We start from the raw sequence: 126056 nt of genomic DNA, 5'->3' as shown, positions 1-126056 counted from the left end.
GTGTTGCCCAAGCCTCTGGTTTGTGAGCTTGCCTCTTCCTTGCGCTTTCCAGGTCTGCCGGGTTGGTGACCCCACACGCAGTTTCGTTTCTCCAGCACGGTGATCGTGCTGGAGCAGCGGTGATGCTGTGAAGAGAAAATGGGGGAAGTTACAGCCCCCTTTTTTTGAGAGCTGCTGGCGTAAGGAGCCCAGGTCAGGCTAAGTCAGGCCTGCTTGTTCTCTGGCTCCCGTTCTGTGGGGAGGCAGTGCAGAGTGGTTATGTTATGCCAGGTAAGCTGCTACTAGGCTGATAGAAACAGCGTTGATTTGGTTCGTCTGTTTGTTTGTACCGTTGTAGTCTACTACCGTGACCTTGGATTGATCACAGTGTAGCTGTGTCTCCTACAGGGCCTCTGATTTTCTCAACACCCCCCCCACACACACAGCGGGAAGGTGGGGGGGGGGGGGCAGGATTTGGTTGGCCTTCCCACATGTGCAATATTGACTGATAATCCCCCAAGGTCTGTTCAGCTGTGACTCCCCGAGAAGTAATTTACTGTGCTGCGACCGCTGCTTCCAAGTTCAAGACACAGTAGGCAACTGGTGATACAAGATGTTTTACATCTTGTGTTAAGAACAGAGTGGCTTTGTTATACTGACTAGTGGTGGATAAGAAATCCTGTATGTTGCAAAATGTATAAGATACCAGAGAAAATGACTTCTGGCCAACCTTGCAAATTCCCTGAGAAGATAAAAACCTTAGGCCCTTTTCAGATAGCTTAGAGTGTCAATATGATTTGTGACAAGAGAACATAAATCAAGAAAAGATAGATAGTAGAGTTACTAACGAACACTTTTTAGGATAAGTTGTATCAAACGTAAAGTGTCCCGCTGCGTAGAATCACTAGAAAAGGGTGAACTAGCAGACAAGTGAGGAAGACTATCAAAGACCACCAGAGGACCCCTGAAGACCACCAAACATCTCTAGTGCACCTGCACCAAGGGCATTTACATATATTAATGAGTTCCTGGAATTCAGATGAATATGTGTTGTGGTTTAACCCCAGCCAGCAACTAAGCACCATGCAGCTGCTCACTTACTCATTCCCCCCCACCCAGTGGGATGGGGGAGAAAATCAGGAAAAGAAGCAAAACCCGTGGGTTGAGATAAGAACGGTTTAATAGAACAGAAAAGAAGAAACTAATAATGATAACACTAATAAAATTACAACAGCAATAATGAAAGGATTAGAATGTATAAAATGATGTGCAGTGCAATTGCTCACCACCCGCCGACCGACACCCAGCTAGTCCCCAAGTGGCAATTCCCGGCCCCCACTTTCCCAGTTCCTATACTAGATGTGACGTCCCATGGTATGGAATACCCTGTTGGCCAGTTTGGGTCAGCTGTCCTGGCTGTGTCCTGTGCCAACTTTTTGTGCCCCTCCAGCTTTCTCACTGGCTGGGCATGAGAAGCTGAAAAATCCTTGACTTTAGTCTAAACACTACTTAGCAACAACTGGAAACATCAGTGTGTTACCAACATTCTTGCATACTGAACTCAAAACATAGCACCGGACCAGCTACTAGGAAGACAATTAACTCTATCCCAGCTGAAACTAGGACAATATGTTAATTATTTACAGGAAAAATCATGAACATGTATATCCATTTTGTATATAGTCTCAACTGTTGAAAGAACTGGTATGCACGATAGGCGGAAGGATCCCCCATGTGCTGCAATAAAGAATGCCTGCTTTCTAAAACTCCAAAATTGAGTCTTAGAGAGCTGCTGAAGTACCAACTTATGGTAACACTGGGACTAGAAAAAGCATGAAATGATATGGCTTCATGCCCCTCAGCTATGAGGTCTGTCCCCGTCTCTGAAATCTGAGAGTGTAGGAAGCTGACAAAAGGTACTGGCCTTGATCAGACTTGCTACAAAGTCACTAAAATCAATTCAAAGTGACTGTTGAAAACTCACTCACTTGATAGCTTCAATCATATTAAATGAGTAACTTTGACATCTCAAATTTCGGCTTTTAATGTTGGTCAGTCACATGTTCTTATTAAAGGCTGTATGGGTTTTTTTTTACTCATGATTTAAGATTTAATTTAACCAAAGAAACAACTTGAACACTCTTCTACCAGGATAAATAAGCTACAACTTCCTAAAAATAGAGGTTTCTATAAAGATACATTACCAAATATTTCTGGTCTAGTTTTCAAAAGTTACAAAAAGTATCAAGTGCTTGTTTCATTAATACTTTTAATTAAGAACTCTTGCAGTGAATGCAGACACAATTAGTGGAGTGGAATTAATTTTCTTTCGAGTTTTCCATGGTGCATGCTCCAAATGGATAACGTGAACCTGAAAACCTTGCATCCATCCAGATAGCCTCAGAAGCATGTTTATACTTTCATAAATTTAAAATCAGGGTCTATTACAGGAGCACGTTTTTGGTGGATTTCAAGGAAGGTTTGGGTATTTACTTGCATGTTAGCAGTAGAGGGAGCCGTAGTTCCACCAAAGAGTATTTGTTGCTCATGCCATCAACCAGGAAACAAAAAAATTGTTGGTTTTTTTTGCTGTGCAGTATGTTCTCACAGATGAAGCTTTAATCTATATCGTACATCTCTGTTGCTGTAAATTCATGCTCCATTATACCACCATATGCTTTGCTTCAGTCAGAGAAGGCTGCAGTAATCCTAATACTTCATCTAGCTTTATAGATATTTGTGTTGTGTGTTTGACTGCATATTGTTTGCTCACACACTTAAAGGTTATGTCTTAATAAGTTGTTTTAAATGATTTTATTAGCAGTGAGCTGGCAGTAGATGAGTTTTTATGTTTTGAGAAGGTAACATTGTAGTTATTGTCAATTACATTATGAGATTCAGGAAGCAAATAAGGAGAGTTTGGTTCATTAAAAAAATCTGGAGGCATGTAGCACAGTGCTTTAGGTTGTATTTCATTTTTGGCTAGTCAGCTGCCTAGTTTCTTCTTCATCTGCTTAGAGATATATATCATTACAGTTGCAAACTGGACAGCTCTAAATGTGAAAACATGAAAGAAAAGATAAAGGTTTTTCAGTACTGGTTGAGTTGCTTTATAGTGTTCAGGACTTTTAATTGTGATGCTGAAATAGTGGATTCCTGAAAGTTTTATACATATTCAGTATGTCCACAGAGTCCCATGTGCCATTTATATTGATGAAGAAAGGTAAACAGAAAAGAAATACTTTAAAAATACTCTTTCCCATTTCTTTTAAACTTCTGATAACTGTGCATCTCAGAGTGCAACCTAGTATGTTTAATATATCATATGTAACACAAGTACTATATAATTGTTAACTACATTACATAACAAACATACTGTGTATAGAACAGAAAATGTTATATGTTGCTAACTAATCTCTCTATACAACATAAATATATTTTTAATATACATGTATAGTGTATAATTTAAAAAAATGTATTTTAAGACTCTTATTTTGGTATATCCTGTTTTGAGGTACTTCAACAGACATCATTTTCAAGTGCAGAGTGGGCTATTGAATGCCTCTAAGTTGAATGATGTTTGAAAACATAGGCTTTGTTGCTTGGCCAGTGAGGACTTAAAAGGCAAAAAATAGGATTCTGTTGTGCTAGTTAAGTTTCATATAGCATTGTGTGGCTACAATTTTGTCTTACCTGAGGCATCAGGTCAAATTTCAGAGCTGTGAATATCAGCAAATTCAATAGGAGTTAAAATTCGTGTCATTGAAAGGCAAGTTTGATTTAAACACAGCTGATACGTTAAAAATTCTAGTGTTTTTATAGCATCTTTTCAGATACCAACCATCTCAAGCTGTTTATTAACATGCCGTACATTGTTCTAGAAATACTGTATCTTATATATTCTGATATACTAATAGTATTCATTCTATTCTTCCCATTATCAGTCACATCAAACCTTGCTAAATAACATGAGATTGGTTGTTATCTCATAAGCTTAGACTGGTGTAGCTATACTGAGCTCACCTAAATAATACTTAGTGTTTATCAGCTAGATTTTGTCTGTCTTGTGTTGTCATTAGCAAGTCAAGTAACTTTTGCTGAATGCTTGCAACATTTGGTACTAGCAGTTATATATACTGTTGGTGTAAAGGTGGTTGGGGTGAATAAGCAGGTAAAAATTACAGACAAGATACAGGGCAGAAAATGGAAGTAGTAAGGATGAAGAAGAGGACAGTTGATGTGTGAACCAAGACCCTTCATAAAAGTAGTAACACGGGGTTTTTTGAGGTTGGGAAACTGGAAATATTCATACTTGAGCATATGTCCATTTTTGTTACATTCCATTGGTTAAGGGTGTATGTTTATGAGATTAATGTGTGATCTACTCCATTTGAAAATTCAGGTTCTGATCATGCATGTAATATTCAGGCTGATGTTTTAGGAAACAGGGCGGTTCCCTAAAGGAACATTTTGTGGCTCTGTTTGTTATTGTGATTCATCCTTTTTTATTATACCTATGTAATTAAGTGAAATTAATCTAAAAAGTATTTCCTAAAGTCTTCAAGCAGAATTAATTTTTTTAATGGATGGAAAATAGTTCACTCCGGCACTAAAATAATAACATTTTTTATATGACTGGAGGAAAATGGTACTTTGAAGGGGAATACTCCATATTCTTTAACAATGCATTTGTGAGCTGTGAAAGGTGTTCAGTATCAGTTGGGTTGCAAGTAATAATGCACTATAAGTACATTAGTAATTCAGCAGAGTGACAGGAAAGGTTATCAGTACTATTTGAGATATGTAAAAATCTCAAGGATATTAGTTTTGATAAGCAGGATCCTTCCCAAGCCCTTTGAGACAATTTCAAACACTAGAGGGCTCAAGATATGTTTCTGATTTTTTTCCACAGGGTTTTAATCACTATAAATAGTGTGTCTCTTTCAGTAATGCTCACATTAACCTCATAATTATCCTTAAAATGACACTGTATTATACATAAGAATGGCAATGCATGAATAAGCTAATGAACAAAACACCTCCTTCCTCAAGCAACTGTAAATAAAATAAAGTAAAACACCTACAGCTACGACAACACCCTGCAAACTCTATGTTTAGTACTTCTGATTGGAAGATATACTGGAATTCCTTGCTTGATGAAATCCTTGCTTAGTCATCTCTGGCCTAAATTCAAATTTTAGTAAAAATTAACCACATAAACATTGGTATTGTAATTTAAAAGAAAATCAGCAAACATTGACATGCCTTCAAAATAAGCATAGCAAGACTTTTCCACCTTATAGAAACTGAAGCAAGACACTTTTAAAAAAATTAATATTTTAAAAAAAAAGAAAACTGATTTCAGTATTTGATGTGAGAGAAATGAAGAAAGACATCAGCAGTGAAAACTAGATATATAATCTTAAATTATTAACAGTGAATTTTAACCATCTAATTAGTTATTGTATGACCACATTGTACCTATTCTTAAGCTTACTCAAGCCATGGAAAATTTCCCCTTTAATTTCCATTATTTTATAAACAAACACACTAAGGCTAGTAAGGATTATTTGTAATGCAACAATCTGAATGGGTGCTTCAGCAGTGGGCTCTAAATAAATAAATACAGTCTTGAGAAACATTGTGCCCGGTCTGCATCATGGGTTTACAAAGATTTGTATGCAGTAATATAAAAGTACAGTAGGATAGATTTGGAAATGGAATGACATCAACATGTGAGTCAGATGTGAGGAGATCTCAGATTGTAAAAGACAGGAGTGAAAAAAGGAAAAATATTATTCATTACATTTTTGTAGATAGACTTTTTTGTTACATTTTATTTCAAAGAGTAAACAGCAAATGTTTTGCAGGAATATAATCCATATAGTGCCATCAAAACTGAGGAGCACGCTCAAATATTTTCTTATGCTTTATATATTTAAAGTCTGATACTGCAGCTGTGAAGTCAATGACAGTATCTTACAGATTTTAGTAGGAACTGAACCATTGCTTAAGTCCAGCACCTGTAAAGTACTTGAGTTCACGTGTAACTTTCAGCCCATGGGAAAATCCAGTGAATTAATGTATATATGTATATATTTCCTGCTTTAAGATTGTCATCTCTCATGGATTTGCTCTGCTGCAGAAGTGCACCTGGCTGAAGCCATTAATGTGATTTTTATTGCTTTATATGCTTTGATGCCTTAATTTTTTTAAACATCTACAATAAATGGTTGGTTGTTGGGTTTTTTTTGCTTTATCAAGAACTAGAGCATGAATGCCTTTATTTTTTTTGCTAAAATCTTGTACCTCGGATTGTTCATTCTCTTTCTGGGTAATGTATTTGTGCCTATATGAAGCAGCTGTGTTTAATGAGCTGGAGCACAGCAAAGCCAATAAAACATGAACTCTGCATTATCAGCACATATATGAAGTGAGGGGTGGACTATGAATTAAAATAACTTCCTGTTTTTCTTCTGGAATTGTAATATATCATCACATTCTCCTATCATAGTACTTACTGTATTGTTAAATTTCTACAAGAGGGAGGACTTTGTCACCTATTTGTTGGTTTGATTAATGACTAATGTTGACTATGTTGTTGTACTGTCCCTTCTTAAGGACTTTCTTACCATATTTCAGATTCAAACTAGGAATTAATTTGAATGGAATAACTGTATTAACAGTCTAGAACCATTGTACTAGCCTAGCTGAGCAGGTTAAGCACTTCTGGTAAGAGTTCAGGATTGTGCTTCTTCCTTAGCTGTATTTGCAGCTAAACACTGCTTGTTCTGAAACACGTTCCACAGCTCCCAACTAAATTGCTGAACTATGAATAACAGGGAGTAGACAATTTAGCAATATCTCTTTAAGTTAAAGTAAAGCTATTGTAGTTGCCAGTAGTATTGTTTTATGTAATAAAATTAGATGCTCTCATTTTTCTAAAAGTGTTAATTTAGGAGTTTTAAAACTCTTGCTTAAATTTAGATATGGTAATATACCCTTGTTGTCCACCAGAATTAATTTTTGCTTTAAAAAAACCCCAAACAACCCCAAACAAACCCTTCCACATACTTGGAATTTGATAAATTTGAAGTGTGGTTCTACTGAAAGATACTACCATGTAAAAATCAAATGTGTTGACCTAGCAGTTCTCTCCTATGTATTGAGTATCTGGTTTCTTTAATAACAAAGATAAACTATTGCTATTTTTTTACTTGTTTTTGGAAATGACACAGGTACAAGAAGTGCACTAGATCTGCTTTCTTCTTTTTTCATCGTTAAGAGAAGTATTTATTGCATTCCAACTATTACATTTTGCTCTAGCTTATGGAAGAGAATCTACTTTAAATGGTATGGAACAATATTGGTTCTAATTATTTATTCAGTTAAGAGCCCATGGAATAGAAGATGCACGCTAAGAATGTCTAAGTTAACCCACTTTTAACTCACTGTCTGTTAACCCTTTAGGCTGCTGTTTCATAAATAGAGATGAAAAGAGAGAAGAGTAAATGGAGGCCAGATTGCACAGAATGTTACAGAGGAAGGTGATCAAAAGACTAGAGCTGGGAAAGGAAAGGTGAGACTGGGATAAAAAGTAGTAGCTTGCTTCTTTTTTACTTTTGTCATTTACTGTTGCTTAGGTCAAGATATGGTGAGAAAATCTGAGCTGACCCCTGCAGCATTCTAGATATTACACACACACGTGAGTCAGCAGCTGTTCTAAGGAAGGGTTGTGGAAGTAGGACAAAATCAAATATTAAAACTGTATTATAAGAAAAGCCGGCAATCTGCTGCCTGAGCAGTCTTCTACCTAGAACTATTTACAATAGAATTAAATAAGAGGTAGACTGACTGCCTTCAGCATGTCTCACCACACCTTCATGTAGCATGAAGGAAGATGATGAATTCTTCATGGAGGCATCATTCCTTACTGATTCCTTGGGCTGTAGAAACAAAAATATTTTCTCTGTATTCCCTTGTACAGGTTTTTCCATATGCCCTGATTGCAGCCATAAGCTTTGGTTTCTAAATTGCTAGCGATAATATGCTTGAGTATTTTTAACATGTTAGAGCTTGAAGTGGAAGTCAGCCAAATTAAAATACCAGTTTAGGTTTGTATCGCTCAAGACCGTCTTTAATTTTCAAAGATGAAGATAAGCTAATTACTTTAAAACTTTAAAGGTGGTTTCTGCTTTTGTAGGTAGTATATTATTCTTTATTACTCACTAAACCAGAATATTTCTTATAGTAATTGTTGATCTGACTGACACACATGCTAATTCTGATGTGCAGTATTAGACATCTCAAATTAGGACAGACACAAGTGTTTGGTACTGTCACACTGTTCATAGTTATTTAAACAAACATTTTCTTCAAAGGAAACTCTATATAAACCTGTTGGAAGTATCTTTTTGTTAATGTGCTTATGTGTGATATTTAAAAATTTGGTTTGTACCACTTGGGGCAAACCTTGCTTGAATCTAAAAAATCTCTATGGAAGAATGTTACATTGCATCTAGGTCAGTCCATCTGTGGCTTTCAGAGCTACTGACCTTGGTAGATGTGGGCGCCCTGATCTTGTAGCAGTTGTCTGCTCCATACCCTGGAGGCCGTAACATCCCAAGCCACAGGGCTGCAGTCCATATGATGTGCTTCCCAGAACCGTGGAATCTGGAAGACCAGGTTTCTCAATGGCCCTTTAGGCAGAATGCTAAGAAGTTCACCAGAAACCTTCCTGGCTTCTGCTGGAGCCTGGGCAGAACTGAATCAGGTACATTTTCTTTGCCAAATCTGCAAATTGTGACAATGTAAATTGTGTTCTTCTGATCAGTTCTGCTGAGGTGAAACCAGTTTGCGATTCTGAAACACAGGGAAATGTGATGATCAAACCAAAAGATATTGAAGTTTTGGAGAATTATGCTTATGAATAGGAAATACAAACAAGAATGAATTGATTCTTTCTGTTTACTGCATGTATATAAATAATTGAAAAATACTCTAAGCAAGGTTTACTAAGATTTAGTGTCAGGCGTATGCATTCATTGTGTTTTATGTATTGAATGCAAAACCGGCAGTCTGCTTCTCACACAGACATTTTATTAAGGCAGTTATAGGGATGAAAAATGGATGTTTAGAGAGTAGTATAAAGTCATTTACAAAAGTCATTGTTTAAAAAAAAAGTGAAATGACCCTTTCTGTGTCAGTCACATAAGTCAAAATTCTGATTAATAGAAAAACTTTATCATGTGAAAATTAGGATTTTTAAGAAAAGCTTTTCTGTAAAGATTTTCAAGCTGTTTACTGATATTATTAATAATGTAATTAATTTGGTAAGTAGTAAGGCACCAGCCAGGGAAAACAGAATATACCATTAGAGTGTTATTCAGTGAGAATTTATTGTTACTGTATTGTCTGGATTCAACACACCTCAGATTTTACTTTTTATATGTATGTATAGTTCATTTAATTTGATTATAAGTTAGGTAGGAGGTGTTTCTGACTGCATAAGAAGTATGGCCATTTACACAGATTATTGTAATTAAAACATTTATTCTAACCTTCCTGGACTTGTATATAGCACACTATGCTTAACAGCAGAAAGGGTCTTCCAGCTGGTTGAAATGAACAGGAAAAGTAATTGTTATGAAATACTGAAAGGTATTGAAAATGTCATCAGTTTTTCAGTTGTGGAGGAAGGATACTGCTCTTAGCATGACAGAAGGTGTTTCTTGCACTCATTTGACTGCTAGGTTCCAAGAAAAATTTGTGAAGTATAGTGAGAAAGTTGCATAAAGAGCTAGCAAGGATTAGACAACAGCAGCTGTACTTCTGAATAATTTAGGTTTAGTTTTCAAAATTATACAGGAAAGGATTATCACTTATACTTGCTTTTGAGAAAATGGAGCTACAAGTGTTGTTTATAAAAAGTGACAATGTACAAACCATCTAAAATAGCACAGGGACTGTCTTGTCGCTTTGGGCTAGATCCTGCAGAGCTGTGTGCCAAGACACTTGTGGAATCATGAGTGGGAAGTAAATAGTGTAGAAAGAGCTTCCTTTGTCTAGATATGCAGCAGGGCACAACCCTTCCTGAAAGTTTAAACTAGTGCTTGAGAGTAATGTCTGAGGTGTACCAGATGACGTATATATCAGCTGGCTCCAGAGGGGTACATTAATTCTGTTACTGATATATATTTATAGTTATTTACAGTAAAAGATCCTAGGGGACTTCCAGCCCCTTTCTCCCCCCCTTGAAAGCCAGTTACTGAGTATGTGGCAGTCAAGACCACTCACTGCTTCAGGCATATTTGCCTTTTGATCAAAAGCAAAGTAAATTGTGCCACTTTTCCCTAAGCCATCCTGCTCTTCAGCTACAAGGTATATGTAAAACAGGAAGAATGCCTAGCATCATTCTTCTCTCCCGCCTCAATATCTACTGTGCAGTTCCATAAAGTTAAGGTAAGATTTTCCTCAGAATGTTTCCTGTTCATATTTTAAATGAAATCTAATTTGTAAAATGCCAATTCTGCATCAAATACTTGACATGATGTTTCTTTAAAAATTGATGTTCATACTATAAATCAGTAATTACAAAGACTGTAATTCAGTAATTTTCAAACATGAGTTAAGAATTTTTGAGAGAGATTGTGATTTTGTCTTGGCCTTGCCATCACCTGATCATAGAGGTGAGCCTCAGTAACCAGCAGGTCGGTTGTGCTTAGTGCTGTGTGTGACCACTAGATATCTTTGGTCATGTGAGATCTCTGGAAACTATGCTTACCTTGTGCTGCAGGCTTGCAAGCCAGCAATCTGTACAGCGTGTGAGCCTAGTCAGGAGACTTGTTCTGAGGTACGTAGGTGTATCCTTAAAGTCATTAAGTCCTGGCTTTTACAGAGAAAAAAGAGGGAAACTTCTGATTACTCTATTAAAAGATGGTAATTGAGGTAACACAGGTAATTCAAGGCAGGAGCAAGAAAAGAATTCTTGCTTTAGTGCAAGAACTGGTGCTTCTTAACTGTCAAACCCAAAATTAGAGCTAGCAGAAATAGAGGGAGTTGCTATAAACGGGAGGATGGTCTGGAACATTCTGAGAACCCTGATGTAACCTCAGAGTGCGCTGTTGAACAGTCAGGAAAAGGAAGCAAACAATGTATAAAGTTCATTATACCCTCTAGATCTGCTATCTCAAGAAACTTGTGAAGTAGAAGAGCAGTTCATTATACCCTCTAGATCTGCTATCTCAAGAAACTTGTGAAGTAGAAGAGCTGGTATTGTAAAGTCAGCGCCCGTAAGGCGCTGGAGGACTCCTGGAGATGGGCTGAAGTCAGACTGTACAAGCATCCAGGGCACCAATTTAGATTCCCACTAATTTGCAGAATTAGTAATAGGATTAGAGTCTCAAGTATTTGTCTACAATTACCATAGGGCAGTGAACTATAAAAATCAACAACCTTTTATTTTTTAACAAACAACAGTATAAAGCCTCTATTTTCCTAAAAAAATCCCTTTGTGTAATCTCTGAATTTTCTGTCTACATGCTGATTGAAATAACGTAGCTTGAATTCTGCGTTTGAAACCATGAATGAGGCTCATCTTTAAAGTCAGAACCACGTTTGCGTCTAAACTAATTAAAATGTCTGTTGAATTTTTGATGCAGAAATGAAGGACCTTTCAAAATGTAGTTCTGTTCCTGGTGTATTTTCACAGTTTTTTACAGAGAGAAATGCTAGTGGATGTAGAAGACAGAACTCACTAAAATGATTCCATAAAATGGTTTGATCAAATTTTGATCAAATACTAGGTGTAGATTCTTCACGTATCGTACTAGTTAGGGAACTGTTAGAAAAGTTCCCTTTATTTTGGAACCGTATAAATCTTTGTGACCAAGTTAGGGGTTCTTCCCATCCCAGTCTGTAATTGCCCTGTATACAATCCATAGACCTCACAAATTTTCTTTTTTTAAGACCAAAAAAAAAAAAAAAAAGCGTACCACAAAAGCACTGAAGATAACACCCCATATAGAAGGGTGCTTTTATACAGGGATTTCAAGGCCATTTTAACGCTGTGAGGAAAAATTATCCTAAGAATTTGCATCATCTCAACTTTTTACATCAATTCAACTGTAATATTTTAATTTTTTTTAAAGAAGGCTAATTATTGCTAATTATAGTGAAGTTTCAATTCTGTTAGAGAAATGGATGAAAGATTGACCCATTTATTATTTCATCCTAATCAAGACATCCATGCCTGCATTGGAATTCAGATACAGCAACTTCTTACACCACGGGTTTTATGCCAAAGTAGAATTGAAAATGCTTGAGATCTCAGGTACATTTGAGGCATGGAGAAACAACTTCCGTTTAGTACTTTAGATGAATTTCTTTTGTTTCAGGTAAGCAATTCTGCCTTTCTGATGGGCCACCAGAGCTTTACCAGTTGCACTGTTCTACCTCAGATGGCAGTTCCTCAGCCCTTTTTTCCCTCATTGGTGCTTCGATGCATGTTAGGGATAGACGTTTTATATTTGGAAGTTCTTATGCCTGTTCCATTCTGTGGGTGAAAAGAAGGGTAATCCTGCCCTGGACTCTGAAGGAATTTGTCAGTCTGAAATTGCTACTGACTGTTGGTGTGAAAGGGGAGGAAGGGAAGGTGAGTATAGGTACTCTCCAGCTGACAATAGCGTCCTGCTTGATTGAAAGTGGACAGATGCAGTATGAGGCATAAATGGAGATAATATGTTACTGTGTGCAGCTGAAGATTCGTATCCATCTCCTTAATTAATTGCAGGATGAAATGGAGAAGGTCACTCTTGTGGTAATAGTAGTAGAGCACTTGGATTTTTCATTCTGAGTCTCCTGTAGTCTTCCTACTGGATCCTGGACTCCCATTTCTCCATAAAGGCAACCAGTTTCTCTAAAAGGATATCAGGAAGTTACAATGTTGTGTTTATAAAGTTTTTCACAGTCTTGGGTGGGAAGCGTGTGGGAGAATGCCCTGCCTGTTTTATGAGAAAAGTAACCGTTATTCACAGTCTCATAAAATTTGAGTAATGTGACTAATAAAGAGCATCTTTTATTTTTCTGCTTTTCGTTAAGCTCAGAATGACTCCTAAGATTAAGTGGTTTATGTAGTACATAAATAAAGCTAATGCCAGTTTTATATTGTGTTTGACTTTATTCTTGAAAGCACAATTCTGTTTTGAAGAGGGAACTGCTTAACGGAGTAACTTTTCCTGCAACCTTCCCGATTTACGTAGTCGGTTAACTTTAATGGTGAAATTTAGTTTTATTGTTTTTTTTTAGTTTTACTCACTTATGCCCCAAATCCAACACAGTTAAATGAACGCTGGGCTCTATTTCTTTCTGTTTATTACCAGAAACATTCTGTAGTTAAGCTACATCGTTTCCACCTAAAAAAATTTCTTTTACCTTTACAACTCTGGAGGTATTAGGGAGCCGATTCATCGTGACTAAAGGTGTAACTTGAGGCGAGCGAGTGACGTCGCTCAAGTACAAGCTGAGGGCAAACCCGGGGTTTTATAATGCGTGGCTATCTAGAAACGAACGCGACAGTGTCTTCGGCGGACACCTGCGTGCCGGGAGAGCCTGTTGAACCCAGGTGACAGACGGCCGGACAGCACCTGCGCACGGAGGCCCCGGGGTCAGCGGGCGAAGAACTTGGCTCCTGGGGGGGGGGTCTTGAGGAGGTAAAGCAAGGGGCGAGATGATTCCGTGAGGAGGAGAACGGGGTCTAACGGGGAATTCACCCGGCAGGGACGTCCCACATCCGATGCACGGGACCGTTTATTCTGAGTGAACTCGGGACGCGGGCGGCGCTGCCCGCGGGAGGAGGCAGGGTGGAGGCGGTAACTGCCCCGGCCCCGCTGCCGCCTCCCGCCCCCAGCCCTGCCCCGCGGGCCCGGCCCGGCCCGGCCCCTCCCCGCCCGCCCGCCCGCCCTCCGCACCGCGCCGCGCCGCACCGCACCGCGCCGCCCCGCCGCGGGGAGCGCCAGGCAGCGCAGGTCGTCCGGCAGCTCGGCGCCGCTGGCGGCCGTCATGGTCCCCCGCGGAGCCCGGCGCGTCGCCGGCTGCCTGCTGCTGTGCTGGGCTCTGGCCGCCGCCCGCGCCGCCCCGCGGAGGAGACCCTCGTTCGGCGGCCAGGTGGCGGAGAACCGTCCGGCGGGCACGCGTGTGCGCGGGCTGAGCATCCCCCTGACGCGGCTGGGGCCCGAGCCCTGGTGCGCCAAGGTGCAGGGGCGGCGCTGGCGCCTGCAGCTGCTGGGCGAGGGCCACTCGCACTTCCAGGTGTCGCTGCACGCCCGCACGGCCCGCGTCTGGCTGCGCACCACCCGCCCGCTGGACCGCGAGGCGCGGGCGCTCTACGCCTTCCGCCTGGGCTTGTGCTGCAAGCGCTGCCTGCCCCGCGGCGCCGCGGCCGCCGAGCTGGCCGCCCTCACCGTCCGCGTGCTGGACGACAACGACAACGCGCCGCGCTTCGTGGGGGGGCCGCGCCCCGGCGTCACGCAGCTCCGCGTGGAGGAGACGCTGGCCCTCAAGTCGCAGGTGTGGCAGGCGCGCGCCGAGGACGCGGACGCGGGCGCCAACGCGGACCTGCGCTACTTCGCCCGCCCGCGCAGCGCCCACTTCTTCGTGGTGCCGCGCAGCGGGCGCGTGGTGCTGGTGCGCTCCCTGCTCCACCTGCGCGCGCCCATCCCGCTGCGCCTCTACGCGCGGGACCGCGGCCGGCCGGCGCTGCTCAGCGAGCCCCTCGAGCTGGAAGTGCTGCCGCAGGCCAAGCGCCTGCCGCCGCCGCCGCCGCCGCAGCCCCCCCGACCCGCCGCCGCCGCCGCCCGCCGCCGGCGGGCCGCGCTGCCGCCCGCCGCCCCCCTGGCGCTCTCCCTGCCCGAGGACGCCCGCCCGGGCAGCCGCCTGGCGACGCTGGCCCCGGCGCCCTTCGCCTCCGCCTGGTTCGAGCTGGTGTCGCCGCCCGTCGAGGAGTCGCCGGCGCGCGTGGAGCGGGAGAGCGGCGAGGTGACGCTGGTCGCGGCCCTCGACCGGGAGGCGGCGGCCGCCTGCGAGCTCGTCGTCCGCGTCCAGGAGCGCCGAGGTAGGTGAGGGCGAGGGGTGAGGGCTGCCGGCGGGCACGGGCTTGCCCCGCTCGCCCCCGCGGCTGCAGCCGCAAAAAAAAAAAAAAAAAAAAAAAAAAAAAAGTTGCGGCTTCTACCGAGTAAGCGGCCTCGTCCCGGCAGTAAGTAGTTGGGGGGTGGCTGGTCTTGTCAGGAGTGAAAAGTCCCCTGGTGGCAGCAGGAGTCAGGTGGAACGTCGTTTCGGTTAGTGTTAAAACACTGCAGGGAGCGAGAAGCCTCGCTGCGCGAAATGGTTGGAGCTGTGAGGTGGTTGTCAGAATTTAGCTAGTTCACCTGCTGAAATAATTAGTCGTCAACGAGCAGCGTGGAAAATGGGTAGCGTAACCAAAGGGTGTTATTTACGTTATATACGCGTTGAGACAGCGCGTGAGATACGCCATGCTTCTTGCGCACAAGCGTTTCTAAAGCCTCCCATAGCGCTCTCATCCGGTAAATGCTTAACTCGAAGCGCGCAGCTGAAGTCACAGAGTTTTGCGTCGTTACTGAAAGTTAAAGCGTGTTTGACTCACAAGCGTGATGTGAGTTTTATAAGCGTGTGCGTTCACCATGTGTCTTGTTGTTTTCATGTTACTTGCGATTCTGTCTGAAGACTGTCTAGAACGTGAGCATTCTGGAGAAAATTGTGTCAGCAGAAATGAGTTGGTTGGCTTGATTTCATCTTGGACAGGTTTAGAAAGGTGTTTGCATTATGTGACTTGTTGTGAAAATTATTAACTTCTCAGCAGTGCAGACTGCTCAGAGCAACTTGTTAGCCACAGAGCAGTGCAGGCAGGAGGGATGAAAAGCTTCCCATGCCATTCCTTCCCCTCATCTCTTCTGTTTTCTGGCTGAGGGGCAGCCCATAGGAGTGAGGCAGTTTATTCCTCGGTGTCTGTTAAATCCCTGAGGATGCCAGCAGGGATTCTAATTAGTGCTGACAGTTTCAGTGACATGGATACTTCCCTCTGTGAAGCGGGCTAGATCACCAACTCATTTCATTTGGGACCTGAGGAACAACGCTCACTCAGATCCTTCTCTTGTTCTCGCTTGTTTTTTGTCACATCTATCGCTGTAGCATATTGATGTCAGTCACTTGTACGGGCTTTGTGCTGTGTTCCGGCTGGAGCTTTGGCTGCTGACCAGGTTGATAGGCCAATTTCCAAAATACAAACCCTTTCTGTGTCCTATCTTTGCTACTCAATCCTGAGCCAAAGAGGACGTCCTTACTCGGAGGCAGTGACAAAATCTGTCGGGTCAATCTGAGTTATGCTTCTGGGGTGCCCACCCACCCTGTTGGGTAGCTCAATTTCCAGCCCTTTGTTGGTGTCACAGCTCCCTCTGTCAGGATCAAGAAGAATGTTGTTGGAAGAGTGGTAGCTAACCTTGCCCCTGGTTACTGCTAGTCTCACCTTCGTGATGGTTTTTAGTTTTTACTCTTATCTAGCCTGAGTATAGGAGTCTGAGATTGCCTGGAACAACGCTTGTGACTCTGTCATGCCAGAGATTTCTTTTCCAAAGCAATGCTTGCTTAACCCAGTTAAAAAGAAAATGAAGCAACTTTAACTTATTTTCAGGGTTTTTTTTTCACCATCTTGTAGTTTTACTGAATAGTTTGGAGTGTTTTCCACCCGCTTGATATATTTCTGCTAGTAATATGAAGTAGTAAGATACAATCTCTGAGAAATATGTAGAACTAGATTCTGACTCTCGGAGACTAGGTGGATGGCAATTAATTGTGGACAGTACAAATAGCGTACTTTAGATGCTGGTGATTTAAAGTTTCTTTGTTTAAAGGAGCCTAAATTAAAAAATACACCTCAGAAGTACTCATTTTATAGGAGTTAAAATACATAGGTATTTGAAACATGTTTAGAAAGTTATGCCTCTTTCCTTACTCATGATCTAAACTTCAGTAATGTGAGAAAAGATAACCAAGAGGATGGGATAGGAGAGGGAGAAAGATGGCTAGCAGAACTAGATGTTTTAATTAGTCTGAAATAAGGAAGATACCGATGATCGCAAAAGCTCCAGGAAAAGCCCCCAGTATTTACAGAAGTGAGCTCTCAGTATGAATTAAAGCATGGAGATGGTTACACTGAATTTTGCTGTGAATAAAAGTGTAAGTTAAGGTTCTTTCTCTAGTTTGTTTGCTTTGCTTTTAACGTTTGTGCTGGCTTATTTTACGTTGTACATAACCATAAATAGTCCAGCAGCTGTGGTTTTTTGGTATTAGAGTTTATGGTATCAGATGTTGATTTATGTTCAAGTGGTATAAAGTTGTATTAATTCCTTTAATATTTTTTTCATTTTCTACACCCCCTAATTCTTGCTGTCTGGTAGCTGAGAATTGGAAATTAACCAGTAATTAATTCTGTCATTATTCTCTTCTTCAACCCAGGCAATGGTGTCAAGGATGAGACAAGATTTTTAGATGCTTTAGCATAAGAAGTCTACCCTCTTTGTCCTTTATCTTTTCAGCTTAGTTTATTACGATTAATTTGTAATGTGCACTTCCTTATCTAAAGTAGTAAAGAATGCTTAAAAGCACGTTAGCACAAGTGGTACTAATACATGTCTAGGAAGAAAAACTGATTTTTTAATTTTTTTTTTTTTTTTTTCCCTGATGGAGCATTTTCAAAATAGTAGCAGAATGACTGGTATATGGTAATAAGGCAACATTCAGCAACGTTTCTTCCTAGTTTATGTGACAGCCCTCACCCTTTAGTTCATAAATGGAGCTGTGTAAGAGAAGTCCTGTTCCCGAATTAATTTTTATTCAGAGGAGCACAATTTATATGTAACAGGCTGCATGTTTGTTAATTTTTTCTCTTCAGCTAAAATAGAATTTTAAAAACTTTTCTGTTTGCTGCATCTCAATTCTGTCCTGGATAATCAACACATCAGCATGTCCAGGGCTGGTGTTTCATTGAAGTAAACACTGTTACAGACGCAACCAGACCTTTCGCATCTCAATATCCAGATAGCATTCCACATGTGCATAGAAGAAGAAGGGTTTTCTCACTCTGAGTTGCAACTTGTTGAAAATATGAGCTAACCTAGCTTGCTCCATTTGGGATGGGAAGTAACTACTGGTATAGCAGATTGACTTCTCACTACCTGGAGTATTTCTTAGTAGAACCATATGGTGTGACCATAGGCTTGGCACTGGTATACATTTTCCTGCATCGGGGTAGCTTTGAGAGGCATTTACAGCACGAACAACTCTTCGGCACACAGGGTTGGGTTTTTTGGCAAAGCTGCAGTTGAGCTCTAAGATTTATTGTAGTAATGTCGACAAATCACTATTATCACTGCTGTCATTACCGGTGCAACTACATGCTGTGGTTACTTTTTGACTGGACATATTTTGGTTATAAATATCATGGTTGTTTTTTTTTTTTTTTTAAATGTAGGTGCAAAAAAAATTTCCATAATTTGTTTGGTATTCTTTGAAATAATAAATTATTATTTTGTGTATTTAGTGCTACAGTAAAATTAACTGCCCCCTGTAGAGGAAATAGTACGTTAATTAAGCTCCGGTCCCTTCCTGAGCTCCCCCAGGCGTGCGCGGTACCTGGCCAGGTATATTGCTGATGCTGCCTGTCTGACTCGGCGTCCCAGCTGGACCTGAGACCTGCCTTGTCACTACATATTTGTCTGGTGGCTGCGGGACCGTTGGGTGAACCAGGTTGATGTCTCGGGACCTGCTCTGCTCTTCTGGCTCTGGGACAGGGAGGTCCCTGCCTGTCTTGCTGTCACCCTTTACTCCCTTTTCACCTTACCCTGCACAGCAGTTTGTCCTTGCTGCTCCTTGGCAGTTAAATTCTGCAAATTCAGCAGCAGCGTGTATGCATTTGTATAAAATATTCTCTGTACCCTGATTACCTTGAGAGCTTAAATTGCTCTGCCTGGACATTAGACAGAAAATTAAATCTCGAGAGCTGAAACTACTAATTTGAAATGGCTCAATAATATTTCTATTTTTCATAATTTACAAATATGCTGGCCAAAAGAAAAAAGAAAACAAACCCTCGCAAACCCCACAACCCCAAACCAAAGAGAAACACCAGGCAAAACTCATACGTTAGTTTGAGCGACGAAGTGCTAAATAGAATTCCAAAATTTCGGGGCTTAACTTCATAAGAATGTTTCTTTGGCACATGGTCCTTGATGAGCAAATTCCTCTAGTGACCCCACTGGTCACTCAGCCCTGGGCTATATTCTTCAGTTAACCTTGCCTGAAGAAGTGATGGTGACGGTCACGTTTTCGGTAGAATTTCAGATTTTATCCCATTTAATTTATTGTGACACAATTTATTTATTCTTCACAAAAGCTTAATACTATTTTAAGTTTTTACCCAGTGAACAGAAGGTAAAATTTCTTAGACTGTCGTAGACATTAAGATTTTAACTTAGAGATAGCATTTAATTTGAGGAGGAGACATTATTATTCCATTAATGCTTGGGGGAAGTGCATGAAAGATCCCGTCTCTCTAATCCTCTGTCGTCTCAAGCTCCTCTGACCTTGCTTCATCCGTGGGCATTAGCTTTGCAATCCCGTCATTCATTTTTTCTTATCAGAGGATTTACTAAGGGCTATGTTTGACATGTCTTCCAAATAGTTAACAGCGGTCACTTACATTTTAAGTATATTTGTCCTATTTAAATCGACATATAGAGTGGAGATACCAATTTTAGTGATACGTGTATTTTAAACCTTGAAGATTTTAATGCTTGGAAGCCAAGGATCATCTGTTTTAATTTTATCTGAGGCCTTAGTCCCTTACTTGCTTTATTGATTCTGTTGGGATCATCCCTAAGAATTAAGTAGCTTCTGGGTGATGTTTTGTCTTTTACAGTTCTTATTACCTCTTTTATGAATTACAGCCGTGTTAACAGTTACAGATCAAGCTGGACTTAAGGTGAAATCATCATCTATTATCCAGCAGATGTGCTTTGTTAAACTGCAATGGGCTTCATGCTGTTAAGTCAAAAGAAAATGTACATTCTTTGTGCATTTGGGACAGCTATAGGTGTTTACAGGTTTGGAATGTTATCTATTTGTGGTAGAAAGGAATGTCCGGGGAAGATTTGGAGCACCGTGTTGATGTTTATTCAGTCTGAATATTTTGATACTATATGCTGCCTACTCCAAGCAGTCAGATTAAAAATATCTTTGTTAGACTACAGGGTCTTGAACACCAAAGCTGTTAGAGCTTCTGGCTGTTTATCATCTCAAACATTCAGTTTCTGCAAAAGAAATAAGGTGGGTTTTGTATTTTGTTGTTGTTGTTGTTTGTTTTTAAAGTTCTAACTAAATTTCAGCACAAATCTATTTATCTGATAGAAGTAGTAAATTGTAGAACATGTGGATAGGATCTTCCTCAAAGCTGGTTTATTACATCTCCAATTGGACAGTGATTCTCTGGCTGACATGACAATTATTTGATTATGAAATAGTTTTATTTCAGTTTTTCCTAACCTCTCTTTTTTTCAGTTAGTCTTAGAAGTGTAGTGTCCAAATTTGTAGATAGAATATCTTTAAACCTTCTTGGTATGTTTGAGTTTAGGTTTTAGAATAAAAGAGAGACTGACGCTTAGCCCACAGTAAATTTTCCTTTCACTTCAAAGTGTTTTGGTGTAAATAGGGGACAAATTCAGTATTTTGAGGACGGTTTCCTTTGATTCACTTGGTAATATACAGTATTTAATAATATACAGTGTTTGAGACATAAACTGTGCTTTTTCCTTTCCTTTTTTTTCTGATAAGAGGTCATAATTTCTTAAATAGGAAATTTGATTGCCTTAGATGATTAATCTTATAAAATTTTTTTACTTCTTTAAATGGGAATTGCATATAAATGTCAGTGTTACGGAAGTGCCAGTTTTGGGATAAGGACAGTTGGGGGCGACAGAGCAGAAGAGAGTTGAAATAGAAGGGAGGCTTTGTCTGTATGACAGCTAACCTAACTCCTCAGCACAGTTTGAAATGGAAACTGACATTTGTCAGTCTTTATTCCCTGCTGCAAAAAAGTGTTTGTGAAGTCTCACGGCCTGGTGTCCTTTCTCCCTGTAATAACAGCGCACTCAGCAGATACCAGTTTAGTGCTTTTTCCTAGCCCTAATGACCAGAGTTCTGTGTGGTACCAACAGGCTTCAGTTTACTGATGATGCGTGTAAATGATGATACATGGTGTGTCATGGTCAGGTTTCTCTTTTTCATTTTCTCTTTCTGGAAAATTAAAATTAATAATGATCTCCTGTCTTTCGTGTGCTCAGGTTTGCAGTCCAGATAGTGGTAGTTCAAAAGACCTTCTGTGCATAATGATACAAAGTAGTACAGCAGGCTGTGTTGGTGAGGCTACTGATGGTGGTGGCATTTTTTCTTTTCTTGCATATGAGGGGCTACAGAGAAACAAACCAGATTTTCCCCAAGAAATTCTAAGGACAATTTCAAGAGAACTTACCACCTTACAATGGTACAGTAGCTGCTATCTCATTAGCTAAGTTGTCTCCTTATGAAAATGCTTTTTGACAATCAATAATAATGTTTTGTTATTTAAGGATGTCTGTTGTGATTATTATTTTGTAGTCATTTTTTCACATCTGGGCATACTTGGTTTTTCTGTCTGCCTCTCAGCGGATGGATACCACAATGGGAAGTCCCTGATAACATGGTTATCACTTTACTCTCTTTTAATTGGTAATTTAGCTCCTCTGATGCTTTCTTTACTTTTGTTTTCTGGTTTGCTTTAACTTCTATTTTAAAAGCCATATGAGGGTAAGGAACAGCGACATGACAGGCTGTCATTATTCTATCTGCAAAAAAAGGTAAGGCATATTAGGAGGGAATGTGGGCTGTCCACAGCTTGAGCCCATCAAAGTTATCTCTTTAGAAAGTTTATGTTTTATGAATGAGCAAACTACTGTACTTAAAAGTAGCCCATCATATACTTACTGAATTTTCAGAGATGACAGTAAAGAAATATTCGTGCATAATTGTCCTGGTTTTTGAAGGGTATACAGTAGGACTGGATACAATAACCAGTAGCTTTTATCTCATGTTATCGTACGAAACTGGGAACAGGGATTTCTCTTGATTGCAGCTAGAGGCTTAGGACATTAAGATTTTTTTTTTTCCTGGAAATGTATGTTCCCAAACTTTAAGTAAGTAGATATTTTACATGAAGGCATATAGAGTGAAGTGTTAAAAAGAGTTCAGTATGATATTTGCAAAGCCTCCTCAAAACAACAATGTCCTCTCAACCAAACCTAAAATATTTTACTTGCAATAACCCAAACCAATAACAACACCCTGAGTTTTCAGAAAACATTTGTCTATTTAAGGTTAAAGTCTTAGAAGTTGGAGCAACTTATAAAACAAAAAGAAAAATGCTAACTTGAATACTCAATTTGCTGATAGATGTAGACCAGAATGTAATAGCAGTATTGACCTAAAGGCTTGCAAGACTTTTAACACTCTCATAATCTCCTTTTAAAAATAAATTGAAATGACCTAAAAATGCCAGGAGCAACTTAGCTTCTCACCCATTATTGTTTAATCATAATAATATAATACCTCTTCCCTAAGTACATTCAAGGAATGTATAATATTTGTCCACAATTGTAGAGACCTGTTCAGTCAAGTATATAGTCTATATTGTCAGATTTTTAAAATCAGAACATCTGGTATTGTCAGGTTTATCAATTACACTGATGCAGAGAAGCCTACATTTTTAATGAATACAAGGATTTTATTTTCAAGACTCGTCTTACAGAAGTATCCATTGGATTTTTGAGAGAAAAGATAGTCATATAATCCTAATGAAATCAGAAGTCTGAGAATATGTTGGATTTCACAGATTGGCAGCATCTTTTATAATTTGACATGGTGAAAAGAGATGGGTTTAGAGGCAACTGCAACCTACAGTATTTGAAATTGCAACCAAACTATTTCAGCATGCATGATTTTCAAGGCTTCGTTTAACCAGTGTAACGTTCAAGAGTTGTTGTTAACTGAATGATTAAGTATTAAAGTCCTGCCAGCCTTGGTGTAACCATATAGGTAGGTGGGGGAATATTTTTTTTCCAGTTGCTGTATGAAATGACAGGATTTATTAGTTTGCAGTATCTGTGTGCAATCCAATGAATCTTTATAACCCAACTTCGAAACCAGGTTGGAGGAGCGAGTTCATGTTACTTTGTTGAAACCCTTTCCTAGAAAATTAATGGTGATCACAAGAGAGTTTTTTTCCAATAAACCTGGATTTGGTAGGGCCATAAAGAACTAGTGAAGAACCTAGAGAAGAAATGAACCATTATTTGATCAAGATATTTGGTCACTTCTTGTAATTTTCAGTATGTTCTTCAACTTTGACAAGTCTTTAACTTGGACTCCTGTAGAGGTTCATGATTTTGAGAGGGCTTTCTGTTCCTTCTAAATGCTAAGTCCCTCTGTATGTCTTAAATTTGACATGAAAAATTGCTAATTATTTTACAAGCTTGTGACAACTTTTTAATTTATTAGAATTTTTCCTAAGCTTTTTGGATAAAGTATGTAGCCCAGTCTTCATAGTATATGAGTATTAAGGTTTTTTCCTGTTCTGTGTTTTTTTTTTTGTTGTTGTTTGTTTTTGGTTTTTTTTTGAGGGGTGGGTGGGTGTGTTGTTGTGGGTTTTTTGTTTGTTTGTTGTTGTTTTAATAAGAACAGTTTATTTTATTATACAAATGTGGTTTGTCTCTCACCAAAGGATCAAATTCTTTCAATGGTTAATTTAAAACGTTCTGTTTTCTCCTATATATTTAACTCTGCCTTTATTAAAGCTTCTCAATCTTAACAACTGTGCTTAATGAGGCACTGTCTGCCTTTTGATCGTGGAGATTTGGAGAAAGGATTCTAGTGAGGAAGCTGACAGCAGACACTATCCTTGATCTGCACTGTTGTTTTTTGAAAGGTAGTTGAAGAACAGATTTTAATGCTTTTTCTTGGAGAAGTGACTTCCTTTCAGAAAAGTGAATTTTGTCTTAAACTAGGAAGATTTTAAATATTGCACAAATCCTATCTATATTATGGCTTGGACCTTGTGGACTTGAAGGAATGTTATTGGATGTACAGTAATTCTGATTTTACTAAATCAGTTTCCTCAGATAGCTGAGGTAACCTATGTGTTTTACATCTACTGAAAGGTTAAACAGGTGTAGTGCTAAAATTAGTCTGACATAAAATGATGAAAGTCTGACACCTAGAGACATGTAGGTAAACTGTGACATTCTTTGAAATGCTTCTGCTGTAGAAACCAACAGTTGGATTATGTTGATGTGTAATTTTTATGCAGAGTATGTTGGTAGAGAACTGATTTCATTAGCTGTGTGAATCTAGAAGATTGCCTACAGGCAATTGCCTAAAGAAAGATATTTTAGACTCTCTCTCTCTCTCTCTCTCTCTCTTAGTTACTGCTGCTTTTAAAGAGCATTTTTGCTGTGGTTAAACTTCCCAGCAAGTCACTTAAATATTTTGCTTATGTGCTTTTTTTTTTTTTTTTTCAAAGGATGAAAGTTGTGAGCCATGGCATATCATATATTTCCTGTGAGCAGAAACTTGGGCCAGCTAGTGTATTACGTTACCTAATGTAGTTGGAATTCAGAGTAAGGCAGTATAATAAATCCTTCTGTTTATCAGTTTTCAACCACAGATAGGCATGAAAAATAAGCAATTATAGATAGATACCTGTGATGAGGTTTCAGCAGTGGATTATGAAGATTGATTTTGGTGATAGGGAATGAATTTCAGTGCTGCAGCTTTTGTCAGTAATACTAAGTTAAAAGGAAGTAATTCGAACTGGAGGGAATATCAGAGAAAAAGCAGACTCCAGGATGAGCTGCCCTAAGAAGGATTTTTGATGATAAACAAATTGACTCTAATAGGGAATTAAGCAGCTAAAGTAGGAAAAACCTCTGGACTAGAGCTTATAATTTCAGTTTTATTTTTTTATATAAATTGAAGAGAGAGCTATAGAGGGGGCTTAGTTTTGCTGTTGCAAAGGGCAAGTAAGTGGTGTTTGCAAATATGTGGGAAAAGCATTCTGCTTGCAGAACCTGTTTTCATTAGTTTTAGTAGTGAAAAATAAGAGGAAAAAAATACTTTCTGATCAAATAAAAAAAGATTATTTTACCCTTTTGAATATGAAGTATTATTTTTGGTATAACTTTTCAATATACTAATTTTTAATATAAGATGTTCCAGTGTTATGTGATTGTCATGTTTATGTGAAGCAAGAGCTATTTTGAGTTTTATCTCTTGTTGTTCAGTATCTGTGAGAAAGCAATTGAAATTTTTCTGTTGTCTGAAGCTGGGGAAGAAAATCTGTCAAAAGCAAAATCTGCATGTGTGCCAACACTGTAATTAGCAGAACTATTCTTTTAGTAGGATTTTTTTGAATGGGTGACATTATGTAAGATATCTGTGGTGTGCCTGGCTTGAAAGTCAAGTAGCTAGTGTTTAATATTGAGGAAATTCTTGTTGGTAGTGTGTTACAAAAGAGTTGAAAAACTCCTTTAGGGATAATTAAGCCTGTGTCAGATTCCTGACTTAGGATCTCAGTAGTGGGTTGACTTGCAATGCTGAATATAATTGCAGGTATCTCCACTTGTTATTGGGGCCTGGTATTCAGAACAGATAATTTAAGTAGAACTTGTCTGTGTGTTTGTAGGACTTAACCCAAATCCACAGAGGATTACCAGTTTTAAGCTGTTTCTGCTAAGATTTGAGTGGAATTGTAGCATATTATTTCTCCCATAATGTAGCAATATTACTGCACATGTACTACTTATATACTACTAATAAACTACTATTAATCACAATATACAAATGCAGAGACATAATAATGTACTACGACTATTAATACACTGATGTAGATGTATAATTAATATATCTGCAAGATACGTATGGGGAGGGTGTTTTGATGGAAGGAGGCATTGAGACACCAGAACTATTGAGAGATGTATGTTTCTAAAATTTCCTTCCTTCCTCTGTCTTGAAGCACAAATGATTTTCATAAGTAGGGGAGAAAATTAACTAAATTTTAATAAGGTATATAAAATTAAAGTTCTGGTTTAAGCTCCATTCTGAAGGAAAACACAACTATTCTGTAGGCAAGCAGCTATGTCAGTTACAAAATATAAGAGACTGCATTTTGTAATGTATATGTCATGATAATTACAACAAATGAAAAACTTTTAAATATTTGCTGCGCTTGTTAGAATAAGGAGTTATGCTTTAAAAAATCATGTTCACAAACATATACTTTGAAATTCTTAATGTGTTGTCCTGCTAGACATACACATATTACACATTATTGTCCATGTCAGTTTCTTCATCACACACGGTGTCCTCTGGCAAGTCCTTGTCCAATCATGCTTCATTGGACATACTGATGTTGTTTCTACAAGTTGTCAGGTCACATTTCTAGGTCTCGGTGCAGAGAAGTACAGTCCTATTCAGTGTTTCTGCTACAGTTTTTGCTTTGATATATGGTATGCAGTCAAGGGAGAACTTACAGTCATTTTCCTCCAGATTCCTTTATCTGAAAGTGATATCATGATGATTTATTTCTTAGTATTCCTGCTTATAAATCAGATTGTCTATGGTTGATGGAAGATAACAACATACCAATAAGATCTGTAAGGTCATATGCAGTGGAAATGTATACGGGTCAAGAGACGCACTTATGCCTGTCTCTTCAATTATGTGCATTGCAGTTCCTGCCGACTATCCTAACAAAATTCTTAAGAGTATTCAGATGTTGCAGAGTATTCTTTGATTGTGACTCATTTTTTTTGTTAGAGGAATACATACATGTTAAGAACTTTAGCAGAAGTTGAAACAGAATGAATTCACGGGTTGATTAGGATATTGATTTCCAGACTCCAGAGAGACAAAGTTCAGTAACCTTTATGCTCCTGGCAGGGTTACCAAGGTGGCATTCAAATCCTCCACAGATCTTGCTGTTATAGAGGCAGATTCTCAAAGGTTCTTAACTCAGCTTCTAATTTAGTGCTTGCTATTTTAAGCCTGCAGTATATCCAGGCAAACTAAGCTAATAGCAGGTATTTACCAACTTGTGACAGCTTCCACAAGACCTGTTCTTTGGAGAAGAGACAGGCAATTTTGACACTAACTTCTCCCTTTATTCTTTTTGGATAGCCTTTTAATTAAAATCCTTGGAGCATTCAAGCAGACACTGATACTTGGCACTTCTCATTTAGAACTTACCCTGTTGTGCGGTGTATTTCAACCTCAGACTCAGATCAACATCTAACGAGTTCCCTCCTCTCCAGTTTCTTCAGGTGTTTAGACTGGCTGCTCTGGGACTTTTGGAACACACATTCTGACATGAAACATTTCTGACTTTGAAACACATCTTGTTCTATTTCATATGGTAGTGGGAAATAATATCCATGCTGCTGCTTTTTGCATCATGATTTTGGGATTTTTTTTCTTTTTTTTTTTTTTTTTTTGGATGCTCCTTCTGGCTTCTGTTGTGCTGTACAGAGAAGAAAGCATGCATCTGCTTTCACAGTCTGTCTAAATGTTGAAGGGAATTATACCATTATACCTGGCTGAATATGAGGACAGTGCAATAGCAGTGTGGGCTATATTACTCTCACCTCAGTGTCAGTCTTTTTTTTCATAATGGGCAATTTGAGTTTATCTTTGCAAACTTTGGCTTCACATGCAATGTTATAATGAACATTGGGCTAGAGAGGCTGAGTTGAGCATCCTTACACCAGGCCTCCCAGTGCTTTCTGACTGCAGAAGTGCAACACATAACACACAAAAGTCATCTCAATTAGAGTCGAGAAGACTTTGATGTACTTGGTAACTGAGAATTTTTCCATGAAAATGTAAAAATGCGTGTTGCATGTATCCATGTTCTACGGTAGTGCAAGGCATATTTAAGGTTCTTTTTCAGGAAACTGGTCACTTCTGTGATTTACTGTTTGATAAATTAGAAGTTTGGTTTTGCTGTAGCCACCATTTTGTCATATGTGCTATCTTAAGCTAATATATTCCCTGGAACATTAGATTCTGAGTACAGGACAATTACAAAGAAATTGATTTGGATTTAACAAGTTACTGTCAATACACTTTCTGTTGGTCTTAGAGAGAGAAAAAACAGTGATATACTCACGGTTCTAAAATTCAAATTCATTAATAGAGTTTCACAAGTTTAGCTAAGAAGAACTTCTGTGATTATCTTGCGTGAATGCTGATTTTTCTATTAAGAGAATTTTCTGGATAAGAACAGAAAGTACACAAAGGCCGTGGTGAATTAAGTCTCAGGAGTCTAAACTAAGAAATTTATATTTGACTTCGTTAGTCACAGCACCAAGGAGTTTTCTTCACTACAGTCCACTTACTGGTTGTTTATAGATTGCAGATTATGATACAGTGTATTGAGTTTGCCACTTGCCATCAGACAGAGGTTCCTAAATATGAAAAGCTGAAGCTTGCAAGAGGCTGATGTGAAAGATATATTAGTACTTCTGTGGGAATGAAGAGATAACATCAGTAAATGCATACATCAGATAAAAGTAATGTATTTTAGTTGGAACATGGATGTTTTTTGGAGAGGGATGTAATGCTGCAATTAAGGAAGTGGAGAGGGAGAGAGAGTACAGCTGTTCAGTTTAAGTGGCACACCTTCCTGGGAGAATATTCCTCCTTAGCAAGATAACACTGTTCACGAGATTAAGACATTTTGGCGACGCTTTATATTTAGAGTCTTTAAATACTAAGTTCTTTGTATTTTTAATTAGATTTAAATTAAAACTGATAATTTTAGATGGTCCTCCGTGTATGTTGTTTCAGTTCCTGTAAAGCTATTTTGAAAATAAATGCGTGTGTGTAGATGTTTCATGTATGTATAAATAATAAATACACACTGAAATCAAGTATTAACACCATCAACTTTAAAAGTTCTGACTTTGCATCCATTATTAAACTTGTGGATAAATTGTGTTGTAAATGTAGACAGCTGTTTCTGCTTGGACCACATTCCCTTTCACTTCCCCAGGCTTCTTAGCTGGGGCATAAGGCCATGTCAGTGCAGTTGTACTGCTTTCAGAGTCAAACAGGGTGTGCATACACCACTTTTCTGGAGACAGAGGCATTAAATAGGGACTGCAGAAGCACTCAAGTTGGCTTCTGTAGTGAAACATTTTACAAAGTTCAGTGCCAGTCCACTTGGAGCCAAGGTGGCCAAAAGGGCTAAGTTGTAATTATACTGTGCTCCCTGATGTTACTGATAAATATTACCAGTTACAAAACCAATACCTTTTCACAGTCTCGTGTTACCCAAGCTAAGTTGCTTCAAAATCTGAGGTAGCTGTGTGTGATTGAAGGAAGATTTTTTTTTTCAGTTGGAAGTATATATAAATTTATTAAGGAGAAAATGTCTAAGTATTTCTTCATTTTTCTGTGGCCACTAGGAAAGGATTGGTACTTGGTGCGCTTGTCACTTACTGTGACAGACGTGAACGACAACGTACCTGAGTGGGCCATGGAGCCCTTCCCGTTCTTGGCTGTGGTTTCCCCTGAAGCTGCAGGAGGTACTGAAGTATACAAGCTGCGTGCTGTGGATGCAGATGAAGGGATCCATGGAGCTGTAGAATATTTTCTCTTGGAAGGTAAATTTTAACTCTGTCGTTCCCTGTGTATTAGGCTTCACTGTTGTGACTTTTTGGTCTTTTATCCTGTTTAATGAGTGAAAGATCTTCCCTTCCTCCTGTAAAAGGTTCATAAGCCTTCAGCTCTGTGTGTGAGGAAAAATCAACTTTTATTGAGGGTACGGACAGATTTGCCAGATTTGAAGGGTGTTCTCCCTGCAAAACTGGGTTCCTGCCCAGATTGTCCCCCAGGGGATGATGGGGACCAGAGCAGTTGGTACTCCTCAGGGCTTTGGCAAGGCGGTGGCAATGGCAGCAGTAGTCAGCACCTCTCTGCTGGACTGCCTGTTTATGAGATGGGGCAATATGTGGAGCGCAGCTGGTTGCATGGAGAGGGTTAATGTTCCTTCTTCCTTGTGGGAGTTGTGCTTCTGGTTAATTTCTAAGAAATTTTTAAGGCTCTGGGTTGTGCCTTAGCTTTGCAAAGCTAGTACAGACTCATTAATAATTTTCTTTGTGGGGCTCTTAAAAGAAACTTCACTAATAGTTCAACACTGTTTAAGCAGGAGGGGAGTAGCAATACTGCTTCAAAGGTGAATTTGTTTCTTTTGGCAAGGACTCTAGCAGGGTATTTTCTAGTAAGGAGTATTTAGGGTCAAACAACAGCAAAGTATTGGAGGATAAAGAAAAGTGATAATTGTCCAGAGAAGTAAAATGCAACTTAGAAACGTAATCATGAATGTAATTACTGATTTCTGGTTTCTAAGTTCTAAACGGACTTTTGGATTTTTGTGTGCGTGCTGATTCTAAGCCAAAAGCAACTTGGGAATTGATACTGTATTCTCCTCTTAATTTTAATCCAATAAAAATGTTCTGGTTGACAACAGTTTGTGGATCTCTTCTTTTTAGGTGGTGAAGACAGATTCAAAGTTGAGAAGGACACTGGCTGGATTAAAACGACAGGTTTGCCATTGGTGAGGGACAAGGAGTATTTACTGACTGTACTAGCAGCAGATAAACTTGGAAGCAGAGGGTCTCCAGCCTCCGTTTCTGTAATTGCTGGATTTCGACCACCACAGTTCACCAACATGTCATACTTTGTTTATGTTCCTGAAAGTATGCCACAAGGAAAATCGTAAGTATCAGTTAAAAACAATTCAGTGAGATTGTGTTCCTAGTTTAACTTCCATTTGATCTCCCCAAAGCCTCAGTATTGTTTGTGAATCATAAATAGATACTGTGAGTAACAATTTAGATATCTCAATAGAAGTGATGAAGATACAGTTTGACTGATGTATTTTTAAGTCACCCTTTTATACAGAAAAGCATCATGGAATCATTACAGTTTCTTGCTTTTTTAAATGATATGGAAAGTATTAGTAGATGTTGATTGTCTTAATTTTCAAACAAAATGCAGAATACAAACTAGAGCTGTTACATCATGAAGAAAGATATCCTGGTTGAAAGAATATATTAATTTTATGTGTCAAATTTGGAGAATTGCCTTCTCCATCAAGTGGAAATCAGAAACCCCAAAAGACTGTCTTTGCTCTCTTCATCACGGCGGCAAACTGAGCAAAAATGAAGATGCCGTGAAACTTGCCATTTTATTTTTCCATCCTTTGTCTAATAACGTGGATCTAAACATCTTGGAAAGTGTTAGGAACATAGGTCCACCTGAATACTCAGTTCGGTCTTTCCCAACCTGTTTTGTTCTTATGGTAAACACTTCCTCTTCCAGTTGAATCGAGAGTACTTTTGTCCAGTAAATGTCTTCCTTGTGTGGCCATTCAACTGTTATTCATATTATGTTGTCTGTGGTGTTGTATTTTACTGTTCAGTCTACAACATGCAGTTTTACAGTGCCTAAATAACCAAGGTGTGTTAAGATTAAAAAAATAAGTAACTGTTAATAGTAGATAACAAGGTTTTACTTTAAAACTGCAATAAACTTAAACAGCACAGGCATAAAAGAAATGCAAGAACTGCGAAATGCTACAATACCTAACAGGTACCTGCCATCTTGGATTCAATAATGTTTAGGATTAAAACTAATGAAATTCTTTATAAATTTTTTGTCATTATTTAAAAATAGGTTTGCACACCTAAGATGGTACTATATTAGTCAGTTTGTCAAATTACGTGGCATTATCGAAAAGGAATGAAGTGTTTAATGCAGTTATTATTATGACAGAAGGGGTTTGAATACACACAATGCACCCAGTGAAAGTGGTTTCCTGTTTTGTGTTGAGCAGAAATAGTAATGAAAAGCCATGTAGAATCCCTAAAGTTACAATATTTAAATTGGACCAATCACACAAGTACTCAGGAAAACAGAGTTGCTGTCATGCACTGGATTTTGGGGTTTAGGATTTCACAATTGTAGGCTGATTCAAGACTGCTGCTGAGCGGAGGAGCGTTGCCAAATCTTTCTCTTCCTTTGGTCTGCCACTAATGCTAATATGCTAGCTGCATGGGCAAGCTGATCAGATGAAAGGCAAGGCCAAAAAAAAAAAAAAAAAAGTTTTTAGTTGGATTGTTAAACGCGCTCACAGTGTGGCCTTGTGCTTTTTAGTGCTGACAGGACAGGAGAAGTGGCATGAACATGCAGCCAGGGTAGGGAGTTAGAAGGAGGGCAAAGTAATTCCTGTTGGCAGCAACACAGTCTTGTGCTGGCTGAAACTGACTGTGAGACCATATGATAGGAAAATACAGAAAAAGACTAAGTGAGATAATGACCTACAGTAACCTTTTCTATTGTTTCAGTAGTGTGCCTGAGGGAAGTGAGAAGGCAGCAGCATGGAAATACAACAGGGGAAAGAGGTGTTTGGACAAACTGAGTTTTGTCTTTTTGATTGTACTTGTCACTGGATCATACATGTTGGTGGGTTCTCGTGGGAGACAGAATTCTTTTTCCTAAGAAACCTGCGTGATAAAGCAACAAACACTTGAGGAATTAGTATTCTGTTTTAAACCCTTTAAAAATATTTATTTTTTAATTTCTTATTTTTCTTCATACTGCAAGCGTTTTTCCTACTTGAGGACTTTAAACACATTGGACTTCAGTGGAAAAAAGATAGTGCCAGACAAGAGCTAAAAACTTATGTCCCGTATAACCTGTAACATGCACACTGTTAGTGACTGGCTTTTATCCTTGTGTGGTTATCTGTTGAAACTTTAGGATGTATGACTGCAGCAGCAAACTTACCATGCTGTTATTAAAATGAATCTTTGGCATCTTGCTTTATCTTTTAGTTTCCTGCCTGAAAAATATCAATACCGTAGAAAAGTTGGAGTAGGCAAATTCAGTTGCAGCAAAAATGAAATCCTCTGTTCCTGTGTTTTTAATCCTTATGGTGTTCTGCTTCCAAGAATCCTATCTTTATCCGTTTAACCTCAAAATGGTAGAACTACTGTATAACAAAATGTTTGAATTTGGTGGTTAGGTACAGCTATCACTGACTTCACTGAGTGTTGCTCTGATCAGACCTACAGGATCGCACCATCATTTCTGATATGTACCATTTTTGTCATATTCTTCAGTATGTTGTATTATGTGCTTAAAAGTCCTCTTTTCTTTTTTTTTTTTAAATGCAGCTTTCTTACAGTCACTGCCGTATCATATCAAAAGAAATCCCTGAGCTACAGTTTACTAACTAATCCTAGTGGTCTGTTCAGTATTGATTGGGCAACAGGAGATATTAGTTTAACTCGGAGTGTGGATTATGAGAGTGACCAACACCAGTATCTTCTTTTGGTCAGAGCAGAGGAAAATGAGGAACACTTCAGTAGTGCAGCTGAGGTAGGTGTTCACTTCTGCAGTCTGTATGTATTTCCATTTTCTTTCAGCTTTTCCAGATTTCTGTACAGATTCGCTAGCAGGTCCCATTTCCACAGCTCATGCTGTCTTTTCTACTGTCCATTTTAAAAGTCTTTCTGTCTATGGGTAGCTGTTGAGGGCTGGTTTAGGTACTCTGAGGGTTCAGTCTTGCAGGTGTTGAAAAGGCTATTTCTGAGGGATCAATATGCCATCCCATCATAGGTCCTAGGCCTTGTCTGGGAAGATATGGAAATGGATGTGGCCAAGCCAGACGTGGGGTTTTTGACTTACTCTAAACGTTCATGAACTATGATGTATATTTGAGATTATTCCAATTTAAAACAAAGGCAGAACAGAAAATGATTTGTTTCGTATCAAGAACACTAAGTGTAGTTGTAAAGAGAGAAAGTAATAAAAATTCACAGATATTAAAATGTGATGGTTCATGGTGTTTTAGAAATCCATTTGACAGCAAAAATATTTCTAAATATAGTTATTACAGTTGTTGGAATTCAAGGATTCACTGGGCTAGGAAATGCATGCAGTATAACAGTTTGTTCCTGCTGGAGGAAATAAGATGTACACTATAGAGGGAACAGAATTAAGAATTATAGAGGAGGCAGAATTAAGAGGAACAAGCGAGAGGACACAGAGAGACAGCGAAACAGTATGTCAATGTAACAAACAGTGGCTGTAGCACAGCAGAGACTGATAATTTCTATTGACCCTTTTATGTACTACAAGATGAAGAGTGGTAGAATATGACTTGAAAGAGGATTATAAAATGATTTTACAAATGCATTTAGCCTAAACATAGTTTAACTTGTACCTGCTTTACACTGATACAACCTCAGTACTCCCATTTTATACGAACCTATGTAAGGGTAGATGGAGTATGCATCTACCTGTTGCACTGTAATGCAGAATACCTCAACCAACTTCAGACACTCTGAAGTGTAGCAGTATGAACTGCCATAAAGGCTAATTTAACACACTCCTTACTGTTTGGATTGTAAACAAGGCAACTGTGGGCTCATATTTGACATAAGAATAAGAAAACATTTTTAAAGATGTTAGAAGCAGAATTATATTTCTTACTTGTTTTACCATAATCAGTTCCACTTATGTCTGATTTACTCTGCTGTAATTGAATTCAGAACTTGGTCTCGGAGATTTATACTGCTAAAATGTATTATACTTGGCAGTAGAATTTTTAGTGTTACAAATCACAGAAGTGTTGGAAGATAAGATAATGGAAAAAGGATGCTTAGAAAGCAGACGGTCCATTTTGCTTTAAATTAGTAATTGGGAATAATCAATGGAGGGGAAGGGTGAGTGGAAAATGTTGCTGCAAGGGACTGGGACTTGGCAATTCCTAGTATTTTGGAATCTAATATTTCAACGATTCTCAGCAGGAGAAAAGCAATCTAAGAAAATGGCTTATCCTATGTGCTACAGCTTCTGAAGACCTCAAGGATGTTTTTAGGAAGTTCTTCCATCTGATACTTCTAAAGCAATGAAGTAATTGCCTTGATTCACTTTGCTGTTTAACATTCCCCTCTTCTCCTTAAGGTTTTGGTTGTAATCACAGATGTGAATGATTGTGCCCCTGAATTTCATCAGTTGATTTACAGCAAAGTTGGTGTTCCTGAAACAGTTACTATGACAACTGCGCTTCTGCAAGGTTAGTACTTCTACAATGATTTGTTACATTCAGTATGAGTATTTTATTTTCCTCCCACTAACTAGAATTCAGTTCAGAAGGTAAAATTACCTGCCCCAACATATGGGTAGTTGCAACTCTCTGAAGGCAAATGGCACCTTGTAGAATTGGATCATAATTACTTACTACTGCCACAGCCCAAACAATTTTGGGGGACAGGAGACAAAGAAAATATATCTTTGTAGGATTTTGAAGTAACAGCACTTCAGTTGTGGTTGGTATTATAGCAGCAAGCATATAGTAGCAATCTTGCAACATTTGTTTTTTTTGAAGGAAGAAAGTGATGTTGGATCAGAAATTATGGACACATCAGCTCACCATCTCTGCCTCTCTTTGAGTCCTGTGTGGGCTTGCTTTAGGGAATACTGCTTTTTTGACTGGTTTTGTTTGGATACTTGGGAAAAAGATTTTGCTTCTTCCCAATGTAACCAATTTAAGCTTTAAATTATGATGCTCTGTAAATGATGTAAATTTTGATTTTGTAAACCGCAAGTACCTTACATTGAAAATGTTTATAGAGAAATGAGCAGGTCCTAGCGATAAAACAAATTTGTCAACTAAGCAGTTGTAGAAGGGCCTTATGTTAGTCTTTAACCCTTACATAAACTTTCTATAAATCTTGAGGGGAAAAAGGAAATCAAACTACAGGAAAATTGCTGTTTGCTAGTAAATAGGATTTTATAACCATCTACTGTTCTACTTAGTGATTTATCCTGTACTAATGGTAGTCTGTCAGTTACTATTTTGGTAACTGCACTCTTAGCATAGGTTTTTGTAGGTTATGGGTAGGATCTGACAAACACCTAACTTGCATCAGTTGAATAATATATGTAAATATTTCGTCTTTATTCACACAGGGTGTGATCTGTCTGAGTGATCTTAGATCAGCAGTATAGATCAGGTGGACACGAGAATATATGTCTCTATGTGGGAATATGTTCTTGGTAGTACAGGGCTCTTTAAACCCAGCAGACAAAGGCAAAATCTAGTGGCTGAATTCAACCAGGGACTTAACTTTTTTTTTTTTAAACAACTTATTTTCAAGTAAGGGTTAGTTCAATAAAAAGCACAGGGGATAGCAGAGTTTTATAAATTATTTCAAGCACTACGTGCCAAGGTAAATGCTATTACAGTTTTATACTATGCACTAGTTCTCTTGTGAAAGTACTTAACATTTCAATTCACAAACTTTGATCTACACAGTGTCTTTCTCTTCTCTTTTCATAGTGACAGCCACTGACTGCGATTCAAAAGAGAATGCTGAATTATTGTATTACACTTTGAGTCAAGACTTCAGTATTACTTCTCATGGTACTATTTTTCCAGCAACACGGTTGGACTATGAGCGACCTAACCATCTTTATGAGTTCATAATTTTGGCTGTAGATAAAGGGGAAGACCCAAAAACTGGGACAGCAACTGTTAGGATCTATGTTTCAAATGTGAATGATGAAGCACCTGAGTTTTCCCAGACAATGTAAATGCATATTCTTAAAACTCTGTTATTTTTGTCTTTTACTGTTGCTTTTTATATTTTGGTCAAAAGGCCGATCATTACAGGATGGTAACTGGCTTCGATTCAGTCAAATCTGAGAGTTGGACTGACAAATGCGGGATGGTCTTTTGACTTTGAGACTGTCTTACTATTAGTAAAAAAAAAAACAAACCAGAAACAAATTTAAGTTTGGTTTTAAATTGTAATGTTTAGACATACTTTCAATGAGTAGTAAGACTTGTGTATTTAGCTATATAGAGATAGTATATAGACAGTCTCTTTTGACAGATCTTGCACTTAGTTTTTTTCCAATATGTACTGAAAGAGGTGTTGCAGTAATTTCAGATTATACATTTCAATAGGACCCCTCCACCACCAAAGGAAATCAAACAGAAAAAGCAGGCAACTCAGTGTTGTCCTCAGCCCTCATCCAGAGTACATGGTGGAATTTTGCCTTTTAATCAGGCAATTTAAGCTTAGACAGAGTCAACAGTTGGCATCCTTGGTTTACAATTGTTAGAGAAAAATGCTTAGATGATAGAATCCTAAATGAACACTGAATTATAAAAACGACAAGATAAATGTCAATAAGTGGTATTTACTTCATTTCACTTAGTCCCATGCCCTACAAACTGTACTTCTTTTTTTTTTCTTTTCTTCTAAAGCATCAGTAAGCATTTTTCTTCCATAGTTGGGGCTCAGAAGTGCCTGAAGCAATGTGAAAAGTACTGTAAACTTGCATTCATATTAGAGGCTTAGTAATGGAATTCTCAGTCAGCTTCTGCATCAGCCTTCTACTCTTAAAAGCAGAAGTTACTCAGAACAAAATCCAGGCAGAAATTTCAGTGATGCTAAGCTTGTGGTTTAGCTGAACAGAACATCAAAGCTTTCTGACAGTCCTTATTTTATGTGAAGGTAACCTCTGGCTTGAAAATCTTGTGACTTCCTTTCCTTCCTAAACCTTGCTTAGGAGATATGGCCTGGAAAAAGTTGATCTTTTGGAAATTCTTATTGGACCTCTATGCATTTTCAAATACTAAACCAGATAAGTTTCTCACTCTTCAGATGATGCCTATTTTTCATTTATTTATTTGTTTTAATATTCAGGGTCATTGAATATTTATCTGTATCTGTTAGTCTTGTATCTGTTCCTAATTTTTTAATCAGAAAAGAGTGATAGTATTAAAGATGCTGTAAACATCTCTAACAAATTGGAAGCAGAAAACATAGTTTAAAAAAAAACCCCTGCCAGCTCTTGTATTTAAAGTTTACTGAACAATATGATTAAAATGAACATTATTTTAAATTACCAAACATTCACAAGAAGCTTTTCTGTTCGCTGTGCAATAGCAGGGAAACTGCTGTTGTATATATGTGTAGATTGGCATTGGAATTGAATTCAGCTCCCGGAATTCAAATTATCTCAAGTTTTTGTTTAACCAGGTTAACCAGGCTTTGATTTTACTTTATCTCTCCTGTTATGAAAAAAAATCTTGAACCCAAAGGTGAATTTCAGACAGAACTTAGTTGAAGTTTTCTGTGAAACAAATTCACCGTGAACACTCATAGATCAGGTCCTGTTGAGAGACTAGTTTGCAATTAACGTTATGCTCTGTGGCAGGCTAATACAAATCAAGATGATGATGTTGTCCTTCTAGTCCTTTGTTTAAATAGATTTACAGTCCAGTATAAACTTATGGTTCCTTGCCATGAGCTCTCTTTCATCATGGTTATTCTTTATCTCGGTTGCAAAATGCTTAAGGTTACCACTCTGTTTCATTTTGTCAGTTTTTACTTTCTCCTTTTTAAGAGACCTCTTCTGATGACTTGGACTCTTCTGTCCCTATTTCATGTTCAAAATTGTAAGAATTACTGTTCGTTTGCTTTCCAGATGCAGAGTTAAGACAGTGTCCTGAGGGTTGTGACTGAGCAAAACCAGAATAATTTACTTCTCTTACTTCATTGTATATTAAATTGGGGGAAGAAAAAAAGCTGTTTCTGTGAAGGTTTTGATGAAAACACACATATCTAGACAACAAAAGCTAAGGGAGAGGTTTTCTGTGCATCTATTTTCTTTTCCTTTGATTTTTTTTTCCTATTCTCAGCATATGGAGAGTGGGTCCATAAGCACTCTGAACCCAGTGATACATATGCATTTTATCTATATTGTTGGATGCAGCCAGCTGTAGTTCATTCTTACAGCTTTGGGATACCTACTAGGGACAGATCTGTAGTATGCTTAGTCTGGACTATTGCTCAATCTAGTCAGATAAAATAAAAAATATTTGGGACTTTGCTAAAGCAGGGGGCTTTTCTACTCCAGAGAGCGTTAAGCTTAGGCCGATAATGCCTCTTAAGAGCTTACAATGTCAGTGATGTGTCTGGACTTGAGAAGAGATTTTTTTGTAAAACTGACATTATGTGCATATCCTCCAGATCTGATTCTCATCCTAGTCATGCTGGTGCAAAGACTGCACTGAAAGCACTTTGAGAGCTTGTGTCAGAAAGCGTGCTATAACTTAGCAAATGTTTGCTTTGATTCTGTGAATCATGCAACTGATTTTTTTAAATTAAAAAAAAAAAAGTTAATTCTGCATTTAGCATAAATCTTGTTGCAAAGCTAAGCTTCAATACTGCTGAAAGTTTGCAATGGAAATTTATGGGAAGTAACAACAAAGACATGGAATGGTTGGATAGATTATCAATACTTATCATTTCACTGGTTAATGAAGAAGCATCTTATCCGTGTAATTGTGTTAATAAATTATAAATCTCTGCAATACCCATTGTATAGGTAATCAGTAGTTCTGCATATATTCTGCATAGTTCTGTATATATTTTTGCCTGTCTAAATTCATAAATGTGTTGTCATAATTTTTTTTTAACAGCTACAGGAGTTTCGTTTCTGAAGATGCAGGCCCAAACACACTGATTGCTACAGTTAATGCTGTTGACCCTGATGGAGATGGTGTGACATATGATATTCTCTCTGGGAATCAGAAAGGAAACTTTGTTATTGACCCTAAGAAAGGTAATAAGATATTAGCTCTTTGCTGCTGCAGTCATAATGTTGATTCTGACGTGATGCAGCTTGAATTTGGTCTTCATTAGGTAGTAATAATAAAAAATAAATAGGATATGCTATTTTTGAAACTAACACTAAGCTTATTTTAAACAGTGCAGGAAAAAGGTGCAATTGTTCTAGACTCTCTTATAACGTTTAAAAAAAAGTATCATTTTCCTAAAAGCTTTGTATAATTGACCTATCTTGTTCATTGTTTGCTTTCAGTCAGTAACTTAACGGAGGGCAGGTCTCGGGTCCAGCTGGGACGCCGAGTCAGCCAGGCAGCGTCAGGGTCAGCAATGTACCTGGCCAGGTACCACGCACGGCGTGGGGGAGCTCAGGAAGGGACCGGAGCTTAATTCGGCGCAGCTCCCAAGACACGGGCAGAGGCCACGGAGGGGGCTGGCGACAGCTACCTGTCTGATGCAAGGTGGGCTGGCTGCGGGGTGTCAGAGCTGGCCTTGAGCGCGGGCGGCCGAACCCGGGGAGCAGGAGGAAGAGTTTGCCTGTTGGCGCGCTCAAAGCTTGACATCCACCTGCTGCGATTAGCCGAAGATACTATTAGTAATCACATAGCCATGCGAGGAGGAAAAACAATAGGATGACAGTGCTGACTGGAATAGTTCTCCTCGTGCAGCTTTTTCAATAACTCAGTTTTAACTGGTTTAAAGCAGACGTTGGGGTTTTTAAATGAGGCTGTCTCCCCCTGTGCTTATGTCTATGTCCTGATTATGCATGTGGGAGCAAACACTTTTTAGCTGAGATTATTTCTGTTGTACTGACACAAAATGATACATTTGTAGGTGGAATAAGGCTAGCACTGTTTTATTTCAATGAAGGTAAAAGTATATAAAATATGAACTAAGTAACTGTATTTTTCATTTAATTAATTTCATTCAAGGACAGAATCATTCACGTGAGCAGTGTTATTTAGCCAAGAATGCTGCGTGCATGAGGAAAAAAAAAATGTGTGGAGAATACCAGTTTTTACATCTTTTTAAATTCTTGTCAGTAGTCGCATATTTTTAAAACCCCAAAAGAAAACGTCCCACAACATTGGTGTCCTCATTTTAAAAAAAAAAAAAAAACAACACAAACAACACACACACATATCATCAGAGTAGGCTGGCATAACCCTTTAAATTAATAGGATTTATTTGCTTTTGATTGCTTGGGGGAAAAAAAAAAAAAAGGATGTTTTGAGAGAGAAACCGGCAACCAAATTGAAATCTTAATGAAGGATTGAACTAACGTAATTAACTTCAGTTAAACTACTTTATATTTAACCTGTTTTGAAGTGCAATCAAAATCTGAACTTACATTTTTCAAAGCACAAGCCTTGATTATGTAGGAAAGAGTAAGCTGCCCTAAGTTATTCCTCTTCTGTACTTCACAGAGTTCACTTAGCATGAAATTTTAATTTCAATGCAAATCATGTTTTTGCAATATTAATGTTAGATTCTGAAACGTTCCCAAAAATACGGTCTGCAGGTAACTTGCAAATGTTGAAGCATGTTCCTGAATTTGAGAGCTGCTTTTATCCTTTCTGACTTAAAAATAGAGTTGTAGGTTCCAAGAGTTAAATTTCTAAAGATACTTTGGGACCTGAAGAGGAACAATGGTTTTCAAAGTATCTAATTGCCACAGGGGTAGTATATCTGATGCTTCTGAAAAACTTTATTCTAAGTGCTCCAAGAATCTTAACATTTGATTGATAGCATCTCTTAGGATTAGCTCCGTAGTTTTAATACAGATAATCATGTACATGTAATTTTATACTTTTTTACCAATAAATTTTTATAGTCTTTGAAACTTAATTTTAAAAACATTTGCATTTTTTTTCAAAACACTTCGGGGCTTTTGTTGCTTAATAAACCTATAAAAGTTTATACAGTGGCTTGCAGCAGTTTCTTTTCAGAAATGATGTCAGTCAGGGGAATAGTCTGTACCCCCTTGTCACAGAAATGTCATGGTAAAGTGGAGATGTGTCAAAAATAAGTGCTGCAGCTAAAACATTTGCAAGCAAATTGAGTGACATGGATGCTGTGACAATACTCTGTCATAATGACAATTGCTATTATGCCTGATGAATAGCAGAGGTGATTGATGGATGATGGAGCAAAAGAATGACAGCTTCTTACTGCATGGTCTCAGATAGCTGTAGTCTCTTTTGCTTTTGTAGCAAATCTTTCATACATCTTTCTCTGACAGTGCCTGTATGTCCCATCCAGCAGGGTGTATCATTTGGGTGTCTTGGGAGAGTAGTAAAAGACAGGTTTCTGGGGATATGCCTGTCTAGGTAAATGCTGCTATGACTGTGCTGCAGGAAGGTAAACTTGAATTAGTTTCAGCTGAGCTAGCATCGGTAGCTACAGCAGTAGACATGGTGACACATGCTTCATTGCGGTAGTGATAAAGGAACATAGCCAGGCTCGCTGGTGAGGCAGATGCAGGTAAAACAGAAGTCTGCCACAATGTTTTTCTGGGTTTTTTGTTTCGTTTTGGTTTTTTTTCTGCAGCAGGTAGACAAAAGCTAATATGTGCACGTCAGCTTTATATAATGAGTTGTAACTGTTGTCTCATTTAGCTCTGTAGACGTACCTGCAGACAAACAAACCTGTTGTGCTGTGTTAGTTTTGGTTTAATATCAGAGTGCAGTAAAAATACCATAGTTAAATTGAACTGTAGCTGCCTTGTGGTTTATTGGTGAATAGGTAAACCAGAATGGTTCTTTGTCGTGCTTACTAGTGAGAATAATAACAGTAATTGGTTAATGTAGTAAAAAAATAAAACCCTGCAACCTATTGTTGTTTTCACAGGGCTAGTTAGACTTCGTTCAAGTCCGTTTCCTAAGCTGCAGGGGACAGAATATGTACTTCATGTCACAGCTACTGATGATAATGCTTCTGGAGGGCCCCATTCTCTTACAAGTACTGCCCAGGTTGTTGTGAAAGTTGATGATGTCAACAATAACAAACCTGTCTTCCAGAAGGTAAACATATGAGACTTGGTCATTTGTGTTAGACTGTGTGGTAAATGTTTAAGACTCTGTTGTCCCTGCAAGCAGAATTGGTCAGAATTTTGTCTCTCTTTGAGTCCCGATGCCGCTGTCTTCTGCATCTTTTCAAACCCTCACCGAAGACTTACAGGGTTTGCTTTCCTCTTGGGGCAGAACAGCTCCTATGAGCACTGCCTCTTCCCTGAACCGCTTCTCATCTCTGGCATTTCAGAAGATGAGGTTGAGTGAATAACTTCTGGAGGTTCAGTGTGACGTATGTGAGGAGGAATTGATAGGTATAGGTAGCTATGCAGTGGACTTGTTCCAAAACATTCCAAAGTACTTCTCTAAATTACATAGGCTTCATTTGATGATTTGATGTCTGGAACTCATGAAAGAGAGAAGAATGAAAGTGTTTTAGCTTAATTTGTAAAGTACTGTAAAAAAATAAATGCATGAATATATTTTCAGAATGTTTTCATATTAAAGATCTGTTGTCTAAAAATCTCAAGTTTGATGCTGGTGGCTAAAATGTTGAAGGGCAATATTGCCTATTTTGAAAATTCAGTGACTATTCATGTCAGTCTTGTCAGTAATGTGTTCTTGACAAAGTTACTTTGTGTAGAATCCCTTTTCGGCTAAAGGAATTCTGTGGTTTGGGCAAGTGTATGCCCTGTTTTTTATAAGACTTTTGCTAATACAGAAAAATACTTGCATTTGGAACTATATGCAACTGTAACTTTTTCTCCAAATATTTTCATTAACTGGAGATGCTCAGTGGCCTCATGTTGTGTGTTGTTCGTATAATTGCAAAATAGCAAGTCTGTAAATTAATCATGGTACGGATAAAACATTAACATCAGTGCATGTGAATAGAAATGTAGCTAAATCTTTTCTGTCCTTTCCCCCCCCCCCTCTAATATATCTTTAAATCAAGTGGCATAGTAAGTCCTTGATTTTTCTTCTTTTTTCTTCCCTCTCTTAGTGTCAGTATTATCAGGAACATGCTTCTGTATTGGAAAACCAGCCTTCAGGGACAGTTGTACTGCAGGTTGAAGCCACTGATGCTGATGAAGGAGCCAATGGTATAGTGAAATATGGCTTAATGCACAGAGGTGGTGTCTTACCAGCATTTAATATTCATCCTGACACAGGTAAAGCGAATTTCAGAACTGATACTGGCATATAGAAACCATTTTGTTACACTGATGGAAAAAAAGCTTAAATAAAATCAGACTTCATGCTTTTTCATTTAGGTTTTTTTTGATAGCAGGCAAAATACAAACTGTATTAACCGCATGAACAAATATTGTCCTTTTAGTTTCATACATGTGCAGTACTGAGCTAGAACTGATGCTTTCCCTGAAATGTGGAAGTTCTGCTTTGTGCAATAACTTCTGTGGTTTTGTGACTGGATTTAAAAAAAATCACCATATTTTAAGTGCACATTATCTTGCAACATTGTTAATGGCATATAAATGATTTATCCAAATGACAGTAGTCTTACAAACAGCAAAAAGACTAAGTCTTGGAAGGCCAAAACTAAATTCAGGCTGATCTTTTGGAGGATAAAAAACATGAAACATGCCTTTACCCTGTACTTACTGCTTTTCAAAAGAAATATTTTTTATTTATAAACACATTCTCTTAAAGTTCGCTTGGTACTTATCTCCATTTTCTAAATTTAAGTCCAATTGTGCGTAGATGTAAGTGTATATGAAGTTTGTATCTGCCCGAGCAGTACAATTTAAGCTGTTGAAATCGTTAAATCTTGTGATTGGATCCTTGAACCTGGAGTTCACATTATAAGTGTATTTAACCTATTGCACTGTATCTCAATGTATTGACAGACAAACATCTAAATGTAGAGTATTGTCATTTTAACTCCCTGGTATTTAATTTGTTTTCAGGAGTTCTGACAACTGTTCAGATATTTGATCGAGAAAAACAGAGGGAATATCCTATCACTGTGACAGCAACAGATCAGGCAGCGGAACCACTCATTGGAATGTGTCAGATAAATATTATCATCCTGGACCAAAATGACAATGATCCCAGATTTGAAAACACCCACTATGAATGTAATTGAGAGTCATTGGATAGAGTTTCAGTGCCCTGAGTGTGAGCCTACCTGATGTCTAAGATTTTTGGGTTTTGTCTTTTCTGGCAGTAGACCATGTGACCAACTAGGTGATTGCAGCCAGAGGTCCACTTACCTTAATTAATTGCAGAATTATTATTCTGTGTAATGTGCCATATAACAAGTACAGTCTTGACTCATAGGCCTTCCTGAGTGTCGTTATGGGAAAATTCCTTGAAACAATAGCCATGTCAGTATCTTTCCATACCTGAGTATACCAAGTGTCTGTGGCACTACACAGAGATGTGAAAGCTGTAATAAGAATGTAAGCGTACAGTGCTGAGCACTAACTATATCCTTTGTTTTCTGATTAACAAATTTTTGTCATAAGTTTTGATTACATACTTTTCCCATTTGAATTTCATAATTCTTCATTGTTTGTCGTTTTACCGTTCCTTCTTGGTTCTTCAAAAAATCTTCCCTGCTTATGGATAAACACCCAGAGGCATGTATAATACTCATTAAAAACCTGTGAAGACTGATAATTCTCAGTCATACTATGCAAATCCTAAAAAGTAGTTTCTGACAATGTGGTCTTTTTCTTTGGGTTTTATGCAGTAAATTAAAATTCCATTTATGTATATTTTATACAGAGCAATTCATCCCTTAGGAAAAACACAAGACAAAAAAACCCAGTATCTTATGCGAAATAGGAATGCCAGGTTATGAATGTGATATGAAGTTCAAATGTGATCCATAGCTCTGGAGTGATAGTAGCTCTTTAAAATATTCAGTTTGATTTTTTTATGGCCTTGTTCCAAGGAAGGTAAAGTTATAGCTTCCATACATTATTACATTAGTATTTCTTCATTTCTTAGTAAGATGTTCATGGTACTTTAGTGAATTAATGATCAGTTTGAAATATCCCTTCCTTACATTAGATTTTCTAAGAGAGGACACAAGAGTTGGGACCAGCTTTCTTCGTGTTGCAGCCCATGATGATGACTACAGCTCAAATGCTGCCATTACATATTCGATAGCAAATGAAGAACCAGATTATTTACAAATTAATCCTACTACGGGCTGGGTGTTTGTGAACCGAGCCATATCCCAGGTATGGCACTTGCTTTCCTTTTTAAGCTGCCTATCTCAATATATCATAAGAGGGACTGAGGTCACAAGTTTGTGTTATCCCTTCACATTAAAGGACCAATACGTCATGTTTAAATTAAACATGAGTCTAAGGCTTTTAGCTGATGAGTTCATCGACTGTCAATTGCATATAAGCAAGCCCTGCTTTCAGCTGGAAAGTAGCAGTTGCACTGCCTCCGAGAACTTGTTTTTCCCATGTCATTAGCTTTGGCATACTAATACCAAGGCCTGGAGGGCTGAGATGGTAAGCAGGGGAGCAAGAACTCAGGTGTAGGACTTCACTATGTTAACAGGCAATGAGTTAAGACACAAACCTGAATGTGAAAGAGTGTGAAATTTTGCTTCTGATACAGATTCCCAACTTGGTACATGTTAGTCATGGTGGACTAAGCATAGCTGTCCCTCAGGAAGGTGAAGGTATAATGAACGAATGGTTGCACGTAGTTAGCTAAAATATAGAACCCTACAGACCTAATAAAAAAACGTTTGACAGGTAAGCTTAAGAACTCAGGGGCTCCACAAAGTGGGTCTTTTTGGTTTTGTTTTAAACTTTGTGTGAAATTTGCTAAGGTTATTGAGACAAATAACAACATTTTCCAGCAATCTTAAGTAAAGCAAATAGCAGAATTTTCAGCAGCTTTGCACCTACTTCATATTCTGAGCTCAGTATTCAGCAGTTGTGGATGTTTTTCTTCTGTGCAGGTTTTTTTAAGTGTGCCTTTAATTTTATGTATTTATTTATTTTGGAAAGAAATGGGAAAAAAAGCTCATTGGAGCCGTGGTCAAAACCCTTTGTAATGAAACTTTTTTTACTATTCAGAGGTCATCTATAATTCGAGAGATTATTGCTACAGATGGAGGCAATAGGAGCAGTAAAGTTGAACTTGCAGTAACTATTACTAGTGCAAAAAATCAACCTCCACAGTGGGAAAGAGACAGCTATGAAGTTGTTATTCCAGAGAATACTACACGCGATGCATCAGTTTTGGTAAGGTTGGGACAGACTTGTTTGTCTGTCTATAGCTCTAAGGCTATAGAGTAACTGAATGTTGCTTATTTGCTTAAATATAGTGAGCATTTATAACAATTTTGTGTATTGTAGGGACCAATGATTTGCTATCAGTTTTCTTTCAGAAATGCTAACAGTAACCAGCATTTTTACTCTAATTTATATGTGTGCAGCCATTATTTAATTTCCTTCCCATTTGGACAACACTATAGGTGTTCCAGTTTTTTGAATGCTTCTCTGTTACCTGAGGTGATTATTGGGCTTAAAGTTCAGTTTGATTGCTTGGAATGGGTAATCAGAACAGCTTTATGATGTAGCTCCAAAACATGTATTTTTAGGATAAAAGCATGAGTAACCAAACATGTAATGACTGGTAGCCTTTGGCTGCAGCTGTTTGTGGCCTGGAGATGTATCAGGCAGGGTTAAGATCTGGTATTAGGAAATACTTGTCCTAGTGGTTTCAGCGGAAAGCTGAAGGTCTGGGAGAGTCAATACACAACAGCTTTTAGAAATGTTGCTGTGCTTACAGAAGTGTTGATTATGCAAACTTTTTGAACTGTGCAGACAATCAAAGCAACTTCTCCCCTTGGTGATCCCCGTGTGACTTACAACCTAGAAGAGGGTCTTGTTCCGGAGACCAACATGCCAGTTCGTTTCTACCTGACTCCAAACAGACATGATGGTTCCGCTTCAATCCTGGTAGCTGAGCCACTAGATTATGAAACAACAAAAAGCTTTCTGCTGAGGGTTCGAGCACAGAATGTTGCTGCAGTTCCTCTGGCAGCATTCGCTACGGTCTATATTAATGTAACAGGTGTGTAAGCTGTTCAGTGATGTCACAGTATAATCATAGTACGTTTTTTTCCCCTTTTCTTTAAAGTTTCATAGTTTTCTCTTTATGCACTCTTTGATGTTTTAGACGTCAATGACAATGTCCCATTCTTCACTTCATCTATTTATGAAGCCTCAGTAACAGAGGGAGCTGGTGTTGGGACATTTGTTGTTCAGGTGTCTGCCACTGACCTTGACCTTGGTCAGAATGGTGAGGTAAGCAAGTGGGGACCTACACCTTCTGTGATGAAAGGTATGGAATAACTTTTGTATGAACAATGGCTAAATAGACTAGAAATCTTCAACCTAGGAAAGGGATGACTAACAGAGAAACATGAGATGAAATAAAGTAGTTCATTACATGTTTCTCTGTCTTGCCATGTGAAAAATGCAACTAAAACTAGTAGGCATAAGACAGAAAACAAAGAAGAAATATTTATACAAGCTGTAGTTCAGGTGAAAAACTTGCTATAGAATGCTCTGGTTTGGAAAGGTCTACATAGACCTAAAATGTGATTGCATAAATTAATGGAAGAAAAAATGTGTTTAAAAGCCTCTGTGAGTTGTAAATCATTGGGGGTGCTGAAAACTGAATCCTTACAAAATATGTCAAGTTAACACCAAAAGTGGATGTATTCATTACTGATTTTAAAAATTGAAAGTAGGTATATCCTTAGAACAACAGTGCAAGCTGAAGTCAAGTGCACGAAAACATATATTTGAGTCTAGAACACGGTCCATGATACTGAGCAAGTTCAAATTCAGCTCACCTGTGGCCATTAGTACTGGGAATCTTTAGCTGAGTTTGAGTGCTGTTGCACAAGCGCTGTGCAAATGTGAACTAGTGAACTCAGGAACTGATTAGACAAGACAAATTTATTTCCTTTGCAGATCGGCAGACAACATGCAATGAAGTTAATAGACTTTAAACTAGATTGCTCGGGCTGTCAGTTGTACCCAGCTTTCTTGGCCCCAGTCAAGTTCTCAAACACAAGACTGTTCTTCCTCTCTTTAAGTACTTATTTAGTTGTGAACTCTCCAACAAAAGGAAAAGAGAGATAAACAACTTCTTTTTAATCCTTTAGATAACTTACTCCCTGTTACATGACAGTGGCAGAGACTACACATATTTTCACTTGGACTCACAGACAGGCTCAATATACACTGCCTCAAAGTTTGATAGAGAGAAGAAGGGGTCCTATCTTCTAGAAGTCAAGTCAGTAGATGGCTCTGAATCAGCTCGACCTGGAAAACATGGGAAGCCAAACTCTGGTAATGTTGCAAGCATGCAAACATGATTTTACCTGGACTGGTCTCTGAAAACAGAAGCTCTGAAATGCAAAATTAAATGTTAATTTCCTTTTTTTTCCAAGTGTACTTGTGAAACAATGTCCGTTGTTTTGTGGGTTTTTTTTTGTTGTCAGTTTTTTTTGTTTGGTTGGTTTTTTACTGTTTGTCTGTGCAACAGCTGTGTCAGAGATATTTTATATGATGATTAGGCAAGTTTTTTGTTCTGAAATGAAAAGAAAACTAGGGCTTCGTACTTAGTCTAGAGAGTATTTGCTAGCTAGCAAAGATGCACCCATTATCTGTAGGATGCAGATTTTTGGGTAGGGGAAGTGTTTCTCAAAGCACTGGATATGGTACCTTATACAGTCAAAAGTAATTACGAAGCATGAAGCAGGAAAGTTCAAGATAGAAAATCCCATTCTCAGTTGATGGCTGTGCTTAAATAAAGACTTAAAATTTGGCTTTTGTGGCTTCAGGACAAAAAGTTATGACTAAAAACTGTACAAATGCCATATTAGGCATCAGTTATTCACATATTATCTGTTTAAACAAATTGGATGTGACATTCATTTGATATCCAAGTGCTTTTGAGTAATGTTGGTATATATATTGTCCACAACCCTAAGGGTTTGTTTCTGTATTGTCTGCATATTCGTCTTCATCTAATGTGCGGCTAGACAGTTTAAGGAATTGTAGCTGACAGAAGTGGCACAGCTGAGTATTTTAATCTCTTGTTTCTTGTCTCTCCAGACACAGCCTACGTGCGCATTTTTATCAGCGATGTGAATGATAACAAGCCTGTCTTCTCTCAGAGTGTCTATGAAGTAAATGTGGATGAAGACCAAGATGTGGGCTCAACTATCATTACAGTCAGTGCTAATGATGAAGATGAAGGTAAAGTATTGGAATTCCCCATAGCTGTGTCTAAAATATTAATGAGTTAATTTCAGCACACTAAGACATATTTAGTGGTGTTAGAAAGGAAAATGTCTTTTTGTCTCTAGATTTTAAAAATTCTTTTACGTGCGAACTGACTGGCCATGAACATCAGTTCATAATGGAGCTGTGAGGCATAAGTCAAATAACTCTTATTTCAGGAGGTAATGCATTAATGTGGGATGATGTGGAATAATTTCTGTGCCAGCAAATACAAATTTATTATAGATCATACCATTTTCTTACAAATGGGCACCAATAAAAATGTCCTGGTTAACTAGAATGAATCAGACTTGGTTTCAGTGAGATTCATTTGCTTTCTCTATGGATAGTATAGTTGTATTGTTCTTTTTTTTTTTTTTGCTACACATTCTCATATTTGAAACTGGACTTCCTAGATGCATTTGATGAGTCTTAGCTATATTGCTTTATCTGCACATCAGTCAGGAATTCAGCCATAAGTCATGTAAAAATAAGTACATAACCAGTGCTCATAAATCAGAGAGGGAACAGTACAGACTTCCATCTTCTGGCCATGGTGCACTACTAATTTGACTTTGCTGTATGGTGAAACCATACTTTTTTTGTTGCTCAAGTGCCAAAGGACTGTTTTGTGAGCATGTCTGTGAAGTGCAAGTACATCCTGGCTGCATTTGATTCCTCACCCACTCAAGGAGGTGAAGGCAAATGTGGCTAAGTTGTACTGAAGAAGGATTTACCTACTTAAGGAACTTCTATTTTTTTACTTAGGCTGCCTGTAAACCTACTCTGTAGTGTTGGATCAGGGGACCTGATGTGATGGATGTATGGTACTTCATTTCTGTCCTCTTAATAAAGTAAATGATTAAAGATGTAGCTATGAAAGAAGGGAAGAAGAGAAGAAAGGTAATGTGAAGGTAGAGCTTGCAGAAAGGCTTAAAGTCTTTAATTGATCTAAAAGCATTGGCAAATTGGTACTGCATCTGAAATTTTGAGAAGTTCTGTTAAGACTCTCTCCTCTGGCTTGATACATAATTATCCAGTTTTTTTGTAAAGTCTATGCATAAATGAATATGAGTGCAGAATGGTTCTACAGTATGAAGCATTTTATGATAACTCATTCTTACATGCTGAGTGTTAGCAAACAAGAATTTGTCCCATAGCCTTGGCCAGTCATATTGATCCTTCAGTGAATTTGAGTGATCATAAGTAAAAGCAGAATTAATACTTCATTGCAAAGACACATTTTATAATTAGACACAAATTACAATTGGACATACCAGAACTAAAAATACTGATAAGTAATCTGACATAGCTGCATGTTTTAAAAGACGACAAAACTATAATATCAAAATCAGTTATTGTATGATTTATACTTCATCTTAACATCCCATGTTTTAATCTACTTCAAGAAATGTGTGTTTTCTGACACTGTTGGTAATTGACAGGAACAAATGCTAAATTACGGTATCAGATCACAGCTGGAAACACAGGAGGAGTACTTGATGTAGAACCAGAAACAGGAGCCATTTTTATTGCCCAACCACTGGATTATGAAGAAACAAAAATGTATGAGATTCAGTTGTTGGCCTCTGATGGGAAATGGGAAGATTATGCAGTTGTCATCATCAATGTCATGAATAAAAATGATGAGACTCCAGTTTTCTCTATCAATGAATACTATGGAAGTATAATTGAGGAACTGGATGGGTTACCAGTCTTTGTACTTCAGGTAGTGTATGCAGTTTCAGAGATTATAATATTTCAATGAAAGAGCACAGATTACTCTGGTACAATTATGTTAATAACAATTCAGCACAGATATATTAATTAAATTTAGTTTTATTGAGTTGTTTTGTCAGTGGATGAAGAAAAAATGGACTTTTATGGAAAAATAATTACAAAGATAGTAAGTAGGATAAGCAGGATGGATCATTTATGATCCTAAAAAGTAAATCATTAACATTTTAAAGTATCTATCAGAATAGCATAGTTCAATTACCTCTACAAATACAAAAAAAACCCTTTACTATTTTATTATTAGAATATCTACATTGTTATTGTAGTGCAAAGCATATTTATCTCCTCTGAATTGTCCCTCAGCCACCTCTCATTTGCCATTCATCTGGCATGCACATATTAATATCATGTCATATACTTTTGCTTGGGCTTGTTTAGACTGTAGTACCATATAGGATATAAAGCAATCACTGCGTATCTTGTAATTCCTGTGTCTTTGTTTTCAAAACTTCCGTAGGTTAAGGCAAATGATCCTGACAGTAATGTGGATGAAGGAGATTTGAGATACTCATTGCATGGGCACGGTGCAGCTGATATTTTCACAATAGATGAGAAAACGGGCAGCGTTTACTCACACAAGATGCTGGACCGGGAAGAGCGTGCATTGTGGAGATTTGTTGTATTGGCTACTGATGAAGGTGGAGAAGGACTTACGGGATTTGCTGATGTAATTATTAATGTGTGGGATATAAATGACAATGCACCTATGTTCACATGCATGCCCGATGATTGCAATGGGAGTGTCTTTGAAAATTCTCCTGCAGACACGTTAGTCATGGAAATGGGTGCAGTCGATCGTGATGATCCAAATGTAGGTCTTAATGCTGTCCTGACTTACAGGATAACAGAGAATGTAAAAAACGAGTTTGGTGCTGACATGTTTAATATCAATCCCAATACTGGTACAATCCATGTAGCAGGGGGAATGCTGGACAGAGAAAGGACTGACAATTATTTTCTCATTGTTGAAGCAAGAGATGGGGGAGGGCTAACAGGAACTGGCACTGCCACTGTCTGTATTGCAGATGTCAATGATCATGTACCTAAATTCACAAAAAAGATGTGGCAGGCAACAATTCCGGAAAACAGTGCCATCGACTCAGAAGTTCTGCAAGTGTGTGCTACAGATGCAGATGTTGGGGAAAATGCTGACTTAATATTCAGTATCATCGAGGGAGACCCAGATCAGAAGTTTTATATTGAGAATTACAAAGAATGGCAATGTGCCACTATTCGACTGAAACAAACCCTGGATTTTGAGAATGCACGTGAAAGGCAGTTTAATCTTACTATTACAGTGGAAGATCTTGATTTTTCTAGTATTGCAGTGTGCCTGATAGAAGTTGAAGACTTTAATGACCACAGCCCAGTTTTTCTTTCTAAGTTTATTCAGACAAGCCCTTTCTTTGAAAACATGCCTGTAGGTACCACAGTAACCACAGTGAGAGCCACAGACAAGGATTCTGGTTTGAATGGGGACATTATATATTCTATGAAGTCAGATTCGGATCCTCTGAGACAGTTTGAGGTTGACCAACATGGTCATGTGATCGTGGCAAGTACTCTAGATCGTGAAGTCATTCAGAAATACAGTTTAATTGTTCAAGCTTCAGATCAAGGAACACCTGCCTGCACAGGAAGTGTTACAGTTTTGATAAACTTGCTTGATGTTAATGACAATGGACCAAGGTTTGAGGCACCATACATGCCTGTAGTTTGGGAAAATATATTGAAGCCTGAAATAGTGTATATGAACCATACGTCAAAACTGCTTCATGCTTTTGATCCAGACAGTGAGGAAAATGGGCCACCCTTTACATTTTCATTGCCACCAGAGTATCAGAATTCTTTGGATTTTTCTCTTACTGACAACCGAAATAACACAGCAACTGTAACTGCTTTGAGGTCCTTTGACAGAGAAAAGCAGAAGGTGTTTCATCTGCCAATAGTTATAACAGATAGTGGGATTCCAGCTATGAGCTCTACAAACACCCTAACTATAACAATTGGTGATGAAAATGACAACTGCCATGAATCTGGCCATAAGGAAGTCTATATGTACAGTTACGAAGGTAAGTGCTATCTGGATATTATATCAGATTCATGAATATAGCACAGTTTTACACATAATTTCTTTCTTGCAGTTCTTTCTTTAATTTTTTAAATGGTTTACATCTTTCAAAACTGAAACTCCAGTTCTGTAGACTACTAAATAAAGTGGAATTAGTAAAGTATATTTGCAAGGCTGAGACCCTGGTGTGTAAAAGATCACCTAACAAAAAACTGTGAGCTGCAAACAAGTATATACTGCACTTGCAGAAAAAACAGTATTTTTATAAACCAATAAAATCCATTTTCCATTCACTAGTTTTCACCTACACAGAGGAGAAGTTTTTTGTGTGTGCACACATGATTTGGAAAGTATTTGATGCAGAGAGATCTGGAGATGAGAATGGCAGAACTAAAGCAACTTAGGGAAGCAGAGATTCATAGATGAGCCCTACCCAGAAACTGTAGATCAGTCCCACCTCCACTGTGACAGCCACTCTGTGGTTGAGCAGGATAGAAATCCCGTGAAAGGAGCTTTCCTGCTGGCAAGAAAGGATCCAAGAGAAAGCTGGGTCACTGCTTTTGTAGGAGAAGAATAATCTCTGGGGTGCAGTAATTGACTGCTTCCTAGAACATATAGTCTTTGAACTGAGGGGGGGGGGGGGGGAGAAAAAAGATGCTGTTCTAGATGTGTTCTTGAGTGGTGCACAGTACCTAGTTCAAGACATACTAAAAGGAGAGCTGCTCTGTTATAGCAGCCATGGTACTACGAGGTTTAACATTGTAGTGGGAGAGAGCAGAGCAAATGCATCCATTACATGAATGCTTTATGTTTTCTCATCGGAGTGGTTTAGCAGAGGATGAACAGTTTAATAATATTTTCTAAAATTTGTCTTGAATTTCTATTAATGTGGTTTTTTTTCCTGAAATTACCTGTAAAACTTGACCTTAAACTAGTCCTGGTGGCCCTTATTAAGCATGGTTTATTATGCCTTTCCCCAAATATTCCATTCCAGATAGACTTGGCTATATCTCACTTATCATTGCAATCATAGAATTTCTGATAAATATTAGAGAAGATTAATCTATAGAAGGTATTTTTGCAATGAATTATTTTTGCTGAATTCAGTATGCCTAAATTAGAAAAAGATGTGACCAGATCCTACCATAGAAGTGAGAGAATGAAGATTTGAACCTTAAAAATTTCCCATTTTGCTGGATCTTGGCTGTGGAATTCAAAGGTCTCCTTTTCTGGAGTTGCTTCTTTCGCTGTTTTAGAACCGCTGCTTGGATGTTCCACTTCTGTGACAGCCCACAGGGTCCTGGAAAAAGGGCCAAGAACTGGCTTAGCTTGGTGGCTTTTTGCCCATTTCCTTTTCTTAGTCATGTCCTTCTCTCCCAGCTGTGCCCCTCAAGATGCTCTGCTTCTTGTGCTGGATTCCCCTGGTGTGCTGTTTGGAATAGTAGAGTAGTAATGAAACATTTGGGGATTAACTCCTGATGTGGTAATTTTTTTTTTTTTTTTTTTGTCTGAGAATTTTATATAGAGTTGTATTTATGTATCATTCTGTTGTTGTTTTGTGTTGTTTTCAGCTTTCCTTCTTTCATGTGACATCTGTAATGTACTCACCTTTCCTGAACTGGCAGAAATCATATTACAGGCTATGCGTTATTTTAAGAGTCTTGGATCATAACCATCACGAAACTGAGCAGGAATCTGAAAATAATAAATGCAGTAATGAATGTGGCAGAATATAAAGTGCACTGAAAAGCAAAAATTAAATGCAGATTTATTATAATTTATCTCAACAGGAAAATGGTCAACAACAGTGCTTGGGGAAGTGTTTGCACCAGATCAAGATGACTGGGACAATAAAACATTTCTCTCTGAAGGAAAACTGCTCAAGTGAGGATTGTATTTGTGTCAAAATGAGTAATATTTATGCTTCTGTAATTATTTTACTCACCATGTATCTCTCTTGTTCAGGATGTGCATAAAGCCAGGGTTATTGAGTGTATTAAGGGATGTACCTTCTGAATGCTCTTTTTCTTTTTTACTTGTGTAACTAAGTATTAAGAAATTAATGCATACAATATTTTTTTGCAAGAGAATGCAGGATCACACCCTGATGTTGATTTTTAATCAGATGTCATCATTAATTTATTTAAAAATGTGCATTCTGTGAGATCCAATTTAAAAATAGGCAGAGTTTTTAATACTTGCCCTCAAATATTAGAGTTGATAGAATACAAATCCCAGATTTAAAAGGGGAGAATGGTGTCATTTCGTCAAAAATGGAAGGGAATTTGGCAGTTTCCATTGATGGCTAAATTTACAATTGCATATGAAAACCATGACTCTTAGATTAGTGGAGTTTTTTTGGTTAATTAAAATGTTGACGTGGATCCTTAATTCCTGCGTATACATTATTTTTCATATCATAAAGTGAGATGGCATATAGCATAATTGTATGTTGTTTGAATACAGAGAAAGGATGTGAAAATGAATGAGAATTTTTGTCTCCACTGTGAATAAGAGTTTAGAAGCTTAATATAGCCCAAAATTAAAGACTGACTTTCTGTGCATCAGCAGCCCCTGGATCTGTTCCCATATTAAGAGGTTACTGTTCTGTAATAGTGGTCATGGAATATTTCCATAATTACTGATTACTGTCCCTTTGCGGAGGCAAATGAAGATGATATCAGAGATTTCATACAGACCTTATTCTGTTCCAGATGGATAAATGAGCATCTGGAATGACTTTGTGTGGTTTTGTCACTTTCTATTACTTATCTCTGAGACCTGCCCATGATGACTATGTTGAACCCTGTGGTTCAGCTACAGACTGCTTTTATTCAGGATTGGGAAAGTCTGGGGATTTGGGAGTGGCAGGAGCACATTTTTATAAACTCTGCAGATTGTCATTTCTGAATTAAGGTGCTTCTGGTGCTTTTCTGAGGTTGTTTGCTAATTCCCATACATTTTGATCCTATAACCTTCATAGTAATGTTTAAGGCCTTCTGAATTATGTTAATTAATAAAGTAAGTTCTCAATTTTGGTTTATGTCTAGGTCTTTTAGATTAAATCAGAGGACTGGTTCTTTGATGATGGTGGATAACACTTCTCAAGGAATATACAACTTAAAAGTTAGAGTTTCTGATGGAGTTTGTCCTGATGTTGTATCTACGGTACAAATCCATGTCAGAGAGCTGGAAAACGAAGCCATACAAAACTCAGCCACTGTGCGTCTGTCAGGTTAGTTTTATTTGCTGATATGAGTTTAGATCAGCTGCTTCTGTAACTATATGATTATATGATGTAGGTATTACTATATCAATACTTGATTTTCTTATCACTATAGGGCACTTTCTGTTATGTTTCCATATTGTTAAATATGAAATAAATTGTGAACTTAACCTGTGGTCTCCCACTATTTCATGTTTGTTTATTTTTGAATCCCAAACTCAGATATCACAGCAGAGGAGTTCATAAGGAGAGATGAACATGGCAAAACAAGACATGACAAGTTCAAGGAATTACTAGCAAAAATGTTACCTGCTAAGCTTAGTGATATCATTGTCTTCAGTGTGATGAACATTGATGGAAAACAGACAGATATAAGATTTGCAGTCCGTGATGGCTTGGCATATTACAGACCTGAGAAACTGCATGCTGAGATGGCAGCATTTAAAAATGAGGTATATTCTCTAGGGTTATCATGCATCTATGTAATTCACCTAAATACCGAGTTTGCAAGGTATATATCCCAAACCCCTGCGGAAGAATATGCTAGATCTACAAGTAAGTTTTTTGTGCTTCACTCAGGACAAAAACACTTGTCAAGAAAGTGCTTAATTCAAGCTTTCTCCCTTCTCTTCAGTCCCATACATACAATTATTATATGGTTGTACTAACTTCTGGTTCAATAAACATAACCACTTTTTAGTCACAGAAAGATGGACCTCCGTTCCCATCGTGGTAGCCTGTGTTTTCTCCAGTCAGTATTTCAATGTGTAATCTATCAGACTTTTGAATATGAAATCTGAAGAATCCCTAGGAGCTGAAGTGGTACTGTAGTATACAGAATGTCTTGAAGATGACAGCTTTTTGGATGTGCCAGATGCTGATGGACATACCCAAATCATCAGCTTGTGGTTAAACACTTAGAGTACAGGCTTGATGCCACCCAGATGGAGATGCTACTGTACAAAGAGATGACAGTCCATAGAAAAAATCTTGCTGGCAGGAATATGCAGGTTAGAAAAAGAGTTACAACAGATAAGTGAGATGGAGACAACTGATTTTGTGAGAGAACAACTTCAAATACAAAGGGACACCCTCCCCCAACTTTTTTTACTGTCATAAGGGGAAAACAGTTTTTGAATGCAGGATGTTTTCTTCCCCTTCCTTATGCTCCCTAACAGTCCTACTCTCTTACAGATCATGTATGCTCTGTAACTCAGTTACCCTGATATGGTCTGTCTTGGTCCCACTTTTATTTTCTGTAGTTCTCCAGATTTTGGTTTACTGAAGTCCTGCAGATGCTGCTGAATAGACACTAAAGCTGCTATCTTGCACAAAGGCAAGATGCCACTGCTTGGCTTGTAACTTGCCCTGGACAAGGCAGCACTTCCTGACATGTCATTTGTGGCTGTGGGGGCATATTTGAGTTTAATATGTGGTACATCTTATGGAAGACTTTTGCTGAAGAGAAAACAGCACTTTCCATTTTTGTGAACGTTGTAGGGTCTGCCTGATTCTGGGAACCAGCCAAGAATATCTTAATTTACCACCTGCCTACATCTTATTGTATCTTAAATAGTTGTGTGGATTATAAGACTCTTCAGAGTGACCAAGTAGGAAATACCAGAGACAGATAGTATTCATGAAACATAATGACTGCTTCTTTTGCATATTTATTGAATTACTGCAACAATAATATAGAAAATTGCATAGATTTCAAATATTCTGTGCCATAATATATGGCAGGTGAATTCATCAAAGTGGTAACAAGAGGATTGCTTCACATATTTTAATGAAAAAATATGTTTGTATTAATTATATATCACCTTTCAATATTTAATGAATAGCTCTAGTGAGTAATCGCCAGTAGTTTACAGAAACCCAATCATAGCTGGAGAATTTCTCCAGTAGTTTTTATACATAAGTTTAACTACAAATATAGAAAATAAGTAATTAGCACTGGAATTATTCATTGAATTGCTAAATAAATAATATGTTTGCATTACCTCCTTGGGATATAGCTTTACAACAACTATTTTTATTTAGCAGAAAAATAATCCATCCTAATACTCTAAAGGAGCAAAGGTTGTTTATATACGCTATGTTTTTCTATAACAGCATTACATAGCTGTCTAAATGTGCATTATATACTCTCCACTAATGGTGATGGATGTGGGCAGCAGACATGAAACTGCATTGACAGGATGTATCATGTCATTATAAAGTACATTTTATGCCTTTGGGGACATGTTTTTCAATACATGTTATAATATCTGAGGATATACTGACAATTATAAAGGTCAAAGTTTTTACAGTGGTGAATTGAGATGACTGCACAAGTAAAAAAAAAAAATACCAGCACTTTAGTATTCATGTGTTTGTTTTGGTCTTTTCAAACCTTATTTTAAAAATATTTGTCATACGTTTTATCATTTGAAAAAATACCTATTAAATGTATAAATAAGAGAGTCTAAGCCTGATCTTACGTTGTTAGTTTTACATTTGTATACCTCAGTGTATACCACTGTGAGAGTAGTGAGGTCTCTTGTATTCACGTTTGGGTACTAAATACATGCCATTTTAATGTATTCGAATCACTAAATACAAATCAAATTTTGAAGCTTTATAGGCACCTGTGCAAAATCCCCAAACAAGTAGAAGGAAGAAATCTGTTGTGCCAAGAAACAAACTTAGTGATAACTTAGTCCAGCGCGTGGACTACTGGCTGAAGTACGAAAGGTCTGAAACAATGGCAGCCCTGTTACTGTCCTCAGGCTTACGGTGAACAGCTTGCTCCTCTTCTTTGTGCTTTCTGCTAGTTCTTTGGTCTGTTCCGATTAGAAGTTGCAAACTGCCAAAACACTATTACTATGTCACGAGACCTGTATATGAAGTGAGGCTCTTTTCTTTATTTGGGTATTTGGGCTTTCAGGTGCAACCCCAATTAATGATAAAAACAATGAACTAGCAAAGATTAATGTAGAATAGAATATAGCATCCAGTATGCTGAGTTGACTGCACTTTGTTTCAGACAGTTTGACATTGAATGTAGGTTTATGGGGCACGAATCAGTAGGCTGAAACCTAATTGCTACGAAGTGGTCATGTCAGGCCATTCTCTGTGGATATTATTATTGAATGCAGCTCAGCCCTGCGTTTTCCTGTGTCTGTATCCTTATGTGCAAGAGAACGTAAGAAATAATGTCTGGGTATAGCTTACGAGGAAGAATTTTTATCCTGGCTTGAGCTAAAACCTACCTGTTGCTATCAGGGTGCAGAGAAGTGTGATGCGGACAACACAGCTCGGAAGGTGGAGTATCACTGCTCTCAGAGTTTTGATCCTTGGAAATAATGTTAGTATGCCAGTACAGATATAACATGTTTGCAGGCAGTCGTGTCAATGATTAAGTTTTTAGGAAATACTGCTACTCTAAATTTTTTCGATTTTTTTTCCTGTATTTGTCAAATCATTTTGCTTGCCTGTAGAGTCAGGGATGTTACTAATTAATACTCAGGAAACTAACGCATTCCATTAAGTCTATGATGGCTTAGACTTTTCAGAAATTAATAAGTAAGTAAAAGCATTCATTAGGACAAGACTGGTGATGTGTTAAACTGTATTTTCTCTTAGATCCAGTCAGCTTTACAACTGAACATTTCACAGATCGATGTAGATGAATGCAGGAGTGCAAATTGTAGTGAGGGCAATGGTTGTACAAACTACCTCACCGTGAGTGACGTCCCAACAGTGATGGATACTGGAAGCGTGTCGTTTGTCTCGGTAACAACCACCATCAATGCGGTCTGCACCTGTTCAGCTAGGGACCGAGTTCATCAGTCTTGTTCCTCCTACCCTCGAAGCCCTTGTCTCAATGGTGGGATGTGTATTGACACTTTGAATGGTTACAGGTGAGGAAACTTGTATTGCAGATTCTCCTACCTTTTTTTTTTTTTTTTTAATTTCTATTTTTAAAGTGTCGAGTGGAGCTTACAAGATACAGGTCTAAAAAAAAATAAATCATAAGTGTACTTCTGACTGAAGGAGCCCACGAGTGCACTGGAGTGTAAACCTAATGACAACAGGGTCTTTACTAACGGCCCAATAATGGTGCTGTAGTCCTGAAAGCTGTCAAGATAGTGTGTGAGTAAGAAAGAAAACCCTGGGGGAAAAACCAGTGATATTAACACATGTCATTTTTTAAAAGCACCTAATTCAGTATGAAGGAATGGGAAGTGTGCTCTGGGTTTTATTTCACTTTTTTCTTTTCCAGAAGTGTAATAATAAAGGCGAATCTCAGTGGTAGCAGCAGGGATGTAGGGGGGAGTGAAATGTAGTTTAAACAATGGGTAATAAGGAGCTTAAAAAATATTAGATAGGAAACTTGCTTTATTACAGCATCAGCTGGCACACACTAGTATTCCTTTAGGGAAATTGTACTGGTTTATTCTATGAATTAACCTCCCTGAGTTTTCTCTGTAATAAATTGACCAACTGATGTTTGGTGTTCTGTGTTACTTAGGGAAAGAATTCATCGTTCTCAAACCCACTTTTTTTTTAAAATGGAGATACTATAGCGGATAAATACGCTTTTTACTCTTAAAATATTTTGATAATTGGCAAGCACCCTGAGACTCTGCTAAAATCTTTATTGTTTCACTGCTATTGTGAATCACTGTACTGTGATTTAAGGGCTACATTTGTTGCATGTAAAACCAAAAAAAAGTTGAACATTGGGGAATCTTGACTATTTTTTGTGTTTGTGCTCTTTCAGATGTCTTTGTCCTGCTTCATTTCATGGCCCAGACTGCCAGCAGACTAAGCACAGTTTCCATGGAAATGGTTATGCATGGTTTCGTCCCATCAGGCCTTGTTTTGAAAGCTCACTCTCTTTAGAGTTTATTACTGTGGTTCCAGATGGACTTTTACTATATAGTGGTCCTTTATCAAATCCAGAACCTGGGAGTACAGAGAACTTCATTGCAATAGGTACTTCTGCAAAAATGTGTGAAAAAATTAACTGTCTTTTGGGAATGAGTTGCCTGCAAACAGTGTAGTAGTTACAGTATGAATTCTGTCTCTCAATATTATGAGATAATTTATTTTCTGGTTTGAAAATATTTTGAAATATTTCCTAATAGGTCTTTCTTCTTTGAGGTCTATTTTTGTAGCCTGCACCCATGGCTTTAGGTCCATTGCAGAGTTGTAGAAGTCAAAGGGAAAGGAAAACTGCAGTACTATAAGGGAATTTAGGTACTTTGAAGATAGATATTACATGATTAATGCAGTCTTAGTTGCATGTCATTCTTATCTAGTTTGGTGAGAAGAGAAGTTCACTTAGACTGCTTTCAGTCTCGGGGTATTTTTGCCCTTGTTTTTTAAACAGTCAATGATTTGATGGATGAATCCAGCCCCCATGTGCAACTGTAGGAAAATCTATATGCAAGTAGAAGTCATTGCTTTATGTTGACACATATTTAAAAGGTTACTGCTGCTTGTTTTTTGTGAATTGATATACAAGATGCACAGTGTGGTTGGTATTTTATGTTTTCCTAATTAATTGAAAGGTAATGTTGTTGGATATTGTTAATAATTTACCTCTTTTTTGCTTTGTTTTGCAGTTACTTGTAAATTTGAGTAGAAGATGGGAGGGAGTAAAACCTGCATGTGTTAATTGTTTTAGAGCATTATAAAATTGCACATTGCTTATCAGGAATTAGTTTCAGTGTTTTGACAGAGAAGAGGCACAATCTAAAGCATAAAAATAAGTACTATATTGAATGTTTCGGCATAAGAGAAGTCTTAGAATAGAATTCTAGTTATTTCTGTAGTGAACCCCACTTTATGTGACTAGCAATAACCATTAAAACAGTACATTCACTAACTGCTAACATATCCCAAATGGAAAGATCCTTGTAGCTGAATTTAATTTCTTGTTCATGTTGTATGAGAACTCTCCAATGGTATTCCTGTGCTGAAGATAAGCCATGGCTCAGGTTTTGTGATGCTGCAGTTTCCAAGTCATCTGAATGTAGCAGACAAAAAATGGCATCGACTAGAAGTCAGAACCAATGGTCAGGTGAGTTATTTGATCCCCCCCCCCCCTCCCCACCCCCCAATCAGGATTATTTATATTTCCAATAGTATTTCCCTGTGCAGAAACAGGAGGGTAGAAAAAACAGACTGGGTAATTATATGTATTATTCTGACTGTGCTTGTAGATTTGATGAATAATACAAATTTTGGGAAGACAGCATTGTCAGTTCTAAACCTACCTATGTTGCAATCCATATTCTGGGATCAGAGGAATTTTTTTTCCTGTTTTTTAAGCTCTGCAGCACATGTGGAATGTGCATAAAGGCTTAGTTGTAATTTGCAAATTCAATGTACGCAATTGGACACTGAAATCAATTACCCATGCAGAAAAAGCAGGTAATTATTTATTTGCAAATGCAGTTACAGTTTTTGTGAAAGTTAAGGTTAAGCCACTCAGAAGCATAAATTAAATGCAGAGTGAAGTGCCTTCTTTGTTAAATGGTTCCATTTTGGCTTTACTGGTTATTGCAAGATGGAAAATGGAACAGGAAAAAAACCCAACCCTTTTTGCTTGATGGTATGCAAAAAGAAAAAGATGAAAATTTGATATAACTTTTTTTATTGAATTTTACAGAACTTCTTAATTCAGTAATCCTATGTTTTGGTGTAGGATGTTCGATTCACTTTGGATCACTGCAGTGCAGCTGTTGTTTCAGAGATAGAAGGAGTAGGCAAATGGCTGTCCACTGAAGATCGTACAAATTGTGAAGTCCTTGGGTCTGTTCCACGAAGAGCAAGGTGCATTTCTGGAGATTCAATGAAAGACAGTTTATTCTAAGGCCTTTGAACATTTTACCTATCAAATTGAAGCCAAGTTAATAATGACTGGGAACATAAAAGTGTTTGCGTTTCCTGAGACCTTCTGGGCCGAGTCTGGACCTTAAAGCACTGAACAAATTTTAAGGAACCAGTCTTCCTCCGAGTAGTGTTGCAATACTAAATGAAAACCCCAGAACACTATGTGCCTAATACTGGAGGTTTTGTGGGTACTGTGTACTGTTCCTTATCCACAGGATTTCTCACTTTATTTATCGAGTCACTGTAAGTCTGTTCTTGAAAACCTCATGAAATTAGGCCAGTTGACATTTTAATGGCAGTAACTCTGGACCCTCAACCAATCTTACTACCTGTTTGGTGTAAGTCTGAGGGCTCCTACTGACAACCTTCAGCGAACGTATTAAGGCAGACTAACATGTCAGGGTCTCCAGTTGATCCAAGGTTACTGCCTTTATAGCAGAGTCAGAGGAAGTGCACAAGTATCCATACCTCAGCTGTTCACTTCACAGCCTGGTCTACTCCTACAAACTGCTGATTAAAGTAGGCTGGTGCTGGTGTGCCTGGCTGTGGGCTGCAGTGTCTCGTAATGAGACATACGATCCACCTGTGTTTGTGTTGCAGCAAAGTAATGCAGCCAAGGCGTGGTAATGACTCTGGTGGTTTAAATTGCTTGTACTGTTGGGTCAGCCCTCAGCCTCAGTTAAAACTGCAAAAGTTGGAAAATCTTATTCAAAGAGCAGTTATTACATTCAAAGCAGAAGGGTATGTTCAGCTGCATTCTGCAAGGGTTTGGATTCAGTATAATTCAGTCCTTTGGACTGATGCTTATTGCCCTTGCTGATGACACCAAGCTGGAAGAAATGACCAGTGTTTTAGAGGGCATGGCTTGGAATTAAAAATGATCTCAGTAAACTGAAAATTGGACCTGGAAGAACACTGTGTTTTTCCACTACGACAAAGGGCCAAGTACTGCATGCAGGCAGACATAACCAGCCTCACAAGTAGAGAGAAGGGAACAAATGTGAAGTAAACTCTACAGATGGTACTCGGAAAGCGAGTGAGCCAGCAATGCCACGTTAATGTGAAAAAGGCAAGCACTACACAGTAATGCTTCAAGATGTATACATCTCAAAGACATGGGAAGTAATTCTTCCACTCTGGTAGGCACTGTTGGGGCTCAGCTGGAGTACTGGGTCCAGTTTGTGCACTGTAGTGCAGGATAGATATGTACCAACTGGGTATAGTCCAGAGAAGAGCAGTGACTGTAATCAGCTTGCCTTGAGAATAAAACCTATCAAGGATGAAGGAATTGAGGTCACTTAACTGAAAGAAGGGAAAACTGAGGAGAGAGATGATAAGTCTCAGTGTACATAAAAGAACACTACAAAGAGGATTTAGACAATCTCTTCTGTACAGGGCCTTAAGTTACAGTGAGGAATATTCGGGTTATATTTTAGAGAAACCTTTGTACTAATAAAGATACTTGAGGTGTGGAATAGATAGTCCCAGCAAGTGTGCTGATTAGCATTGGGATTAAGCCTTGCCAGCAGATGGATGGAGCCCTCCTGGTCACAACAGGAGCACACACAAAAAAGGGAAAAATAAAAGAACAATTGAGAACAAAAATGGAGTTAATAACTCAGGGGGAAGAAAGAAACTCTGTGAGGACTAAAATATGTGAAATTCTTCAGTTCAGAGAGATGACTGGGAGACATTGCAGAGGCTGGATGTGTGCACCATACCTTTTAGATCACGTTGACCCAACTTTTCGGTTTCTGGTCTTTGTCATACACAAAACAGTCTTTGTTGTAGTATTCCTACAGCATAGGCTGAATGTGCACAGAGAGAAGCACTTGAAGGAGAATATGGTGTCTAGAATATTACAGCTGTTCCTGACTTGAACATAAACATACCTGAATTGTAATAGTGTCCCACAGTTAAACTCCCAGTAGACCTCATTGTGATGTTTAAAAAATGAATTACCATTTATTTTAAAGGGCTGGCTTCTGCTTATTGACTGACTGTATTTCAGAGACAGAAAAAAGATAAAATAGTCGCTTTCTTTTTGTTATTTTATAAAGCCTCATTATTTGGAAATGCACTGTAGAGGTTTATTTATCTGTGTTACGATACAATGCCTATGTCTGAAGGTAAATTCACATCTATTTATTATTCGTATAATTTTTAAAGGTATTTGAATGTGAACCATGTTCTACAGCTGGGTGGTGTAAAAGAATCATTACCATATTCCTACCCGCAATTGCTACACAAACACTTCTCCGGTTGTTTGCGCAATTTCATCTTGGATACTCAGGTAAGAGAAGTGTAACATTTTGCTAAAGCAAAGGAGTTAACTTCTTTATTAAATTTTTGGGAGGTTTGTGTTATACCTGAAACTTTTGCTTCCATTAATCTATGCAATGCCCGTATGTATCAGTGTAGAATACAAGAAAATTCTGGATTTTTCTGTCATAATTAGAATAACTACCTTGAAAAGTTATTTCTCAATTACAAACAGATGTATTTGTGAGCCAGAAACTGTGCCTTTGTTTATCCCCTACTTCATGCAGCTGTCTTCCAAGCTTCTTTGCACATTCAGGGAACTTCTGAATGGCAATTGTATAATGGTATATTTATGCCAGCTGTCTGCTTTGTTGAGAAATATTAGGGGTTTTTTGCTTTCATAGTCAGTTGAGTTCATTCAAAGGCAAAATATGGTCTTGATAAAATAAGTTGAAATCTGAATGTCAAAAAGCAAACTTAGCATCTTGAGCAATGCAGATGGAGAACAGACTGTTATGTGGTATAGCTATTTATGTTTAAAAATGAAGTGTAAGTGTTTCTTAAATAATATTTCAGTGTCATACAATTTTCTCGTGAAGGTATATGACCTTCAGTCTCCTGCAGAGTCCCTGAATAGCTTCCCTGGCTGCACACTTACGGATGGGAGCTGTGAGACCATGGGGTCTTCTTCCTGTGGTTTTCATGGGAGGTGTCTTGGAGACTGGGGCTCATTTGCTTGTCATTGTTTGCCGGGTTACTATGGCTATCGATGCGATAAAGGTGAGGTCTGTTTTTCTGTTACGTTATTGATAGGCTGGCACATTTTACAATACAGAAAACTTAAAATGTTTGTAGGTAATGATTGCTGAGGTGGTTTCTGATGTTTACATTGTGTAAAGCCATGTTTCAGTGTAGTTGCCTGGGATTTTTAACAGTTTCTTTTCTAATTTCCTCTGAGAAATTCTGAACTTTCTCAGTATCAGATCATTTCTTTAGTCCTGAGGGTGTTTGTGCAATGACTGTATAATGGAGACTGCATGACAGAAGAATTGCGAACAAAATCATTTGTTCTTGTCACAATTTTTTTAATTTGCATCTGTTGACACTTTCAGAAATATCTAATAACCTAAAACTTACATGTGAGCGTGCCAGTACCACTTACTGTGCAGAATTAAAACTACACAACAGGAATTGGAAATTACTGCTCTGTTGATGCCTGGAAGAGACTCTATTGGCTTGAGGACCTGTGCTTTCAGTACAGTAGGATCTTTTCTTTAGCCCACATGGATCCAAAGTTTGCAGCGAAAAGACTACTATAAAAGAGCAGGTTGTGAAAATTGGTTGTGGTACTTAATACTTTGTCTGCAGACTCTTCTTTTGTCTTGGTCAGAGCTGCTTTCCTGCTGCCATACTGTGTGAGCATTGTAAGGAGACGCATTAGCAGGATGCAGTTAGGAGGGAGATCACCTCTTTACAGAGGAAGAAGTGGTGGAAGAGTGATTGGGGAAGTTGTGGCAATAGAGAAAGGGACGTGTTGCAAAAGACAAGTGATGTCTCACGAATCCATGCTGTGCATTACAATTTTTTCTTTCACTTTCAACTCTTATTATGAAGATAATGGAGACAATAATATTTCCCTCTCCCTACAAAACAGTTTAAAGGTCTTTATCCTGTCTTTTTAGTTGCCAAAGAATACACATTTGGGCCAGGAAGTCACATTCGCTATCAGCTTCCCGTCAGTGTGCCCGCCCGCAGGACGCTATTTGAAGCCATGATTAGGACACGGCAGCCGGACAGCGTCATCATGAGCATGTTGTCTCGAAGTAAGGATGAACACATCACGCTACAGGTAAGCAAGGCATCCCAGACAGTAATAGCGTAAAGTTAAATCAATGCCAGTGAATAGTTAGCCCAGAGAAACATTAGTTTAAGAGTTGGAAATAGAACGAAAAACCTTGTGCTAAGGACAGAAACTTTGGAATTTATTTTATCGACACTTACAGATCTGATCCTTCACTTAATACTGACTGCACAACCATGGTATCCCATTGGATTTCAAAGGAATTTATTGCCAGTTACAGTGAAGTACAGTTTGTTATACAGAATAGAATGAATGGTGTGTCTACCCTGGTGTCCAATTTAGCCATGATCTTGAGTGGCCGATTCTGCATAGTTCAGACTCTGCCCAGAAAGGTGCCTGTAGCAGTTCTAATGATGTCAGGTTCTTAAAACGACAACCTGTTCACTTTATACATACCACTGAATGAGTCACCTCTTCAGCTAAGTTGGTTTGAGCTGTCAGTGTAGAGGTGAGACACCAGATTCTCAACCATTTGAAGAACCCCATAAATTTGTCCGAGAGAGATGCAGGGTAAAATTACTCTGAGTGAATTACATACTGCTGTGAGTACACTGTTGCCAGCATTTAGGTTGTCTAGTTCAGTAGCACCTGAAGTATCTTTATATTACACTGTACGTGCAGCATAAACATACCCTAAATTTAAACAGATGCTTTAAGATTGAAGTTACAGGTCAATACAAAATGTCAGGTGATGACTTCTTTTCTTTTCTTTCTTACTACTTTGTTAATTATCCACAAGGTTGTTCAGGGATTCTTAGTGGTCTCATATAATCTGGGTGATGGAGACTATTCTGTAAGCCTTCCCTCCTACCACATTGATAATGGTGAATGGCATCATATCACACTGGAGAGAAATGAAAATGAATTTACTCTTCGTCTTTATGAAGGAGGTGGGAGGAGAGAAATTCTGAAAGCAGCAGGAATATACAAAGAGATTGTGATTGACCCCAGCAGCTTGGTTCTTGGAAACACCTACCCATTCAATCAAACCAAGAGTTTTCAAGGTGAGGAATTCTTGATCTCACTGTTCAGAATATGGACCTGTATAAATGAAGGTTTATTGGTACTACACGGGCATATTGCGAGAAGCTTTCTTGTTTATGTAGAGCCCAAAGTAAACAGATTCCTTGCATGACACTTTGCAGAAGGGACAAAGAAGGTGATCTGACTAGGAAAAAGGTACAGCAGGGGATTATGTGCAAATACTGTTAGCTACTGCTCTTGGAACAAAGATGGTAACCTTTTCACACAGCTGTATATAGAGTATTTGTAACTGGAGATCCACAAGCTTCTCCCAGGTGGACTGTGGATGGCTCATTGCATTAGATACACAGAACAGGTTCATTGCACGGTTCTATCCGGTCCATTCGACAGCTGTCCTTCCCTGCCAAACACAACTGTCCCTACACTGAAAGGAATATTTCCACTTTATACGTGCATTGCATAGCCCACGACAAACTCTGGTTTATTACCTTTAGGCACTACCTTTGTATTACTGGATTTTACAGTCACTCAGCTGAAACATTAACTAAAATTAGAAATGGTTTATTGAATTAGAACTAACAATTCAAATTTTTAGCAACTGAGTGGATGAAGTCATGATGTCTGTTAAAAAACAAACCAATTTTCAGCCTTGAAATTGAATAGTTACACAAAGGAGAAATATGGAGAAACACAAGGTTAAGATATCCATAGCAGCTTTTTACTCTGTCCTCAGTTGGCAGCTCACTCTTTGCCTAAAATCACAGTATAAGTAACGCACAGTTACGCAGCACATCTTTTATATTGACAAGGAAGACACACCATTACTTGGTTAAATGCACCTGGTATCTGTCTATCATCTCTCTCTCCCATGCCTTTCACCTCTTCAACCAGATTCTACTAAATCAATTTGAAACAAGGTGGTAATGTTTTCACCAGATAAAAGTATTTCAGTAAATAACACAAAAGTGCGAGGAGAAAACGTATAAAATGTATATTAAATAGAATAGCATTAAATAGAATAACAACTTACAACATAAGCGTATCACAAATTATTTAGAAGAAGATTGTTTTCTATTGTTTCATTAGAAGTATTCTAATAACTAAAGTTTATACTGAGAACGAGGGACCATATTTTGAATTTTTATTTATGGGAGTAATAGTATTTGTTTTTAACTAAATAGGTTAAAGAAGTCAAATAGTTACATGAAGATAATTTTAATTAGGACAATTAATGTTGCTGTTAAGCAGCTGAAACGTTAAGGGCTTTGAAGTTATAAAATGTACTTAATTCATCAAGGTAAATGCTTTTATGCTGAGGCATCTCATGCATATGAAATTAATGCCACACATCTTCAGTACAAAATTTCTATTAGTGATCCAAGGCCGTTTCACCATTATTTTTGGTTTGCTTTTCTATAAGGTCAAGCTGTAAGCTACAATTAAAAATCAAAACACACACAATTTATACTGGTACACATTGAAGAATATTGCAGATTTTCCACAATATTTGGACTTTTCTGTTGAAAACATAGTGAAGGGGTACGTGTTCTGCTGTCTTGAACACAAGCAGATAGGGGCCTGCAGCAGCACTTAGTTCTTGTGTAAAACACTGGGAATCTTGATCAAAACTTTTAACAAATTCAGTCAAAAAATGGAGAACAATGTTACGAAAGTTTAGGTAAATTCCGTCCTAGATTTAAACTTTGGTAGCCTGGGTCCTTTGTTAAACATAAGCTGCCAAAACTTACAGCTGCTTCAAATCATTCTTGCTGAATGGCTTTTAAAACAGTCTCTTTGTGCCTTGCCTCAGGATGTATGAAGGATGTCAGACTGAATAACTACAGAATCCCTCTGGACACTCACGTGAAGGAGCTGGTGTCAGTATTAAGCACCCAAGGCATCAAAGAAGGCTGTTCTTCAGAGGCTTGTAGGAATAACCCTTGTAACCAGGAATTTATTTGTATTGATTTGTGGATGATGCATGAATGCAGGTAATTGGTGGAAATAAAAGCACAAAACCCTTCAGATTCAGGTGGGAAGGGGTGGATGCTGAAGAAGTGTGCAACTTGAAGGCTGCCACTGGCAATCTCGTCAAATCAGTTGAACCACAGTGAAACACTAAGCTAGATGCCTGCATAGGCCTCAGGTTACTCAGAAAACACTGTCCTTTTAGGTACTATCCTTAGCTGATGTAAATCGGCATATCGCCATTGATTCTGTAACAATTTCAGCTGCCTGTCTTAATTGAAAATGTTTGAAGAATAGCAGCAAGTCCAGAATGTTTGTAAACCCTGAAAACCAGGAAAAGAGGGTATGTTAGATGGAGTGGAACGCTAGCATGGCTAGCTGTCTTGTGAAGCTCGTGCTGTGCAACGGAGATGTGCTTTCTTTTGTTAGTGTCTGTTGTCTTACGCTGTCTTAAGCTGTGACCTCTGTTCCCTTACAGGCCATTCAAGTTGCATTAGAAGCACCGCATCATTAAGCTCTGAGTTCTTGTGTGTGGCTGGGGCTGAGGTTAGGACAACACTAATTCAAGTTAGTTGTGCTGTGAAAATGTACACTTTAAGCATTACTGACTACCACTGTCCACACAAATGGAGTTTTCTAGAGATGTATTTTTTTTCTGGAAATCCACTGTGATGGAAACACAAAGAACATAGCATAGCTTGTCCTGCCTAGATGGAACTGCAGACCCTAATCCAACTATTTTTCACGTGGCTAATCTTGCAGAAGCCGGTGGAACTACCTGAGTTCTGAAAGCCCCAGATAGAAGGGTTTAAAGTTGTGGAGCTCATTGTTGTATGACTGCTTTAGGAAAGACTACAATCCTGTAATTATTCTAAGTAACTTACTTCTAGTAGCTATTTCAGAAACTGCATATAGAGTGTCATCAAAGACTGTTTTAAAATCTTAAAACGCTGTCTTTCGTGCCTACTTTCCCAAAGTTTAATGGTTTCATTTTGCCTTCGTCTTTTCAGTTGCCCTCCGGGACACATGATCATGGAGAATGCCACTGGTAGACAGTGTGTCTACACTGCATGTGCTAAAAGGCCCTGTAACTATGGTACCTGCATCTCCCAGTCACCAACCAAGTTCCAATGTCACTGCCCTGATGGTTATACCGGACGTAACTGTGAAATCACACTGGCGATCTTTCACAAGGATACAGGCCTGAGTTTTAGTTCCATGTTTGCCATCTGCATTTGCTTTTTGGCGCTGTTAGGTAGTTACGGCAACTACATCTTGTATTACCTTTGGTGAACTCATTTATCCATCTTGTCCTGAATAGTCATCATCTCATCCTCCTGCTGAAAAAAACTCAGTTTCCTTATGGAGACTTCACTCGGCCTTCATTTCTTTGCCATGGTCTCAGCTCCGTCACTAACTTATTTTTCATCACCGTGTGCATATATTGTTAAGTGAATCAACATTTGTGAGCTATGGAAAGTCTTTGCAGTTGTTATTTTCTGCGCATTTTCACTTCATTGCTAAGGAACTGTTCAGATGCATAATTGGAAACAAATGCAATTGAACAGCAAGAGTGGAAACTCCTTACCAGATAAGCATTGTTTAAAATACTACTGAGCATGAAACAGATTTTTCAGTCTAGGAGAAATATGCTGTCTGATAGGAATATACTTGGTCAGACAGGAGCAGTCTCTTGCATCTTACCAGTTGTGTCACAACTCCTAACAGCTGCGTTTGGCTTCCTCAACCATTTTCAGGCTTAGGCATTGGATCTCAAAAAGAAGAGGAAAGACAAAGAGGGATCTCATGAGTGAGGAAGGATCACATCTTTGAGTCCTTCTCATGTATTGAAATTTCATGAAAGTTTGCCTGAGTAGGGACATAGGATTTTTCTCTTGGCTTTTATCATGTTAATTAAGTTTCATTCAGGAGTCATAGTATTGTGGACTATTTTGAATCCATCTGTGTAGCTACCTGAAATACGATCATTTTCCCCAACTCTGCTAGATACTGTGTTTGCCATGCAAATACGGACAGCAAATAAGGTGGGAAGCTAGCTGGTTTCACAGCTTTTGGAATCCCAGTTAGCTGAGGTTGATAATAGATCATTATATTAAAGGAGGTTTTTTTTACTGTGTCAGAGCAGTTTTATTGTGAGCTGACTTTGCTGCCTGTGCTTGACTGAACTTGACTGAAAAAACAGTATCTTTTACCTCATAATCCTGCTAATCTTTCAGGACTAAATTATGAATAAGAAACAGTTGTTTTTAACCAAGTGGTGTGCATTGTTGTGAAAATTTTAGTAGATGTGGTTAACTATGGTATTATCACACAACTGTAACTTTGTTAGGAGAAGTTTTTAAAAAATTCCTTGTTCTCAAGATGTTGGATGCCCTTTCTCTTACACAGCTTCTGGAAAACAGTAATGTGCTTACAAGTTATTAATTCATGCAACTTTAATTATAAATTTGTAAGTTTCCAATAGATTAGAAAAGCTGCTTTTCTGACATCTGATAAAATGTTTTAAATGCTTTTAAATCTTTTAAAATCTTTTAAATTCAAATGTGGAACCATTTTGCAAGTAGATCAATACCACGGCGTCTTCTACGTTGGTTTGATATCACACGAACCTTCCCCAGCCCTCCCTGCCAGGAGGGGAGTTCAGCTCATTTTGTTCAGTTAAAGACACAGTGATACCTGGGAGCTGGCAACTGCCGTAACACTAACACTATCACTATGGCTCAAAGCAACGATAAACTTCACAGAATGCGTTTAATGACAGCTCAGGAATGTAAGATCCTGAGCAGAAAATCAGGCGGGAGCTTACACTGTTGGTATCTGTTTGGAAGAGAGACTGTCTTCATCGGGGGTACTTCTGGAACACGGGCTTATATTCATTTTAAGTATTGGCTTTCTACTAGCAGTCACAGTAAAGGAATAGGAGAGATGTAGAACGTCAAAGGACTTCTAAGGAGTGTCTCGTAAATGACACTAAAAAATGATGTCCGAAAAGTTACTACACGTGTGAAAATGTGTGACACATTCTGTTAACTGGGGGGGGGATGTGGGGGCAGGGAGGAAGCAGTAAATATACATCTGAAACGCGTGGATTCTGCTGGAAGGGTGTAGCTGCACAGCACAGTGTAGGGCATAGACCTGGGTGTACACCAGTTTTAGTCCCAAGGTCATCTACATGCTGCTCCACAGAACTGCACTCTGCTGTGTAGATATTCTGTAAGAGATTCTAGTCTTTTTAATTAACTGCATTATTAGTTTATGGTATTCAGTGGTTTGAGGTCTTGCTATGAGCTCTTATGAACTTTATATATAGAGTTGGTAACATAGTGGTTCACAGGTTTCTATTTACATAATGCTCAGTATCTGATGTTGTAGCTTTACAACTGTCAGTGTGTAAAATGTACCTAAGCATTTAAGAAAAATGTTTAAATTTATGGATGCTAAGGCAAAATGTGCCTAACTTTTTTTTCCTAGTAAAATGTATAACAGTTATTTCCTCTTTTGTCTCATGTCTTCTTGTGCTTCATTTCTGTGTAATTGTATCTGTTGCTGTCAACACATTGTCACTTATGTGCTACCCCTTTGTATACATTTTCTCTTACAAAGTTTAACTCAATGCAGTAAATTGCTAAGTCTCCGAATGCCACTTGGGTCATTCAGTTCTTTAACAACTTCAAAGTTGTACTTCAAAGGGTATTTTAAAATGCTCTTTAAAGGCCTTTTCTTCTGTCTTTTATGTTCACTTGTAACTACATTGAAGAGTGCAAAAATCAAACATTTGCTGAGAAACACAAAATTACAGCCTTGCTGGCTCTGACTGCAAACCGGTGCTGCAGTACTCGCGTAGAATGGCTGCTAAGCCATCCTGCAGCACTTCTGTATATAAATGTTTCATTTGTTTCTGAATGATGTTCTGTTTTGCTCCTGTGTGTTTACACAGCCCTGTTGAGTGCTGTATTCTTGTGGGCTTGCTGGAAGACTCGCAAAGGTCTGAGCAGAGGAGTTTACCATGTGTCTGCGCATCATGAGAATTTGGAGGACATCAGAGAAAATATCCTCAACTACAATGAAGAAGGCGGTGGGGAACAAGACGAAGTAAGGATCACTGTTACATTACAATTAAGAGAGGACTCATGGCTCACCATGCTAATGAAAATATGTATTATGCTTTTCCTTTATAACTGAGGACCTTAGCCTTTGTTCTGCTGATTCATTACTGCAATTGGTAGATGAATTATTTGCAAGGTTATGTACACAAAGGTGCATGTTTCTTAAGTGGAGATAAGTGCCTATCAATTTTTAATTTGTCTTAAAGCAAGTGATCCTCTGTGCATATTTAAAAATGGTTGTAGAGTGAGTTTAGCAGTAAAGACTTTTTTGGTTTCATGGCTCAGGAGACGCTGAGGTTCTCGGGCGTAATTACTGCTGTAGCACTGAGGGCTTGAAAGAGCCTGATGTGAACTGTTCGTTATGGACAGTCTCTTTCTGAGCAGCAGATAACAACGGCAGTTATTCAGACTTGACTCGTTAAGAAAGTGAGGTACTACATTTCTTCTTCTTAAGCCCTAAAGCACATGGTGGTTGTGGAACCTTTCTGCTTTTTTCTGTTTTGGAGAGAAATACACTAGTGAACGCAAGCTGTGTTTATACTTACAGTAGACCAGACTATACCCAAAACAGTATTGACATTTCTGCTAGCTGTTTTAAGGATTTCTACGTGTCAGTTTCAGCCAGAACTTCGAAAGAAAACTGGAGATGATACAGATGAGTAATTTAAATAGATTATTTGCTGACCGACAGACGTGCTATGTTTAAAATAGGTAAGGAACTTCATTGCTGCCTTTGAAACTGTTCATTTCATGGATTCAAAAGGTGGTGTGACTCTGCAGGGGTAGTAATAGTCAGGTCACTAAGGTGATGGGTCAAAAAAAGCCAGTGATTTAAAAAAAAAAACAACTAAATGTAACCTGTCCCAAAATTCCAAATATCTTCCAAGAATTTTTAGTTATAAAATACGTAGAGTGTTTTACAAGGCCACCTGAGAAAATATTCTTACTTGTAGAGTATCCTTAATTTCTTGATGAATTAGTGTGAACATAATAAATACAGGGACATTTTCCATGTGATAACATAGATAGCTATATGCACAAATACTTTTTTCCTTAATCAGATCAACTTTCTCTGCAATACTTTGCAATTTTATACCCAGAAGGTCTATAGATTGAGGAAATCCACAGTTACTGTATGATATGTTTAATTACTTTTGGAGAGTTCTTAAAATACACTCCTTATTTTAAACTGTGGAATCAAATTAGTGACTTGATGATCTTCATCTGAGGCTATTACTCTGTCTTGAAGAAATGCTGCTTGGAGTGAAGTCTCTACAGGTTCTGTGTACTGTTCCTAAATTATTTGAATTTTACAGTTGCTGGGATTGCAGCTAAAACTTTCCAGCATCCTTTTTAATACCTAATTGTTTGTCTAGATTTAAACTCCCCCAAATACGCAGAATTACAATACTTTAATTGTATTCTAATTTACCTTAACAAAAGGATCACAAGGGCGCTTGGACAAGAGAGTTTTGTTTTTGTAATATTAGTGGAGGGTAGGACTATGGGGACAAGAGGCTGTCTTACTAAGGAGTTTCTGCACCTGAAATAAAACTATCCCTCAGAGAAATTAGGAGTTTATAAAAATTGTAGCACATTAGTACGCCGTTGAGTATATATTTAACACAGCTAAACACCAAATGTTGTTAAAAGCCAGCTTTGAAGTTAGAGGCAAGGATCGACTTGGGTTTGGGGACTGCCAACTAAGAATGGTACGTAGTCAGAAGAAATGTGTCATTTTAATGAACAATAGCAGTGGAGGATGATTTTAATGGCACCCAGTTCACTGAAGGGATGATCCTTAAATCTGTATTTGGACAAACTCCCATTTAAATTTTGTATGACGAAAAGTTGCCATGTTTTATTGATTATACTGGTAGCCATGCTATTACAAAATGCTCATAGTGGGATCATACTGTAGTTTGCAGTTACTTGGAACGTGGCTAGGCATCTGCGCTGTAGGTCTCACATTGTTCATCACTAACAGTAGTCTCTAGATGAATGGAAGTAAGCAGCTATTCTATGTCACAGTCCTGTCCCAAACCCTAGTCTTGCCACTTACAGAGCTTCTTGATTGCAGGTGGGATTTTTCTTGAAGTAGTTCTCTGTCTCCAGTCGAAATTCAGCAAAGCTCACCAAGATTACCTAGGTTAATCTCTTATAAAATGGCTATGTGCAATTCAACATGCGAGAGAATAAATGTAATCTTTTGGAAGGTGCTGATTTGGCAGCTCTGTCATTGATGGCTACTATTCAGATGAATAGCATGAACAATACAAATAATTGCTTGTTTGCTCTAACGAATTCTGCCTCATGCAGCCTGTCAACATTCTTCTTTGGCCTGTAGATAAGTCCAGAGACACAACCTTTAGATTGTAGAAAGGTGAAGGATGTTGTAGGACAACAGTTACTTTCTTTCTTTCAGGTGGCATCAAGATTCTGATCAGCTAATGCAATTACCACGTACGGTATTGGTAGCTTTAGTGACAGAAATTGCACTTCAGGAACTGCGGCACAATTACCAGGCAGCATTAACTGCTTCTGCACTAGAAGGGCTTTTTTTTTTTTTTCTTTTTTCTTCTTGTAATAGGTAGTTAACTTGGCTTTTACAATCATGCCACTTCGTATAACGTAACTTGCCATTATTCCACAAATAGATAGAATTTTAGCAGAAATCACAGTAGATGTTTGAACTACTAATGCAGAAAGATTTAACATGCCGTTTGTCAATATCCTTTCTCACCTTTGTTGCCAGACTCGGTATTGGTGTTTAATGATGATGAAATACTCAGATCTGAATTTCAGAACAAAAATTTGGGTGTTTGTCATTTTTATTTAGCTTCTGTTACGAAATTAAACTTGATTTTGAACCTAACTGCAGTAGTGCAGGCTGCCCAGGTGTTCCTCACGCATTCTCATCTGCTTGGTGGGTTTTGGCTTTCTTAGGTGCATTGTAGGTGCCAGAGTTGGTTGAACAAGCCAGTCCTTCATGTGTTCACACCAAACGGACTGCTTCGGGATTGTTCCTTATTTCCACTAGAATGTGAAATTTAGGGACCTACAGAGAATATTAATTTAATGTGAATGGTTTTTCACTCCAGGATGCATACAATATGGCAGAACTGCAGGTGTCTATTCAAACCAGCCCAGTCTATTCCCTCTACAAGAAGAAAGAAAAACCAACAACACTGAACAGTTTCTGTAGCGACGCATCCCCAGGCGCGCAGGAGCAGATCAAAACAACAGCAGCTACAGAAGCCTCTTTCACTAACGCAGACTTTGGTCAGTATTTGTCAGATGTTGTCAGAGATGCCGATGGTCATCCCCAGGCTGTACCCCCAGACTCACTGCGGGTGTTTTGCACTGAAGGAGAAGGCTCAGTTGCTAGCAGTCTGAGTACCCTGAGCTCCTCTGGGCTGGATGAGGGTATAGTGTATGATGACATTAAAGAGTGGGGACCAAAGTTTGAGAAACTAAGTGAACTGTACTCACATGTAGATGCAGAAGACCTGTAGATACCAAGTCTACTATTTTCAAAGTTTTGGAAGCAAGAGTGAAGGACAGTTTTTCATGCTGCTGCTACGTACTACCCCTGGCTCCCCTCCCTTTTTGTCCTGTTATGCTAGGTGGTCAAATTCCCACTAATGAGCCACACTTTGAATCTAATTGAAAAATTCAGTAGTAGGAGCGAAGCTTGGGACATTCTGGACATTTGCATTTGGGGATATAAACTTAATGGAAAGAATAAAGGGAGAACTTGGGGTACTTAGTCATTCTTGTACAGTGTTTAAGAAACAGATTTTTTTTGTCACTAAGGTAATAAAGGACTCTTTGAGAGATCCTATGTACATAAGCTAAGATGGTGCTCAAAGCATGAATAAAGCATGCTGTGTGTACTGTTTCCAGTCGGAGCTTTAGCAGTTATTTGGAAAAAAAAAAACCCCACAGTCTTTTTCTTGTGGAAATAAAGTCCATATTTGTATTATTATATCCACCTTGTTTCCCTGACTGACCTCAGTTACAGCACCTGGCTCACTGAACATAGGGCAGATGAGAGTCTACAGATCCATGTAAAGGAATGAAGCAGCATGGACAGTGAGCTTTAACTTTAGTTCTAACTTAATGAAATCCCTTTATGCTGTCATATAAACGCAGAAACTGGATTTAGGCACAACACGTCAAGTCAGCTGCTTGCAGCTAAATACTTTTCTTAATTAAAAGGCTGGGTTTTCTAAGATACTAGCCTCAAAGGTCACTAGTTAAGAATTTCAGTAGCAAACACTACAGTTCACCATATTCTCTCATTCCTAATGGGCTACTAAACTGAGTCTAAATTAAGGACTAGCCTGAACCATGTTACTTGCATCTACAATCCTGTCTCCCATGTCTTGCTAAACCTCCTTTCATAGAAGCATTGCAAGTATTAGGTTTGAGAGGCTGGAGATTGCTTTAATAGAAGCACTGACCAGCTACAACTGTAGCCAAGTAATGCCTTGCCAGGCAGAGCTGACTGGGGATACAGATGCATTTTCAGTGAAGGAAAAAAACCAACATCCCTTGGATGTTGTCAGAATACCCAGTGTCCTGAGGATTTCAGAAGACTGAAGGTCTTTCCTGTATCCAAAAAAAAGAACTTCACCCAGCACTGGGATTCTAAAACTAAATCTTGTGATAAACAAAACCCTGCCAAAAGTCTAACAATTCAAAGATGGCAATTTTCCCAAACCCATGAATGATAGCACATAGTAATACAGGCCTCCCTAAGATATATTTTAGTAGAAAATCATCATTAATTGGGGACAGAGAAACACAGTGGAAAACTAACAGCAGTTGCAGGGGGTGGAACGTTATGCTTTAAATTATCAGTCTCTTTTTCAGACTGTTTAATGTCTAGCTAGTATTCTGCTTTTTAGAAAAACTTGACAATATTTGGAAGAGAGAAGATTTCATAAAATTAATTTTGACTTTTTTTTGAATTGAGACCACTTGTATATTTAAGTGGAGTGCAGCAAGAACAAAATCTTATTCTGTGCTGTTTCTTTGTATAATGTGTAAATATATTAACAGCTGATAATATATCATATAGATTGTAAGATAATTTGTTTCATTAAAACAAAGCATAAAACAATGTATTGTAAAAGACATTAAACCAGCTTTGCTTACAGTTGAACCAGTAGCTTGTTTTGGGAGGTCTGGCTTTTATTTTTATACATATATTAAACAAATAGGTCAGTGCAGTCTGCAGGCTAGATTAATTTGCACATTTCTCATTTGGGAAATGTTCACAGAGTATCTTGTTCTTGCATGCATTTGTGACACACTTTGGAAAATCTTGAGCACAAAATTAACCAATGGTTACACACTGCAGATGATGTGGCGTTTTCATCTGGAAAAGCTAAATGCCATTTTTACCCATGCCTAATAGTTTTGATTCACAGATGTTACATAGTCTATGATTTTGTAATTTTACTGATATATTTACCTGTGAGGTAACATAGGCTAAAACATCTTGCAATGTTCACAAGTCAGGTATGTCAGCTTCTGTATTTCATGATCGTAGCAGTCATAAACAGGATATGGAAAATGGAGTAAAGATATATTATGCACAAAATTATTCCTGCCCCGAACAGCAGTAATTTTGTTTGCATACCTTGTGTTCTTTCCATAATTATGGATATGCTGTCATTTTGGCTGGTTTTTATTTAATTTAGCTTGTAAGCTCCTTGGGGCAAAGACTGTCTTTATTTGCCTGTGAGGTGTCATGCATATCTGAGGAGTTGTATGAATAATAAATAAGCCTTCTGTATATGATGCCTCTTCCTTGAATTTATTTAAGGCGGACTAAAGCTTAGAGTCTATTGAATTACTTCTCTCTCAGCATTGATCAGATAGTTCCACAGACCTGAGTCATGCATGCTGTTCTGTCTGAAAAGCTGAGGGAAGCAGCAGTTGCTTCTAATCGAGGTGTGGACTCAAGCTGTAGTTACATACTCAAAAGATGTTACTATTTCTGAATTTCCCTGAGGGCTGCAGCTGGCTGAGGCCACAGACCTGTACTTCTCCCAGATATCCAAGTGCTTTTTGCATATAGCATGGTTGGTGTTTTTGCAAGACAGACAACTAGTCTAAGAAGGAAGAAATCCTTAACTTCACGTTCAGTAGCATTACTCAAGTTGTGTTATCCATAGGCTTATTCCCTACTCTGGGATTTTAAGTGCTGAGACGCAGCAGACACGTAGGATGTGTGCTGTGATCCCTAACATTTACGATGTGCAGCAGGACACATGTACTGGTTCAGAAGATAGATGGTCAAAAGAGCTCCGGGCTTGATGGGCAGGACAAACTGCAAGACACTAATACATCCCAAAACACTCCAGTTATTTTCCTTTTCTTCCTTAGCCTGTGATCTTAATTCATTCCCCTGCGAATACCAAGCTGAAGATTTGCAACAAAATGCGATCAGCGGAAGAGTCAGTGGGGCTTTGTTCTAAATGTGTCACAGTTAAACCAATCACTGAGCACTGGGGAAAAAAATTTAACTCTCTCACTTTCCCCAGGATGTGCTCAAATATCCTGACTGGAGAGTAGTCTGTGATACAGAGATCTTGGTCCCATCTGTTGAAGCTCTTCATCCATCCATGAAGTACTTATCTGGCCACTGGGTGAGAGTAAAAGCAAGCCCAAACACAATTCTGTAACTTCGTGACTGGGAGCCACGTGGGCAGCTGGGTTATGCAGGCACAGTTGCAGAGCCGTTGAGATTGAGAGGTCTTCTATTAATTACCATTCCTGAACAGGCGATTTGTAAGCCGACGTGAAGCTGCTGCTCTACAACTGCCTCCTCCCCTATTACAGCTATGGTGCCAATTTGCAAACAAACATAAATAATAACAACCACCACCACCCCAGATCTGCTTGTGTAATTGCAGTTAGCCATACATTTTACAGCATATACAGTATAAAACAAAAGGTCAGAAAACATTTTAAAATTGCTATAGGAACTTGGGTAGATACGCTCTCAGTAATAGGACATACTCATTTGCAGCTGTCATACCCTATTAAAATCTACTTTTCCTCCTTCTAGGGATTACTAATTAGTTCACTTAATTTATCTGTTTTAATTTGTATGCTGCTCTTTTAATTACTGTGCAATTTCTGAAATCGTATCGTCACTCATTCTGCATTTACAGATACATACAAATATTTCAGTACCTCTACAAAAAAGCTTATCACAGTGCTCAAGACCAGGAACAGCTGGCTTGACAACAGAAAGCTTTTCAATGGGTGAGGAGGGAAGAAAAAAAAAATTGAATTAAAAAAATCATTGGGTCCCTAGGTAGTGGGATTTTCAGTAATCTGGTACTTTTATTAATCTTCTTCCACGTTCTTTACAGACTTTAAACATGTAGTAAGAACATTTTATTTAGTATAAAATATTTGTAAAGGTCTGAAATTTAAATAATCATGTGGATATTAGTATTTAAGCTGTCTGCCTGTCAACTACATTAATCTTTGTGTTTTCCCCCTTTTAACATAACATTCCAAGTATATAACATGTATCCAAGCCATACGAAAGCCGATTGTCCTTAGGTCTGACCTACTGGCTAGTACCAGCAGGTTTAGAAGGGAAACCATGGCTGTGAAAAGAGCAGGATTAGGCAAGCAGAAGAAAGTTGAGCATTTTCTTAATTATAGAAATGCTAAAAACCATGGCCATCTCCTGGGGATTTAAATAAATAGCTTGCACCGCGCTACTGGTAACTGTTGATGAGCGAGGAGGTTTTGAGAAACCTGGTTCTCTGGAACCCAGAATCCCCTCTATGTGAGTATACCACGTTATGATCACATTCCATTAATTAAATTAATCTTACAGAAGTCCTGTCCATACCTAATTAACATGGTGACAAAACTCCCCCAAACCTCACTTTAAGAGTATTACTACACATGCAAAGATATGACTGCAGTCAGGCACCACAAATAAAAAGACATGGTGGACAGTTGTATGTATAGCTCTGCACATCCTGCTTCTCCCTGCCGCAAGAACGTCTAGACTTTTAAAAGCTTACCTATATCACAACATCCTAATTCAAATAAAGCACTTGATACATGTAATTTTTCTCTCCCAAAGAATGCACGCTTCTTTTCATCGGGTAAGAAAGAATACTAAAGCTTGAGCTACAGTATGGAAACAAGCAGATGCCTGTTGGTCAAAGTAAATTATATTTACTTAAATGGAGTAACTGCCTCAGCCTACTGACCTTGCTGAAGTTGAAATGTATTGGGTGATGACTGGTAGAAATCACGGCTGATAGACCTTTACCTTGTAACAGAGAAAAGAAATCAGCAAGGTGTTAAAACACAAAGATGATTCAAGAAGTCAGTGATACATGCAATGTGACAGGCTTGAGAAAAATCAAAACTTTCTGCTGAAAAATACTTTGCTTTCCTCCATAGGGACTGAAACAAAGCTGATTCCTTAACTGCACCTTTCTCAATCCATCCCGAAGTAAAAGCAGCCAAAAGACTGATTTTCAAATTACACGATTTATTTAGTATACAATAGTCATTACATCTCCTTACAACAACGTATTATAAAATAACTATGTTAGATCTCACCGGCAGAACATTGAAACAAGAAATGAAAATACACTTATGGATCTCAAAGGCTTTTCTCCCCTAAAAACATTCTGGCTCCTTGATAACATTTTGTCTCTGCGATCTAAAAAAAGTAATTCACACCTCAATTCCACTGATAACGCGCCGCTTAAAAGTCCTTGTGGGCAACAGGTAACATACATACACAAGAAGTCATGATGGTGCCATTCCCATTGCTAGTCTGGTGCTATTCCCATTGCTAGTTATATTATAAGACTTCGGTAAATGCATTGCCACGAGGGTTTTCCTGGGCGTGGATTGTACTTCATACAATGAAACAGTGATGCCACAGCAACCATTTGGAAATAAGGTGCATCAGGATGATGTAGCTTAGGAACGGGTAAAGTAATTTTAAAAAGAATTGCACATTTTAAATGCAGTGAATACAGATTACAGCAAGACACAGAAAGTAGAGAAAATAACGATCAGACAACTAAACCACCACCCGCCTCCTAGAAAGAAGTCTCAGACTCTTACACGCCACCTCCAGCAAGAGGAAACGTCTCCCTTTTCACCACCAGACGGACCCACAGCCCCATACCTCCGCCAGCACTGACTACTCACCGCTGCTCCAGCCTTCCCCAGCACGCTTTGCTCTGGCAGGCAAGCCTTTCAATGAGGGACAGCGAAGCAGCCGCTCGCTCTTCAAGTGCTGTCTTGATGTGTGTGTTGCTCTCCTCTGAGCTGGTAAGTGGTTTTGTTCCTTGGCGTTTTCTATTTTAAGGAGATGGGTCTTCTGAACGCTGTACTACATTAGTCACCGAAATACACCCTTCCCTCAAGTATTAAATCTTTCTGATACAGGAACTGCTGGAATGGTTTGAAAGTGTCACAAGCTACCTAGGCTTTCAAGACTGTGAACTGCAAGAGTTAAGCAATCTCCAAAATACTTTTTATCTAATATTTCAACTTTCTGGTGTGCTGCTTTGGGGGAGCTTTGCCTTGCAAGAAGAAACTATGTTACTGTGGTAGTTGTGGATTGTAACAGCCATTGGTTTTTATGCTTCCCAAGACCAAGGGTAGCTTGGGGGTCTCGTCTGTTCTACAAAAAAACCCAAACAAAACCAAAAAATTTGCACTTGGTAGTTTCTATGAAAAGGTGAAATTTCTCCTTTGGCAACATTAGAGACTGTATTTTTGAAGAAAGGCTATTTAAAAATAATTACTGTTACAGTCAGGACTTCTTAGTTTCAGCTGTCACCTGCAAGTAAATCCTGAAAATCATAGGGTACCACTGGATTTTGAAATCTCTCATTTGAATCAGAGGAAAGTTACTCCACCTTTAAAGAAAGATACAACCACATTTTAAAATAAGACAATACAGCCTAGACATACTTTACCTTACGTGTGCTTGTTTTCAATTACTGTAAGGCACTCATTGAGGAATTCACTGACCCATGCTTTCAGCAAGAACAGGCGTGCATCATTACAGGCCTAATTAAAGTTTTAATACTGATTAAAATGTTTTATTATTGTATTATGTTAAACTGCAGTGGTCTCCAACCTCATTAAGAGATACAGGCTGGAAATTACTCAGGAGTTTCAGTTGCTCAGTTTAACAACCTAGCTACTGTCAATGTTTGATTTAAATACAGTCTGATTAAAGCACACTTTCCTTCTGTGTTAGTGTGAAAGTGCAGAAAGATGTTGAACATTGTTTAATGAGTATTTACTGAACATAAAATTGTTTGAGCATGTGACATAACCATCTCCATCTCTTCAGTAATTTACCTTAGTACAACTGAAAAGGGAAAACATTTAAATCGTTTGGAATTGGAACACAGCTCAGTTGTGAAAGCTAATCTCATTACACATCTTGATTAAATTAAATGTGGAGTTTGCTTTCAGTAGCGCTTTAAGTTTCCCATCATTAGAAATTAATTGCAGTGGTAATTATTATAACTGAGTTATTTGCACAGGCCACAAACACTCTTATAGGTGTTCAAATGTTAATTCAACATTGGCCTAGAGGCACTTGATTATTACAATTCTGTTTTTTCATAAGAAACAAATGATCCTAGTGGATGTCTAATTAAAGTTGGAGAGTACTGTTAGACTATCGATCAGATTTAATCTCTAATTTCAATAAAAAACCAAAGCAGCACTAAAACACAGCAAAGGTCATGTGTTATCTACATAGCATTTAGAAAGTCAGTACAATTCACAAAGTTCTAGCCGGTAAAAAGACAAAGGGTACAAACAAATCACAAAATTCTCAGGATTGAGGCCTGTCTTCACCTAATATTCCAAGTCAATTTAAGATAACTGTAGTCTATTTTTTAGGATAAAGAGCAAGGACACAATGATTTTGTGCTAAAATATATAGCTCAGTGTCTGAAATAACATAAAACAAAGCTCTAATACCTGAACGTATTTTAAATACCTAAGTTTCCTGCTGATTTTAGAGATTAATTCTTTTTTTTGGTAAGGTTGGCAGTGTTCAATCTTGGTATCCTACTGGAATTCACATGGGGAGAAAAAGGATCCCCTGTAGTTCAGAAAGCAAATACAGAAAATAGTGTTGTGAGAATCCAAGCTGAGAAATTTAGTTTTTTGTTTGTTCTGAGCGATTTATGAGGATACAAACATGCAACATGTATCAAAGCATGCTCCAACTTCTATTCTGATTAGAAATACATAACACTCCATCATTAAATGCTTAGCGTTATAAAACAGTATGCTTCTGTTTCACTAAAAATGCTGGACAATGATTGAAGTTTTAGTCTTCAACCTTGTTTGCTGATTCTGCGCTCACTGATTCTGCAACCACACTCACAAGCTTGGAAACTCATATCTGCCCTACATTCCCAAAGAATTAAAAAAAGAGGCACTGAAAGAGCACAAGGATCTGTCAAAGAGGATCGGATTGTAAGACAAAACTTAATTTTTTGTGACTATTTTCAGGATTCACAAAGATAATGCATACTCAGTGTAGGAGTAGTGTGGCCCGCTTTCACTGAATTTCTATCATTTTATAGTAAAAATCCAAACTGCTGAGCAGAACTTCATAGGCTAGCTATTCTGCAGTGGTCATGCAGGCGGCTCATTTTGTCTGTCTTCCAATCAGTTAAAACTGGAAAACAGTTATATCCTAGGTATTCAGAATGTCAGACTTCATAATCAAAATGGTCCCTGCTAGCATTTATTTATGAATCTATGAAAATTTTGGCAACATCAAGAATGTTATCAAAAGTAAACTGTCTAAAAAAATAAGAATCACAGTAATTAAACAAGAAAACATCAATGTAAAATGTCTTATAAATGTAACGTTTGTAAACTTCTTCTGCATTTTCTAATGTGGGTCCTAGCATTGAAATACTGAACTTGAAGCCGTGGTTGGAAACACTATTTATGCTTAGCAAGTTTGTAAACATGGAATGTTTTGTTCTGAAACACTCTAGTGAAGTGTATAGTATAAGGCGGTAGGTTTTTTTTAATTTCCTCACAGAAGCGAGGATATAACGAAGGTTTCAAATCAGGTTCATTCTCTCCCAAACCATCCATGATCTGTAATGAAATTGAACAGATTTGTGAAATATCTTTAGCCAGTTCACAGTTACAGGCAATAACAGAAGCTAAAAACAACCTTGACAATACATTCAGAGCGCCAGCCTGGCCAGATTTGTTAACAGTGACTGTATGAAACAAGTGGGAGGAAGAAAATAACATTAAACCAGTAAGATTTATAGTATCGTCTCTATTATGGATAAAGCTGGTTTGTCAGAGGTACATAATCTGCTTTGCTTTATGTGGTCTGCTGTGGTTCCATGTTAGCCCCAGAAATGCTTGAACATTCCCCTGACACAATGGAGTAATGCACTGGTCCTGAGGGTATTGAAGCTATGAAGTGATTTGCACTCTGAAAGGAAATGCTATTTGTGTACTGCTAACCTGAAGCTCATCAGAAAGTGATTACTTATTTTGCCCAGGCTGAATTCCTCTTTTAATTATCAAATACCGTTAAAAGCAAGCAGTGTTCAATTTGGCGATTTTGAGAATGTCTAAAGGCTCCATTAAGATTTTACTTTCCACACTCATGATGAAGCGAAAAGAACCCAAGCTACTTCAGATCGTAATTGTATTTCAAAAAGAATTTAAGCAAAATGTATTTTCTTTAAAAATCTTGTATATAATACTTACATGGCCATTAGCTATATCAAGTAAGTCACGTAACCGACAGCCTCTACTGTGTCTTCTTTCGTAACAAATACTGTCTTCTAGGATCACATAGTCTGTGCCAAAGGATCGCAGTATTCTATAAACATCTTCAGGAGATCTCTTGGCATAGATCTGATAAACCTACAGAAGAAGGAAACTAAGCTGTAAGACACAACATTACCATTATTTCTTTGTTCGCTCTTTCATGATTTCTTTATCTTGAACCAGAGAAAGAATTGGCATTGATAATCCATGTGACTTGAATTAAATAATAAAAAAAAAAAAAAAGAAAAAAAATAGTTTTATTCAGTAGCCACTATGATATACAATAGTACTGCTGCTGACCACAAAAACACTGGATGATGGTGCCGCTGTCTGCAGAAAGGCCTTGGTAAGCCTGTTAAGACTTTCAGAACGTCTGAATTATAGGAAAGGATAGTTTAAAACAATCTCCCCAGCTTTGTGTGGAGTTTCGCAAGGTGGTTTCTATATAAAATGTTATGTGCTAGTCTGGGAACTGAAGGGAGTATCAGGCAAATCAGGAAATGCTCCATGTGGATTTAACGGCCCAACTGGGCAGCAGGATTTGTTAATGCCAACAGTACCCAAACCAGTTCACTCAGAACTAGCTTGAGTAGCTAGGTACAGTTATTCAGACATACACCAGCTGCCAGAAGTGAGTTAGCAGATGCCCAAAGTATTATGAGTTTCACAGAAGTTACATTCTGGAACTGTATCTGAAAATAAATTAGTTCAATGAGTAAAGCACATGATGTCACTTGCAATATGCCATTAGAGACGGCATGTGTTTTCTGGAATGGAGCCACTGATATGGATAAGAACTAGCTTGAACAATCAGAATACTCTTACCTGTTTTGTTCTCTCTCTCAGATTCTTATCCTCATAATGGGGATGATTAGTTAAGGTCCGTCCAGTGCACAGTTTGACTCCTGCTAACAGCTGCATGCTCCCAGCAAACACTGCTGTGTTTGGAGTGTTTGACCTAAACAAATGTTGATAAGTCTGAGGAAGTCTTGTAGGGGCATTTTTGCATTGCTTGTTTACAGATCAGAAGGAAAAAAAAGACTGAAAAAATATTTTTCTGCCTCTCCTCTATTCAGGGAGCAAACTGTTCAAGCAACTGTGTTTTCTTCAAATATGAAGCGGATAAATCACGATAATACTCTAACTGCAAATAAAAAAATTTACTATGCACTATGAGAAAATTTAGGGAAAACATGATCCTGAAAATTTCAAACTACTTCCATATTTCATATATTTCTTGGGTTTGTATAGCCTCTGAATATTTGTAAATTTCTATATCATAATTACTTTAACATCTCAAGAAACTTATTGTGACTTAGATTTGTGTCTGATATATAAGGTATTCCACATAAAACGGATTATGTAATCTGAATGCTAAAACTTCTACTGTCCTGGCATTCACCATTCACTTGGAATGAAAACTTTGTTATGTGAGACATTAACCCTCCCATTATGACAACTGTGGGAAAGAAATTACAAAAAAAGTCACCCCGGTTGCAAGGGGTGGGGTGGGTTGGATGCAGAAGATGCCAGATAGAAATGCTGTCAATAACTGATACTGTGATCTCATCTGAAATTCAAAGCCAATATCTAGAATTGTTATCTAAGTAACAGTCTTGGTTTCTCAGGATTGTTTAAATGCCCATAATAAAAAAAATCATTTCTGCTCTCCTTCCCCCCAACAAGTTTACAATCTAAAATACATGTAAAGGCACAACAGAAGGGCATAGAAAAAAGATAAAGTAAAAAAGCCAGCCAACAGAGACTACTATAATTAGGCTAATTAAAAATGGTCACAGTATGCTTAAGTGTTTTCTAGTGCTTAGTAGGCATATAACCATGAAAAGTTCTATGAAGACTAAAACAACAGAAAGAAGCATACATTAAATCAAGTAAAATGAAATTAGAAAGGAATATGAATAGTTGCCTAACATCCACATACATGCCCGTATGGCACCTATAGTAGTCATGTAACTGTGACACTTTGGGGTGCACTTTAGGGAGCCTTTTGAAACTGCAGCTATATATTCAGTCTTCTCTAAGCTCTGTGATTGGCTTGAAAATGTTAAGAGACAAGGACTAAATTTTACTGTCGCCTTTCAAGAGATTATGCTTAGCAAATGAATTAATAATTACAAACCCTTCCTAAAAATTATTGCACGAGTATATTAATCTCATCTAGGAAGGACAGAGATAGTATTTTTAATAGGCCAGTTTAACTTTACTGATAGTCTAGTTTTTCAGCAGTTTGTAAAACCAGTTTCATTTTGAAGTCTGAAAATATTTAATCTCCTTTAAAATTTCCTTTTTTTTACTTAAAATATTCAAAGCCACAAGTGTCATGAAATAGATGTTTCATTAAAAGAAATGAATTCATCTTAGTATTTAATTTTAATCTTGGTATTAATGCAAATGTAATGGCCCTGACAGGCTGTCAGCTAGGACTTATACCTCAATCTGTAAGGAAGTACAATTCTTTAGAACAAGCTGAAAAGAACGTGGACTAGATTCACAGAGGGACTTGGTAGAACTTAGACACCTAAATGAAAATGATGATTCTCAAAGCACCTTCAACATGTTTCTGTGTTTATGCCTGGGACAGGAAACTTCAAGTGTGAGAAGTCTGTTTCCGTGTTTGTTCAAGATTAGTTCAAATTTTGTAACGCTCTGCAGTACTTCTCTCCTGACCTGGCCTTATCAAGGCAATCCTGCACCTCCAATTCCTAAACAGCCCAATATAATGCAAACTTGCAGAATCAAGCGTTCTTAAAAAAACCCCCGACAAGTACCAAAGGCAAAAGCACAAGAAAACAACAACAACAAAAGAAACCATTCCCAGGAAACAGCCTGCAGCCTCTTCTCTTAAAAAAAAGAAAGCCAGAGGAAATGGTGATGGTGTCCTTTCCCCACAACTTACTGGCAAAAATCCTTGTCAAAAATTAGAAGATGAAGGGTTCGATCCCTCCCCTTTCTAAAAGCATTCACTCTTGCCCAGAAGGGGCGAAATATAGCTGAGTGCATTCTTTATTTAGCAGGTATTAGGAGTTTTGCCAGCACTTCCTCCTCCTCCTATACCTTAAAAGCAATCTAGTGACTCTCCCTTGCTTTTGAAAAAAATGGCTTATGTGCCTTGGTCCCGGATGGAGTTCAAAATCCGGTATTCCAGGTGAAGGTCGATGTTTCCCTAAGACTCAGATTACATGTGTGAAGTCCTAGAAAATTATATGCCTTAAGACACGTCACTGTCCGTATTTTACTGGGGCCAGCTCGGACGGTTCCCAACACGTGCCACTACCAGCGCTACTGGAGGCACTCTCTTCCCATGCTTTACCGGCCATGTCAAGAACACAAACCTGGCACTGGTCCACTGCGGTGGACAGACACTTGGAAGGTGGGAGGTGACACTGAGCTTCACCCTCCTCAATTACATCTTAAAGAACTTCAGGTGGTGGCCGCTACTGAGCGTTTATCTTCTGAAACAGCCACTAGAGGGAGATAGGACAATTCACTAATATTTTTCAGGTGCAGGCTGATTTCTACATTTCATGCAAGTGTCTTTCTCTAATGCTCCTACCTGAGTCAGACACTAGCTGCTGTGGTCTGTATCCAAGGCAGCTAATGTGCTTCCAACCACTGAATGACACTTCTCTATTATAAAAAAACGGAGCAATTTTTACAAATGTCTGAACAAATGATGTATAAAATGAAAGGATAATTTGTTTTTATAGCTTTCTGCCAAGCTCCATACCACACTGCCCAACCTGCAAACAATTTATTCTGTACAAAATGTCACTAAATAATGACAAGGACATACAGGTCAAACTGATTTACATTATATAATTTAAATGTCATTCCAAGCAGACCTGATGGCATTTTGAACAAATAATCTCATTTATTTTTGAAGCTCTAAGCTTTCAACAAGTTAATTACAGCTGAACTAATGGGAAAACTAAGCATTATAATACATTGTACGAAGCTTTTCTTTACCTACACTTAAGAATCTAGAGAATTATATAAATACTAAAGAATAACTCATTAAAAATAAAAGGGTTTTACAGGAACTACTTGCACAGACTCTAAAAGTGGTAGTAATTCTTTCTCTTAAGCTGCTAAAGAATTACTGTGAGTTGGTTTTAAGGAAGCCCTACAGAAACGGCTAATGTTGCCATTATAGCTTACACCATTAGAAATAAAATGGCTATTTCTGTTAAAAGTCCTCCAGAGCCGAACTCTGTAGTTGGCTTTCAAAGCCATAAAATCTGAAAAAAATCTCAAGACTGTTCCTTTACTAGTGCCTGTGTGTGATATGAATCTTCAAAGCAAAGAGGTTTGAGAAAAGGAGATTCTGAAAAAGGGATTTCAAATATGCCATGTTAATTTTTTTTTTCTTTAAAAGAAAGTCTTTTTATTTGCAGAATGCTATATGAAAATATTACAGGTTTAGCTGCAAATGACAGGCAGTAGATTCAGACAAACTGTCATGGTTCTTTTTTTTCCCTCTGGTTTGGAAAGACTGAAAATTGCAAAAATAGAAAACGACAGCCACAAAGAAAGAGCAACAAGATGCGTTTTTGTTAGTCCCAGCCTCAATTTTATGCATGCATATTTTGGTCACATAAAGGAGTACACCTACACAGTTGGTATAAACCTAGTTCTCAGGCACTATCGAGTTCATGCCTGAATTTTACTGACAAATCACTCAATGATAAAGGATAAGCCCAAGAATTTAAGAACAATAACTAAAAAAAAAAAAAAAAAAAGTGTAATAGTGCCTTTAAAGTCTGGAAGATGTGTTGATTTCAGTGCGATTATCCTTGAAAATCAGGCATGTAAGTAAGAGTGAAGAGTTAAAATTTATAGCTGGCTTGAAATTAAAATATAGCCATTAATATAAATTACTAACTGAAAGAACCACCATTGGAACATGGGTATTCCATTTTTGTAACCTTAGGAGCTTTTTGGAAATTTGTGAGGTTTCCACTAACATAAAAATTTGCCTGCTTGTCCCCCACACCTGATTCAAATACAGTTGACATACAACTATGCTCTGCCAAATCTCAGTCTCAATTAACTTTTCCACTGTTTTGGCTGTTGTCCGAGATTGCTAAGAAGTTTTTTAATGATTTTTGGTAACTGCTTATGAAATATGCCACAATTCTAGACAGGTTTCCCCTTTAAAGGCAGAAGACACTGCTTCTTAAACACTTACCAGAAGTAAACAGAGTAGGGAAGTTCACGCTATTGATTTGCTCATTCTACTGATATTCTTCCCCATCTCACAAATGAGCATGTTGTTCCTGTTGTCTTAGGGAGAAAGACCAAAACTAAGAATTTTAACATACCTCCCATCTGGGAACACAGCTGTGAACTATCCCTGTGTCACTGGCAGGACCTTCTTGACTTTTTTTTTTTTTTTTTTAATAAAAAGAAGCTAAGAAAATGTGGTGGTGGGTAGGAAAAAGCAAGAGACTGGGATATGCAAGACCATTACGTAAAAAATTGCGCCCTGCAATAGATGCAGTCCAATACTATGCAGTAACTTTATTGTAGAGATATAAACCAGTATATCTTCCTGAAAACGCTATGGTAATTTTAGTAAGGGGAAGAGTAGAACATACATCTGCAGACACTTCACAGTGGACAGACTAATAGTTGGCTATTATTCAGATTGCATATTTGGACAAGTTAATATGCATTTAGATCTAAGCAGATTGAAGGGTTTTCTTGTTGTGGAGAGACTGCAAGACAGATGAGTTATTCCTAATTCACTGCTATACATGACAAATTAGAGCTTCTCATACTGAGTTTTAATAATGAATGATTAGTTCCTGACACCAACCTTGACAGATCATTAACTACAGCAGAACTATCAAGTGTTAGTATAGTAAAATGTTTTTCTTACACATCAAAACTTAACAAAATCTGTCCCACTTTGAGAAACTTACCATAAATTTTGTTGACTTGTATTTAAAGCATAGATAATTAACTCTTCTTTACAGGAATAATATTTCTAAACACAATAAATTTTAAGTAGAAAATCTCCCTCTGTAATTGTCAGTCATGACTTAAAATGCAAAGAGGACAAGCACCAGTTTAGCATTCTCAGCACTAAGAACATATGAAAAATTATTCTCATCAGATCCAGTCAAATCCAGTTCATGGTTGGGAGTAACTCCACATGCATATTTATGTATAAATCTATATATAACTCCATATATTGTACACAGGAGACCTGAACTATCAGACATTTACCATCTTTTAATAAAACAGTAGTGCTAAATGGAACTAGCTGGTGAACATTAGTCACAAAAATGTGTCAATATGGCTGCAAAGATTCTAAATGATGGAAAAAAACATGGCCTGCTTTCAAAATAAGTCACTGAAGGCTTGTAATATATCTTACTTATAAATTACTCCTTCTAGTTTATGGATTAAAGAAATACAACATTACGGAGTGTAAATATGTTGCTATGGGTAGAATAGGCTGGGTGACTGGTTTCACTGAAGTTCATTGCACATGAAAACACAATACAGCGCTCCAAGGAAATACTTCAAATAGTTCAATGTTAAATGTAGTAAATTCAGATTTACTTTCAGAATGTTTTCCTCCAGAGCATGAAACTGATTTAAAAAAACAAACAAAAACCCCACTTTGTCAGAGTTCCAAATAAATACAAGTCCCAGGAATATCTCTGTTCAGAACTTAACTGAAACTTTTTAGTGGTTACTGTATGTTAATAGAGAACATATCCCTTAAATTTACAGTCTTCCAGAGAACATCCTACCTGGCCCTTTCTCTCAGGATCTTCTACATGCAGTATTCCAAACTGTTTCCACCTAAAAAATACCTTCCTATGCTCTGTGAGAAAGCAGACGTGATGAGGTAGGGTTCAAATGATTAACTCATATTCCTGAAAGAAACTTTGCACCTGTGCTTAGCCATGGCAAGTTCAAGTTCAATTACAAATATTTTGTTTACAGTTTAGAACACATGTTGGGATTAATTCTAATAATAAGTATAAACAATTGAGATTATTTTAAAGTTCAAGAAACAGACTGTGGAGTACAGATTTTCCAGCCCTACAACTGTACATCCAAGCTTTTTAAAATTATAAAGTTGAAAAAAAGACACCAGGTTGGGGGGGGGTGCGGAAATAAGAATAAAATTATTTCGCTGCAGAGGTCTATTAATGTAAAGAAGTAGCTATAATATGGTGGAAGAAGCTTGGCACCTCCAAATTTACCTCTTTTGGCTGGAAAAAATATGCGTACTTATGAGAGCAAATGGAGTCAACTGGTTCCCTGATGCACAGGCAGTACAGCAGCATGATACTGAACCAGAGCAGAGCAGTCTGGGGGACTCTGCATATAGCTGTTCTCTACAGCCGTTAATATGCTAACCTCTTGATAGCCCATACATCCTTAACTATCTCCATGGGTCACCAGAGTTCGCTGATGAGCTGTGACAAATAAGGAGAACACTGTAACTAGGAACATTAGATCTACACAAATAGCATTTAACTTAAATAGAGAAAAAATCCTCTTACTTAATCCAGTTCATCAGCTCCACAGTGTCTGGGTCATAGAATTCTCTCAGCTCTGACAGTTCATCCGTTATTCCTGGCCAGAACTATAATGAAAACAAAATAAAACAAACTGAAGATAGAATGAACAAAAGAAGTCCTGGATGTTGAAACATATTATTTCCTCTTAGCTGGCAACTGGTCTTGTCCAGCTCATGGATAAGTTGCAAGACATAAGCATATCTACCCTTCTTATGAGGGATAGGTGGCTGTCATTGTAGTATGAATACACAGTTTCAGAGTTCAAGATTTGCAGCTCCTGCCAGATGACCAGAAGGAACAGAATTACCTGTTGTGGTGAGCCTGAGAAGAACAGCTTTTCTCAGATGCACTTTACAGAACTTTGTTAATTAAGATCAGTTTGTATCTTAAGATCAATGGGAAACTAAAAGTTGCCACCAAATATGACTGTTGTGCATTGTATCTACCTTACAAGTGAACCATTTCAGTTCCCTGAACCATAGGATGAATGTTAATGTTTTAAATTATTTCTTGAGAAACCAAACTTTAAGAAAAGGAACAAGATAAAGAAGCATCGTGTAACAGTTCAATATGTAACAGCCAAGCCATTAAATAATGCCTATGATTACAGGAGAAGGAAAGGCCCTGGGAATTTTAATTAAGTTTGGAAAGGCAACTTACAACTAAATAAAAAAAAGGGTAGGAAATCTGTATCAGAAATTAAAATCATTAGATGTGCTGTGGATTCCACTAATGGCATTTCAGAAGTTTGAATTAAAAGAGAACCACTGAAGGAAAAAGAAAAAGTGAATGTCAACATCCAACAGACTATGGGGGGGAAACATTTCAAACTTTACTGAAGACAAAGAATACATAAATCAAATCTGGATGAGAGAAATAAGGATTGAAATTGATTCTGAAAAGCTTAACAGTCCTCCCCCAAAACTAACAGAACAAAGATTTATTTAAGGGTTTCTTGTTGTTTAAGTCAGTGAATATTCAAGGGCAAAAGGGAACAGTTAAGAGAGATAACGACAATGCTAATGACTAACTGATTACTTTTCATCAGTATTTACTATGGAGGATGTTATGGTGAAACCTATTCCAAACTTGCTTTCTTTAGATAATAAGGATTGCTGGCTTGCAAAGTGAAATGTCACAGGAAGAAGACTAAGACGACCTGCCTGATAATCTAAAGAGCCATAAATCATCCAATTTATAAAATACTCATCCCAGAGTTCAGAAGGAATTTGAATGAGATGCTGCTTAGCTACTTTGCAAAAAATACGCATTCTTTCACTAAAACTGTAATTATGTAGGAGGACTGGGGAGCAGGAGGTGTAATTGTGCCAATTAAGACACTTATTAGTTCAACTGTTTACTTGATACATTTGTTAAAGTAATACTGGCTGGTAGATTGAGAAACATCTAAAAGATAGTTATGGCAGTATCACAACCTTACAGTTTTGGGAAGTACAGTAGTATTATAATAGACATATTTCTGCTCTTCAGAAGACCTCTTGAGAGATTAGTAAATAAATCAAGCAGTTGTGAAATGAGACTGTAGAGTCTCATAATGACTCAAAATTGCCTCTCTTCATTACTAAACTACCCTGGATATCTAAACATTTTGAGAGCTTGGAGTCCTTCAGGGTAGAGACAGAAGGAAATGGGCTCTGATTCGCTTCTAGATCATGCTGCAAACCTGCCCCGCAACCTACTGAGAATCTAATGACACTGTGCCATCTACTGAATGCTGGGACTATTATATGGCATTACCTGATCTACATAGGTTTTTCAAGTCACTATGTCATGCTACTGCAACTTTTGAGTGAGTACAAGCAGTTTTCACTGGAGGAAAATTTTGGTAGTGGGGCTTGCTATTACTGAATTTAAAAAGAGAATTCTGAGCAAAATTTTCAGGTAACACTACATTTAATTAGTCAAGCCAAGAGAAAACTGCGGAACTTCAGGAGTTCCAAGTACAACAGAATAGCAATGACAAAGTAAAGCAAAAAGTAAAGCATACAAAAATATGGACCAATAACACTGATATAACAACTTAGTCTTGTAAATCAAGTATTAGTCAGGTTGAGAAGTGTACTGTGACACAAGGAATGGATAAAAAGAATAGATGGAGTAAATCAGGGATGTAACAAACTGCTCAGAATAATGAGTTGTACGTAGAAGAGGTTTCCAACTTGTAACATGCTCGTCTGTGGGGTCAAAAGTCTTCAGGAAAAGAAGCCTGTTGTCAAGTGGCTTAAATTAGCAACATGGGGTTTTCAATCTTGACTTGAAAAATCTCAAGGACTTTTAATTTGCAAAAGGCTTAAAAAATACTTGCATAGGAAAAAGTAATATAACACGTTATTGCTGACTCGCATCAAAATCAAAAAGCAAGCCAAGAAAATAGAAAGGTGGCATACTCTAAACTGATAACAGGGAATATTTTTCCTAAGGTATGTAATTACTGATTGAAAAATATCACTAAGACCTATAATCTACAAAAATAAATGAAATATTAAACTCTGAACTTGATGACATGGCCACAGAAAAAAATTGAATTATTAGGAAATATAGGTACTAAAGTTGTTTGTTTCCTCACCATAGCTCCTTGGTGGATGTAAGACAATTTTTAACTTTCAGGAGTAAAATTAAATCTTTTGTAAGTGAAAACATTACCTCAACTCTCTGTATTGTAAAAGAAAGATTTCAGCTTTCTCCTTCACATTGGTTATCCCTCTGGCTCATGATCATGGATTTCATCGAGTATAACAATGCTTAAGTTTCTTATTGAATGTCTGGTGTGTTTTGGGTTTTCAGTGTACTTTGATTTATTAATAGTTACTATCCACAAATATATATATATTGAGGATAACACTTGACAATTTTTAACTCGATGGCTGTGATAAGAACCCAGAGATTTTTAAAAGCTTGCAGCTTTTCTCCCACAACCAACGCATCCTTTTCCTTCTAGCTAGAAAGTCCAGAGTTAGACAATTGTGCTAGCCACAAACTTGGCAGGTGCTGAACAGTCCACTGATGATTATGGGAGTTCAGTACTTCTCAGATACAAGGGACACTTATTTTGAATTAAAAAATTATAAGCATTAATTCTTTGGCCTCTGAGTATAAGTGAAAAGCAAGTACTACTACATTATTTATATTTACTGTTGGCCTAATAATGAAAGTTAAGAATCTTCTTAGAGAAACAGGATTAGAAATTACAAATAAAAATAAACAAGACATTTTCTTTTGTCATTTCTTCTACAGACTGTCAAGCTTACAAACTTTAGGTTTAAAGGATAAATGCATGCAGTACACACACGGAGCTCTTCAGTATAGCCGAAGACTGCTCAGATCATTGGTATACATTGTGCTATGTGCTGCAATAAATGTATATGTTTGGAGCAAAAGGACTCAGCCATGATGAAGATAAAAATGCAGTTTGAGAAATTACATGAATAGATGGTTTACTAGTAAAGAAAAATCAAGATTATTTGGCACAACCAGGAACTACAGATTTGCTGAAGCTCAGGAACTAATTTTAAGTACCAACAATTTATTTAGGAATGACTGACATACAAACACAAATCAATGGTTATTATTCTGTTGAGAATTATTCTGTTGAGAAGTAATGGACACGGATAGAGCTGAAATCTACCTATAAAGAGCATGAAGTGAAACTTAAATAATATTTAGTACTGTTACATACGTGTTGTGTTATCTGCAGCACAGCTAAAGTATGCACAGAAATACTTCAGCACTTTATCTAAAAGATGTTTGTGCTATACTGATGAAAAAACATTTAAATAGAAATACAGATGTCTTATAGGTCTTGAAACATACTGTACCTGAAATCTGAAAGATAGCTAGCATTTTAGCTGCATCTGTATCTCAATAAACTATTGTTCAAGTGATGTATTTGGGACTGTAGTAACCACATGCCTCAAAAGAGGCTTTCATTAGCTTATTGAGGATTAGGTTAATAATCCCATAAAACTCCTATTTTGAGGAACTGCAGTAAAGAATCGCACTTCTGACAAACATAACCGTAACAGATAATGAAGTACAAAATTGTCCTACTACTAGTTCAAGAAAACTAGCCATGATGACCAGTTAACTTTGTGGTGAAAATGCAAGCTGCTCATGCAATCTGAGCAGTCACAGTGCATGAACAGATAAATTCTTACCTGGAAAGGAGAAAGATAATTAAGTCTTTGTTATCATAATCTACTTGCACTGTCAGTTTGTTTCTAAAGGTTTTAGAGAGAGAATATATAAACACATTCTCACAGAAGCAATGGATGCTTTCTGATTCTCTCTCTGTAAGGATTTTTATTCTGACCAGCACCAAGGAATCTGGTGACTAGTTTTATCTGTCTGTCAGGCAGGCTTCTTTCCTGAATGCTCACTAACTCCTACAGCTTTGCAGAAAAGACACACACATAAAGATATCTACTCCTCTGGTAGGTGAAATGAAAGAACTGACTTAAGACCAAAAAATACTGAGAGGTGATGTATTTCTTTATTCCCACTGCGAACTCTGAAAAATTTTTCATGTCAATAAAAATTATTTTCTATATTTAGAAGAAACACAAAAATAATGCTTTTCAAGCGACTGAGCACAACTAATGACTGATCTAAAGCCTGTAAAAATCAGTAACTTCTGTTGACTTCAGAATTCAATCTGACAGGATTTAGGAACTTCACATCTGCTTATGAAGAATGGGAGGAAAATTATTCCTAGTTGATCTGTCACATTAGACTATCTATTAGAATGCCATGCTCTTGGCATCACCCAAGTCAGAAGAAATGGCATCATTTCTATCATTTTCAGAGATGACAAAAATGGTGAATGACTTGCCTAACCAGCATACCAATGGAAAAAAACCCAAACCTAAAAGTCCTCTAGCAGAATAACAGGAAAATTTAAGTGGAGTACATCAGTGTAACTTTACTAAACAAACTGTTATAGTCTTTTTTGACTTTTCATTTCACTGTTTTAAAGGGGGGAACAGACTTCCAGAGTGAACTCTATTAGCAGCTTTCTTAACTGTTATGCTTTACTACTGCCTCTTTAACTTTAGTAATGAAATTCACCTTGAGTTTCTCTGAAGTTAATTATTTAATGGAAATACTCTCATCTCATGCTAGGTATTGCACAAATAACTTCTTCATCAAAGTAGCATTTGAATTGTTTTGTCTTTGTAAATACAGATTAAAAGAACAGTATGCCCATTAAATTAATGTTGTAAATCTCACTACTATGACAAACTGACAGACTAATAATCTTGTACAAGTTATTATTTTAAACATGTTTTATGTTTTTACATTTAAACATTTGACCATAATAATAATAATAATAATAATAATAATTGTTTCTGGGACAGACTGACGTAATATAAGTACTTGAGTAGTTTAACAATTCTGTACTTTAAAACATGAGATGAGGCACAGCAGTACAGAACATCATGATTATTTCTGCTCCTACAATGAACCATTACATAATTTAACAATCTGCATCTTATCTGCAACTTAGTTAAAACCAAACCAGACAACTTGTATTGCCATAAAATTATGCATTTAAATAACACCTGGTAACTTACACATACAATCAGACAAACATTTTTATCTATGAACAACTACTTTGGATCAAATGAACCCTTCACATACAATTTCATATGCATAAAGGCACTTGCATTTCAGGTAGTCTATCCCCATTTTTAAAATTCAGCTACAAATCTTGTATGTAATTATTTATAAAACAACAACCCTTTAAGAGAAAAGGAAAATTTCATGCAACTAAAAAATGCCAAAACATTGAGAAAAAAAAATTCTTACCTTATATGAAATGTATAATAAAGTCATTACTGGTACAGAATACTTGATCACACGTGTCTAAGAGAAATCGCAAAAAAAAATAATTGGTTATTCTGATGATATATTTATTTGGATAGACTTAATTTTTAATGTATTGATATCTGACATATTTATCACATGGTGGAATTTACCAAGTTTGAATTAAGACCATATACTGATTTTGTTTTCAAGTAAAACCCTTACTTCAGACCCATCACAAATGATGGATTTATATCTATATACTAAAATCTATTTTCTACAAAGTGAAAACACTGTATCGTTCAGTATAACAGACTGTAAAGGCCTTCTCAGACCCCTGATGATTTCTCTAATATGGTGACTAAGACTTTTTTAGTAAAATTGTGGTTATTTTTCATAGCTGCATCTATATTGCCATCTAGTGTATCCAAATGGAATTGTTTAATACATAAACCACTAGAAAATTCATTTTACTTACTAAATTTATACGAATGTACTTCAGAGATATCCAGTTTAAGAGGGCTACAATCAATATTCATTTCAGATGTCTTATAATTCTGAGTCTTGATTTTGTTTAGATATGGAGCAAAACCAAATTTCATGAAATGCTGTTAAGTAAAGTGCTAACCCTCTGTGATGTGTAGAGATGAATACACTTCAGGGTAAGTTTCCATACTTCCGTACTGCACAGGCCAAAAGATGCAAATACACACATGTGGGATGTCCAGAGGTACTTCATTCTGGAAGAATACAGACAAGTTTTTGGTGATCATCTGGAGCTCTGCTAAGCCATGTTGATGAAACTGATTACGTTAAGAGAAATTCTGAACACAGCATTCTTGGACTTTCAGAACTCCGAAAGAACTGAGTAAAAGATTGACTTTGCAATTGTGTTAGGTGCCTTTGAGAACATCTCTGCTCCCAAACTTCCAAACATTATTTTTGGCAGGATCTTGGGAAATGCATCAGTATACAAGCAGAAACAAACCAGGGAGAGAAAGAAGGTTCATGATCCTATCAGTTTGTGGTCAGCATATTTTACACTCTTATCAAAATATACTCAATTGTCTAAAAAAGCCTTTAGTAAAATTAAAAAAAAAATACCTCATTGTGCTTAATGCCAGACATCCAAAAAGAATTGTGTGAATTAAGTTGTAAGCAGCATCAGGCTTCAGCGTTACTGTGCATTCTTCCATTTTTTCCATGAACTGGACTTGATTTGAACCACTAATTAAAACAGAAGAAATAAAACGTGTTACATTTAGTTCTGTAACACATTTCATACAGTTGTCTGTATTTTAAAAACCATTTAATCCTTCTGAAGCTAAAGAGCAGTACTACTGCTATCAGTAGACAATCTTCTATTATATTTATGATATAATTAAGACTGATAGTGTCAACTTGATGCAGCATCAGGTATTTATTTTCATGTCTGTTTTCTGGAAATGCAATGGGTTTAAATGAGCTGTTTTAGAATGAGATAAAATTGTTTATGGAAAGGTATGCCTGGTTCATTGCTTGAAGCAGCTACTCCCACAGGGTTCACAGGGCTTTTGATGAGAGTGAAGAACTTAACTGTGTTTTGTGAGGCTGTGCTGGTATATCTGGATGCTACTGAAGCTGTAGATTGGAAACAAGTTGACAGAAAAGAGGTGTTGAAAGGACTCGTTATTGCTTGATGTGGCTAGTCTTGTGAATGTATGTGGAGGGCTGATCAAAAAAACCAGAAGCTGCTTAAATGTGTGATTTTTTCCCGTTTTTCTGGGTGGGGGATAATTGAGATAACTGGACAGTGTTAAAAATTAGGGTAGTGTTTGGGATTACATTTAGGATTACAGAAAATAAGAGCTGCAGAGTCTTGTTTGTTTTTAAAATTGATCAATGCAGTAAGTTTTTTAAGAGGCTGGTTGAATAGTACCAAAATGCCTTACAGATGCCTATGACTTCACAATTATCATAAAAAGAGTTTCAGAATCAGAATGTCTTAGATCCTCTCCCTCTTCCTCCCTCTCTACCCCTTTTATCCTGTTTTCTGTAAAATCTACAGTGAATGGCATTAGTTACATGACACTCCTTGAATTTTTGCTTAATCAAGTTTGATATCATCCCTTCTAACTTTTGTCCAGGTTGTAAATGTAAAACTGAGAGGTCTATAATGAACCATTTACTTTTATTTCAAATAGCAGTTCAGTACTAATCTTCTAGTGTCCTGTAAATTCCTCCAAATCCTATAGATGAGCTATGGCAACTGGCAGCAGGGATGCACAGTTGCAGTCTACCACTCCTGCTTCTTCACACATATCACAGGAAGTTCAGTACAGACTATGCCATCTCATTTCTGGGCGGTTTGAGGATACCACCAGGGAAATCTTTGATTGGGAGTGCTTTGCACAGGGAAAACGTGATGAACTAAAGAACCTAACGTTTTTCTCTATAAAGACACCCTTTCCCTGTTTCCCCTCCCCCCGCATAAATGCAGCCAAACAACCCTACACATACTGCAAAACCTCAACAGCAAACAAAAATGCTTGAAGGAATCTAGGGAAGAATGTTTCTTTGTTTAGTCTCATTATATCCTTTACATTTTTAGCTTTAATAGGAAGTTACTTATTTTGCCTGATCTCTCTATTGTATGTCCTACTGTTTCCTTAGTACCTGTGGAAGATAATACTGGATGCTGCTGTATTAAACTGTCAGTTCCTTAGCCTGTTGAAGAAGAGAAAATTGATAGAAATGTGAATTATTTTTAAAACATATTTTACCTGAGGTTCCAAAAGGCGATGATTACAGCTGCTACTGTCATAAAGAAGAGAACAAATATGTAGACGTAAAAAAGCAATGTATCCGAGAGTCTTGAAAAAGTATTTAATGGTAGTAAACCAAAAGCTTCTTCGCAAAGATACAGGTTAGCATCAAAATCTCTAAAGAAAAAAGAATAATCCTTTTCATCATGTATTTCATAACTTGATGTCAAAAAGGACCAAAGTTTTGGGTTTTTTTCCAAGCAATTATAAAGCCACAGTTGTGCAGATTATCATGAAGGAAAATGTATGACATAAACACAAGGTAAAAATACATGATTTATCACCAAGATTTTAAATGAGAACAACCTGCAGGCTTCACTTAATGAAGTCATACAAAAAAGTAAAATTGCAGGTAAATCATACCTTGTTGCCCCAAATCCAAATTTTGCTTTCAGGAATTTGAATATATGTTCATCTGACTCAAGATTAAGAATTTTCTGTGAGGGGAGAAAAAGAAAGGGAATTATATTTTAAGTATCAAAACCCCAAGCTTTACACAGTGAACAGTTTTTTCATGATTTAAATGAAACTGTAAAGCAACACAGGCTTACTGAGATAGGGTGCTCTGCAATCAAATAAACATTTGGTTTGTAATTATGGTCCTGTGGTCCAAAGGGCAAGTTACTTAATTTTTAGAATATCTATTAGGGTTAGTTTCTTATTACAGATAAAGATTATCCAGGACAAGTTGGTTTTAACTGTATTTTTTATTTCAATGACTTATTGTATCTTACTGTGATACTTTTAATTTCCAAGTGTACTAAATTTTAATCTGTTGATAGAGATCTTTTGAAGAGACTAAAACTCAAAAGCAGAAAATGTGTTACTGTCACTAATGTCTGCAGATATCTCCATGCACAAGAAGCAACTAAAAGCATGGTATGGTGTACAACATTTTTACAATGAGTATTCATTTTTAACTGCATTTATTGAAAGGTAAATTCAATGAAAAACTTTGCAAATGCTTATCAATATCAGAATGCAGTATAAATCTACACTTGTTATAAAATTACAGGTGCACTTCAAGTTACAAATACATATTCGATTATTTGTGTTAATTTATGACGTTTTAAGAATATGTTTTAAAATCTATATACCAAGATTAGTAAAATGATCTTCCAGTTCTAAAATGCAGTCTCTGAAATGCAGTGAAGTCTCATTGCAATTTTTATTTAATGGTATTACTGTAGATGATTAACAAATACATAACACATTTGTAAGTTTCTATATTAAAAATTATTTGCTTACCTTGATCAATTTATTTATTAGAAGAGTCAAGCACAAGACTAATAGTACATGGAGGATAAGTTTCCCAAGCCTATTAAGCAAGCCGCCCTTTTTTAGGTTTTTCTAGAAAGAGGAAAGTATTAGTATTTCAGTACTTTTTTGTACGTATTTGGAACAAAAGCAACACAGACTATTTGAAATAGCTTATCTGCTAGGCCTGATCAGGATCACATTTGTATTAGGTTCATGAAAGCAAAAATGTATACAAAACCAAGTATCCAGAATGAAGATACATTTCTTCAACAAAACTGCAGGGACAATATCATGAAAACTCCCCAGCATATTGATCTGGCAGAGTTTTTTAACTAGCCAAACAGCCCTCCTTCAGAGGTGGCCTCATTATATTTATACAACTGCTGGCACGCAGTGCAACTGTGGTTATGTTCCAAGATTCCCCTAATTTCAGTAGTATTGTGTGCCTTTTGAAGTATCTATTCGTTAGACCTTCCACCTCAATGTAGCAAAGGTGTCTTCTGGTTCTAACTGTCAGTTGATAGGATTTTGAGCAATTTTCCAGTTCAAAGCTCCAGATCTGAGAATGGTTCTTTGGCTGCTCACAGGCAACTTGGAATAGGTGCAGACATTGTCTAACTATAAAAAACCACAGTCCTGATTTTAAAAGGTCATGAGTGAGAGACAGCAGAAATGGCCCTGTAAGTTCATATATGCTCATTAGAGGCTGTTGTCAATGCCAGTATCAGAAAAAGAGAGAACTGTAAATGCAGGAAAAAAATCCTAATCTTTGAAATAAACAATAGATTTCAGTAAATTGAATTTGACACGCCTAGTTCTCACAGAATGTTTTGTTGGAGACAGAACCATAAATCCAAGACAAGTTCTGCTGAAACAGGTGTAAAGGCCGTTTATGCAATTTCTTTTCAGGATCCAAACTGCAGCTTGCACAATCATAAATGTTAACAGCAATCACAGAATTATGGTGTCTGATGTGCTTGGTTATGCTGTAGTTAGTGTAATCGAAATCATTATTTGATCATGCAATGTTTTTGTTGCTTTACGGTATAGTAGTTCCTCTAATTAGTATTAGTAATTTCAGATTATAATGCATATAAATTACTCATCCATATATATATATCTCACTCTTTATTTTTTAGTACCAGAAAAATATTTTGGTACCTACCTGGATTGTTCTTGCTACCAAGACAGAAGCATTAAAACTTATAAGTAATGATCCAAGAATCATAGAATTAAAGAACTGTAGGACACAGACTAGCAGTAAGCCAGAAATCTGAATGATATAGAGCCACATAACCTGTAACAATAATGATATTTTTATGTCTAAAAAACTTTACAGTCATAGCTGCTTTTCTCTGAATACATTTTATCATTTATTTCAACATAATTTTTACAAAAAATGTATCATCTTGCACTAAATCATTACACTTGGAGCCATTACCGTATCCTTTCTGTATTTATGTCCTGAACGAGTTAGGTTAATATTTTATACCTATTTTATACCTAGGGAAGCCTGATGCTATCATAAAGCAGATGAGTTAACTGTAGAGTGAGGAAAATATTAATTACTTAATATTTGGAAGACGTTTTGTGTTTTCTTTAGTAAAAGAAGTGTTTCTGTAGGCTCTATTATGTCTTTACGACTGAAGACTTACAGTTCAGTGCCATTCAGCAATCAAACATTAGCTGATTTCTCTAACTTTTATAATAGTTTAGTAAAGTCCTTTTTGAGCTATGCTAAACTATTATAAAATGTTCAACAGAATGCAAACACTAAACACCAGCTGATTTTCTGATGCAGTGGTACCAAAACATAAATTTTACCTGACACACAGATCTTGAGTTTAGTCTTCTGTTACAGCAGTGATGTAAGTCAGTATCAAATGGCCCAACAAACTGCAACAGTTTTAAGTAGCACTTTTTGGAAAATTAATATGCTATAAGAGTGGTGCAGCAAGTCCATTTTAGTATAATTCAGGATGAAGCTGGTAATTTGCCAACTTTTGAAGGTAGCTGATTAGTCACATAAATGAAGAGTTTAGAAACTGTTAAATAAACCACATTTATTTTGATATGCAGCCACCATACTAATTTTCAGTTAAATTAATAGAATCACTAATATTCCAGTCTCCTTCAAAATTAAAATTAAATTAACATGAACTAATCTTCATCCTACTGTAAACTTCCTTAAAGGAAAGTTAGAACCTTTTTCAACTATTGTAAGCTTTTACAAGGCTAAAAACTATCTCCATAGAATTTCACACTGATGTTAAATTCAAAGACAATGTTACATCTTCTACAGTATATTTCTATTTCCTAAGATTGACTGTAAATGATCCCTTACCTTCTTAGTAACACTTGTTTTACTTTTTGGCTCATTCAGTTCAGCAACATAGCAGTGACAATGTTGTTATTTTGTGGTGAATTTCAATTTACAAAAGATAACTGCTTCTCATGAGGAATCTGGTCTATCTTCTTCCTTCTCTTTATGGTACAGTTCCTACATCTAACTTTCAAACAAGGATGCACAATACTTGAGGCAAAATTCATACATTGTTAGGACTTCAGCTTAGACAAGGATTTCTCGTGCTACATTGTTTTCTTTCTCTGGCCACTTCCAGAGGACATGCTTAAGCTGTAGTATTAGATCAACTGTTATGATGGTGTTTAAAAGCAATCCCTTAACAGTGTCAAAACATACCTGTGTCTAAACAAAACTAGACAAAAATTAAACAATCGAAGTGAATTTCGTAAAGTGAAATAAAATCAGCTGAAAAAAAATCAGAAATGGTGGTGTTTTGATTATTCATGTTACATCTGCAGTATATACACTGTGATTACTTAAAAGCACAAAGCAGCACAGTGTGTAATCTGTATTACTTTGGGCATCCAGGCCACTGGTTAGTAAAATACCTCCAAAATTGTTAGCTTTATGATAAAAAAGAAAAAAAGTTTGGTTATTTCCAAACATGATCTTACCTTTGCTGTGGGAAGCATGTCAAAACAGTCCAGTATGAATAATGCCAATGCTTGTATCAGCATCATAAACTGATTAAATTGCCAAGTCAGGCTAAAGAGAAACGTTGCTATGAATACAGCCATAAGTGTCAATCTCTGAAAGGAGTGAAAGAAGTCTTATTTAACTTTATAGTTTGCTTCATTAAAAAACAAACCCCCAAAAAAACAAACAAACAAACAAAACCCCAAAACCAAACAAAAAAAACCAAGCCAACAAAACCAACCAAAACTCACCTTAATTTCATTTTATTTTAAATCCATTTTTAAAAACATTAATATGAGTTTTCTAACTGCAAAAACTGCTTGGAGGATAATGAACTTTTTTTTTAGAATTACACATTCTTGTATTTATGCCTGTATTTTATCATTGTAATACCACTTGCAAGAAAATGGTGAGATCCCAAATAGTTTCAGCACATAGATTAACATGCAATATATGTTCTACTATGCTATACATAGCAGGTATTTGAACAAATTGAGAAGTAATGACTTAACAACTGTTTGTCAAAGAAACTGCATCACCAATTTGCTTTTATTCTTGCAGATCAAGACAACTTTCTATATTTGTAAAACAAATGAAATCAAGAGAAAATCTTTAATCCTTGTGCTTTACAAGCTTTTCTCCTGCCCACTTTGTGTTAGTCTCTTATGTTCTTAAATATGCAGTACTGTTGTCTTGTACTCTTTAGAACTTACCTTTTTATTTTTCCGTGCTGAGCATATGTATTCCTTTGTATTTCAATTACGTTTAAATTAACAGAGGCTTCATGTGATTAATGTTTTCAACATTGTAAGTGATTTGTGTGTATATATCCACTGCTATAAATGCTTATTAAGTATTTTGTCCTAAGTTTTATAGACAGTTTTCTGATACTAATTTTACTGTTTCATACTTATTAGAAATACTCACTTCTTGAACAGGCTGTAAATGAGTTCTGAGTAGGTATGTGATGGCTGCTATCTGAACAGCAAAGAATGGTAGTGCCCAGTTCTCTCTTAAAGGAATGGTGAATTCTACTCTTGTAGTATCTATTCTGTACAAAACAAACAGAGTTTCATAAAATTAAAACAAATAAAACACCAGCTTGGTGACAGAGAGGTTGCAATGACAGGCACCTTTGTGGTATCTTAACTACTTATTGATAAAAATGGAAGCTCCACACTCTAGTTCCTTCAACATGCAGGGCTCTGAAAAAACATCATTATGAAGGTTCTGCAAGTCATCCACTGTTTCTGTACCTCAAATGTTGTACTTTAGCTTCACATACTGTTAAAAAACTTATACTATGGATTAAATCTTACTTACGAAGCACAGCTTGGGTAATTTAAGAATGAACAAACCAACCCCAAAACAAAACCATTCCCAAAATCGAGCATGTGGAGTTTTCACACCACAGGTAATTCTACTTCATTTTTTGGTTTACAAAAAGCACGTGTAAGAATAAATAGGTATCACTTTATTCACTGTGATCCCAGTGCATTGGATTTGAATACCACTAAACTGGGTAGGAACTTCTGGTCATTTTTTGAATGTTCTAACATAAACACGTTACGGAAGTTAGTAAAAGTTCCTCAAAGTGCAGACATTTACAAAACCAGAATTGAAAGTCAAAACCAAAAAATACTGTCCTTTTTTATTGTGTAGAGAAAATGTTTGCTAAAAAGGAAAGTAAGCAACACATCTAAGACATGCTTAGCTGGATGAAGAAAACTTCTAAAATGGAGATACTCAGCAGCCTCAGATGTACTTCAGCTGGACAGAAAGTCATTATCCAAATCAATTCCATGTACTTAGTCTATTTGCATAAAGGATAACAAGCATCCATTGACCATGAATTATTAGAAAGATGGACAAAACAAATCTGCTCCAAATATTCTGTACATGGAAAAGATGACCTCATGAAATAAACATTAACTATTGCACATGGCATGTATTTTTTAATTCCTTTTATCTTAGGAGAAAGAAACATTTTACCACTATATACCTCTAATTATTCTGTAAGGGACACGCTTGCAGATCAAGTTCTTTACAGCTGCTGATTAACACATCAAACAGTTTTGATAGAACTGACACAGTATTTTTATTTTCTTAAGTTACAGATAACAGCCGATATCATGAGTCTTAGCTTCATGCCAGCAGCTTACTGCTGGCCTGAAGCCAGTTCTTCCAATTTTTCTCTCCAAATTGAGAATTCTTCAAGTGATAAAGCACCATAACAGCTCAATTACCATCTTTTTTTCTGTGAGTCTTAGTGCAGGAGATGTCTACAGGAATAAGGGACCAGAGAAGCTGAACTTCTGATGATCTTAGGTTGTTGAAGGAATCCCTGGAGGTTGGGTGTGGGGCAGTGAGAGACCTGAAGGGCATATATGCAGGTGTCTTTAACATCTAAGGGATCCTAGGCTGGAGAACACAGGGTGCATCATCTGTAGATCCAGACACATCTGAAAGATGTAGTCCACTTTCAGAGAACGATTTAAGCCAAGATTTTCTACTCAAACTTCTTGAAACTTTAAAATTCTAGTCTGCTATATCAGCTCATTTATGATTATTTGCTAATTATATTGTATTACTTAAACATTTTTTTTTCCATTTTCTGGCTAATCTGGAGAAAGCCCTTATAGTTTCATTTTTTGTCCAATTAATCACGCATTTGAAGGTTTAATGCCTTACCTTTGACATGAGGTACAATTTTAGAAAGATCAAATGTTTAATCTCACTTACCTGTTTGTAATATACCAGCAAGCTGCCAACAACCCTGAAAGCCATGTTCCACTAAGAAGCCAGCTTGTTACATACAGAGCAATGACATAAACTGCCTGAAGTCCAAACAAAGTGTAGATATAAAAATAAACGGGCTCTAGGTATTGCTGTAAAACACAAGAATACTGATGTTGACATAAAACACTCATGGGGAGATTACACTTAATATGAATTAGGTTTTACTTTTACAAATTAAAAAGGTATCAGGAATATTTCTAATTAGAAAATAACTAAAAAGGGGAGCTATGGTTCACTGCGCAATCTTCATAATGGACTTACAATCTAAAGCCATAAATAAATGCCTACCTGAATTGGAAGAATCCTATACAGAATGCTGAGAAACACCTCCTGGTAAACATTCATTCTTTCAAGTATGTTAATTGTCCTCACAGATTCAGTTTTATTGTCATATACTAAACCATGTAAACCTTAACGATAAAGAGAAATTGAAATAGGAGATTGTCATTTTCCCCCTCCATCTTCATTTGAACAGTGAATAACTTTTTCAAAGGTATTTTAGGATGTCTCATCAAAATCTGCAAGCTTGGAGTCAAGGATTCAGATCACATTACCTCTGAATCAACATGACCTTCTGAGGTCTTCAGTTTCCCTGCTTCAAATGTGGCTCAGAGTGCTAATTCAAGTACTATGTATTTAGTAATGAATAAAACATTTATTTTTACACTTACATTCCTAGCATAGATTCTGCGGTACATACTGGATCTTGAGAACCATTCTTGTCACTACTTTGAACACAGGTGATGTTAATATCGGCAAATGTGTAGTATAAGCAAAATTGCTAGGGAGCAATAGTTAAGTATCTAGGAAACATGAGACTGTCACAGAAAACCCCATCATCATATATGACTTTCTTGGAAGCTGCTCATTGTGTCATTTACTGTCTGGGCATATAGCAAAAAAATTGCCCCTTCATACAAATAGTTCATAATTCAAATTGAACAAGGGAAGAATAAAAATGAAAGTAATATACTGAATAAACCAGCAAGGTTGAAACCTTAACAGATATGAGAGTTGTCTCTCAAAGTAACTGCCTTCATCAGAATGTGAAGGTGTGGCACAGAAACCAATGTATCACTGTGAAATTTATTATGTTTGTAATTTAGTGGCTCCCTGGCATATGAACAGAATAAATCTGTCTCCAGTACAATAGTTACACTATCTTTCACAGTTATGGTACTCCTTGTTCTCAATTATATTTGAAAAAAATATTAAAAATAGTCAGCTGGCAACATGAAGTAAAACTTACTTTACAGTTTACAATACCTTGCTGGATGGAAGCAGCCTGAATCATCTGTTTGTAGTAGGAATAATAAAGTCCACATTCTGTTCTGAATGAAATTTCTCTTTCGACTTCCTGCAAGTGAAAGTTCTATAGTAAATTCACTTTCCATTTGCTTTTCACAATCATAGGAAGCTGCCTTCAACTGAAATTCTTGCTGCACCAGGGAAACTGACCTATACAGTGGCTTGAGTCTTTGAGTTAGTGCATTCTATGCAACTTAGTTCAACTAAAGGTAAACTACGTGGACAAATTAGGGTGAGAGGCAAATGGCTGAGGTGTCAATGCCTCTGTGAAGTGGGGAAACATATATGCCTTTTGTGATTCTGATACGCTGTTCGGAAACATTTTTCATCTTTTACTATTTTTTTGGTGATATTCAATGTTTAGACAGGCGCAGTGGTCAACAGCTGGACTTTAAAACTGCATATGCTTGCTCCATGTATTTAACCTTTTCTTCCAGATGTAGATATCCCATAGTGTTCCATGGCTTTACCACCTTAAGGCTCAATTAATTCAGTGTGCTATACTTGGGACTGCACCATAATGCTACTCTCAGCTACTCCGAGATTTCAGCTGGCAGGGTATGCTGCTTCCCACTTGTTAAATGCTGTTTCTTGCAGGAAGCCAGCTGTTCATCACTTTCATACTTCAATTATAGATTACAGGAAAGGCGATTACTTACCTTTGTTTAGCTGTAGTTAAAGTTATTATTTTTAATTTAAAAATGTTCAAATTATTTAAACTAGGTACACTTCAAACTGTGCCTCTTTCCTGGCTGATATTGCAGCATATGGAGTCTAGTGAGATATGAAAGCTCTCCTAGAGAAAACTGCTCTCAGTACAGGATCTTTGCTTTGGAATTCACCTCCTTTTGTTAACTCATTAGTTGTGAAGACCTAATGAAATTTAACAAATTCAGAGCCTTGGGCAACCACACTTAAACAAAACAAGCAATTTGAAGAGAAATAATAGGCATCTTGTACAAAACTGTTTTATTATTAGTGATCTTTTTAGTAGTTTATATAGAAACATCCCAGCAAATATCTCTGATAAGCAGTAAATTAGAAAACATTTCTAACCAGATTTGAAAATCCAATGAGATTCCTGTATGTGATGCAAGCAAGTCATTAAGAAATTTAAGTGAGATTTCTAAAGATAATCTTATTAATTCACCTTTCTTTACAAAAGAACATTACTGAAATAACAATGTTACCGTTTTCTGATATTTTTATGAATGCCATTCGGGTTAATGCAACCTTGCACAGAATCCCAAGACTTTCATCTTTCTTATACAGTCCCATCTCTTTTGCTGGAACAGAATCAATACTCTTTCAGAGCTAACATAAAGCTAGATAAAAAATCATGTTCCTCCCTCCTCTACTGCCCAGTATAGAATCTTATCTCTAAACATGTGTTTTATTTAAGTCAACTGTTGACAAACTAAACCAATATTAGTTCTGGTCTGAGAAAAATCAACACATAAAAATGCATCTGATTCAATGTAAGTTCACAATTAAACTCTCCAGCTGCTCTACAACCTACAAATCATGATAATACCAGCAGAAGAAACTGACATGGGCACTAAATACCAAAAGCCACACACTTAGCAAAATGAGAAAGCTGGATTTTGAACAAGCTCTAGTTTCAATTTCATCACTACTGAAAAGTTTTCTAATACTAAAGTGGCTGATTCTCAGGGCTCATACAAAAAAAAAAAAAAAAAGAAAAAAGAAGGGATGCTAACATTTGGAATTTATTAAGGGGGAGACAGTAGTCACAGAGGGGGATCTAATCAGCAAAAATGCATTCAAACATGATTAATTTGTAATCCTGGCACCAGCTGTATTCAACCAAATGCTATACTTTATGAGACAAACACTAGTGAGTTTTACATCTGTTTCATGCTAAGATAACATCTGTTTTATTCACTCACAATACTTTTCCAGTTCTACAGCAGTTTATAGTTTTCCTAGCATTCCATGTCAATAAAAACATACAGACTTATGGGTAAGCATTATAAAAGCACATGTTTATCTTTCTGGATATTAAATTTGTGAGTGTTTAACAAAGAAGTTACCACTGTTCCAAGGAGACAAAAAAAAGAACACTATCCTCCAAGATACATACAGTTGCATATGATTTCAATTTATGCAATTGTATCCTAACAATATTAAGCATTCAAAACAAAATACAAAGGACTTTTCCTCTCAAGGGCAGTGCAAAAAACAGGTTTCCTCAAACTCCTTAACCAAGTCATTCAGAATACTGAGCAAGCAAAGTCTGAGTTGAGTTTTTCTATAAAGAGCATAAGCAAAGTTCCAATTACTCTTCTTTTTTGACAAAGCTAAAGCACAATTCGTGTAATGGAAAATAATTTTTAGTTGTTCAATTTAAGATCAGAAAGATTTGAAAATAGTCTCAACCATACAAATGGAAACTCAATACACAGCTGCTATCAGTGTTCCTGGGCGAATCATGCCTTCAGCAAACATATTTATTAGTTGTGCACGGTCTCTTTGCTGGTTAACCTCATGCCCATCTTTTAGAATGGCGTGGTTCCTACTCAGATCAGACTTTTGATCTGGAGTAAAAGTACCCGTAACTACTTCTTTGCAAAAATACCACCAAAATATTGGATTGCCCTTCTTTTTACAGCTTATGCATTCACTTTGTAGAGTTCTAATTAGCTGGCTACCCATTTCCCCACCTTTTTTCATCTTTCTTTATATTCAAAATGTAAAAAGGAAGAATATAAGCACTTCAGAGAAGGAATCCCAGGATTCTTATCCTGCATGTCTGAAAAATTTAAAATTTGATATTTTTATTCCTGACTTCTTGCAAGCAGCAATTTTACTAAAGGAAAATTCAGTAACAGTAGTCTGAATACTTAATCAGAAGCGATGATGAACAAATGAAAGCTCTGAAGTTTACCTGTTTGTGTTACAGTATTAATTTGCTATGTGGCCTTGACTTATTCCCACTCAAGGTTTCTTCAGAGTTTGCATTTGAACAAGCAATACAACAGCTGACAGAAGAGGTGATGCAATTCTCCCCCTCCCCCCCATTTTGTTATTTTCATAGCAGATCCTGTTCCGAAAAGATACTATACTTGAGGAGTAGTCACTAAACTGCTATTGAAAATTACTGAATATAGACCAGCTGTTTTATATGTGCAGTGTAATAAGTTTTGAGAAAACTTGAGAAATAATTTTTTGCTAAGGAATGTGTTTTGGCTGTCACCATTATAAACAGAAATCTTTGTTGGTTTAATGCATATGAGAAGAGATTCAAACTCTTTTCCTCAAAATTGTGTGGTCAAGGTAAGTGATTATAACCTTCTGTGATCCCTGCTGGAAGCATACACAAACACAGCTTCTGACTACGTGACACAGTATTCTCCACTCATCTTTTTTTCATAATTCTTTCAGGAGGTCTTGGAATAAAAAAAAAAAGAATACCAATCATGTACCTCTTTCCTAGCATAAACTGCTCTTCGAGATCTGCATTTTCAGTTTTTCTGGTAAGGAAACAGTATAACACCTTTCTCCAGTGACCATGGATTTACAATAGCTGGCATATTTATTAGCAAATAAGAACAAGATTCACACATAATACAGCAGCGGAAATCAATGCACTGTTGAAAGCCATATTCAAAATAGAAGAGTGTAACAACCACAGGACAGTTTTTCTAGGTGGGTGAACCATTGCTGGAAGACACCCAAAACTGAACTGGCTTTCTACGAATTGCAACTGAAATTACAGAAAGGTAATCACTACAAGTGTCTGTGCAAGTTGTGACTTCAATTACTTAGAAGTCAAGAATCATGACTTTGCACAATGAACTCTTAATTTTTAGGGTTGCATACAATTGGCAAACTGCACAATTTTGTAACTAAGCAATCGTTATGTTCATATATCAATGGGGTCTTCAGAACAAAACTTCCACCTTTTGTACCTAAATGGTATATGTAAAAACCTCGGTCTAGGTTAGTGCAAAAGTGTCATATAAACACTGCAGACCTCCTTCTAATGTACAAAGAGAAAGGTACCTTCATGTACAAAAAATGGCAAGCCTCCCATTACATCTCACTATATTAATTTAGTAGCCATACATACCCTTTTGAGTATGAATTCTTACTATCTGAATAACTGTAACTTATTGAAAGAAAGGAAAAGTTCAGGGGGATAATATGTTGTTAAATAATTTTTACGTCAGAGTTCAGTAACATAAAATCCCCAAATTTGCACTGCTTACAGCCAATTCAGAGTAACTGAAGTTACTATGTTTCATAGGCATGGGGGTTAATGAAACACTGAATGTGTATTAGCATTGTTTCCACTTCTTCTTTATGTAATGTTTAATAAAAATAAAATAAAACTAAGTAACCTCTGCACTTCATTAAGCAAGGCATGCAATAATTGTGTGCCAAGGATTAGACTACAGTCCTCCATTCTGAGAATTAGGGCTGGGGTACGCATCAAAATAAAACTTTCTCCTTCAAAATTTTTAGAAAACTACAATGTTAGAAAAAAAGCAAATTTTCCATTTATTTTCAACATAATTTTTGAGGATCTCAGATTGTACCATAGTGTATTTTATTCTTGTCTTTTATTAGTATATGGTATGTGCTGTAATTATAAGACTAGCCAGTTCAGAAATGCTGGAAAACATGTACATACATCTAGAGATACTACAATGTCCATTCATACATATAGACACAGAGATGTCTATATACTGTTTTATAGATGTAAGGATGAGCCTTCCCATCTCAGCTTCACAGGAAATTTCACAGGCTCTTCACATGCAGTCTTCTCTTCACACACTACTCATAAAACAGTATTTTCTTTAAACTTTAGCTCACCCACGTATATTCTCATGTATTCTTTCTCTGCTTAGTTAAGAGAAAATGTATCAAAACATACAGTTTAGATTTCTTATCTTGCTTATCTCACTTATGATGCTCTGATATGGGTACCGGCAGGAAAACAAGCCTAGACTGTATTTTTTAAGTTAACAAAAGCTTTGTGTTAATCAAAGTGAGAGCACAGTCAGTTCTGACTTGGCAGAGAATTGCAGAAAATTTGATCAGACTTGACTCATCGCCAACATTCTTTGCATTTGCAAATGAAGTGCAGGGGATACTACCAGTTTGGTCTTGTCGTGGTTTAACCCCAGCCAGCAACTAAGTACCGCTCAGATGCTCACCCACTGCCCCTTCCCCTCCCTCCCCCCCAGTGGGAAGGGGGAGAAAATCGGGAAAAGAAGTAAAACTCGTGGGTTGAGATAAGAACGGTTTAATAGAACAGAAAAGAAGAAACTAATAATGATAATGATAACACTAATAAAATGACAACAGTAGTAATAAAAGGATTGGAACGTACAAATGATGCGCAGGGCAATTGCTCACCACCCGCTGACCGACACCCAGCTAGTCCCCAAGCAGCGATTCCCTGCCCCCACTTCCCAGTTCCTATACTAAATGGGACATCCCATAGTATGGAATACCCTGTTGGCCAGTTTGGGTCAGCTGCCCTGGCTGTGTCCTGTGCCAACTTCCTGTGCCACTCCAGCTTTCTCACTGGCTGGGCATGAGAAGCTGAAAAATCCTTGACTTGAGACTAAACACTACTTAGCAACAACTGAAAACATCAGTGTTATCAACATTCTTCTCATACTGAACTCCAAACATAGCACTGTACCAGCTACTAGGAAAACAGTTAACTACCCCAGCTGAAACCAGGACAGGTCTCAAGCTGTAATAAGCAATTTGAGAACAAACCTTTAAAAGTACCTTTGAATCTTGCTTGGGACGTAAGTGTTTACAAAATAAATTGCATTTGTCTGATCAATCAAGTTAGAGCTATAGCCTTCTATTTGGGAAGATATCCTTAGAAATAATGTAAGTTGAGAGCGCATACATGCAAAACACAAACAGTATACACTCATAGCTCCAAAAAGTCAGAGTATGTATGAATCCTGATCACTTTTGGCTCTGTGTTACAACTGGTTATTTTATCTCCAAGAATATATGAAATCTCATTAAAGCTTTTCCTGTTGTTTTCAGTTTAAAATCAGCACTGTAGCCCCATGCATTCTCTGGTGGAGTTAACATCTTACCGAAGAAGGTATAACGTGAGATCAGAGAATATCTCTTTTTACCTGCTGGTAGATGAACTTAATGCTTTTTAGAATCTTTCCATCAAATTTGGCTGAAATTGCTCATGTTCCAATGTTACTAGTTATCGTATCAACTTCTTAGGATGAAATGAGAGCTACAGAGAACAGAATCCAGACTAGAAGTATCTAGAGGGGTTTATTTCAGTTTTGATATCCAATGGCATTGTAGTGTACTTAAAATGAAAACAATAATTATCAAGTAAGATGAGCATTTCATTCATTGGGGGGCAACTTAATTGCAACTACAGACTTGCTTCTCTCAGTGAGCTTTGTGTCCTTCTCTATCAGTTCATCAGAATAAAAATGCTGTATTGTTATGTTCATACGTTGCCACACGTCCATGCCTGTTTGTACTTTGAAATATACAATACCCGTGGAATTAATCAACGCTTGCTTTCGGAAAGAAAAGGCAAACTTAAGGTGTACCTTCAATATATATACGATCTATCCATATATTCAAAGGCAGATGACAGTGAGTACAAAACAGTATTATATGTATAATACAACAGCAATTGTTTCACTTAGTGCCACCTGTTTTTATTACAGGTACGTAAATGTTTCTGGGACAGAAAAACTGCATAGTACCAGAAAGAACGTGTAGCAATGTAAGTATTCCAATTAAATATACGTGCTCTTGAATAACGTAACACAAAGACCTAACAGAGTGAATCTTAGGCATCTAGAAGGAAAATGACTCACCTGTTTCTTTTCTCTGGTTAAATTTAGATATGCATACAGCTGCATTATTTTCCCATGCAATAATTCTAGGAAAAAACTAGTCAGTCCTGGATCTTAGGAATGAAAATTCTCCTACAGTATAGAGGTTGGTTTTACATTGGTGAATGTCTGAAATATGTTTTGAGGTTTGCACATTTAGGATAACATTATATAAAATTAGTATTGAATAGTAAGAGACTGTGCCTAAACTGTATTACAAGATCACAGTATAAATACAATTAACAAACTGTATGCCAAGATTTTGCATATTGTTTAACTGGTTTTTGTTTGGTTTTGGATAAAAGAAAGATGCTTATAGAGCAACATATAGTAGATTGTTGAAATTCTATTCTAGATAATGATCAATGATTGGAAGAACCATAGCTACAACTCAAGCAAGAGCCGTGTAGCAATGCTTTTAGAGAAAAATTGGGGAAAGTTATTTATAGAAATGATCATGTATTTAAAAAGCGGTGGGAAGGGAAGCACAGGTTTTTTAAAATTAAATGTTAAAAAATGAAATATTCAATTTTTTTGAGCAAGTTACAAGACAAATACATAAATAAATGAAATTTCGACTAACACTCATATTAATGCTCTATGAAAGCACTGATGAAACTATGAAAAATACTGTTACCTTAATATTGGAAAACCACAGGTCATTTTCATGCAGTGTAGCAACATAAACAGAAGTAAGAAGTCCAAGAGAGATGGCAACAATTCCACCAACAGTTATTGAGAGTATATTCCACAGCTTTCCACCTGTATGACCTTAGAAGACAAATATTTCACTCTGTAATTGTGAAACACCTAATTCAACTTAAAGGAATTTTGGAAACTCATTTATACATTGCCTGCCCCACTACAGTTTATATTCTGTAGGTAACAGGACAAATGGTTTCATGAGGTCTTTATGGAGATGTGTTCTTCATTTTCTAACATAGCAAACTCAGAGTATTTTTATTTACATGCAAAGTGAAATAAGGTGTGCCTTAATTGGTAAAATGTAGTTATATTTTAAGAACACCATGATCATACACAAATCTAGATAAATACCATATCTGATTTGTAAATCTAAACTGGAATACCCTCCAGGGCACCTTTTTTAATTAAGGCAATACAGGATGACAGATTACAAAGTAAGAAATAAAAATCTCCTAACATCTTAAAACTGCTTCCTGGTTTTGGGGGATTTACTTAGCAGTTGTAAAAAACAACACTGAAGGTTCAGAAGTCTCACTAAATACCCACAAAGAGACTGAACAGCAGCCAAAGCAGCCTTGGATAACGGTGTCATGCTTTGAATTGCAGATGACCTCCTGTTGACATTAGAGTAAGATTATAGATGGAATGATGGGAAAGAAAGGTTGCGTTTCTAGGTGGCTCAATTGATTTATCATACTCTTATATTCCTGGCTTTTTAAAGGTTTTGGTGGTTTTTTTAATGTTGATATAGGGCTTAATATGAATCTTAGTGATCTGGAATTGTATCTTTGGAATGGCTATTTCATCCTGTATGCATCATCTGCATAATGGGTACCAAATACACAATTCAATGGAACTGAGGGCTGGGCTGGATGAGAACTATGATCACTTTCACATTTTGTATTTAGCCTAAGTGTACTTGTGCAGAAACAACAATGTAACTTTCCTTTCATCTACCCGAATTGCACATATAGAAACATTTGGAATTTAGATCAAAACATCCCTTAAAATAAGTTAATTAAAAAAACCCAAACCCAACAAACTTTGCCAACTCTAAAGGGATAATTCCAAACAAAAATGTCAGTATTTCATTACTTAAACAGATCCTTGAATTAAGATACTTAATGTCTCTCTTTTAAATTTACTTAGCAAGTCTGCCCTATAGTCAAAAAAGCAAGGGTTTGCAGTTAAATTCAGATTTCATGTGCAATATGCTTATATTTAACTACAAGTCATCAGAGGTCTTGAAATCCTTTTAAGTTACTAATGATTTGAACTGGGATTCATTCAAGAACCTAAGATAACTATATGAAATGTGATAGTGTGTCACTGATACTAAATTGAAAAAAAAAAAATTTTCTCAAGAATTTAAGTTAGGATTTTAAAATAAAGATGAGACTGACACGCAGTAATCTGCAAGCCCTCTGACTCATCCAATTAATTTTGGTGACAGATATTCAAGTATGAAAATGTATTTGGTACATACCTAGTTCTAACCTGTGCTTAGGATAGATACCAAAAGCTACACACTACTAAAAAGCCATAATGTTACAATACTTTCCATTTACCCACCAGACAGAATTTTCCCATCAGGCTTCAAATTCTTCTCCTCTGAAGGCTGATCATCATCCGCTTCCGTGCCTTTTCCGACCCTTCTCTGTCTTATGGTTGTCATGATGTCTGTCACTTTAATTCATTATTCTTCAGTCTGACTCCTAAATGGACACATACAAGCAATGCATCTTCCTATCCAAACATTCACTGAATACTGTATGAAATATCTGAAAACAGAACCATATTTTACTGCCCTCAGAGACTTTGACTTACAGAGCTATACTGTTGTTAGTGTATCTTACAAAAATGCAAGATTTTTTTAAACTGTTACAACTCAGAGTGCAAATGAAAGTATACAAAAGATTATCTTAAATTTGTAAAGCTTAAGTTCACAATTCTACATACTGTTGTCCAGGTTTTCAGAAAGATTCATTGACTGCCAACACCTTTGGCCCTTGACTCAAAATGCACACCAGGGTGCCCTTCTTTGCAAAAAGTGTAAGCCCTTCAAAGAAAAATGAGTCCTTTTAGGGAGGGTATTTTAGTCGGGCACCTAAAATAGAAAGCCAGTTGTTTAAATCTTGGCTTTCAGAAAAACCCGAAAAAGGGGGCTGTAAGATGCAAAAATGATGCCAGAGAACATGTGCTATAAAAGATTAGAGAGACAACATTAAAAAAACCCTTGATGCTTTATACTATTAAAGTACCATAAAATTTGAGAACATTACAAAAAAGACAAAAAGAGCAGCTAGTCCTCCCCATCAATTCCCAGGTGCTCTCTGCTCTGTGAGCATGGTCCATACATAAAACTGCTTCAAGCTGCCATTCTACATTTGAAAATCAACGACGTCCCATCCTGAATGCAAAAATCTGCTACCATTCCCAGAGCGCAAACACTGATATTTGCGTTACCACTGGTGTAACGGACTGGTAATGGTAACGCTCCAAGAAATACATCTCAACCGCACAACTCCGTTGTTGTAAAGCCTTTGCAGTGGATTAGCTTCGTCTCCTTCCCGCACGCCCGGGAAAACACACGGAGGGACCATGCGAGCATGTATCCGAGTCGTTCTTAAATAGCTGGTTTGTGGAAAACCTGACAATGAATTAATACAGGCAAGATGGTCATCGTAACCGTGCTATTTCTTTGCGCTGCCAGTCTCGGCCAGCTTTCCTCGACGCCTCATGCCCAAGGGAACGCTTTTTGCCGGCACACGCGGGGAGAGCCTCGACAGGGCGCCGGGAGGGGAACGTCCCGCCTCCGTCCCCACAGCTGCCTGAGGTGAGGCCAGGCGAGGCCTGGGGCGGCGGCAGGCTCTGCGGCTGCAGGCCGGGCCTGGGAGGGGGGGCACGACGAGCAGCCCGGGGCGGCGGGGGAGGGGGGGGAGGAGGGAGGCCGTCGGTGGCGGCGGGGCAGCGCGACGGACAGGCCAGAGGGCGGCCGAGGACGAGCGCGCCCGAGCCGCCGCGGGCCGTCGGGGAGAGGGAAGCGGCCCCCGGGGCTGGGCAAGGGCGGGAAGGGGAGGCGGGGAGGCAGGAAGGCCGGGCCTGGGGCCGCGGCTCCCCCGGCGGCCGGGGCGGGCCCCGCGGGGCGCGGGCAGCTCCACACAGCGCCGCCTTTCCGCTGCTGAAGGCGCGCTTCGCCGCGGCCTGCGCGGCCCGGCGCGGCCTGCTTGGCGGCGGCTCCGCCGTCCGCTCCGTCTCCTCCGCTTTCCCCTCCGCATCCCCCCCCCCCCCCCCCTTCCCCCGGCGGAGCCGATACCTGCCGGCGCTCCGAGGGCCGCGGGTTAGCTGCAGCGGGGCGGCGGTTTCTCCTACCGGCGCTGCCCGCCGAGAGGAGGGGAAGGGGTGGCCGCGGCCGCGGCGCCTTTTGTTCGCCCCCGCCAGGCAGAGCGGAGGGGCTGCGGCAGCCGGGGCGCCGGTGCTCGGCCGCGGGCAGGGGCGCGGCGGTGGGCAGGTCAGCCGCCGCCGCCGGCGGTCGGGGGAGGCCGGCGTGGGGAGGAGCTGCCGGCTTTGGGGAGGGGGCGGGCTGAGGAGCGGGGCCGGGCTGCGGGTGGGGCGGCCTGTCCGCGCCCTGCGGCGGGGCGCGGGGCGGCACCTCCCTCCCTGGGGCTCGGCGGGGCCTCTGCCGAGAAAACAAAAGTAGCGGCGGGGACGAGGTTGTCGGCAGGCGAAAGCGCCCCGGTCTCAAACCCGGCCCTCCCCGCCCAGAAGGGGCTTTAAGGGGTTTACATTTCGAAAGGCGGGCTTGCGGCGGGCCGTGAAAATCCAGCCGGCCAGGCGGGCGGGGGTGATGCTGGGCGGTTGGGGGGCCCGCAGAGCGGGATGTGCTCCCCCCCCCCCTCCCGGCAGCGGCCTGCCGTCCGCCGGGCGGGAGGTGCGGTCCCGGCGGCCTTACACAGGCGTGGAGGATTCTTTTTTCTGAAACAGTGACGTAGAATTCATTCTTAGTGTTTCTTTTCCACACACATGTAGTTCCAGCTTTACGTGAAGTGACTTTAATTTAAATTGGAATCCTGTACGGGAGAGGTGCATTTTGTATGCCGTTCCTTGTAAGTGCCATTGTATTTCTTGATCAACCGCAGCATAGACATGCAAGGGAGAAAAGACCTTTATCGCTGTAGCAGAAAGATAACGGACTTTATTCTACTTGAGAGGTACAACCTACACTTAAGAGTAAATTCTTTATTGTAAATTTTGTTTGCAGTGTCTTTAAAGATAGTTATTGTAGAAAAAAAGTTTCCCTATGAAGCCTTTACCAATGTGCCGTCTCCCAGATCCTATCACGGAAAGCGGATTTCCCAATAATACATAATCCGTACAAATTCAGCGGAACAGGCAGGGATAGAGTTTGCTTTTTCAATATTCAGTTGATTTTCCATCACCATTTTACAGTCCGGCAATAGTTCAGTTGTTTTTTTTTTATTTTATTTTTCATTACACAGCTGTGGTTCATTGGCAAAGTCAGTATTTTGAAGCAAAAAGAGGCATGAAATTCATAGCAAAACATGCTCAGGGATGCCAGGCAAACTGTGTAACTAGTAATCATCCTGGTAATTCGAGCTTTGAAGCCGTTGACATTAGAATTCAGGAAGTTTTTCAGTATCTGTCTTCACACACTTAGTATGCTTCAGAAGTATTTTTTAGAACAATGATTTTTTTCTTCCTTCCTCTGATTAAGCTCTCCAAATAGTTAAAAATTTCTACTATAAGTCAACTTACAACAAACAGACTAGCCATACTCATCTTTTTGAGCAAAAAGGCAAGGTGGTATATTTGTGGGAAATGCTTAGAATATGAAAACTGAAGAATTACGGGCTTTACAACGGGCATTAGATTTATCTCATTTTTATCACTCATAGCATCACTGCCACATCATACATGTCAGGTGTTTGTTAAAATGAACATACTGTACAGAGATCACAAGTGATTTTACAGTGTAAATAGAGGAAAAAAATAGCTTGAGCATGTGTGTGTTTGCGTGTAAAGGAAGTCAGATAATGTACTTAAATTTCTAAGAAAGGCAATGCTGTGGAAGATGTTTCCTACAGTGGAAATTCTGTTTATCTACTGCCTGTAAAGAGGCCAATGCAAAGTGAAATCTACACAGAACAAAAAGTTGCAGAACGTAATCATTTAAGAGCTTTAGAAATCGGGTAGTTACGCATGTTCAGTACATTTGGGACCACTATAAGCCTGTTCTCTGTAGAACCAAAACTTGGGTATCTTGAACTAAATGACAGGCTCTATAGCATGGTTGCCAACAGGCAGCAGTACTAGTAAGAGGGGGAGTTAACAGTTGTCTTAGTTCTACTGTGTTTTATGATACTGTGCATATGTGCAATACATTTGTACGTGATAAGTTACTATGGTCAATTGAAGAGTTTTCCATTTTGCAGAAATGACTGCAGATTAGTGGCAGTACAAATTCCACTGACATTCATGAACTACTAATGCAATCTACACGGTGAAATAGTGTTATTTGAACTGAAAACAGCTTGTGTAATAGAAAAGCATTCAGTAGCCTTACATAGTGGTTACTGTATCTAAGAGTAACTGTTACTTTTAAGTCATTTTAGAATACCTGATCAGCTATAGCCATCATTTTGAAATATTAATGCCTATTATTCAAGTTTCAAATAGCAGAAGATTAGACAGTAGGGAAAATA

General features: G+C 37.7%; 2 protein-coding genes across 13 annotated transcripts; one reads left to right on the top strand and one right to left on the bottom strand.

The window, feature by feature from the left end:
- The first annotated feature begins 14000 nt into the window (after positions 1-14000).
- LOC126040371 (neural-cadherin-like) lies at positions 14001-83837 on the top strand. Of its 2 annotated transcripts, XR_007506624.1 has the most exons (34): positions 14001-15088; positions 29598-29795; positions 30684-30909; positions 33372-33576; positions 35167-35278; positions 36545-36794; positions 39701-39843; positions 42696-42868; positions 43860-44028; positions 44785-44955; positions 45896-46068; positions 46927-47094; positions 47680-47929; positions 48035-48162; positions 49032-49218; positions 49987-50130; positions 51600-51883; positions 52409-54023; positions 55813-55906; positions 57073-57257; positions 57471-57700; positions 60876-61153; positions 62017-62231; positions 63194-63321; positions 63949-64076; positions 66306-66429; positions 66998-67178; positions 68081-68247; positions 68999-69263; positions 71054-71234; positions 72222-72466; positions 75170-75324; positions 78440-79433; positions 83793-83837. XR_007506624.1 is itself a non-coding variant. In XM_049804634.1 (33 exons), the coding sequence occupies exons 1-33, from the start codon at positions 14038-14040 to the stop codon at positions 78851-78853; spliced, it is 8637 nt and encodes a 2878-aa protein (XP_049660591.1). In that variant the 5' UTR covers positions 14001-14037; the 3' UTR covers positions 78854-83773. The 2 variants fall into 2 exon arrangements, 1 of the variants encoding a protein (XP_049660591.1); XM_049804634.1 differs by lacking the exon at positions 83793-83837 and having other exon boundaries at positions 78440-83773.
- A 302-nt stretch (positions 83838-84139) lies between these two features.
- DPY19L3 (dpy-19 like C-mannosyltransferase 3) lies at positions 84140-123820 on the bottom strand. Of its 11 annotated transcripts, none has more exons than XM_049804670.1 (19): positions 123650-123820; positions 121906-122048; positions 120266-120399; positions 112715-112805; positions 111737-111858; positions 111392-111537; positions 109577-109700; positions 108628-108762; positions 106814-106945; positions 105637-105738; positions 104752-104825; positions 104347-104505; positions 102689-102811; positions 102213-102324; positions 101588-101644; positions 95744-95826; positions 89022-89154; positions 88134-88292; positions 84140-87500 (listed from the first exon to the last, which is right to left on the bottom strand). In XM_049804670.1, exons 2-19 carry the CDS (start codon positions 122006-122008, stop codon positions 87339-87341), a joined length of 2151 nt encoding a protein of 716 aa, XP_049660627.1. In that variant the 5' UTR covers positions 122009-122048; positions 123650-123820; the 3' UTR covers positions 84140-87338. The 11 variants fall into 11 exon arrangements, 8 of the variants coding, with proteins under 8 accessions (XP_049660627.1, XP_049660630.1, XP_049660628.1 ...); XM_049804673.1 differs by lacking the exon at positions 123650-123820 and having other exon boundaries at positions 84140-85273; positions 87440-87500; positions 121906-123255; XM_049804671.1 differs by lacking the exon at positions 123650-123820 and adding an exon at positions 122293-123254.
- Between the last annotated feature and the right edge of the window lie 2236 nt (positions 123821-126056).

The sequence above is a fragment of the Accipiter gentilis genome, chromosome 7, assembly GCF_929443795.1.
Source record: "Accipiter gentilis chromosome 7, bAccGen1.1, whole genome shotgun sequence".
Classification (NCBI taxonomy): domain Eukaryota; kingdom Metazoa; phylum Chordata; class Aves; order Accipitriformes; family Accipitridae; genus Astur; species Astur gentilis.
This window is presented reverse-complemented; position numbering and strand designations above follow the sequence as displayed.

What these genes read in the sequence shown, in the direction of transcription:
- LOC126040371 (XM_049804634.1), top strand. Translation starts at nt 14,038, where the DNA reads ATGGTCCCCCGCGGAGCCCGGCGCGTCGCCGGCTGCCTGCTGCTGTGC. An exon ending in GACACTTTGAATGGTTACAG is followed by an intron (nt 61,154 to 62,016) that starts GTGAGGAAACTT and finishes GTGCTCTTTCAG; the next exon opens with ATGTCTTTGTCCTGCTTCAT. An exon ending in TCTGTTCCACGAAGAGCAAG is followed by an intron (nt 64,077 to 66,305) that starts GTGCATTTCTGG and finishes TAATTTTTAAAG; the next exon opens with GTATTTGAATGTGAACCATG.
- DPY19L3 (XM_049804670.1), bottom strand. Translation starts at nt 122,008, where the DNA reads ATGACAACCATAAGACAGAGAAGGGTCGGAAAAGGCACGGAAGCGGAT. An exon ending in TGATGGGAAAATTCTGTCTG is followed by an intron (nt 120,400 to 121,905) that starts GTGGGTAAATGG and finishes TTGTCTTCTAAG; the next exon opens with GTCATACAGGTGGAAAGCTG. An exon ending in TGAGAGAGAGAACAAAACAG is followed by an intron (nt 88,293 to 89,021) that starts GTAAGAGTATTC and finishes CTTCTTCTGTAG; the next exon opens with GTTTATCAGATCTATGCCAA.